Source organism: Protomyctophum parallelum (assembly GCF_964188405.1).
Source record: "Protomyctophum parallelum genome assembly, chromosome: 14".
Classification (NCBI taxonomy): domain Eukaryota; kingdom Metazoa; phylum Chordata; class Actinopteri; order Myctophiformes; family Myctophidae; genus Protomyctophum; species Protomyctophum parallelum.
The window spans coordinates 23,923,000-24,042,618 of NC_139709.1; the positions used below are offsets into that span (position 1 = coordinate 23,923,000).

The 119,619-nt window shown below is 42.0% G+C and overlaps 3 protein-coding genes across 3 annotated transcripts in view; 1 reads left to right on the plus strand and 2 right to left on the minus strand.

Moving 5' to 3' along the window:
• Nucleotides 1-9,431: 9,431 nt before the first annotated feature.
• LOC310871195 (voltage-gated inwardly rectifying potassium channel KCNH6-like) lies at nucleotides 9,432-98,916 on the minus strand (the record flags this gene model as incomplete). Its single annotated transcript, XM_083782684.1, has 22 exons — nucleotides 9,432-9,809; nucleotides 10,136-10,742; nucleotides 11,512-11,809; nucleotides 12,226-12,318; nucleotides 14,798-14,894; nucleotides 15,610-15,681; nucleotides 16,111-16,232; nucleotides 16,667-16,831; nucleotides 17,226-17,313; nucleotides 17,661-17,860; nucleotides 18,124-18,365; nucleotides 20,749-20,903; nucleotides 21,499-21,609; nucleotides 22,010-22,148; nucleotides 22,615-22,787; nucleotides 52,274-52,408; nucleotides 53,258-53,337; nucleotides 53,930-54,087; nucleotides 55,677-56,097; nucleotides 57,661-57,828; nucleotides 84,527-84,757; nucleotides 98,841-98,916. 22 exons carry the CDS (start codon nucleotides 98,914-98,916, stop codon nucleotides 9,432-9,434), a joined length of 4,209 nt encoding a protein of 1,402 aa, XP_083638810.1.
• LOC310870315 (small ribosomal subunit protein eS24-like) lies at nucleotides 43,482-43,911 on the plus strand (the record flags this gene model as incomplete). Its single annotated transcript, XM_083781493.1, has 1 exon — nucleotides 43,482-43,911. The coding sequence occupies one exon, from the start codon at nucleotides 43,482-43,484 to the stop codon at nucleotides 43,878-43,880; it is 399 nt and encodes a 132-aa protein (XP_083637619.1). The 3' UTR covers nucleotides 43,881-43,911.
• Nucleotides 98,917-101,880: 2,964 nt separating the features above from the next.
• LOC310871196 (choline transporter-like protein 5-A) overlaps nucleotides 101,881-119,619 on the minus strand; it is a gene marked incomplete at its 5' end in the record, with an annotated part of 39,922 nt that continues 22,183 nt past the window's right edge. Inside the window, 20 exons of the mRNA XM_083782685.1 lie at nucleotides 101,881-102,092; nucleotides 102,509-103,754; nucleotides 104,670-104,754; nucleotides 104,854-104,942; nucleotides 105,426-105,496; nucleotides 106,673-106,746; nucleotides 107,363-107,466; nucleotides 108,289-108,383; nucleotides 109,713-109,981; nucleotides 110,069-110,156; nucleotides 110,348-110,440; nucleotides 111,100-111,199; nucleotides 111,380-111,511; nucleotides 111,705-111,817; nucleotides 112,892-112,975; nucleotides 113,283-113,406; nucleotides 114,977-115,037; nucleotides 115,806-115,934; nucleotides 116,292-116,376; nucleotides 119,502-119,580. Of these exons, the coding sequence (XP_083638811.1) occupies nucleotides 103,663-103,754; nucleotides 104,670-104,754; nucleotides 104,854-104,942; nucleotides 105,426-105,496; nucleotides 106,673-106,746; nucleotides 107,363-107,466; nucleotides 108,289-108,383; nucleotides 109,713-109,981; nucleotides 110,069-110,156; nucleotides 110,348-110,440; nucleotides 111,100-111,199; nucleotides 111,380-111,511; nucleotides 111,705-111,817; nucleotides 112,892-112,975; nucleotides 113,283-113,406; nucleotides 114,977-115,037; nucleotides 115,806-115,934; nucleotides 116,292-116,376; nucleotides 119,502-119,580 (1,967 nt within the window). The 3' untranslated portion in view covers nucleotides 101,881-102,092; nucleotides 102,509-103,662. The remainder of the gene's footprint in view (nucleotides 102,093-102,508; nucleotides 103,755-104,669; nucleotides 104,755-104,853; nucleotides 104,943-105,425; nucleotides 105,497-106,672; nucleotides 106,747-107,362; nucleotides 107,467-108,288; nucleotides 108,384-109,712; nucleotides 109,982-110,068; nucleotides 110,157-110,347; nucleotides 110,441-111,099; nucleotides 111,200-111,379; nucleotides 111,512-111,704; nucleotides 111,818-112,891; nucleotides 112,976-113,282; nucleotides 113,407-114,976; nucleotides 115,038-115,805; nucleotides 115,935-116,291; nucleotides 116,377-119,501; nucleotides 119,581-119,619) is intronic.

Consider the following 119,619-nt stretch of genomic DNA (forward strand, 5'->3'; position numbering starts at 1 on the left):
TGTGTCCATCCTTGAACGGCCAACAAAATACATCACAAAAAATAACTATAATAGTTCATTTTTTGGAACCATGAACTTTAGTTAAAAAATTTGAATGATGAACTGAGTTCATGAAAAAAAAGAACTTTCCCAACACTGGGAAGGGGGCGTGACAGCTAAAATTAATATCAAAATCAAATACCGAATCAAGCAAGTTAAAAACTATCTTGGTGTTAACAAAACTAGAGTAGATATGGTCAAATTACCCCAAAACTTGATATTGTAGCCCAATAAAAAATAGCAGCCTGTGACCTATATATATTGTACAAATGACATTGTTATTTATATTTGTATTGACACTGAGGTTGCATTGTTTGTAACCCTCTGCAGGGCTGGCACTCCTCTCTAGATTGGAGGGTGCCAAGTACTGTGGAGGAGGAGGGGTGTTTGTTTTATGTTACATTTTCATTGTATTATGTTGTCTTGTCTTGCGCTCTATAAATGAAATGTGTGAAATGTAGTTGAATGTATATTCCTCTAAAAGATAGTAATGTGGAAGACCTTAGATAGCTTCTTCTTTTCAGTCCTTTCGTACTGTAGATAGAAACTATAGCGAAATGATATGGAAACAAAGTGTGAAACAATGACTGAGGCATAGGGCATCTTGCTCAGGGTGGAAGCCAACTAGCCAGTGCATACTGAGACTGCCACGCAGGAATGAATGAATGAGCACCAGGCTTTATAGGGGAGGGGTTACTCCGTGACTACTTACACCTGAGTAATTGGGGCGTGGGCACTGCAGATTGGTGCAGAACTGTGTATGGAGACAGGTCTCCCTGTTAACATGCTTCCATAGGCAGACAATTTAGCCAATTGAATGGCTCATGCTGCCTATGTGGGTCTGCCCTGATACAATTTCACTCTAAACCTTTTTCTGAGCAATTTTAGCTTACCTTCTAGATGATAAGAATAAGATTTCGATAATCAAATCACAGGACAAAACCTATAAAAGGGAAATACTGCAGCCTCTGTCACAATTTCACCATAAGTCACCTTCAGAATATCCCAGCAAGCACGGTCAGGACCTGGACGAATTAGTGACGTCTCTATTGGGGCCAGATCAAGTTAAACCAAGACTAGTCAGATCTGACCCAGAATATCACCTGTTTTCAACCAACATCTATTCTGCCCACTAAGACGGACGTCCCTGGATGAATCAGAGAGTGTCCGATCGAGGCCAGATCAACTTAAGTCATATCACTAGTCAGATCTGGTGCAGAATAAGCTATATTATTTCAACTGGTGAAGACGTCCTGGAAATCCCCATATGGGCTGGGATCTGGCCTAGTCCTGAACATCACCGGAGTCACCGGCGGACGTCATCATAACGTCATCATGACGTCATTTGGCTTGCTGGAATATGTATGAGTCTGAGCCTAATAATAATAACCTTTATTGTCCCGAAGGATATTCATAACACACATAACACATAAAAACATATGCCCCGTATACATAACCATATCGGTTATATAAAATGTATACACCCACAATACAAATCAGTAGAAATCATATATAGAGACATTTATTTAAAAGTGTTAAATTAATTCTGTTATTCAGGCGGGGGTGTTTATTAAACCCAAGAAAGTGTGCCATCTGGAGTTGAGATGGGCCTCATTTGGTGAAACATCTGGCACGTGAGGCACACATATTACATAAAAATATTATGTGTTAGTAAATGTGAAAAGGATATACATTGAATTGTACTTTTCTTTTTTCTTTTTTTTCTCCATGCAGTTTGGGTCTTCCTCCAGTCTTCATTAGTCCTGACTGACACTGTGGTGATGCATGTGCCAGGTGGTCTGTTTTATAGGCTCAGCTGGTAACAAGTAACATCGTTAGATTAATTACAACAGAATAGTTGAGTGAGCACAGATGCACCCTGCAGCCACACACTAACAAATGAGTGCCTTGCTCAAAGGATATGGTAACTCTTGATTAGCCTAGCATTTCATATTCACTCACACCTGGTCTTACCTTATATTACTTACTTTTATATTTACTTGTTTATTTATTTTGTATAGCTACTGTACTCTTGTTGTATACTTTGTATACTCAGAGACAATGATGTATTGACGTAGAAAACAACAAACCACAATGCTGATCAATAGAACCGAACCACTTTATTTATCATTCGCTACAAGTCATTGTGAATGAAGTTACTAATTAGTTCTCTCCTCTAAAACGTACACATTCTCACTCTCTATAGTGACGAGTTGGGGCAACATCTGTTATCCATCTGACCATTTTACAATGCTCCTGGTAGTCCCATCCGTGTCATTAATTATCTTACTTCAATAACCACGTCCCCCAAGACCTCCCAGGCGATGGGAAGCGACCGAGGAACATCTCCCAGGCATTTGGGAGGCGATTTTCATTGGATAGAGGTTCAAATTATATTATTTATTATCTATACAATGCGAAAGTGTGTCATCTTGCACTGTGATTGGCTGAGCTTTGCATAACGTTTGTGCTACATATGAACGGTTGAACCTATATTTGGAACGTATGGATGGATGGAAGAGCACAGTGTGTCATTCTGTACTGTGATTGGCTTAAAAGTGTGTCATTCATCAAATCGAATAACACCCTCATCACTGACAAGCTTGATGTAGCCAACCACTTGAACATCTTCTTTACAAACATTGCAACAATGCTGGTTAACAAACTGCCCTCCCACTCTGGGCGTTTTGGTGTAGAGCACATCAAAGCCTTCTACAAAAACCTAGGTGTTTGTAAAAATGATTTTAAAATGGAAATGGTAACAACTGAGGAGGTACTTAAAAAACGGAGTGCCCTCCAACCCCACAAGGCCACTGGCCATGACAATATACCCTCCAAATTTCTCAGAGACTCAGCCATTTCCATAGCTCCAGTCATCACCCACATAGTAAACCTCTCCATCAAACAGGGACAGGTCCCCCAAGATTTTAAACTGGCCAAAGTAACCCCCCTGTACAAAAAAGGGAGTAAATTAGAACCCGGCAACTACCGCCCTATTTCTATTCTAAGCTCCATCTCGAAAGTGATGGAAATAATAGTCTATGAACAGGTTGAAAAGTATCTTGCCACTAATAAATTGCTGTACGAGTTCCAATCTGGTTTCAGAACATCCCACTCCACTGATACATGCCTCCTCTATTTGAGCGAACACATCAAACACGAGGTGGATGCTGGAAAATACTGCGGCATGGTCATGCTGGACCTCCAAAAGGCTTTTGACACCGTGAACCACTCCATACTGGTTAACAAGATTAAAGCTATTGGTTTTGATAGCACATCAGTGAGCTGGATGCAATCCTACCTGGAGGGGAGAGAACAGATGGTGGGGGTGAACGGAACACTGTCCCCCCCCCCCTCCCAGTGAGCTGTGGCGTCCCACAAGGAAGCATACTAGGGCCTTTACTGTTCCTAATATATGTTAACGACATGACATCAGCTTGTGACTGCAACTTGTTCCTGTTCGCAGACGACTCAGCACTGCTGGTCTCGGACAGGAACAAACTGCAGGTTGAAAAGACCCTCAGCTCTGAACTCTGTAGAATCTGCACCTGGCTCGCTGATAACAAACTATCCTTACACCTGGTAAAAACTGAATCCATTCTCTTCGGATCAAATAGTAATCTCAGCAAGGCAGATGGCTTCTTGGTTAGAGTGGGTGACAACATTATCACACGGAAAGATGAAATTACCTATACCTAGGTTCCATCCTGGAGGCCAATCTTTCCGGTGATAAAATGGCCACCAACGTAATCAAAAAAGTCAATCAAAGAACAAGATTCCTTTACAGGATCTCCTCACTGGTCAACAAAAACACCTTGAAGACCTTAACAGGAGCCCTCGTACAAGGTTTCTTTGACTATGCATCCACCTCTTGGTACCACAGCACCTCAAAGGCCCTTAAAACAAGGCTCCAGAACTCCCCACTTTGACAGGCTGGGATGGCTTAGGGTCGACGACAGAGTACAGCATCTTGCAATGGGTCTGGTCCACAAGATTCGATACACCACTAAGATACCCATGTACCTGTCTAAATACTTCCTTAATGTAAACGAAGTCCACACCCACAACACCAGAGGGAGTGCAACAAACCATGTACAACCCAGATTCGGCACAAACAAGGGACTAAATTATTTTCACTCCTATGCCACCAAAATGTGGAATGCCCTACCAACAGTCATTAAGACATGTGAATCCCTTGACTCCTTCAAAACCGCTCTCAAAGGGCACCTACGGATGGCTGCAATTCGAAACTGGCCTCTGTAAAATCTGAATCCCCCCTTTCCCCTCACTGTATATGTATCTTTTCCCTTTTTGCTTCCTATATGATGAATTCCTGTTCTGTTCTTTAACTACATAGAAGTGTCTATTTGTATGTCTCTAAATGTTTTGATGAATTGAACAATGTGGACCCTGTTGTAAACAAGTGTAATGCTTAATTGGGTCGTCCACTCACAGTTAACAGTCTTTGTATTGAGTTTGTGCTTGAAATGTACTGTAATTCTACAAACTGTCTATTTCAATCAATCAATCAATTCTGCACTGTGACTGGCTGAGCTTTGAATAACATTTATGCCAATATAAGTGGCGGCGGGAGGAGAGGAGAGGGGAGGGGAGGAGGAGAGATCAGAGGAGGGAGGAGAGGAGATGTGAGGGCCGCGTAGTGGCACAAACCTCTATTAACTTACAATTCCAAAACCATGTCCAACTCGTAATTAATAGGTTGATGAGTCCACTACATATATGTAAAACAAGGCAGGCGGGCCGAGCGGTCTGAAGGTTTCTTCATCATCACATAGTATGTCAACATGATATGCGATGGGGAACAAACGCTTGACGCATGACATGGTCAAATCCATACCAACTCGTCACAAGTTTGACGCAACAGGTGTGAGACTTGCATTATGTTATAACATGGCAAAGCCATTGATATAGGCTACATATCATACACAAATGACCAATCATGACAATCATGAGAAATTAAATTATAATTCAATTTAATTACAATTTATAGCCTACAAAACAAGAAGGGCAAAATGTTTCAAAATTGCTTTACTTATTACTGTCTGTTTGTAGTGTTGGTATTGGTAATAGCCAAGATTTTTCAGTTATTCTACATTTGAGTCACAAAAAAGTGTTTAATATTGTCACATCAAATATCCACAAAAGGCTAACAAAAAACAAACAAATAAATAATATAGTAAACAATTTTGGGAAACACCCAAAAACACAGATGTACCAAAAAATACCTGTCACACTGATGCACTCCAGAGTTATACAGGAAACAGGATTACATATTCTAAAAACAAAATGAGGCTATCATGCATTGCATAATGTAAACTTGCAAAAATAAATTATAGAGATTAGATATATAATACCAATCTGTGTTATGTTTTAATAAATATTAATTGATTGTAAATAAAGGTTATCTGGCTAAATGTAAACCCATTTTTGCTCAACAGAACTTTAAAGGGTGTGAGAATCTGCCATCTAGTGAATGATTTGTGTCATTACAGTGATACAATGTTAAATTAATTCTATCATTCTCTTAGGGAATGCCCTTCATGTCTTTATACTTGCTCATTTTTTTTGATCAACATCAACAGATGCCTGAAGAAGGTCTTTGACCGAAACATTGCCTAAATAAAGTTTGCATTGCAAGTGCAGACGGTGTGCAGGTCTTTTTTCTGAGATAAACATTGTAAAATGCAAAACAAAAGCTAAGAAACTGATATAGCTCTCTATGGCATATTCATCAACATGCCTTGTAATATTAGTTGACATGTATTGTTGTTTTTTGTTGTGATACTAAAACAGAAGCTCTACTGTTATAGTGCTACAGCTCACTTCTTCAAGTAACAATCCTGTGGGAAACCAATGCATTCGGCTATGGAACACAGTAACTGGTTTGAATCCATATTAAACTCCTTTAATTTGTGCCCATCATTTCTTCTTCTAGCTTCAGTATTTTGATTTTGGTCATTTTGAGGTTTATTTTTGGCTAAAACTCACCTAATATTGTTTGTTGTTTTGATTTTTTTTTAAGTGTAACTTATTTGTCTTGTTATTCTTCAAGGAGTTCATGTTAAATGGTCCAGTTTGACACCAGTTAAAAGACAATAATAAAAACATAAGACAAGAGAAAATCGCAGTGCAACAAAAATCTGCCCACATATGCTACATTCCATTCCATTGAATCAATCAAACAATAAACAATACCCGTCATAAAACCTCTGGCATAGAATCATAAGCATATAGGTGTAATTGTATTAACGTAAAGTATTGCCAGGCTAAGGAATTAGCATGGCTGCCACTATAGTACAAGTTATTAAGGAATATCCTACAATACAAGGAAGCACAGTTCAGTAAACTGACATACTGTAAGAGGTCATGAATCAAAACATATTGATAAGAGAGACCATAGAGTTAGACCATACATATTAGGCCATGACGTATAGCTAAAAGTGAGTTGACTCTGCAAAATAAAACAAGAACATACTGAATCATGATGTTATTCCAGGTGAATAAGTGTGAATGCTCAAAATCCATTATTGATCTTTATTTTATATTATCAATTAGCAATTGAAGGCATTCTTATATACTCCATTACAATCTGGATGTGGCTTTATGACTGTCGACTGCCCTCCATCAAGGAACTGCCTGATCCTCCACTGATAGACGACTCATGAAGATCAACCACTTAACTCTGTGCAAGATCATGCACAAGTTGTGTAGAATTACTTAATATCACTTTTTAGCCTCAGGAATGTAGGTACTACAATGATTACAATTTATTCAATCCAATTAGGTATATAACTCTTACTGGATCAATCACTTACTACTAGGGATGCACCGAAAGGGAAATTCTTGGCCGAAACCGAATATAGGAAACAGTTGGCCGAAAACAGAATATGATTCATATTATATATCTTTTTTCCTACCATTGCCGTCATGGCCGTACCTTAAAGCTACCTGATTTATGGCAAAATAAATGGTTATGGCAAAACTTCACTTAAATAATAATCACTATTATGGGTCCATAAAAAAATTAAGCTCTTTTGAATGCATTAATTGCATACACTATTCGGTGATATATTTTCTGCCTATTCTGGCCGAAACGTCGGACTAGCGTCTGCTCCCGTGCTTGCGGTTATGGTTAGTTTAGGAGATAAGGTGGGTTGTCATTTGTCGGACCAATGACTAGTCTGAACAACGTACTGCACCCGAATAAGCCCGAAATGCATTTTTACCCATTACTAATATTTTCTGTGGCAGAATATTCGGTGCATCACTACTTACTACACAGTCATACTATAGCTGTTAGCTTTGGCTCTACATACCTATGCTAATTTCTTGCACAATCCCATTGCACTTTAGTTGTACCATGTGTATCAGACCTATATAGCTATATGCCCTAAAATTATATATACACAAACATTATAGAAATGCGTCCATTTGCTAATGCTGTTATGTGTACTGTGCTGCATATAATCATGGTTCCACAAGGGAAGAAAATGAAGAGTGTGTAATATACCTTAAATATGGATGTGGTTTCATGGTCGCAACTTCCCCACTGTACTGAAGTCCTTACAATCCCATCTGCAGAGCCAAGACGTAGATCTATCATCTATGTCAGAGGTTGTCAAACATTTTTATACCACAACCCTATATTATGAGGGAAATGTTTACTTTATTTATAGTGCAATTTCAAAGTGGAAATAAAGAATATCCTAAAATAAAAGCATACATTGCTGGCCTTATATATGATTATTAAATAGGAATTGAAGTGAAAGCAGTAATTCCTGCTCACGTGTAAGGCTGTGTAGACCTATCTTATCAATTAAATGAATCAATAATATTGTAGCGCCAATATGGTCATGCCCTTGCCATCTAAGGTATATTTATCACTATCTACAACTGTATAGACGACATGACTGTTTGTGTTATGGTAACTTCACTCAATTGCCACCCTTGCAAAAAATGTCTAGCATGTACACACTTGTGGCAGCTTTCTCCCCACACTATAGAGGAGTCAAAATCCCCTTCCTGGATGAGGCACTGTGCAAATATCTGCTACTCTGTGTTGAAGCGGACGTAATTTGTATACATACATTTGTATGTTATTAAATGTTCAGATAAATTGATTATGAAGGACCTCAATGGAAACAAGACACAGTGCTTTCTTGGGTTATACATTATCTTAGCAGACCTTGTTAATAAAGTAATCAATCAATCAATCAATCAATCAAGGGAACAAGCCTATGCATGTTAGGCTGCTGTCTGCAGGACAGGACTGATCCAGTGGTTATGACTTGTGACTGTAAAGACTTCAGGACTTCAAGTGTGCATTAACACTTTACGGTAAGGAATCAGGATATTAAGTAATTAATGCATGGAAATACATACATACAATAATCAGGAACTGACATGAGTTCACAGTGCGCCATTCATGTCCTCACACATGAACAACACATTGATCATAGTATCAGGCTTTAGCTAAGGTAAGTACATAATCTGGAATGATTTATTAACCACTTTGACCCTGGCATACCAATTTTTGGCACTGCATTATAGGCAATATAAGAATAACATATTTAAACAATTTCATCAATTGTTCAAAAATGGCAGATCTACAAGCTCCTAGCACGTTGATCATGATCAACCCATGATCATGGTTAATAAGTCGTCATTCCTGATTATGTACTTACTTACTTAAATGTGTTCTTCCTGCATGAGGACACACATACATTAAACATACTAACGGTGTCTGAGGTCAGTGTATCTTATTGCTCAAGTTACAGTAGGCATACTGTATATTTATATTTAATGGTCAACCAGTGCTTGGCCAGTCGAGTACTAGTTTATAGAGGTCAGTGTTTTCAAACTGGCAGACGACAAGCCAACTGTAAAAAGTGATAGTGTTCAAGGTATCTTGAGAGTTCTAGAGATGTTTTTACAAAGCCTTTGATATCGACAATTTGGCCACGTTGTCCAGTAGACATACTGTACATGCTGCTGAAATAACACCCGTTGGCTGCGAATGTTTAACACCATCCATAATGTCACCAAGGCCAAAAGACAAACTCAATCCCCACTTGAGACACGTTGTGAACAGACAGCCTTACCTACCTCAGTTCATTACATGAGAGAAGGAAACGAGATTCCCATATAAGCTGTCAGACAATAACTGTGTGCAAGTGTTCTCAAGGTGTCGTCCACGACCTTGCAATGTATCTTTTTTCTTTTTTTAAATTCCAGCTTTAAATGTCAGTAGGTTCGCACACATGGCAGAAGAATCCAGCTTAAATCCTTTTTTATACATTGAACAAATTCACTGTTGACTTCTCGCACACAACGGTACTGTACAGCATGCACCACCTCCAGTCCCGCTATTCCTAACTCGCTGGGTCTGAACTGTGGCGCTGAGTCATCCAACTGTTGTCCAATGACGATGCGGGTTCCCCTGGCAACGAGAGGCGCCGCTGGCCCTCTGATGGCTCCGGTCGAGCCATCGCTGTGATTGACCCCGAGCGCGCACCCGACCTGGAGGAACTGTTGTTGTTATAGGCCAAGTTGAACAGACCATCTTCTTCCGGTTCGTTGGTTCTGGCCAGGAAGTGATGCTCCGTTGGGCTGATTGTGTCGGAGGGACGGGGCTGTGAGGAAATGTTCTGCGCAGGAAGTGGCTGAAGGAGGCGCAGCTCTATTCCAGGGATGTGGAGCGGTCGCCTGGGTTTTATAGGTGTGTCCTCAAAGTCTGGGCTGAACAGAAGCTACAAAACAAGGACAATGACAATAAGAAATGTTGTCCAAAGTGAAAATAAAGTGAGAAAAGATGAGATAAAAGGGTAATAAATTAAATATTAATTTTCTAATAAAACAACTTAATTATGTACACACATCTGGCAAAATCTGGCTTCTCATGCCACCACCCAATGTAGACCAAGCTACATCTGATCATATTTGATTTGTAAAATATGTTCTTCCATCAATTGTGTTCTGCAAAATGCAAAGAAGCCTTCATTTCCCAACATTTCTTCCCGCATGAATGAATCCAGTATCTTTATAAAAAGCAGTACAACACCTGTGAGAGAGATGCCTGACTCGACGTCTCGAGTGGAGAAACAGGTTGGAGCCGCTTCTCTGAACTCAGGGAGGTGAGAGGAGGGAAGAAGGAGACAGAGGTAGACAGGCATGCTTCAGTCTGGGCTGGGATGGGAGAAGACAGCTGGGCAGAGGACGGACACTGGGTGGCATGGGGGGAGGTATTCTGGCTGACAGCTGGGGTGGCCAGAGAAACAGTTTGGCCAGAGAGAGTTTGAGCGACTTGGGCCAGTGTTTGGATGGATGGGAGGGGCTGGGGTAAATCTTCACTGGACAGAGGACCCTGAAATAAGGACGGTAGAGGGGGTGAGGTAGACATGAAGGAGGATCGCCGGTTGAACGAGGCAGTAGGAGAGGCGAGGACAGGAGGAATGTTTAGGATGACACCGGGATGTTCAGTGGGGGACTGGGTATGGGGGTGAGAGGAGGGGGAGGTTGGGGTGGGGGTATATGATGGAGAGGTGGCAGTGGGGGACTGGACCGGGGAGGAGGGCACGAGAGGCGTTGACCCCAGGGTGCTGTAAGACGGCGGGATCATGGACATTTGCCTCTGCAGCAGCTGCAGGACTGACCCGATGTCTGCTGCCATGCGCGTTTCCAACCTGGGGAAATAATGGACATAATATGAAGCCTGGGGAAGTGACAGAATAAAAGCCATTTTGGGAGAGAACTGTTCCTTTAAGGCCCCTCCCTTTACTTATAGAAAAAATACATCCTTTTAAAATTATGTAACCTTTACTGCTCAGTGCTCACATACTTCCATATGTCCTTTGTGTTGGCATGAGTTCAGAATCAAAGGATTTCTGACAACAAACAACTGTGGAGGCATAATAATGTACCTGATAAGACAGAGCTTGTTCTGTAATAGTCAATGACATCACTCGCTTATCCCCTGGGTTGAGGAAGTAATTTCTCTATCGAGAATAACATTGGGTTATCTTAGAATCGTTTCATACAAGAATTCAGTTCCAAAAATAAACAAACTCTCTCTGTGATATTGTCAGGGAGGTGGCTCTGTATCGTTTACGACATTCTGTCACTCATAGTTGACACAGTCTGTTTCTGGTAAAAAACAAAACAAATTCAGGGGCAATAACATTGGCGTGTTTTCGCCGTCAGTTGATTATTCATATCCATATGAGTGAATCGGGATCATTCGTAATTTTTTGTCCCTATGTTACTCTAAACATAGGGACAGGCAGACAGGTACATTGACATAGGGACATTGCTGTTCCATGGAGTGGTTTCACCACTCAAAAAAACGCGACCGAGGTAGGATGTGTGAATGATGGCAGACTTTGGTGCTCTATGTGAGTGTGATGTACAGTAAGAATAAAATGTCCACTGTGTGAATTTGGACATCAGACCCACCTGTGGAGCTGTCTCTGTAACAGATCAAGTCGGTTCTCTATCTCCCCCTTCTGTTTGCGAGAAATGGCAGCAGTGGGAGGAGGAAGAGGAGGAGGAGTAGGGGTAGGGGAGATGGAGGAAGTCGTGCAGAGGGGTCGTTGCTGAGAGGGGTGTAATAAGGAGAGAGGGGAAGGAGGGAGTGGGATGTGGGGAGGAGGTGAAGGCAGGCTGTGGTGGCAGGGCACCTCCTGGTACTGCTGCTCCTCGCGACTCTCAGTACTCCAGAAGCTGAAGATGTTGGTGACGCCAGACAGAGCATCTGTGGAGGGAGGGAGACAGACAGACAGACAGACAGACAGAGAGACAGACAGAGGGAGATAATTACTTAAGTAATGCATATAGCGTACAAGTAAACACCTGAGTAACAAAATGTTAATTTATCCCAATTTCCTTCAAAAACACAGTCATGTTAACTCCTTCAGTGCCACCTGGTGGTCACCAATTCTCTCCCATTATAAAAAAAGAGAGGGCGTTTAAAAAAAAAGTGTTTTCTTTTTTTTAATTACGTCTTGTTGGCCTTGGCACCCATTGCAAATACGTCTAGAAGACGGGATTACGGTTTTGGCACTTAAACAGTTCCAATGTACAGACAACAGAAAGGTGAATAATATGGGAAACCTAACAGAAAATAATCAAACAGATAGGATGACAATGGAAAATGACATTTGGTTGTACCTGTCAGAGAGTTGAGTGTCTTCTCTTTGCTGTCTATCTCCACGCAGCTAGTAGCAGTGTTGTTGTTGGCGTGGCTGACGTGAACGTGACCAGCTAATGAGGATGTCTGAACATCCTCATTGGCTGTCAGCTCTGACCCCTCCCCTTCCCCATCATCTCTGCTGAAGAAAGAAAAAGTCTGAAAGTTATCATGTTTGTACTTCTTTTGCGTGTCAAACTGGACCCTATTGATTTTAATCATTCCGAAGCACCTACTGTCCTACAACCTCATACGTCTTTTTCATTCATAACTACAACTTTTTGTTTTGTATTTTGTGGCCACAAGACACATTTATCTGACTATTTTGTTTGAGGGAGGAACCAATTCACTTCCTCCCTTACAAACATCCTGTGTTTAATGTATTGTTGTTGTATGCAATGTTTTGAGTATTTTCTTAATGCAAATAATTAAATTAAATTAAATTAAATCAAATATATACAAGGGACTAGTAACTAGTAACATTAGAAAAAAAGTTACCAGAACAAGCAGCTTTATATAACTTCTTTATAACTTTACAGGACCACTTCACCACTTTTCAACTTCTCTTCATATAATTGGACCACAATATTTTTCTACTCAGTCTGTGTCTCATAGGAGGGCTGTGTACAGTTCAGAAACCCGTCCAGCAGTGACATCATCATTAGGCAGGTTTTCCTTTTTTTAGGCAGATTTGTATTTTAAATATATATTTAGATTTTTATTATCGTGAGAACAATGGCTTCTATGTTGAGAATTGCAACTTTACAGGGATATAAAGCCTGCAGTTTCTATTAGTTTGGATTCCCATCGATGATGTCACTGGTGGACGGGTTTCTGAACTGTACACAGCCCTCCTATGAGAAACAGACAGAATTGTGGCATTTTATCATGAACATTAGTGAGGGTGGTGAAGTGGTCCTTTAATGATTCAATGAATCAAAATGTATCCAAGTCTATGTAAAAAGGCATAGGTATAGTACCGTTTATTTTCTAAAATAATGGAAACAAAGTGTGGACTTAACCTGGCTTCAAGGCTACTCTAAAGAATATCAATTAAATAAAACGTATTTTCAGACTCACGATTTATGTTTGCAATCGTCTGAATTCTGCCCACCACACACGTCACAATGACTCTGCCCACTTCTGTAACGAGATCTCTGAGATCGACTGCTCTCCTCTGGTGTCACTTGGGAGTCACCTGGGAAGAGAACACATACTGTACATCACATACTGTACATCATACCAAGGCATATTATTCAATTACTGTACTAGTCACAGTTTAGTAAATATGATATTGTGCTAATTCTGGACAGAAGCTGAAGATGTTTGTCAAAATGGCAGAGATCAGGTTCTATGGAATTAACAAACCATGGCTCCTAGTCACCTGGTTCACACTGGATGCTATGCGGGCAATATGCAATGCATGGCACAACAATCTATTAATGTCGGTGCTGAAATCCTCGTCCACTGTGAACCTAGAAACACTTTGTAAAATTGGTCCACTTTATGAGTGTGGCAGTCTGGTAAGATATCCCAACGGAACCTAGTCAAATAACTTAAACAGCATTCAAAGGCCAGGGCTTTTTCAGTAATCCACTGGGTCAACAATAATGATAATGGGTGGGTGGGTGGGGAGGACTGGGAAGGGAGTTGTGGGAGAAAATGTAAAAACTGCACATGATCTAACTCTTTGAATAAAATGTACTTAAAAAAAAACAAAAAACAATATGAGAATGTATGGAGATGATTACACTGGAGATGATTACACATATAACGGAAGATCTAAATGTAAAGAAAGACAGGATACATGTCCAATGGGACTTCATGCATCTTCTCTCCACCTCCTGAACAATCCTGACCCTCTACCTCTGAAATGAACCACATTTTATGACCGTCATATTGCTTGCTGTGTTTTCAGATGGGGTTGTCCATGTTGCCCTTTGTTTTTGTTTTTTTGTAAGATATTTTGGGGGCTTTTTGCCTTTTATTGATAGATTAACAGTAGTTTGACAGGAAAGGGGGAGAGAGATGGGGGAGGGAAGACACGCAGCAAAGGTCGTCGGGATCGGGACACTATTACCAGCCTATAGGTGCCTGGACCGCTCGGCCGGCCCAGGCCATGTTGCCCTTTGTTGTGTGTGTATACTGTGCTGAGCATGCATATCAAACACTCAAACACAGCAAAGTGAGCTGTTGTCACCTGCAATTAATGAGGCGTAACAGTTGCCCAGGTGATTTAGGGCAGATGATCAGGTGTGCTTTGTCCTTGTTATTACAGGGCGAGACTGGATGCAAAGTGACAGATGAGTCACAATGCTCACCATTGGAAAGCACTATTCATGAAAATAATTCTAAAATACTTAAAATCGGACAATCACATCTACCATAAACTAGAGGATTTTGAAAGGACTGTGAACAGTGGGGCTGGTATGCTACGCTAAACATACATGTAGAGGATAAACGCACGACTGCAAATGCACAGTAGACACATGTACAGTATGTAGAGCTAGTGTATACATGCACAGTAGCTCTACACATGCACAGTATTTCTACCTCCGTTGGTTCTGTGTCTGTGTTTTTGGTGTCTTCTGCTGAAGACTGAGCCGTGGTCCGAGTCCTCACTGCTCACTGAACCAATGATATTAGCGGTCTACACAGAGAGAGAGAGAGAGGGGGAGAGATAGAGAGAGAGACAGGTCATGGAGGGAAAGCAAAGGAAAAATCCGACTTGTGTGAAGTGCGGGGCGCAAGATGTATTTATATTGGCCATATGACGTCTTAACGTCGTCATTTCCTGCCTTAAAAAAACATTAAACTCCAAAGACTTGTCTGGCAAACAATTTACGTCACAAGGGCCCTAAACAAACATTAAAGTCCATAGACTTGGCTGGCAAACGATTTATATCATAAGGGCCCTAAACAAACACTAAAAATCACACCCGTGTGAAATGAGGGGCACTCTAATCAATTATTGACCTTATACCAACCTTGAAACAAATCTTAGTTACATCACCAAGAATGGTGGTCCCTTATTGGCCAAGGGTTTCCACTGACATACCGACAGACATACCAATAGCCGATTTGCTCAGACACATATGGCGTAGCCGTAAATTCTCCATTCCTTATCAATGGCATTTAATGTTTGTGTTAAGACAGAATCTACACTATAGCTGTTTATAGGAAGGGCTAGCGCCCCATAAAAATCAAATAGACTTGACTGCCATATGACGTAATCTTCAAAATCCATGTAATGGAGGGGCTTGCGCCCCTCAAAAAAGAGGAGTGACAGGTCAAGATGCAAAATAGCCTAAAAACTGAATTAGGATTGAGAGCTTCCATCTGTATTGGTGTGAGGTCCTACATACATCTCTGAGGTTAAAGGTGATCTCCAGATTGTTCCAGAAGTCATCGTAGAACTCTGGGTACATTTGCAGCACCTGGAAACATCAAACAACAGCTCAAGGAGTTTTCCAATCCAAACACACAAGACAGAAATGTAGTAAGGCCTTCCAAGGACTTGGAATGAGGCAGACAGTAACGCTTTTGAGTGCAATGCTGGCAAATATGTGTGAAAGTTTAGGAAAAACTCTCTTTGGCTCATTTAAGCCACAAATCCAACATTACGGTCATGTCATAATAGGCAAAAATCCCGCATTCGGCATACTGTAACATTCGGCATACTGTAACATTCGGCATTCGGGAAAGAAATGGCAAAAATAAGCAAACACTCAGTGAAAATAGCAGATCTAGAAGTTCACAACACATTGTGTGCAACGTGTTGAAAGCTTGTAGATCTGATATTTTCGGCATAGGGATTCGGTTCAGCCTCAGGGGGAAAAGGAGCAACAGTTTGTCTGTTACAGTACCTCCAGCATGTCTTCTCTCTGTATCTTATGAAGGTCACAATAGGTCAGAGCTCTGACATCAGCACTAGACTTCCCTGGCCGATCATACAGGTTAATGGGCTCACCGAAGATATCATTCTTCCCTGGAAAGGAGATTTATAACAAATAAATATCTCTACTTAACTTTATACCTGCAGTTCATTGTGGTAAATTGGCACATTAAAATGTTTTTTTTACCACACTTTCTCTGTCAGTAATAGTAATGCTCTTACTATTATATTATATATAGTAGTAGTCAACCACAGCTGAATGAATATAACCAAAACACTGTTTGTTGTAGCTATCAATTCAATTCAATTCAATGGGCTTTATTGGCAAGAGAAAACATATGTTTACATTGCCAAAGCTATCAATACCGAGACAGGCCACTAGATGGAGGTATTTGCTTTACTCCTCTCCTTATGCAGAAAGGAAAATTAACACAAAACAGCTTAGCTAATGCCAGAAGATCAGTGAATCAATCAACATGCTCTTTCTTCATTTTCGGTTAGTTTTTTCATACGTTCCTACTTCCTACCCAGTATGGCCACCACCACGTCTCCTTTGAGGACCTCTATTGATCCTCTGGATATGAAGTAAAGGGCCTGGATCAGGTCTCCAGCATGGACCAGAGTGTCTCCGGGAGGAGCATGGGTTGTCTTAAACCTCATAGCCAGGGCCCTCAAACAGCCCTTAGTCGAACCTGGAGCAATAAAACATCAGTCAATTAAAAAATAAATAGAAAGAAAAAAAACTAAAGAAAACAAACAAAATTTAATTTAATTTTGATCAAAGCAAATCTCCAAGAATGGTTATGTTGGAGGGAATATCACACCGCATTGCCTTATCACTGTATGCCCAAATCCAGTTCATAACCATCTACCTTCCTCAGCACCCCACAAGCTCATTTGTTCCACCACCCCTTCCTTCTCCCAAGACCTAGAGAGTGATCTCCTCCCCTCTAGTCCAAAAACACAACTCCTACTGGCACAATCTCGGTCTACATCCGTCAGACGATTTTCCCATCCCAAGCAATTATGTAAAGCAGCTCAGTAAAGGGATTCAATGATGCTGAAAGCAACAGGAGGTTACTGTACCTTTGAAGGCCTTACAGTTCTGCAACAGTGTGCGGTTAAGATGCAGACAGATGTCTGCCTGAAGACATTCTGGAAAACCTTTTAATACCTTCAGAGAGAGATAGAGAGAGAGAGAGAGAGAGAGAGAGAGATAATCAGGATCATATGTAGTGTCACTTCACAGGTTTACAGGCGTAAAACAGTGGGTGAAATGAGTTTTCGTTCCATAGTTTTTGCTATTTCCATAAAGGTGAACAGCAACAAGGATAAAGGGAAGGGATACATGAGACAGTGAAAAAGATTGAGTCACTAATATTTCCCTCTTCTCATCAAGACTCACGCGTGCGTGCGTGAGCGTCTGTGTGAGTGTGAGTTTGTGTGTGTGTGTGTGTGTGTGTGTGTGTGTGCGTGCGTGCGAGCGTGTGTGTGAGAGAGAGAGCACATTTCTTCACTCACAGCGTTCATATCGATCCCGTTGGTGTAGGACCAAGCGTGCTGGAAGTACTCCTCCAGCCTCTGTCTCAGTGGGTTGGGAATCTGATGGAAGCGAATGAACTCTCTCACCCTCAGCATCTGGGTGTGGTAGCGGGCCGTGCCCGAGTACAGACGCTGGATAATGGCCGACACGTTACCAAAGATACTGGCATACATCAGAGCTGGTAGGTGGGGGGGAAGGAGACCATGTTATACATTAAAATACACTACTGTTTCCCAAACTTTTATGGGTCCCTTTATTTTCTGTTTCCCACATATTGTTTTTAAATTATTAATTCAAAACATTTAAAAAAAACATTCTCCCCAAAAAAGCAAAGGTTTTCATGAATTGTGTGTGTGTGTGTGTGTGTGTGCGTGTGTGTGTGTGTGTGTGTGTGCGTGTGTGTGTGTGTGCGTGCGTGAGAGTGTTTTTCTCAGAACTCACATCCGATGAGCATGACACAGATGGAGAATATTTTCTCAGAGTTGGTGTTCGGGGAGACGTTACCAAACCCCACGCTGGTCAGGCTGCTGAACGTGAAGTAGAGCGCTGTGACATATTTATCCCTTATGGACGGACCCGACCCCTCCACGGTGTCATTGTATGGCTTCCCCAGGTCGTTCCCCAAGGCGTCCAGCCAGCCATTCCGTGTTGAGCTTGCCCGCTCCACGTTACCTATAGCATACCTGAAAGTGGTCGTTGTTGGGGAAAGAAGACATTCTTATTGGATGTGCATCAGTGTAGTTTATATGTAGATTATATCAATTTTGTTGAGAGACGAGATATAGTGTTGCTGCTTTGACTTCTTTATGAAGCTGCCACTTTACAAAAAACAGCAATTTGTTGCAAGGAAAAAAAAGCAATTTCTTGTGTCAGGAACAAATATCGAAATGATTCCTGATGATATGTCGTGCCGATAGCAATGAAAATTCAGACTGAGTGTCAAACTACCGATAGCCTATATGTGTTGGTGGAATAGCATGTGTTAACCTAGTCTGCAGTGACGAATTACCTGATGGTGACAAACAAAGATTTCCATTTAATAACTGTTAATAACTTCAGTCATGGGAGGAGAGAGCAAATCTAAACTTCCATCAATTAATACTAAACTTAATAATCCACCTAAAAATCTGACATCCTGAAACATAGCCCTCCTCTGAATATCTATAGAGCAGAGTTGCGGAGATGAGGAGCAGGTCTATATTTTATAGAAATGTATTGACTATATCATAACTCGGGTCGGGACCCATTTGTAGATCGCAGACACATTTTCATGGGTCCCTTTATTTTTTGTCCCTTTATTTCACGAATTGTAGTATGAGCTTGTAGTTGGGACCCGGGCAAACAACTCATTTCTGTTTTCGGTCTTGAGCTAAAAAGTTTGGCGAACAACTAGTTTACTTTAACAAAATAAACTTGACCTTGACTTAACACTCCTGCTGCTAGACTATTCTGCTTGGCTGTCTTGGGCTATGCTAAGGGTACAACATTGGACGAAGGAACTGTTTCGGGGCCCACAGCAAACTGTTCTCTTATAGCGAGAATCACACCGCATACATCAAAAGAAAGCCCAACTTGTCCACTTCAAATAAAAATTAAATCATGATTTTACCATCTTCCATTCTGGAGACATTGACCTTTTTCTAACACCTGCTTTTGCCTGCACTCTGCTCGCTTGAAAAAACAGCAGAGATATGGAAGGTTGAAGTTGACAGACATTTCAGTTCAGTTTTTTTATATTATAAATAAATATCACACCCCTGTGAAGTGAGCAGTGCAACAGTTGCACTGCTCACTTCACAGGGGTGTGATTTTTATTATTATTACAGTATTAGTTTTTTTCTTATGAAAGCAGAGAGTCTTCTGTTTCATACGGTATATAGTATGTACATGTCGCTATAGGCCTTATTTTGTGAATAATAGTTGTTCAGGTCCATGCTTTCTCTAAAGTTCTCTCTGGTGGCCGCAAGCTGCATTCAATAAACAATTACTGACAAACTGTACATGGGATGAATGTGTATATTGTTTTCCTCCTAAAAGTAGACATTGAGGGCTTTCATTCGGTGTATGGTATGTATAGGATATTATTTGTGTTCATTTGTATATATGCCTGTCAATGTCTGTGACTAAATGGCTTTTGTATGAGCTAAAGAATGAGCATATATGGGACTGATGGAACATATTGGGGCTACGTTACTAGGCTACTGTTTTGTTTATTTTTTATGGCGGGCAGATGGAACGATGCGAAGACGCATTGTCATTATTTATCCATCCATTATTTATCCATTGTCATTATTTATCCATCTGTCGCTGTGTTATCGTTCCAACTTGGCTCGCCGAGGTTGTTGTTGCTGACTTGTAAAGTCAGAACAGCGGCGCGTGCGTCTTGTAAAGACATCATCATAACAAAATAACCGTTTCGTCCTACTCTGCGATGACGAAGGAAGGGAGACCAGACTTTAGATCCGTGCGGTGTCCATTATGGGAACAAGTCCGAGCATGTTCCGTCAGAAACAGAGTCTATACAAAGACGCCTCCTCGCGAGCAAACAGGGGCCCTCCCTCCCTCCCCTGAGACATGCAGGGGGGGAGTGAGAAACAGCTCTGCCTAGCTAGATACGATCGGATGTCATGAAATGTGATCTGGCTAAGGGCTAGCTAGTAGCTACGCTCGCAATGGGAGCCGCCATTGTGTGATAGTGAGCATTTGACCCCTCCCGTCCTGAGTTTTCAGGAAGGGAGGGGGAAGAGGCATCTTTTTCCTTTTTTTTGTGATCACGTGATCGGAGTGTTGCGCTACCATCCAATGCTAGTAGGTAAAGTGCTCGGGTGTGTAGAAAGGCGATTGAAAGTTATCAATAAAAACATACAGTAAACGTAAATCTCCCTTTCCCGCATCGGAGCACTGGGAATCGAACCACGTGAATGTCCCGTTCCCGCAGAGAAACAGTTAAGTTATCATGATGGTGTTCACCAAAACAAGGTTGATATAGTATGAATGAGGTTTACCAGATGCAGGCCAACCAGTGGGTGATGAGGGCAAAGGTGATATAGTATGAATGAGGTTTACCAGATGCAGGCCAACCAGTGGGCGATGAGGGCAAAGGTACACATGAGCAGGAAGAGTACAGCGGCTCCGTACTCCGAATAGCGGTCCAACTTCCTGGCCACGCGGACCAATCGCAACAGCCGAGCAGTCTTCAATAAGCCAATCAGCGTAGTGGTCTGGAAGGAAGAGAAGGATGAGTCACTTATACTGGATGAAATGGCTGATGGTTGGACTTTTTTCTATTTACTGAAAATAATTTGAGTATGTTTACATAATTATGTGCACCAACCACTATCCCTGCAATACTCAGAATAATAAGGATACAGTTTAGTTTAGTAACTGGTTCATGTGATTGTCATATTTAATAAGCTCTTATCCCAGCGCGCGCACACACACACACACACACACACACACACAGTCACACACACACACACACACACACACCTCTTTCTTCCTCCCATCCTCCCCGCGATTATTGTTTTCGTATGAGACGCGGCATGTGATTGGCTGAAACGGGGGTAGGGAGCGCTCGCCTGTGTTCACTTGGACCACGCGCGAGGCGGTGTACCGAAACTATGGGGGGGTGATACGCCGAATCAGCTGAAGCGGACTTGCCTAAACTCCGCCGGAAATACGTCTCGCCTCCTACAAAAACAATAATAGCGTCCTCCCCAGTGACCTCACCGTCTCCTCTCTTCCTCTCTACTCTGGTCTTCTCCCCCTCCCCTCCCCTCCCCTCCCTACCTCTCCCTCCCCAGATCCCCTGGCCACCTCCTCTCCGGTGCGGTAGATGAGGAGGTCGAAGGGAATGGCGGCCACCATGTCGATGAGGAACCAGCCTTTGAAGTAGTGCACCGCAATGCGAAGGGACTGGCTCACCACCTGAGGAAACGCACACACACAAGCACACACACACACACACACACACACACACACACACACACACACAAACACACACACACACACACACACACACACACACACAGTTAGCAGAGACAATACGAATCTCATCAGTCATGCAGGGTAATTCAGACAGCTGTGATGTTACTCCACAAAATTCCAATGCTTGAATGATCCACATTATACGTAAATCGAGTTTTATATATTTGGTTTGAACTAGGATGAAACTTCACTCAGTTGCCAGAAGGCTATATAGTCCCGTGTCCACTCCCACTTGTCTGTGTAATGATTTGGTGAAAAGAGAAAAATCATCATTGTACGTCCTTCCGTCCGTCGGTCAATAAGTCAATAAGTCATAGCACAGAGACAGTGAGTGGGTTACCTCGTCGTTGGTGTTAACGTAGGTGGTTCTGAAGTTGATGGCGATGTCCACGATGAACATGATGTCCACTATGAGGTCCACTACGTTCAGTGGGGAGCAGGAGTAACCACACGACTGCATGGCTGCCTCCTCCTGGTCACTGAGGGAACAACACCTCATCGTTATTATCAGTAGTAGAGATAATAATAGCTATAGCTGTGGCTAAAATAGTAGAAGTGATCGCATATTAACGAATGGCAGTACAATCGGTCATCATAATGGTCATTGTGTGTGTGTGTGTGTGTGTGTGTGTGAGTGTGCATGCGCACAGTATATATGTGTGTGCATGCGTGTGTGCGTGCATGTCCATGCGTGTGCATGTGTGTGTGTGCGCGACTGCGCGTGCATGGGTGCATGTGTGTGAAAGGTGCGTTTGTGTGTGAGCCCATTTCACTGGTGCTCACCACAAAGGCCCATTCTAGAGTCATATTAAGGCTATAAGAATGATTGTAGTACAGTAAGTTGAAACTAATATCAATGTGTGTGACTGCACGTATACAGTATATGCTGCATTCCTGCATGCATAATATACGCGTAGCGCCATAGCCTACATGTGTACTACCAACCTTAGCAGAAACGTAGCAGAGTAAGGAGTGAATATAGCAGTGTAGATGACCAGCAGCAGAATGACCCAGTCCCACACAGCTTTAAATGGACTGTAGTGAAGAATGGTCCATTTGTTGATCCTGGGAGACTGCAGCTTATACTCTGGTAGCACGTCTGCACCCAGAGACAGCACCTGGTAGGAGGGAGAGGAGACAGACAGTTAAGGCCTATTCATAGTCTGGATTTTCGGTGGTAAGGTGACCACCGCTCCGGTGGTGAGCTGACCACCGGAGCTGAAATAACATTGAGCGGTGGTGAGTAAAAACAGAGAGAAGGGCTGGAGCGGTGGCGGTGGTTTGCTCTTCACCGCGGCTCGTGACGTCATGTTGTAGTTCGGTGGTCACCCCACCACCGTAAAACCAGACTATGTATGAGCCTTTAGTCAGAGACAGCACCTGGTAGGAGGGAGAGGAGACGCGAGTGACTAATTCCCGTACCAGTTGCCAGTTGAGGCGGGTGGGCACAGGGGCTGGGGGAAGCGCACGGCAACTGGTACGAGAATTAGTCACTCCAGAGGCGACAGACAGTTAGTTTTCTGGCATTGCAGCGGGCCTTCCTATACGCTTTAAATTAACGTACAGTACTTGCCAGATTATGAGATGAGATTCTTCCTGTTTGGCAAAACAGGCAACATCTTCAGACTTGGCAGTTATACCATGAAACTAGCACGCATGCACGCACGCAGGGCAGATGCTGAAGAGTGGTCATTAAATTTGGACTGACTCTGAATCCATTCTCATTTTCCACTCAGTGACTCTGTTAATTAAGACAATGACAGTAGATTGTATACCATAGGCCTCTCATGGCCCTTGATATACAATACAGTAAGCTAAGTTACACACAGCCCTTCTATACAAGTGGTGCTGGACTGGTAATGCAGGTGTTGGACAGTATTGCTAAATAAAGGTAACATGGTGATCGTTTTGGCTTTTGACAACATACTGGATACCATGACTAAGCACACAGACACAGATGGGTGAACCCCAACTAAAGCCCGTTCCGATATACAAGAATTGCATGTTCTTGTCTGTATGTGTGCGTTGCACAGGTGAGACTGGCAAGCTGATGGCTACGGGCTGAATCCACAGACATTTAAAGAATAAGTGGGTGTGGCTCTGGGGCCATCTGTCAGTCTGAATAACAACAACAAATTACAGTTAGCAGCTGCAATCAAGCAAACATTTTACATCTATATAAACAAAGTGCATCATCTGTGAACAAGTAAACAAGGTACATACAGTAGGAACATTACTAACATCTATCAAATTACCGGCAACAATTACAGATGCAGGGAAATAAGGAATGCTAGTGGCTGAGGTAGAGCCTGAGTTTACAGGTGTTGGAAAATGAGGAATGAGAAGAGTCTCACTTGGCCTGGGTATTGATATGAGTGGAGTATTGGCCTGGGTGTTGTATTGATATGAGTGGAGCATTGGCCTGGGTGTTGTATTGATATGAGTGGAGCATTGGCCTGGGTGTTGTATTGATATGAGTGGAGCATTGGCCTGGGTGTTGTATTGATATGAGTGGAGCATTGGCCTGGGTGTTGTATTGATATGAGTGGAGCATTGGCCTGGGTGTTGTATTGATATGAGTGGAGCATTGGCCTGGGTGTTGTATTGATATGAGTGGAGCATTGGCCTGGGTGTTGTATTGATATGAGTGGAGCATTGGCCTGGGTGTTGTATTGGATATGAGTGGAGCATTGGCCTGGGTGTTGTATTGATATGAGTGGAGCATTGGCCTGGGTGTTGTATTGATATGAGTGGAGCATTAATTGGCCTGGGTGTTGTATTGATATGAGTGGAGCATTGGCCTGGGTGTTGTATTGATATGAGTGGAGCATTGGCCTGGGTGTTGTATTGATATGAGTGGAGCATTAATTGGCCTGGGTGTTGTATTGATATGAGTGGAGTGTTGGCCTGGGTGTTGTATTGGACATGAGGGGCAGATGTCTTGTGCTTGTTGATCAAAGTGTGAGGTAAGCGCCTAACACTGTGCGCCTAACACCATGCCTGCCTTTAGCCACAGGTGATAACATGTTACACAGGTTATCAGCAGTGTTCTTAATGGCTGACATGAGTCAGTGGAGTGAGAGTGAGATGTGAATGTTTTGGGAGGCAGTAGAGGTTTAATAGAGCATGTGATGTCTGACCCAAGTGATTGATAAGGAACAACAACTTTGCCCATCTCTCCATCCCGGACCATGAGGGGTAATTCACCGTTGTCTGAACAGCTCCAGAGACAGATCAAGGTTCAGCCAAGTGGCCAGTTGGTTGCAGGGGTTGATGTGACAGTGTAATCTATGTTGCTTCGTGTTTTGTTAATTGAATGAGAGGAGAGCGGAAGAAACATACAGTACATGAGGCTGATGAGTTCTAACCATATTATTGCTACTGATTACTAAACTCACTGCCCACTCACACATGCATGCTCACATGGAGTCGTATGTGTGCGCATGCATCGCACATACACACGCGCATGCACACGCACACAGTCAATGTTCAATAATAAGTGGATACAGCAATTAAGTCAGTATAATAATTCCTAAATGCCAGTTTAATGTGTTTTCTCTGTCTCCCTCCCTCTGTCTCTCATGGTATTGCAGTTAAAGGTAGAAAAGCCCTCCCAGGCCTCCCTCCAAAAAAAAGAGAGAAAGAGACAGACAGATACATTCTAGCATTCAAAACCAGCTATATTTGCACTACTGTGGAAGCCTTTCTACGGTTGATTATAAAATTAAATGTATATTATATATGAGCAGTTGAGACGAAGAACCATCTAAGTCCATCATTTATTCTGATCCCTCCCCGAAAAGTCTTATCTGTCCTGACCCCTCATCCATAATTTATGCATGCGTTGTGAGCTTGGCTCAGGGGTGAACTTGGCTCAGGTGTGAACTTGGCTCAGTGGTGCCCTGGGCCAAACATTTTGAGAACCACTGCCTTATTGGCAGTATAAATGTAGTCTCTCATGAGTCGTACAGGTTTTCCAATCTGGGCATAACTTCAAAGTTATTGATTGCAGCTTAAATTATCATGAAAATGTCCTATAGACTCATTCATGACAAACAATTACAATTAAAAAAAATCAATTTCCTTTCCAAATTCACTACCGTTTCTCTATTTCTCTGTCTCTCCACTTTGTCATTATGTCGTTCTGCAGGCTCAGCGGAACAACCTGCCACCCCACCACCACAAGACATGACTAATCACTCTCTGCAGACCAAGTGAAGAAGATCAATGGATCATTACTGCAAGCTTTGTGAATGAAGGCGAGAACAACTCTAGTCAAACTCGGTGTCCTATGAGCTGGACAACCTCAAGAAAATGGCTTATATAAATCAAAAACAGATTTAACTAGAAAAAGTGCCCTTCCGGGCACAGGTCTCCACCAGGTTATCCACAGATCCGTGCAGTTAGAGGTAAAAACACTTTTCGGCCAGTTATAGCGCCACCTTGAGGCTGAGTTGAAATTGTTCATGTGGCATTTCGTCCTCGGCCTAGTGGGAATGTGGGTGCACAATTTCACGGAAATCACGCGATGTGTTCATGATTTGCAGCATTTTGTTTGAAACTGAGCACTCCTGTGAACTTTGGAAGCCAATCTTAACCAATCAGGATGGAGTCTGATAAATCTGAAAGACCCGTTTCGTTGAATGGCTCTAGAGAGACTGTGTACCAATTCGCGTGATGTTTGGACAAAATCTGTAGGTGTACTGTGCAAAAACTTGTTTTGCACAAAGCGGCCTCCTGGTGGTGCTATAACAGGCCGTTCTGGAAAGTTTGGGGCAGAGGTTCATCGTTGGCATCCAGGGAGTGTGTGTGCAAAATATGGCATCGACCGGGTTAACGGTGGCCGAGATTAGCTGTTCACGGACACACGGACGGACGGACGGACGGACACACACACGGACGGACGGACGGACGGACACGCGGACGGACGGAGTGCAAAACATACTCTCCCCACATGCCTTCGGCCTGGTGGAGACAACAACAAAAAGGCCGGTCATTAAAAAGAGCCTTGGCTGAGAAAGGACATGTTTAATCAAACAAACATTTATCATGCAGGACTCAGGAGGACCTTGAGACCCATGGTCAAGACCAGATCAATCAAACTCCAAATGGTCTCTTAATGACCTTGGAGTGGATAGCCAGGTAACCAAGACCAAATAAATCAAACACAACTTGGTCCTGACAGCTTGAGAACCTACAGTAGGGAGAGTGGGACACCCTCTGGTATCTGAGCCCACTTACACGCTCTTATCTATCTATTTCGTAAAGACCTTTCTTGTAGATCCATTCCTTATTACCAAAACCTTGCTTTTGTCTTTTTAGCCACAGTGGCCCACAACTGTAGTAACTGTATAGACGAATCCAGGAGCGGGTCTCATGGTCGCAGCCTACGTATTTCCTGTAGGCGGACTCGATGTAGCTGCAGGGTTTAAACCCTCACCAGGCGCACGTCTTCCACTACAGTGAACGGCAGAGTGACTGATCTTAGTCTGCCTCAAACGTTACTCTTTTACCTGCTTTTTACTAAACACTAACATTACAAAGATGCCCAGAACATCGGGATGATCCTGTGTAGTTTATGGCTGCTCCAACAGTAGTGGCAACATTAAAAAAAATAAAAACGGAATGTCAAAATATCCTCCGCGGTGGCTGAGACCAGAGCCATTGAGTAATGGTTGAGACAAAGCAGTGAAAGATACATAACGTCAGTATTAACCAATACCTTAATCTTTCTGTTTTATGAACACAAGGCTGCTGTACTTTATACCTCATACTTTAAATGCTTAGTATGAGGTATAAAATACATTCAGTAATACTGACGTTATGTATCTTTCACTGCTTTGTCTCAACCATTACTCAATGGCTCTGGTCTCAGCCACCGCTGTGGATATTTTGACATTCCGTTTTATTTATTTTTAATGTTGCCACTACTGTTGGAGCAGCCATAAACTACACAGGTTCATCCCGATGTTCTGGGCATCTTTGTAATGTTAGTGTTTAGTAAAAAGCAGGTAAAAGAGTAACGTTTGAGGCAGACTAACATCAGTTACTCTGCCATTCACTGTAGTAGAAGACGTGCGCCTGGTGAGGGTTTAAACCCCGCAGCTACGTCGAGTCCGCCTACAGGAAATACGTAGGCTGCGACCATGAAACTGCTCCTGGATTCGTCTATAGCTGCCTTCTCCACATTTTCAACAATAAGCAGTAGAGAAGGCAAATAATAAATGGTAATAAATGTGGGAAATTATATCTGCATGCTTCTCATACCAGGTCATACACTTGTGTACACAGGATATGTGCACATTAGGGTCCTGTGCTGGCGAATACATTAATGCACACTTTGCAGTGATTCTTTTTAAAGCTGGCACATTATAGTCGCACATTGCATTTCCCTGCCGATAATTCCCCTATGGATTTCCCTAGTGATAAAGGGCTGTGCCCTTCAAGTTTTTTTGCTTGTGAAAATGCCCAAGGGCCCCCAAGGGGCCGCGCCTCAGGTTCACAATCTGACCTGAAGCAGCAAAGGCCTATTTTTTAATTATTCATTCATTTTTTGGGTATAGCTACCTAGAGAATAGGGACACAGAAAAACCAAGCAACCACAAAAGCAAAGAGAGAAAGAAGAGACACCCGGGACAAGACAGGGGTCAGGTTCGAACTTCGAACCCGGGTCCATGCACTACTCCCTAGGAGCAGATGGTCTGTGAAATAATTGGCTGAGCCACAGGCACCCCAGCAAACTGACCTACTTTTCCACGTTTCTGTTACAGCTATTATGATGGTACTGTAAACTGCAGGTGAGGCCCACTACTACCAGTAGTGGGCTTTTTTTCCTTCCTTCTAGACTTTTATACAATGTAGCAGTAAAAGCAATACAATTTATAAATTATTATTATTATTATAATTCAGTCCTCCTGACACACAGGAGTTCAGGTCAAGGGCAGTCAAAGCCCTGACTGAGATACTGTGTAGATGAATGGAGGGGAGGATGAAAGATGAAAGAATGGAGGTGGGATTCCATGTTCTTTATTTAGCATGTATTTTGTTCATCTTTTAAGTCAGAGTGCAGGAAATCTGAGAGGAGAGGCAGATGAGAGTAGGGTTTGGTGGGATTTCAAAAGTAATCTAATCAGATCCGGCCATCACTCAAAAATACCAAATTCTCATTCTGATTTGTGAGCACCCGAGTTCCAATCAGCCTTCCATCATTTATCTATTATTAAGTCTTCCCTCTCCGCCCTCAGTTTCCTGATAGGATAGTGAGAGATAGGGTAGATAGGAGATTGTAGAGAGCTACACTAAATCCAAATAAGCAAAACTGCCCTTTGAAAAAAGGTAAACGTGTTCCTCCCAATTTCGATGTTAGGCCAATTAACAATCCCTCTTTGTATTGTTAGTCCCATGTCAATGACCCCCATTGGTTGGTCGTTAGGGAGGGTGTCAAGTACAAGATGCTGAGTAAACATTAACTCTAGACAACAAACGACAAGGTAAATAGTCCAATGAGTGACGTGACCCCTGAGAGAAATGTGCTATAGAGTTTAGACAGCTGATTCTCAGACTGACCCCCCTGCTGTGTTCTGGTCGTAAAAGGACAGCTGTCCAGTTCTTGGGCTATTCTCAGCTTGACCCCTGCTGCTCTATAGAGGGTATGCGTGTGACATCATCATCATACCTGGACGTTATGTGGGAACTTCTACTGAGTGGCAAAAAACATGCTTTCTTTCTTGACAGCCCATACATCCAAACAGAAAGGTCACATCTGATTGCATTAAAAAAACGTTAAACAAAGTTGAACTCACTTTGCCACTCACTTCATGCATACCCTATACATGCGCATACCCTGCATATGAAGGCAAGGCAAGTTTATTTGTATAGCACATTTCAAAAGCAAGGCCATTTACATAAAGACACATTTGAAGCACATAAAAATAGGACATTTGATTACAATTTAAATGATATATGAAAGGGTTCAGAACAGCAACTAAGATAATATAAGTGCAATGTTTGACCATAGGAGGGCCAGGATAGCTACCATTTTGAAGCTCTCTCTCCTTTCATGCTCCTTTTCAATTTCAGGATGTATAAATCAGGGCTGGGCATCTTTGACAATGGAGGAGGCCACTATATGTCCACACTCCCTCCAGAGGGCCACTATATGTCCACACTCCCTCCAGAGGGCCACTATATGTCCACACTCCCTCCAGAGGGCCACTATATGTCCACACTCCCTCCAGAGGGCCACTATATGTCCACACTCCCTCCAGAGGGCCACTATATTTCCACCCTCCCTCCAGAGGGCCACTATATGTCCACACTCCCTCCAGAGGGCCACTATATGTCCACACTCCCTCCAGAGGGCCACTATATGTCCACACTCCCTCCAGAGGGCCACTATATGTCCACACTCCCTCCAGAGGGCCACTATATGTCCACACTCCCTCCAGAGGGCCACTATATGTCCACACTCCCTCCAGAGGGCCACTATATGTCCACACTCCCTCCAGAGGGCCACTATATGTCCACACTCCCTCCAGAGGGCCACTATATGTCCACACTCCCTCCAGAGGGCCACTATATGTCCACACTCACTCCAGAGGGCCACTATATGTCCACACTCCCTCCAGAGGGCCACTATATGTCCACACTCCCTCCAGAGGGCCACTATATGTCCACACTCCCTCCAGAGGGCCACTATATGTCCACCCTCCCTCCAGAGGGCCACTATATGTCCACACTCCCTCCAGAGGGCCACTATATGTCCACACTCCCTCCAGAGGGCCACATTGCATATTACTGTCATAGCAAAAATAGCAGATCTACAAGCTCAAAACGCATCGCAGTGCGACGCGTTTTGAGCTTATAGATCAGCAATTTTTGCTATATCTGAATTGAAATCCTGAATATTTTTTTGATATTTTTTAACTGGAATCCTAAAAAGTCACATTTTAATTTAATTTCAAATGCATTTAGTTATAGTTACCGGTATGTTAACTTTAAATACAAATATTGGACATAAGAAAAGACAATTACATTTGCATACTAGTAATTAGCTGAAATCAATAATTTATCAATGTTCGGATATTATCCTGCGGGCCGCATTCAGTGATGTGGCCCCCGGGCCACCAGCTGCCGACGCGGGGAGGAATATTGAGCATGAGCCTCGATTATGCTGTAACAGTGTGTTTTAACAGTGGGCGAGCATCGGCCGACACATCGCCTAATCGCCCAGTATCGCCTGAAAAGATTAATTATTTTTATCTTTTCGGCCGTTCGCCTGCTATCACCGGTAGTCGTCTGGCTGTTGCCCGCTGTTAAAACGTATACCGTTAGTACAGTATAAAGCACTGGTCATGATTTCATTCATTTTTTATGGGTCACGACTCGAGTAAAAATCCCATTTTCTTTTCCTATATTGAAAAAAAAAGAAGAAATAAATAAATAAAAATAATATGTTTTTTAATAAAAGAAAATCAATAATTGAATACATTTTAAAACAAAGAAACAAATCGGACCAGGAAGAGGTGAGCAGGTCCAACAAACCTTAAAATCATGACTTGTATACTATGGCAAACAAAATATATCTGCATATATACACATAGCATATCCAGCTGGTACAGTATGTACATACATGAGGTTAGACAATAGACATAAGTTGATGATGCCTACATGATACATGATATTGGACATTAAATTCCATAATCTACAAGCTCGCAACATAGCATGAAGTGACGTGTTGTGGGCTTGTAAATCTGCTACTTTCACTAGTTTGGGTCCCGGGCAAACATCTAATCTCTCTTGGTTTGGGAACCACTGCTCTATACAGAGTACCAAAGTCCTGATGTCACTACCTGTAGCCCTGAGTCACAGACAGCATCATCGCTGGAATCCCCATAGGCACATTTTAGACCACGTCATATAAGAACTATGCTCCAAAAATAAACAAACTGCCCAGCGATTTTGTCAGGTATGTGAATCTGGGTTATTTATGACATTGAGTTAGATTTGATAACGTCTGTGTTTGGAGAAGGAAAAATAAAGTCTTACTCTTTGTCTTTGGATAAATTAGTACTTTTACACCATCAGTTGATGCTTCATATCCATATTATCCATTGAGTTTGTTTATTTCTGGAACACAGTTATTATATGACGGGATCTAAGATTTGCCTGTGGGGATTCCAATACACACACTACCTGTGTGAAGTGAGGAACGCTCTTATGTTCATATATCATCCATTCAATGTCAATGGGAATTTAATTAACTTTGTTAATTGTTTAACTTTTTGTAGGACAAAACAGCCAATTTGCCCGACTACAAATGACGTAAATTCTTCATTCATTAACTGTCAATGGCATTTAATGCACATAATAGCCTTATCTTTCAGGCTGAGTTATCTACATAATATATGACAGAAATTCTCCATTCATTGTCAATGGCATTTCATGTTTGTGTTAGGACAAAAATCTGTGACCCAGGGGGATAGTGACCTCTAGAGGCAGTGATGTCAGACTTTGGGGGGACTGGATCAAACATACACATCAAAATGTTGGCGAGCCAGCAAAAGAGCTAAGGCTGAAAACAAAAGTAACCAATCGGATGGTCCACTCCATCCAGGATCTCCTGCAGCAATGCTGCACTGGCACATACACCACTAGCATCCACCTTCAGCTTTACAGGAACGCACTAGCATCCACCTTCAGCTTTACAGGAACGCACTAGCATCCACCTTCAGCTTTTCAGAGACGCACTAGCATCCACCTTCAGCTTTACAGGAACGCACTAGCATCCACCTTCAGCTTTACAGGAACGCACTAGCATCCACCTTCAGCTTTTCAGAGATGCACTAGCATCCACCTTCAGCTTTACAGAGACGCACTAGCATCCACCTTTAGCTTTACAGGGACGCACTAGCATCCACCTTCAGCTTTACAGGGAAGCACGGAATCAGGAGCAGAGAGCACAGGAGCATTACAGAGCCAACTCTTGATACTCTCAAAGGCATATGGTGGCAACGTCCATTGAAACGTCCATGTTTTTCTGAGATGGGTTGGGGGTTACACGCATATCCCATACAGGTCAGACAGATGGGCCCCCCCATTGTTTTCTTACCAAAAGGCCCCCCAAACACAACATAAACACTCATATGCAAACGGGAATCCTGGGCAGCACCAGTTTGTGCTGTGTTTAGACCCTTATGTAAACAAGTCTTGTGCTTTTCATGGTTTCGTCCTCAAAGTAGCAGCTTTTATATTCACTTCGTTTTAAATGTACCCATTCTGCATAATGTGAAATAAAAAATTCATTCAATCAATCAATCAAACCAACAAAGAAAATGCACCAACAGTCCCTGCTGCCCACACTGTCATCAGCCTGATGACAGATCAGTGTCAGTGGTTTGTAATAAAGCGCGCGCGCGCACACACACACACACACACACACACACACACACACACACACACACACACACACACACACACACACACACACACACCACACACACACACACACACACACACACACAACTCACCTCATGTGCTACCACAGAGGAGATGCGGACAGCTCTCTTGACACGGGTGTTCCTGCGCTCGTTGTTCATGCCAGACATCCCGTCCTGGGACACGATGCTGTCCCTAATACTCATGGAAGACATTATCCCAACGTAGGTAACGTTCTTCTGCTCCCACGCCCTTTCTTTCGCCTCTTATTCTCTTTCTTGGAGTAAAAGTTCCCCTCACTTTTTCCTGCTTCCGTTTGGAATTTTTTGTTTCATTTGATTATTATTTCTCTTATTTCTCCCGCCACCTGTTGTCTTGGTTTGGCCCTCCTTGTCCTTCCTGCCAGTCAAACTGCTTTCTGTTTGAGCTATTTGATCAGGCCAGTCAGCTCTTCTGTTCATCCTCCCTATCATTAGAAACAGACATTTCGATTCTGTTTACAAACTGAAAATTCATTCCTCTGTTATGTTATACTACATTAGATAACAAAACCATAATTTGTTGAAAATCTTTTGTCAGATCTGAGTTTAGAGGAAATTACACTTCCTCCCTGGACTGAACTGGAAGTGATCTATCACCAGACCTGTTAGAGGGTCTGTACAATCTCTTCTGCAGGAACAGATAGCCCACAGTAAATAACAGTTGTTGACGCGTCCTTGAATAAAACACTTGGCTGGCCAAGTATTGATCCAGGTCCTACTTTGGATGTTTACTTTGCAAGGCTCATAGTTTAGTTGGATGAGGTCCCTGCATGCTGTCCTGTTGCCATTATCATCAAGCTCTCATAGGCTCTTTGTGCCCAAAGTCCAAACCTTCCTGGTGAATACACAGCTGCTGGACCAGTATCACTACTGCATCACTTCACCAAATGCATGTAGGTCCTCAGTGGGAGATATAATGAGTCCTGAGGCAGAACACCTTGTAGAGGCAGATGACGTAGATCCAAAAGTGAAAAAAGTCCAAGTTGGGTTTCAATATCCACTCAGGTCCATGTTACACTCATGCAGCCACAAACTGAGCAGCTGCTGCCGGTTACGCTGGTTCAACCATAAACACAGCTGCTGCTGCTGCTGCTGCTGCTACTAATGCTTGTACTACAATTGTTTTTTTTGTTGGAGTACAAGTGCTTTTGAGTGCCCTCTCTCTAGCTCTCTCTCTCTCTGGGTTCAGTATGTCAGTTATGCAATCTGCTGCCTTTCTCTCTAACTGTTGTCTCTGGGCTACACTTTTAGTAGTGTTGCCATCCCATACATACAGTACTCCCTCACTCTCTCTCTTCCCACTTTTTCTCACCTCTCCCTGTATCCCCCTCCCTCCCATTATCCCTCCTCTTTTCTTCACCACTCTCCTTTATCCCAAGGTCCCTCCTCTCCTCTCCTCTCCTCCCACCAGTTAGCCCCTCCCTCCCTCCATCTCTCTCTCTCTCTCTCTCTCCCCTCACCAATCCTCCACCAGTCATGATGGGCTGTGATAGCGACCTCCACCTCTTCCTCCCTCCTCTCTATCATATCCTCTCCACCTCTCATCCCTCGTTCTCTTGTTGTCCCTGGGGCCACAGCTGAAGCGTTTGATTGATTTCAGACAGACCAATGTAATGCATTCCTCATCTCCCTACCTCCTTTTGCATCTGTCTCACATGCACACACACATGCGCACACGCACGTACCTGTATGTACGCAAGCACACACAGGGCTGTGCACAGACGTTTTTGGGAAGGCCCTGATGTACCCCCGCAGACATACTGTGTATATGCATATATCCACATACAAATTGAATGAAAATGGACAGCCTACACTACAGTATTAATTGCCGAAGGACAGTAGCACTTTGATATACCGTAAAATCATGTTTGTTGAGATATTTCTATGATCACAGATTGGATATCAACTCAAATAGGGATCAAAGGTTTTGGACTCTTGGGCCCAGTGCATTTTACAGTGTACTACTAGAAGCTTCTACCCTGGCAACCTCCAGCAGCTGTGCTGATGAGTCAGTGACACTGTGACACAGTACTAAAACTTTTTTTAAATGCACGTGAAGTTGGCAGACGTAGTAGCCAAATCTGTCCTTTCAAAATTATCTTCTGAGCTATAACACAACGGACCTAACAGTGATTATTATTTTTTAAACCAACTCAGTGGCCATGTGGTCAGAGCGTAAATCAAGGACACCTCGACGCCAACTCTGGGGGAGCCCAGGATGGAACTGGGAACGTGGCGGTTCCCATCCGGCCGCTCTACCCCCATGTGCCTGAGGTACTGCCGCGTTCACCCTTAGACTGGGAGGTCAGGGTTCAATACATAGGCTGAGTCATACCAAATACTATTAAAATTGTACATTGCCTCCCTGCTTGAGGGGGAGGCATAACGGCTTGGATTGAGGTCAAGTCCCTGTGACATACAGTGATACAATACCATCATGTCCAGGGGGTGTACTTGTACTGTACATCCAGCTGGCTCACGCTAAGGAAAAGAGGCCCATAGGCTACTACTACTGACCTATGGGCCACATGACTCAAGGCTCTTACTTGCTGTGTGGTTCAGTTTGTGAAATCACAATCTCTATGTCTTGTTAGCTCAAGTTGGCTGGCTCAGAGCCATTGGCAGAGTCAACAGGGACTAGTTCATGTCAATTAGACCTGATGTATTTCTAGGGAAACTGAGATAATACTTGCAAAAGGTTTTTGAGCGAATTGCAACACAATATGAAAACATTTTGATTATGTTTCATTTGGTTGGTAACTGTTGAATAATAGCAACATAACAACAACTATATCACTATTCATTTATTCAGCTTCGGCTTCAGCCTGTTCCTTTTCGTTGCCACTATGTTAGTGGACCTACGTGAGTATACATGTATTTTTGTATGTATATGCTTTCTTTTTAATGGACGGAAATAAAGTGTTTAAAAAAATCTTTCCAAAAATCTTGTAGTGTGTGGGAGGCATAAATAGCACTTCAGGTCAGTGATGCCTACGGAACTCAGCACAGGTTCCTCACCACATGTCGTAACAACAACGGACACCCTCTCATGTAAGTACGTTGGGAGTGGCTTTTGTCAGTATCAGCCGGTAACATGCCTGTCCATGTTACAATGCAATAGACCCCTGGGACGCTGAGGTGGAGCATCACACCTACCAACAGCTCCCAGAACTTACCGCACGACTTGCTGCACCCAAGCCATGCTATACTCATACGCTGAGTGTCAGCGCCCGGGATCAAACGGTTCAAACCCATGCCGTTGTGGTCCAAACCGAACACAAATTGTAATATTGATTAATTCCTTCATGACCTCAGTATGGCCATGGCACCTCAGAATAGAGTGCAGTGAACTAATATCTGTGTATTCTTGAGGTGTTTATTGGCGTATTGTATGGATGGATCCCATTAGCTGTTGCAAAAGGAGCAGGTATTCGTCCTGGGGTTTAATATTGATTGGCTGAATAAAGACTGGTTAGTTTTCTATCACAATGTGAAAAATGTGATGTTTAATGCGTGATTGTGTGTGTATGTGTGTGTGTGTGTGTGTGTGTGTATGTGGCCATGCGCACTTGCGTGCATCATGCATGTAACAAGATACGAACAAACAGAGAGAGAGAGAGAGAGAGAGAGAGAGAGAGAGAGAGAGAGAGAGAGAGATACAGATAGAGTGGGGTAGTAGCAAACACAGACATCAGAATTGTTCTTGTTCTAATTAAACTTGTCCTCAAAGTCATCTTTTTTTAGAGATCAAATAACACTCTTCACTCTCCAGATGTGACGTGGGTGAGACTGACCTTTGCTAGAAGCACTGACAACTGCCGGTAGTGTGAGAATAGAAAGAGGTACTTACACACATCCACAAGCCTGTCCACTAAAACACATGAAAATACCAGTCACTAATGAGAATAAAGCTTTTGTCAAAAAGAAAATACTTTGTTCTAATCTAAGACAATGTACTCTCACTAGAGAGAGAGACTGTGTGTGTGTCACTAGGGTTTTTTAACTTGTCAGTTTTTCCACATGTCAGTGGTTACAGTATGTGACAGCTCACACACACACACACACACACACACACACACACACACACACACACACACACACACAGACACACACACACACACACACACACACACACACACACACACACACACACACACACACACACACACACACACACACACACACACACACACACACACACACACACACACACACGATTGACATGTCTGCTGGTGCTGGGTCAGTATTGTTCTGTACGTGTAGGACTGTAGGATGTGCCATGCTGAGAAAAAGTGAAAACAGAATAAAGTGATAACGTTCACAGGAACGTTGACACATCCCATGGTGTTGATAATAGGAGAGGGACATTCATGTTAAGCCACTATCACTAGGAGCTTATCCAAGTTTTTATTGGAAGATCGGATAGAATTGCGTGATGGTAATGAAATGTAAATTGACACAGGGATAACATACAGCATATACTGTACCCCAGTGGTTCCCAAAGTGGGGTCCGGGGACCCCCAGGGGTCCTTGAGGGAGTTCCAGCTAAATTATAGTTTGTAACCAAATGGACTCTCATGGTGTACACTCAGAGTGTACAAAGGGAACGAAACCGACCCCAACGGGTCCATTTGGTTCCATTTGTACACTCTCAGAGTTAAATTAACATTGATTTTACAATATAAATTGAGGGTCCCAGAGATAGAAATGCCATTAAATGGGGGTCCGTAGACTAATGCATATCAAACTGGGGGTCCTAGAAATTAAACGGGTTGAGAATGAGAATCACTGCTAGAGCGCCGTAAAAATTCTCTTATGGGGGTCCCACTCCCTGGCATACCTTTTCAAGTGGGGGCCTAATTAGTGTCAATTTGGGGGTACTTGACATGAAAAAGTTTGGGAACCACTGCTGTACCCGATATGGAGGCACTGACTGCTTGTTCATTTTATGACATTTGTCAGTGACACAGGACGGTTTGTAGCCTGTCGACAGTAGCAAACAAGACGTGTGCATTGTTATTGTTTTGGCCGATGATGACAGAGAAGGAGTGCCTTGCATTTCTCTGTTCTAAATTACAAGTGACGCTCTTTATAGATGTCATAATGAACACAATTGTTTTTTCCCCACCTGCGTTCAGCTTTTTGACACAGCTTTTAATTCTTACAAGAGACATCCTTCAACTTAGTGGTGGGTGCAATGATTTAATGTGATAAAAAAAGGAATATAATGGATGCTAAATTTGATACATTTGCACAATCGGTCGAGTGCTTCCTGTTTCTTAAAAGATTCACCATTCCTTTTTGAACTACCATCCAGACAGGAATTGAGGAATCTGACAGGATACAGGACCCTAGCTTGTCCTGGGAAGAGTCAGGAGATATCAGTTGGAGTTTGCTGTATTACAAATAACTGGCTATATCAGGCTTGGGAGACAGAGGATGATCGTCGTGGAGGGAGGGGTGGTGGCGGCTGTCGTAACTGTCACAGTGACGAGTCTGACGACACCCACCATTTAGCATTGTGTCAAAAAGACAATGGTGGAGGTGGAGAGGGAGGGGTGTAAGTTTGTTCATCTGTTCAGTGAACTCCAACCGGGGGAGGAAAGAAGGTCGGACCTCCTCACAAGGAGGAGCTTTATTGGCATGAGAAAACATACATTTACATTGCCAAAGCAATTGTCAAAATATAATAAAACTGTTGAAAACGGGGAAAGAATAATGGCTACAGTTGGAGGGGGTACAGCATTGGGTAAACAGAGCTATGTCACATGCATCGTCATGTTATATACAGTATACAGGGTATAAAACTTTTTGAAACGAATAGCACCATCATCATTCTGTCATCGTCATTTTGGGACAAATAGCAGCATTTCTCCTCAAAACTATTTAAATAGTATACAAAAAAAAGCCTCAAATTTAAAATGTGTGTAAAAGTAGCAGCTCTGTTTACATACAGTAGGTCTAGAGGTCTGACGAAGGCTGAATGCCGAAACGCGTTGGTCTTTTTTTGCAATGTTCTTTGCCATGCCTTGGCATGTAAAAAAGGCTTTTTTTCACCTCACTGGAACAGAGTGCCTTGGATCCTCTTCTTTAAGGTCTAGAGGTCTACTGGATACTGGCTAACCTTATTTTATCACAGCAGTTCACAAATCTCGCTGCTGTGTTCGCACATTATTGTATTTCTCCCAATTATTTTCTCCACAAGCAGTTGTTGGTGAGTGGGGTGGAGACTCCTTTTAATCTTGGCACTGATGACTCATGTTTATAAAGCTCTCTTCAGGCAGGGGATGATCATCTTTTTTGCTCTCTTTCAAGTCTCCTGCTTTGTTGTCCTATATTCTGCTTGTGTTGATTCCTGCTGTCCTCGGCAGAAGTCACAGATGGGTGCCGCAGGAAGTAGAATAGGTTGGAGATGCAACATGCTACTCCTGACTCAGACTGCAAAGTCCATCTGCCTCGAAAAGAGGTGTGCGATCACAGGAAAAGTTGAAATTGTCAATGAAGTGCACTGTATGGACGTTGGTGTTGAGTTATAATCTGCTGAATCTCTTCTGGCCGGAAGAGTGCCACTGACCTACTGTACTGTGTTCAACAGATCTGTAAAACCTTCAGTATAGTATGTTCGTCCATTCTGTATTAAACACACACACACACACATACAGTACAAGAATGTGCGCACGCACATTGCACGCACAATATAGGCATCTTAATCCAGAGCGACGCGCGCATGCACACACACCCACACACACACACCCACACACACACACACACACACACACACACGTATGTCTGTATTGCATTTGTAAGTGCATTCTGTCTGCCGTCTGGCTGGGAGGGTTTGAAAATAACACCAACACAATGTAAGGTCATCATCAACGATGTGAAGTAACTGTCCTACATTTTAGGGGAAAAAAGCCAATTTAATATTATGGTGCCCATAATGTTTACTGTAGATGGCCACTTTCTCCGGTAAGCAGTAACCAACCAAATGGACCCTTGCAGATCTGTAACTGAGGCCTCTTTTAGACGGCGACCATCTCCATATAACACGTCAAAGTCCCGTTGCGTTCTCATTTTTTCTTACCCTTTACACGAGAACGCACACGTTATGATATGATGTGCTATTATGCTATACTGTCGCTAGGTGGCGATAACGGGCTGCCAAATAGACAGGTCCCCCACGTACAAGAATAAGAAACCTTCACGCAAGCCTGCGCAACACGGCTCTGGGCGCGCCACGGGATGGTATATATTTTATAATACATTAGGCTACATAAACGCTGCTGCCGCGGCTGCCGTCTATCACAAGGCTTTTTATTTACATCATGGTTTTACATTCAACATCGCTGATGAGCATCACTTTGTAGGCGAGGAGGGAGGCTTGTTCAGGAACTCCATTATATCATAATGATATGGCTCTGCATCAATGTAATAAACATATGCGCTGTGAGCCAACGTGAGCCATGATGCCATAAGTTTTGTGGATTCACAGTTTTGCCTGTTTATATGGAGACCATAGGAAACGGTGTTCTAAAGATTTCCACTCTGGGAGGCGGTTTCACTTTGTTGCGTTTTCACCTCCTGAGAACACGGTTCTCGTCTAAATGACAGCAGCAAACGATACTTTATTTTGACGTTTTATATGAACACCATCCTCGTGTAAATAGCACCTGAGTGTACAAATCAATTTGAACACTCTCTCTCTTACTAATGAGTTTACAGTGTAGATTGGGATCCCAGAGATAACAAATCGTATAACATGGGGGTCTGGGGCCTAATGCCTATTAAACTGGTCTGGTGGTCCTTGAAATTAAAAATGTTGAGAATCCCTGACGAAGAGCTCTGTTTATGAGCAAACAAGTTCAGTCAAGAAACTATACCTGGCTTAACCCATTTAGACCTGAGACCTGATTCTAAAATAAATTACTTCTAAATCCTAACAGTCAAGTACATACAACTCCAGTTAAATTTCCATCAGGCAGCTTCCATCATGTGTCATCAGTTTTTATGCATTATTCACCCACCTCCTCCCATACGCCACATGCATACAGTCAGTCTGCTTTTATTTACCGGGGGAATATGTTGCTCCTAATCAGATGTATTTCGCCCAAAACAAACCCATTCCAATGCCATAACTGCGAATTGAATGCTGACTGAACTAATGTTACGATTGTGTTACAACCCCAAAAAGTGGTAGCCAACATCCCAGGTATAGTTCTCGTCGATCCGGAGAAGAAATCACACATTTTGAAGGGCTTTCCAACAGCAGCACATTCGGCAGGCTAGCCACTCCAAGCTATGTCTGTAGCCACCGGTCATTGTTATTTTACAATAAGGGCCTCTGACAAGCATTGTTGGCGGTCGGCTATTATTTGCTGAACCTGTATATATTCGGGGGAAGCTAAATGAGCATGGATGTTGCAGGGGTTCCAAGCCCTGCATCACAGACATTATTCACTGCTGGGAGCTCTCCCGTGTATAGCTACAGTCTTCTACTGCTGGCCAGTGCCAAATTCTGCCAATATACAGCTTCAGTGAAGCATTTGGGGGTTAAGTGCTTTGGTCAATGACACGTTGATGGTGGTTATTCATGGGGTGTTTCTCATTTATTTTACCTGGACAGATTTGAGGATTAAACCAGTGACTCTGCACTTTATATGAGCACGCTTCACTAAATATAAATTATATTCACAACCAGGTATAGTGGGTTTGAAAATATGGTTGTGGCCTGGGTCTGTTTTCATTGTTGTACATAATTCTCTCTGCAGTCACACACAGAGGCAGTGAGGTAGAGCGGCCGTCTGGAAACCTTAAGGTTCCCGGTTCGATTCCCCGAATCCTCCTGGCATTGTGTCAAATTGTCCATGAGCAACACACTGAACCCCTAACTGCTCCTAATAAGGTAGGTACATTGCATGGTTTCAATGTTGACGTGTGTGTGTGTGTGTGTGTGTAGTTGTATGTAGCTCAAAAGGTCAACATCCTCTACATCACATATCTTTATTATTAGCTGAGCCACAACTCATATTTATCATTAGTGTCAGCAAAACCCTCTGTGTTCATTTATCCGTTTGTATACTGCATACTGTAGTTACCAAAGTGGAGTTTGTAAGCGAAACTCGGTGTCTTCTACTGACGGTCGGACATGGATCATGTGACGACACCGGTGTAAAAATATCAGGATTTTTTGGTTAGGATCCAGTGAGAAGCCTCGAGCTGTGACATCCTAATTATAGATAACCATTAGCCCAATCAACACTCACCACGCACACGCACACACGCGCACACACACACACACACACACACACACACACACACACACACACACACACACACACACACACACACACACACACACACACACACACACACACACACACACACACACACACACACACACACACACACACACACACACACACACACACACACACACACACACACACACACTTTTGTCAGGGACAGGAGCAGTGTGTGAAACAGTCACCTGCACTGTTTCCACAATAACCTCATTATCTTTGACCTTGTCCCTTCTGCCTCCGAGTGCGAGGACGAGTCACAGACACAGACAGAGAAAGAACAGAGATGATAACAGAGATGACGGATCCAGTAATCAATCAGTAATTAAATTCAGTGCAGTACAACATTAATCCCCTCACTTATTCCTCCATCACCTGATCAAGGAGGAGAAGATGAAGAAGAAAGGCGAAAAGTCTTGGGATATACATAGTCAAAATACGACTAAAACAATCCACTGGGTGGGAAAAACAATTACATATAAAATGCTAAGAGATTCTCTGCTAAATAGATTATACTCAAAAGAGTACATTAATAATAATATACATCACAATATCATTCAGTTTCCACACTGTTGAATTTGGCAGAGCTGACAGAGAAAATCTGTCAGGACAGATGAATAGAGAAGCAGAGAAGTGCAATAAAAAGTACAAGAGTCAATACATCGTGTACATAACATTTGGCAACACATTTAACTCTATTTGTAGTTGCATTGCCACACTTAAATGCCAAAAACCTACAGTAAGAAGACTGGGTCCAAAACTAACGCTAAAGCTTCATATGGATCTGGGACTTGTGGCCAGTCGTATATGACTCCATATTTGGGGAAGGTTTCAGCCGATTCGGCCACCATTAATTTCCTTATATGGCGTGGCTCTGAAAGACTTTAGCCGGTGACGTCATCATAACCAAATTTGGACAATCCATGACAATCCAGGAAAGTATATCTGACAATGTGAACAAGTATTAGCGTATTGTAGAATAAGGAAGTGAGAGTGTGCACGAGACTTTTGCTCTTGCTTTTCTTCACCCCTGAGCATGGCCAACGCAGTGACGGTCAGGACCCGGCGTTTCATGACAAACCGGCTGCTTCAGAGGAAGCAGATGGTCGTCGATGTCCTCCATCCAGGCAAGGCAACAGTCCCCAAGGTTGAGATCCGGGAGAAGCTTGCCAAGGTGTACAAGACGACTCCTGACGTTGTGTTCGTCTTCGGCTTCAGGACCCAATTCGGTGGTGGCAAGACGACAGGCTTCGCCATGGTGTACGACTCCCTAGACTACGCCAAGAAGAACGAGCCCAAACACAGACTAGCCAGTCATGGTCTCTATGAGAAGAAGAAGACCTCCAGGAAACAGCGCAAGGAGCATAAGAACAGAATGAAGAAAGTACGAGGCACCAAGAAGGCCTCTGTCGGCTCTGCTGGCAAAAAAAAATGATGCGTCAGTTTCAGTGAGCCTGGATTCACGGAGCATCTTCTCTTCATGTTCAAGATGTTCTTGTTTAAAAACCCATTCTGGGCGGGAACCCCTTTAGGTGTTCTAACCCTTCTGGACGGGAACATCTCTTGGGGTTCTGTACAGTTTGTACAGTATTCAAATATATAAAAAGGTTATATAAAAAGGTTTAAAAAAAAAAACAGTTTGTGATATCAATGCTATCATAATGGTTTCTTTCCCTGGATATCAACCATACTGTCGTCAAAATTGCTGCTGGATGCAACAGATGAACTACATGGGCACCAAGTTTTGCTCTCATTAATCACATACACCCACCAGGGTACATGCCCTACAGTACAAATAGCCTGCTGAATGTACCCCTCTCTCTGCCCTATAATAAAAATATCCTGCTTCAACTCTACACTGTCCTTCAATGAATATATCTACAGTACACACAGGGGGAAATGGGTGTCCTATAGGCTCATCTGCATTCGTTTCACTCACACCCAGTGATGTGATGCTGATATTTAAATAAAATACTTTATGGTGCTTTATGGTACTTTATGGTGGCTTTAAAAAACTGTCCGTCTGTATGACCCCTGCATGTCTATACTTAAAGTACAGTACTATTTACTGTACAGTAAATATTCTAACCGACCGCCACTATAAGGTACTAGAATTTCCCTAGTTACGTTGCAGCGCAATGGGAAGAAGGAAATTGCGGGATTTCACAGACTCCACTTCATGTTTCAGCTGTGTTTTTAAACCCAGTATTGTGCCCTTCACATGTAGTAACGGATGGGTATTATTATTTGTTGTTTTTTGGGTCAAACCCTTCAATAGCCCTTAAATGCATAGAAAACTGCATTTTGGCATAGTATACCTACAATACAAACAACAGGTCTTACAAATCATTAGTCCAAATGTCTCTTGCAATGTGCAATGTCTTCTTCTGAAGATATCAGATATGATAACTATTTTCACATCAAAGCAAATTTAACTAAATTTAAATAAGCGCACATTAAACAGCTTTGTGCTGTTTTTGTTTACTTACAATAAATTACTGTTTTTGGAAACCAAAAGATGTTGAGAATGGAGCAGAACATACTGTATTATATTTTTTGGGGGACCTCGACTGATTTATAGGAAGGCCTACAATCTTTTGGATTGCAGTGACCCCACATTGTTCTGCGGGAACAATATTTATAGTTACAATGAGGGCTACATGAGCCGAAGGGCTCATGTCCAGTCATGTCATGTCATGTCAGTCATGCCATGTCAGTCATGCCATGTCAGTCATGTCATGTCAGTCATGTCCAGTCCGTGCGTATGGTGCGGTGGTGGCTGAATAACAACGGATCGCATCACTGACTGACATAAACACACCGTTACAATTCAGAGGCACTTCATTAAGAAAACCCAACTAATAACGCTTGTGTGTGTTAATCTGCCCGATGCTGACGTTAGTATATAATGTTTAGATTGTTTTCCTCTTGGACATGCGTTTGTGGGCACAGTGGCAGTAGATTAGCTATTTCCACAACTCTATTTATTTCTGTCTGTCTGAGGTACGTGTGTACGGCTGGAATGCACGTAACTCAAGAACCGTTCGCCCCACCAACTTCAAAAGCCCCCATGGGGAGTGCAGTGACCGGTGTCGAGTCGGTCGGACCCACGGTTGTCCAGAACCGCCACAAAAGGCCTCTGCCCGGGCTCTGTACAGGGCCCCTGCCCATGCTCCATATTTGGGCATGTTGGCCTGTTTTGACATCACAATACTCCATATTTGGGCATGCCTGACACAGAACTTCAAATATAGGAATAAAGGGACACAAAGATACAGATACAGACATCTCCATATATGGGCATAAAAGGGACACTGACAGATGGGTGGAATGGGTACTCTGACACAGGTACAACGGGACAGAGAACTAGGAATAAAGGGACACAGACAGATGGGTGGAATGGGTACTCTGACACAGGTACAACGGGACAGAGAACTAGGAATAAAGGGACACAGACAGATGGGTGGAATGGGTACTCTGACACAGGTACAACGGGACAGAGAACTAGGAATAAAGGGACACAGAGAGACAGATACAGAAATCTCCATATATTGACAACGGGTATTGCATAGGATGGGGGTGGATCTCCCACTTCCATTGTTACAAGAACTCCATATACAGGTATGGGCATAAAAGGGGACAGATACATCTCCATATATGGGCATTAAAGGGACACGGACATAATAACGGGGTGGGGTGTGCAACTTGCATCGTTCCAAGTAGGCCAGTGCCCAACAGCCACCGCTCTAGTAATAATACATCACATCCGTGTGTGAGGGGCGCTCTTACAGTATCATCATACGTCAGCATTCATCACCTCATTCTGGCCAATCGTAATTTGCGTCCTCGCTTTTGTCTTCAATGTTTGTGTTTACACAAACCCTCAAAGCTGGACATACTGTACAGCACTGTAGCACCCCTCAAAAAAGGACGTTTTGGACATAAAAGTAATTTTAGAAGATTGATATTTCACTATTCCCAACACTGGGTCGGGACCCATATGTGGGTCGCGGACACATTCTTATTGGTCCCTTTATTTTTTGTTTCCTACATTTTGTTTGCAATTCTTATCATTTCAAAACTTTTTCAAAAAACATTCCCCAAAAATAATAAAAATCATGATTAAAAACAAATTCATTTTTTCCAGTAATTTCATGAAGAAATAAAATAAAAATCTAAGAAATTCCATAAATTAGAAAACGTTTATGCTTTGTGCCGCCTTGTGAGCTTGTAGATCAGGTTAAAAAGCTTGGGAACCACTGGACTATAATTGAATCCTCCCTAAATGTTGTCAGTAGGAGCCAGTTGAATCCTCCCTAAATGTTCTTAGTAGGAGCCAGTTGAATCCTCCCTAAATGGTCTCAGTAGAAGAGGGGGAGCCAGTTGAATCCTCCCTAAATGTTCTCAGTAGAAGAGGGGGAGCCAGGTGCCTGAACTGCAATTGCAGAAAGAAATATAGTATGAAACGCTCCACCTCTCTAAAGTATCTATCTATCAACGGAGTCATCACCCTTCTGGCTAGCTAAGAGTAAAGAGCAACACACTGCTCATAAATTTACAGGCACACTGTGTAGTGTGTGTGCATGTGTGCGCGCGCGCGTGCGTGCGTGCGTGCGTGTGTGTGTGTGTGTGTGTGTGTGTGTGTGATTTATCAGTCCGATGTAATTAAGGTTGACTGTGCCTAAAGATGGATGTTACCGGAGAGAGACACACACACACACACACACACACACACACACACACACACACACACACACACACACACACACTGTCCCTACTAATAATGACATCAATAGGGTAATAAAGGATGCAAAGCAGAGAGGAGTGGAAAGAAGAGAGGAAGGAGGCGGAAAGGAGCAGATAAGTAATGTGTGTCGTGCTGTCCGCATAGTGTGTGTTGATGGAATGGGAGCAGCACTCTAGTAAATGGTACCCCAGGGGCCTGCAGGGAATCCCTGACCCCCCCCCCCCCCCCCCCCACCCCTGAATACACACACACACACACACACACACACACACACACACACACATCATCATTACCCAAGCCACGGGAGGAGAACACGCTTACTTGTATTGATTGATTGATTGATCATTTTTATTTCACAGTATGCAGAATGGGTACATTTCAAACAAAAGCACTTCAGTCATTGAACATAGAATGAGCAATACATTTATTATGGTTTGGCGATGAATTGGATCTGCTTTTTAGGTACTATGATCAAACGCATCAGTCCCAACCATATAGTACTCCGAATCCCCCGTACCTAAACAGCAGATCCAAAACGACAGGTGGTAGCTGGGGTGGAGGAGGGTGGTAGCTGGGGCGCAGCAGAATCAGTGTGTGCAGCAGCAAGCAAGCGGGAAGAGCAATGCAAACTTCCAGTTTAAATAGCCGGTATGAAGATGAATGAGTGTGTGATTGGATGAGTGAATCATGTGAATGAGAATGTGGATTTAATAATAATAATAATAAAAGTACAGCTGCAAACTATGGAGTATTGATTTTTCAATTATTCTATCGATTACTTTTTCGAGTAATCAAATAATTGAAAATAGCAGATCTACAAGCTCACAATGTGGTGCATCGCCTATTTTCTGTATTAAGTATTTGTAATTGTCTCCACCAGGCCAGGAAGGCATGGCCGAGACTATGTTTTGTCTGTCTGCCAGTCTGTCTGTCCGTCTGTATGCTTGATATAGCGCCACCAGAAGGCCGATCTTTGCTCAATTCTGATTGGCTAGGATTGGCTTTCAAAGTGCTCCGTTATGAACAAAATGCCTCTCAAATCATGAACACAGCGTCACAGCGTGCAATTTCCCAGAAATTTTTTAGGCCGAGAATTTTTTTAGGCCGAGAAAGAAATGCCACTTGAACATTTTCAAATCAATAACAGTCACCGATCTGATCAAGAAAACACCTTTTCCACATCTGCCTTTAGCGTCACCAGGATAATATGTAAAACCTTTTTTTAAATTACTCTATAATAGTAGTCAAGTGATCAAGACCGATCTGTCGGGCTTTTCATATTCCATCCAGATTGGCGAATTCCGAACATTGCAGGTCAACCAACCTGACCTGGCCTAACCCTAATTTTAAACATCCCGTGGTGATGTGATACAGTTGCAGTCGGCACAGTATTTGTGGCTACAGTACAAACACCCTAGCCTCTGTTATCATCCCTGTCCAACAGCGCTGACAGATTATGTCATCAGCACAGTAACCAACGCTCATCCATCACAGCGGCCCACCTTGCTTTGTGGCAGTGGTGGGAAATGTTTACTTAAGTAAAAGTATCAATGCTGGATTATAGAAATATAATAGTAAAAGTCTGGAATTCAAAATGTACTTGAGTAAAAGTACAACATTGTTGACTTCAAAACTTACTTAAAGTACAAAAAGTTAAAGTAGGATGTCCCATTTCAAGTTTTCAAATGTATCAAAATTATTTTGAAAATAGCAGAACAGGCTCACAATGTGTCACGTCATGACACATTGTGAGCTTGTAGATTGTCTATTAATCAAATAGCCAAAATGGTAACTAGTAACGAGTAAAAAGTATGATATTTGGATCCGAGATGTAGTAAAAAGTGTTGAATATTGGAAATACTTAAGTAATGTGCAAATACCTCAAAATTGTACTTAAGAACAGTACTTATGGAAATGTACTTGGTTACTTTCCAGCACTGCTTTGTGGTGAGGATTAAATGTTCAGTAAGGTTGTCCTGTACAACAATGGTCCTCAGGCCTCTGACCACACAGTCAGGAACTAATACCATCTTTGACAGTGTATAATTGAAAACATGTTGAAAGTCAGCATCAACCTATTTGGTATACTGCACTTGTTTGTACCAAAATGTATTATAGTTGTTGGCATTTGATTAATTTATATTGTCTTTACTGTATGTCTTTTAGTGTATATTTTTCACTAGGTAGAACCTTGTTTGTCCAAAACCGTTACTTTTCAAATAAAAGGGAAACAGAACCTGTTGAATAGATCAAATGTAGTTGATTATTTAGTGATTAACCCTTGTTAATACGTGTAATTTGTTAAATCCACTGAGACTTTGTCACATAATTCAAAGCATTTTGTTGGACAGCAATGCTATGCTACTTACTGCGCAGTGCACAATATATTGCAGATAGGAAAGTTAGACACAGACTCTTTAGAGAATTATTGGATATGGTCCAAAATAATTGTCTCAGATCTCCATCTCCGGCCCCACACAGAGCCTTAACTGACCTGGGATGAACTTGCACCAGCGCTTCCCTCCTGTTTCACCTCTACAATATGCTCAAGAACGTCTACAGTACAGTGGCAACTCTACAATATGCTCAATAAAGTGTCAGTGTTCATTCACCCTGTAAGTGTAAAATAAAATGGAGGTTTGAATTAAACGGGATGCTTTCCTGCTTAATTGGAAAGCATGTGTCATTTTAGATTGTTTTGAGTTGGTAATTCAAAAATATTAAATATACAGCGCGTCACTTCGTGCCACGCTGCAAGCTTGTACATAATTTCAGTTAGACACCGTTTGCCCCACCGACTTCAAATTTTACACACGCGTTCCACAGCACCACAGGGAGGACAGTGTCGGGTGCCAAGTCCGTTGGATTGCCGGTTGTCTAGAACCAGCACAAAAGCCTCTGTCCGGACTCTGGACAATATTTAGGCCAAATAACTCCATATGGGCATAAAAAGGAGTCAAGGTACACAGACATAATAACTGGGTGGGGCATGCATTTCCAACTAGCATCGTTCCAAGTAGGCCAGCTCTAGTAAATCAAAATACAGATTATCATACATTCCACACAAGTGCACCATTTAGACTGAGGGCATATACTGTATGTAAACTTGTTAGCAAATGGAAACGAAGGAGTTGAGTGGGTTGAATGCTGAATGAATGAATGAATGAATGGGGATGGTGGTGGGGGTGCTAGCAATGTAGTGGGTTTTTTTATGGGTCAATACTTCAGATTTGACAGTGTGCTTGCGTTCTCTGCGTGTGTGTACTTCACATGCTTTGCTTCCTGGTTTACACACTGTGTGTGTTCTACTACACGGGCGGCGCACAGGGAACATAACAGAGCATACGGTGACAATGAAAGAGAGGAGACACACTGAAGGTCCAAGGACCGTACACTACTGTGTACACACCCCTGCACTCACAACAAGGACAAACTAACTCACGCAAGCATGAAGGCACATGTAAACACGTGCACAAATACTGTAGAGCACACACACTGTAGAACACACACACACACACACACACACACACACACACACACACACACACACACACACACACACACACACACAGTCTCCTTGAGAGGGTGGCTTTATTTAATTATATCATTAGTCCCAGTAGACAGCAGAAGGGGTAAACCCCACAGCTCATTACTAGGACCACTCTCAAGGACCATGAGACCTTGTACACTAAATAGCTCCCTGTTCGGTTCACCAAATGGGAGATGGGGTTTAAAAATAATCGAGTGAGTTATGCCACAGCCGAAGGGATTTCATCAGATCATGAAACATCATGCACAAATATATCCTTATTCCTTACATTAGCTACGGTAGTCTTGAAGCAAGGATAGGGTATTGACATCATCAGAAACAATCAACAATCTAACCCAAGTGTGTGTAGTGCCAGTGTTTGAGTTTTTCCCTGACGTTAGAGTTAGAGGTAGCTGCATGCTACCAATTTAGGTGATCACCCTTTCACCTTTTAGGTGGAAATGTTTTCACCTAGAAGGTGTTATTTATACTAGCCGCTCATAGCCTGTTTGCTTTCTTCTGCTTTCAGTTCTGTGTCTCCTTTTCAGTTTCGCATAAAAAACTTCAATCAGATATGATTTTACAGGGCCAGCAGCAGACACAGTGATGCCAGTGCCAGAGCCAGACTCAGCCAACAGCGCCCCCACCTTGGGCAGATATATGATGGCAGGTACATCACTCAGGTCGAAATGATGCCACCTGCATGCAGCCAGCCTCACCCAAACGTACCCGCTCTGATTCCCTCAATCAAGTTGTTGGGTCAAGGGAGACAGGGCTCTGTCTGGGCATCACTGTGTAGCTGGCTCTCCACCATAGAGGATCTCTCTCACATCGGGCGGACTCCACTATTTTATTTAATCACTCGTGGCCTCTTCAATTTTCTGTCCTCACATTTTATCCTCAATTCCGTGCTCAGCCGATCAAATCATCGCTATGGGGTACACCCAAACACAAACAAAGCTGGGCATAGGAGGGGTGTGTTCCGTCTATGAGGTTACAGACCTGTGTGACTCTGTCGGTGACATGGTGTGTTCTGTCGATGAGTTAGTTTACAGACCTGTGTGACTCCGTCGGTGACATGGAGTGTTCTGTCGATGAGTTAGTTTACAGACCTGTGTGACTCTGTCGGTGACATGGAGTGTTCTGTCGATGAGTTAGTTTACAGACCTGTGTGACTCCGTCGGTGACATGGAGTGTTCTGTCGATGAGTTAGTTTACAGACCTGTGTGACTCTGTCGGTGACATGGAGTGTTCTGTCGATGAGTTAGTTTACAGACCTGTGTGACTCCGTCGGTGACATGGAGTGTTCTGTCGATGAGTTAGTTTACAGACCTGTGTGACTCTGTCGGTGACATGGTGTGTTCTGTCGATGAGTTAGTTTACAGACCTGTGTGACTCTGTCGGTGACATGGTGTGTTCTGTCGATGAGTTAGTTTACAGACCTGTGTGACTCTGTCGGTGACATGGTGTGTTCTGTCGATGAGTTAGTTTACAGACCTGTGTGACTCTGTCGGTGACATGGTGTGTTCTGTCGATGAGTTAGTTTACAGACCTGTGTGACTCTGTCGGTGACATGGTGTGTTCTGTCGATGAGTTTACAGGGCAGGATGTCTATGTCCCCAGCAGGGGGCAGGGCCACGTAGGATTCTTCTTTCGAGTCCAGCAGGTTCTGCGTTGACTGAAGCACCTACGCATCCAAAGATCTGATATTTAACCATTTAAGCCCTACAGCAGTATATACTTTGGCAGTCAGCAGCACCTGCTGTGTTTTCCCTCACCACACTATTGTGTCCTAGTACCACAGGTCTATTTCCTTCTTGATAAAAATGGGTATTAAGGGCCTTGCAAACGTGAAGCGAGGGACGCAGGCGTTGTTGCCTGGATCAACACAGGTCTCCTCCAGGTCTGTTGAAGAGGGGCGCAACAGTCGCGGGCGTGTGCACATAACAAGCTCAACAAATTCACGGGACCGCGCTCATGTAAATACGCTTGTGCTTGTGATGTTTCCTCATTGAAAATGAACTATAGGCGGGTTTTATCGCTCCCCGTTTGCAAGGCCCTTCATCTCTCTCTACATCATCCAGAACACACACAGCTCATGAACTAATCTACTGCGCTACGCTTCACCGCCATTTATGTCTATAGACGTCAGTTGGTGTTTTCAGTGTAACCCGTGAGTTAATCTACGGCTCCCCCCCCCCAATGAAATAGAGACTCTTCTCTTTTGAGATATGTGATGTTTACAGAGTCACAGAACAAAATATTCTGTGGGTTAAAGATACTGGATTGAAGGAATGGTAACGGTGTCTGACCTCAATATACTTAAGTTGGATGCATTGCCCATCTTTTTGGAAAAGATTGAAGATTAATGCCCAGGTAATAATCAATAATATACAGTATACTGACTGACACACACACACACACACACACACACACACACACACACACACACACACACACACACACACACACACACACACACACACACACAAGAGGTGACTAAGTGAGAATGTATGCATCTGTGCATTGTTATTACCTGGCTAAAGGTTCGACAGCGTAGTAGATCAGTAGTTGACCCTATTGCCAAACTGTTGTGTCTACTGCTTGATAAAACACCTGGAGAACAGAAGAGGAAGTGAATTAGAGGAGAGCAAATAAGAGAGACAAAAAGTGACTTGATTCATTATCTGAATAAATCATTTAGATTTTCTATAACCATGCATGTTTTGCACTTGCCAAATCTTTTACAATTCTCCTATTATTCAAAATTGCTTCACAACAACATTGACTAAGAAATTAGGAAAAAACAAACAGCATGGATTGCATACAATAGCATGTAGATAGATTATGAAGAAGTTCCACATTCTCTTCATTTCAGACATTTCTTAACTGAGGTACGTACATTCATTTGGCATTCAATTGACACAATTATAATTTTAACCTACACACAATATTAAGTAAATGTGATGGGAGGTACATGTCCTCCTGATAGGTCAGAAGTTCAGTCTGTCCTGATTCGCCAGAGATTTTTCCAGAGAAGCTTGACGCTAAAAACGAGAACCCGGAAATACACAGACAAGATATCCTTTCACATTTTAAATCATTGAGTGATAAATGCCAGGAGTAATGTCAACATAGAAAGTACCAAAATCAAGGTGCTGTATCTAGTGGTTAATGTGATTACTATGTTGTCATTCCATCTCCTCACCAGTACAGCTGTGTCTGGTGTGCAGTCTCCTCTCCCTCTTGATGTCATCCACTGAGGAGGCATGTCTTACATCCCCAAAGCTGTCACAGGACCTGTCAGGGGCGGCGCTACCGTGTATTGGACAACCGTGCTCTTCTTCTTCATTCTCTTTAAATTCTCTTCAGTACAGAGGCAGAACAAATATATATATGTAAAAAGAAGTTGAATTCAATCCACTATGGTAAATACATAAATGTGAATTTCAAAGATTATATGAAAACATTACATGTAAACATTTTTTGAGGGCGCTTTGAGGGGAACCGTCTCATTACATACTGTCCACAACAGACATTCCTGTCTCATTAAGTGTCCAATAAAACGCTGAAAACCTCAAAAGAAATGGGTATTCCACTGTCTAGCATAAAGCTAAATTAACTTTAAAGTGTAGCAGCAGAGACATAAGAGAGCAGTTAGTTAGAAACGTAATGGTCAGGTACAACACTTGTGTGTGTCCGACCTGTTCTGCAACCAACCATGTCATTTACTTATTTTTAGGGACGGGAAGTGGTAAATCTATTCAAGGTTGTGCTTTATTGTTACATCTTGATTTTTTATCTTTATTTAGATCGAATATGCTGAGGGAGGCACAGAAGAACAACACAGAGAGAATTTAGCATTCTGTAGGCTTGCTTCGGGTATTAGCTCTAATGCATCTTATTGATCAAACTTAACCAGTCACCATCCACCTAAATGTAATCCCACTTTTAAAAGTGTTTTGGAAAGTGTATATTTAGTAGATTTGTAAGAATACCACTTTTATTTTTATATATATAATGTTTTATATATACAGCATACAGTACGTTGTGCATAAATGAAGTGTCTTCTGTCCCAACATTGGGTCAGCCAAAACAAATATAGACAACATTCAAATCAGCACCAGAAGAATAAATAAAAACATTCAAAATAAAAGTGGAAAGGAAAAAACAAACAGAACAAACAGAATCCATATCATTAAGTATAATATATAGTTGACTAGGATAATAATAAAAATAAAAACAGAGAGAAAGAAAAATAAAGAAGTAAAAAAAGAAAAATAAAGAAAATAAATAGCCACATTTTAACTGAGGGTACTTGGGGGGTGGACCACAATAACAGAATACATTTTTAGCAAGATATGTCAACATATAATAATAACATAATAAACGGGTGGAGTCAGGGTCCAAAGTCAAACTACTGTCATGATGTAATCATGTAAAGTATAGGCTGGGAGTAAAACTAAGAACCTTGCCTAGGACTTTCTGAGTGTGAAAATGGACCTTCTTCCAGTATTGCTGAATCAGATCACACTTCCAGAAGACATGCATAATAGTACCTACTTCCTTATGACACTTGAAGCAAAGTTCTGAGGAGTTGGGAAACATATTATGAAGACGGAGAGGTGTGTAATACGTTCTGTGAGATAATTTGAAATTAAATTCATGGATATTTATAGAAGTACATTTAGGAAATATCTTGTTACAGATGGAGATCCACTCTTCTGGGTCAAATGTCACCCCAATATCCTCCTCCCATACTCGCTTCAGTGAGTCATAGGAGGAGGTACCAATATTAGTCAGTATGAAATATGACCAAACATCGGGGCTAATAAATAGTTTTTCGATTTCTGTCATTTCAAAACGTAGTTTCCCCTCTCTCCTCTGACTTTCTAAATAGAATAATTAAAAACAAGAAAATGCTATGTTCATGTTGTAAGAAGTAAGAACGCTACCTGGGTGAGAAGGACAGGGGGAGGGCGACGGTTGGGGGAGCAGAGGCCGGGGGCGGCGGTAAGTCCCTCCCCAATCCCCTGCACGTTACCACTCTTTCTCCTCTGGTATCCACCACCAGGCCGGTGGTTCCAACAGCATCTCTCCCTCTCTTGGTCACCAGCCCTTCCGTTTCGCTTCCTTCCTCTCCTCCCATCCCTCCTGCCTCCCCGTCCACCTCCTCCTCGTCTTCACCCCACGACAGCAAGCTGGCACCGGCCGCCTCCATACGCTGTTTTTCAGGGAGGGAGAGGAGTTTGTCCAGGGCCACCGACTCGTGTCCCAAGGGTGGCAGGGCGGCATGGGGAGACCCCAGCTCCGAGTCCTCGGCTTCTGCCCCGGAGCTCAGGGAACACAGGAGGAGACGCAGGCGTTTCCGGCGAGCTGCGCGACAGACACACAAAGATTTAGTCTCACTTTGTTTTGTTCAAGAAAAAGTAGAGATAGTCCAGAGTCAATCAGATGTTGAATTACTTCTATTCACTGGACATGACTGTCACACAATTCCCGTGAGCTCTGTGTACTGTTTGGTGGTGGTGGTGGGGGCACATGGTGCATGGTGGGAGGTGGAATATTATTGGCGTTAATTTACATCCCTGCCTCCACCCACATTCACAGCAGGAGAGACGAATGTACTGCAATACTGTAGATACTGTATATCCCATTCAACATACAAGTAAGACGCGCAAACGCGGGAAGCGAACGCAGCTCGTGTGTGTGTGGTTGTGTGTGTGTGTGTGTGTGTGTGTGCTACAGCTGCGCCCTGTGTGTGTGTGTGTGTGTGTGTGTGTGTGTGTGTGTGTGTGTGTGTGCTACAGCTGCGCCCTCTGGTGGCGGGCGGGTGGTGTAACAGCGGGACAGACACACAGACAGACAGACATTCAGCCCTTGCTGTCATAGTAAGTGGCTCACTGCGTTCGCAAACATTCAAAACTCTGGGTGTCAAAATACTTGTTATCGGATAGCACACAAACGCATAAATATCGGTTCATGCACCTGAACACCTGATCACCCATACCACTTCCGAGGGTTATCAGAGAAACACAATGTGTCGGAAAAGTCCATATACAGTATGGGTCTGTGTCCATGACAAAAAGCTATTTTGGCTTTGGATATCATGTCCAGAGTTATTCTTACTAAGCATGGTACGTTTATTTATTAACTTGGGCTCCAGTTCAAATGCTTTCTGTGGGCATGGCCGCTAATAACACCATTTCCTGTGCATTCACCTTTTTTGAGGATATACTGTAAGTTAACATTTGATTTCAATGTGTATACCATGAATGCAATTTAATCCATTATATATGGTAAATGGTGCATTTATATCGGTGGGGTGGCTCAGGGGTAGAGTGGCTGGATGGTAACCGCAAGGTTGCCAGTTCGAACCCGGGCTCACCCAGAGTTAGTGTCGAAGTGTCCTTGAGCAAGACACTGAACCCATAATTGCTCCTGATGTGCTGGTTGGTGCCTTGCATGGTTTCCTCCGCCATCGGCGTATGAATGTGTGTGTGAATGTAATGCACAATCTATGTAAAGCGCCTTGGATAAAAGGCGCTATGTAAATGCACCATTTATATCGTGCATTTATCCAAAGCACTATATATATAGCACATTGGTTCTTAAAACACATTTGGCTATTCAAAAATATACAAGCCCATAGCATGTCACTTTGAGATGCACTATAAACTAAACTTGTAGATTGTATTGGTCCCCCCTGGAACAAAATATTTAGTGATGGAGTTTGGTGGCCAAATGCATATAATTTTGGGGGTACTTGACATGAAAAAGTTGAAGCACCACTGATTATACTAGAAACATTAATAATGTGTTAATGGCAGGTGCTAAATGTAATGTGAATAAAATCTTATTCTGGACACTACATCTGGATATGAAATCCATGTTAATGGTACAGCAGGTGTACAGTAACTGAATGGGGCATAAACCTACCCATGGTTAGGCAGGGGATGCTCAGCATGTGGTTGAGCTCTCTGACTGGAGAGCCAGTGCCGACTGGCCTGGGATCAGAGGGAAGCTCAAAGTTGAGTATGAACATGATGACCGAGCCATCTTCATTCTTCACCGGAACAACATCTATTATACAGTGGAAGCAAACACCTGACAAGAGAGGGAAACAGATAGTGCTGTCAAAAATAAATCGATTCAGCAATGATTCTGCATGATTCGATTCTGCATCGATGCAGCAGCGTGGCAATCGATAATCGAAGCCTAATATAAAATTATAATACTGTATATAATATTATATATATAATATAATTCTATATAAAATATGTTATTCGGTATATCTGACTGCTTGTATTGACTGATGAATCGTAATCGAATTGAAGTGAGGGCAGTGCCAATGCACACCTCTAGAAACAGACAGAGTTATAATTCTTAGGTAAACTTGTCATATCTTGGGGACTCCCTCACATTAACCCATTTTGGGCGGGAACCCCTTTTGGTGTTAGCATTATGTCATGCTTTAGCTATTGAAAAATAGCAGATATACAAGCTCATAGCGCAAACGTAGCTTTTTCAGAAAACTGTCAGGATGTAGAAGACATTTTTAGAATCTGATCTCAGGTCAAAATGGTTTAACCATGCACATTCCAGCAGATCTACAAGCTCACAACATGTAACACTACCACGATCTACACCGTGCATTTGTAGATCTGCTGTTTTTGGACATATTTGTGGTAGCTGTAAAATAAATCAAAAGGAGGGAACCATTCTGCACATTTTCATTTGTCCTCTAGAGGGCAACATTCAACAGTAGATGACAGCTTAGCAGTTCAAGTTGAGAGAGAGAGTGTGTGTGTGTGTGTGTGTGTGTGGGGGGACAGAGGGAGGACGGGTTTAATGATATCACACAGATTACCATATGCTAATACTCTTAATAGTATACTATTTAGAGGTAGGACAAATGCACACAGCACCCAACACACAAATTAGTGCAACTGCTTTTGTATACTATTGTTACTGTTATTCCTATTATTACATTGCGTTCCTCCCCTATTTTCTCACATTGCTGCAATATCTCGGAGTCAAACAAAAACAAATAAATATATTCTCTTTAATACTTCATCTTTAATCAGATGTAACAATAAAGGCCTTGGTTTGAACTGAAATGTTGGACAAATTCAGCATGGAAAGAGAAAGCATCTAGTGATATTCTACCTTTATACTCTTCTTGATGCCATTACAGTACACAACCCAAGCTTTACATTTCACTATTGTATTGTTGGTGTGTCGTGTGTCAGTAGGTTGTGCTAAACCTGGTGGTTATGGATGACAAGCCATATTTAATTTCAGTCTGAACAGAGTGTGGATTATCATCTTAGAAAATCTGTATTTTGTAATAGTGTGTGTGTATGTTTGAGCGTGTACTGTATTTGTGTACTGTATGTGTGTGTGCATGCGTGTGTATGTGGGGCAGTGACCAGGTTCAGGTCACTTTGAAGGGCAGCTTCAGTCTTTAGGGACAGTGACAGAAATAGGATCATGACATTCATTAAACATAAGTACCATATCAACCAGAGGAAATAACGAATGGATTAGAGCACTGAGGGGGGGAAAATAAGTACAAGAACAAAGATTATCCTCTTTAACCTTTGTTTCCCTGTGCCCTCATCATACAAGCGTGTGCACACGCACGCGCACACACACACACACACACACACACACACACACACACACACACACACACACACACACACACACACACACACACACACACACACACACACACACACACACACACACACACACACACACACACACACACACACACACACACACACACACACACACACACACACACACACACACACACACACACACACACACACACACACACCCCTATCTGTCCCTTTGTACATCTTTATCTTTTCACCTCCCCAGTATTGGAAAGGTTGTGTTGTGTTAATAACTTTGTTTGTTTACACTACAGGTTTGTCTCAGAGACACGACTGATGCGTTGTCAACCACTTCTGGTTCTGGTGCATTGAGCACATGCTTTTTAGAGTACTTTCTCATTCCCAGTCTATTCTCTCTCTCTGTCTCTCTCTGTCTCTCTCTCTCTCTCTCTCTGCGTGATTGCCTGCGTGATTGCCCTAATCCCCCTTGCTCTGCCCTTCTATTTCTCTTTCAGCCTCTCGTCTTACTTCTCTGCTTTCCTGTCATTCCTCACCGCATCCTTTTTAGAACCTGTATCAGGTTGCATCTGAAGAGTCGCATTCCCATACTAAACCAGTTTTGAGAAGTGAATGGTAAGATAGGGACCGATGGGGTCAAGTCACGGCAAGTTTATTCGTATAGCCTTTCATCTGTGCTGCAATCTCTAAAGGCTTACAGGCCCACAAGATGCAACAATACTGATTTTTCAATTCCGATCCGATCCGATATATTAATTTTGAAATTTCCCGATATCCGATATTTGCAGATCCGATATTTGCTGTAGGCTACATAGCAAAACTAATAAATACAAAAAAATGCATTAACTTTCAATAAGCCATTTATTAATTGTACAAATGCCTTACATTTAAATTCAAAGGGGATGTTTATGGTTAAGTGTTTAACCTGTAAAAATAAGAATAAGAAGTGTTTAACCTGTAAACCTTAAGGAAATGGCAACCTGTTAATTAATACTATGGTTTATTATTATTATTATTATGTGCAAAGGTACATTTTTACCCCTAAAGTGATGCCTGCATGTAACCTGTTAATTAATACTATGGTTAATAATAATAATAATACTAATAATAATAGTAATTATTATTATTGCTATATACACGTGGTACCTTTTTACCCCTAATGTTATGGCTGGAATCAGCTGCGCTATTATGTGACAAAAGCCTTGAGCCTTACCGACAGAACTCGGGGAGAGTTGTGTTGCTACTATAGTTAGCAAATTCTGTCTTTGTCTTAAGAATTGCACTAAACTTACAATCTGAATCAATATTTGAGCTTCTGACAACAATGTCATGGTTTGATAACTGAGCCAATTATATAAAGACGGATTTAACCGCGACGACGACGCGCGCTTATTCTTCATCATCATCATCGTCACAACAGCATTTTTTTTCAATGGCAATAATAAAGTTACAAATATTTAATCACACGCTAAACGGCACGTGTGTGCAGTTATTATATAGCAGAAGAATGGATTACAAGAGCAATCTCATCAATGACATCAGAACGCAGCTATATGATAGGCTCCACCACACTTGACTGATCCGTGCGACGACGGGTAAACTTTATTCTTTTAATACTGTTAAGTCTGTAAGTGATTCTACCTGCGCCCTGGACCCCCTCCCCACCAACTTAGTCAAAACTAACATCTGTGCAATAAGTCCTCTAATCACCAACATCATTAACCTCTCCCTCCAAACTGGCCACATTCCATCAGCCCTAAAGACCGCCATTCTCACCCCTCTCCTTAAAAAACCCTCCCTCGACCCAGACAACCTGTCCAACTACAGGCCCATCTCAAACCTCCCATTCCTATCCAAGATTCTAGAGAAGATTGTGTCCACCCAACTCCAAACCCACCTTAACCACAATAACCTCAGCGAAAAATTCCAATCAGGCTTCCGTTCTGCCCACAGCACGGAAACCGCACTAGTGAGGGTCACAAATGACCTCCTGATGGCGGCAGACGCAGGCTCCCCCTCTCTGCTGATCCTCCTGGACCTCACGGCTGCGTTCGACACCATTGACCATCAAATACTTCTCACCCGCCTCCACTCCATCGGTATCAATAACACTGCTCTCAAATGGTTCACTTCATACATCTCTGACCGGTCAGAATATGTCTCCCTGGGAGGCTGTAAATCACAAACCCAACCCGTCACCTCTGGTGTGCCCCAGGGATCCGTCCTTGGCCCCCTCCTGTTCACTCTCTACCTGTTACCCCTCGGCCGTGTCATCAGCAGGCATGGAATTAACTTCCATTGCTATGCTGATGACACGCAGCTCTACATCAAGACCAGCCCCTCCGCAGCATCTCCAACTCCCCTGTCCAACCTCACAACCTGCCTGGAGGAGACCAATGCATGGATGAGAACCAACTTCCTGCAGCTCAACAGCAACAAAACGGACATCATCCAAATCGGCACCCCCCACCAGCTACACACATCTCCCATAACCAGCATCAGCTTCTCTGGACAGGACATCCCACTCTCACAAACTGTCACAAACCTCGGAGTAAAAATGGACCCTCAGTTGAACTTTGAATCCCACATCAACTACATATACAAAACCTCCTTCTACCACCTCAGAAACATCTCCAAACTCCGCCCCTCACTCACCATTGCCGACTCCGAAAAACTCGTCCATGCCTTTGTCTCCTCCAGGCTGGACTATTGCAACGCACTCCTCATCAGGATCCCTGGCAAGAGCCTCAGAAAGCTCCAATACATACAAAACAGCGCTGCCAGGATCCTGATGAGGGTGCGTAAGAGAGAGCACATCACACCCATCCTCAAATCACTTCACTGGCTCCCCATCGCATCCCGGACCGAGTACAAGATTTCCCTGCTGACACATCAGTGCATCCATGGTACCGCCCCCCCCTACCTCAAAGAACTCATATCCCTTCAGTCATCATCACGCAACCTCCGCTCTTCGAACACCAACCTCCTCAAACCCGTCATGACCAAGTTGCGAACCATGGGCGACCGGGCCTTTTGTTCGGTGGCCCCTGACCTGTGGAATGCTCTTCCGGAACAACTCAGAGCACCACAGTCTACGGACACTTTTAAGAGAGGACTTAAAACTCACCTTTTTAGTAAAGCTTTTTCATAAATTTGTTTTTAACTGCCCTCTGCCTTAGCCTATATGTTATGTTTTTCTTTTATTGATTTTTGTTTTGTTTTCATTTCATTGTAGCACTTTGAGGTTCAATAGAATGTAAAGTGCATTATAAATAAAATCCATTATTATTATTATTATTATTGATTCCATTCTCTTGCATATTGCACCTTAGTGGGGCTTTTTTTTATAAACTGTTTGCAGTCTGTACATACTTGAGGTTGGATTCACTCACTGCACTGTCTGTGCAGGACGGACTGTAGTAAACATTAAACACGTGTCCCCCTCCTGTATCGGAGCGTGTATCGGTGGTGTCAAATCCGATCTCCGATACATTAATTAAGCTGGATCGGAGGCCGATCCCGATATAATATCGGATCGGTTGCATCTCTACAACCACTTAAGCCCTAAATAATTATAATAAGTTATAATATGATGATTAGCAACAATAGCTGATCTACAAGCTTGTACACTTGTAGATCTTTTATTTTTGTACATTTCGAATAGGTTGGCGACAGGGAAACCCTCCTTTATAGAAATAAATCACACCAGTGTGAAGTGAGGGGTGCTATATATACACATATCTTATGACGTAATTATCAGACAAAACAAATATGGACAAAACAAACTTTTTAATGTTTGTTTAAGGAACAACAAACCTGTATATAGGAGGGGCTAGCACCCCCAAAATAGAAGAAACCTCATTGAGGGAGTGCAGTGCCCCCCCCCCCCCCCCCATCACCCTCCCTCAGTGTCAGCGGATCTATAACAATGTCTCTAAATCCACAAATGCCCATATATGGATCCCTGATCCTGATGTCATAGTACTGACTAGAGTTGGGATCCTTTAGGATTTTAACGATTCCGGTTCTTCAATGGTTTCCTTTAACGATTCCTACAGGACTGTAACTCTGAGAGACTACAAATGGCACCAAATGGATTGACCCATACAGACCCCCTTTCCACCGGTTGGTTTGGTTCTTAGTCCATGAGCCAGAGCTACAAAATTGGTGGGAAAAACTAGACCTATATTAAATTGTTTATAGGATCAATACAAGTAAATTATTACATGATAACCCTTCCACAGTAGTAGCTTTTTCATATTTCGATTGTTTTGCATATTTTCCTACATTTGAAAAAAATTGTAAAATTTGTAATACAATAAATCATTGTCTTCGTGTAAGTACTCAATTGGGGAAGTTTCGTGGTCATAACAATCTAATATAGGTATGGTTTTGCCCACTCAATTCATAATTAACGTTCCAATTTTAGGAGCTCTGGCTCATGGACTAAGAACCAAAAAGAACAGAACCGGTTCCCATTGGGAACCAACCGGTGGAAAAGGGGCCACAGTGTTGCATTGGTGAATCCATCTCTGGTCAGTCGTGGGACGCCATCTTGAAGACGTCACACGCATGCCACTTAACGCCTGCAGTATACTACAGGTCACATACAGGTCACACAATGGACAATTGATATGCATCTCTAAAGCCTTTGTAAACACTGTTGAGGTGTGAACTTAAGTGTTGTTTTTAATCGATGCATGTGCGTGCGCTCCTGAAAAATACTACTGTAATCAAGTAAAAATTTGAGGTATTTGTACTTTACTTGAGTATTTCCAATACTTTTACTTCTACTCCACTACATCTCGGATTAAAATATCATAGGCTACTTGTACTCACAAAAATTTGAAAACCTTTTTACCTAGTAACCTAGTTACTTTGTAGATTTACTACCTTATCCTGAGTTTTGGGTGAATAAATCCCTCTGCATTTGACCTCCTCCTGCCTTTGACCAGTCTGTTCTGCATTTTGGGTCCTACTTCTGAGTCACATCGTGACAGTATACTCAAGCCAAAAAATGGACCCAGCAGAACAGAGACTTTCAGAGAAAGGTGGATGAATTTGACACTGCTGTGACGTCCCTCATCACCTCACTCCCGATCAGTGTGCTGAATTTGAAAAAAGGATTTCGACCCAGCAGCAATGGTTCCAGGAGCGGCCATGGGTGAGCCACTTTGTACCTCACATTAACATCGTCCGTGAGAGGCTAAAGGACTTTCGTCACTCCACCTCAGTTACCCCTGCTCCCCAGCCTGCTCCTCACTCTGTCAGGCTTGGTATCATGAGCTTGCAACCAGCATGCTCCCATCCTGCTCCTGAGAAGATCCAGCCCATGATGGACCTGCTCAGCTATTTCCAGAGCAGGGTCAAGATCCCCGTCTATTCCACCCAGCGACACTGAGACGTGGACACCGCTGGCGCACAGCGCCGCCCAGATACTGCCACCGCCGCCCAGCGCTGCAGACTTACACTGCGACGCCAAAGTGCCCCTGGCACACGATGCCCTGATGCCGTTGCCGCAGCTCCGTGCCGCAGAGCCTCCGCCGCCGCAGCTCAGCACTACTGAGGCTGTGCTGCTGTCTAGTGCTACAGATGCGCCTCTGCTGCCACTTGCGCTCTCGTCAGCAGACAGCCTGCCTGAGGCCCGGTCAGCCTTCTTTGCCGACACCCTTCCAGAACATTCTGAATTGCCACCTATCACACGCCAGATGTCTGTCTCCGTCCCTGACCATCAGTCTGAACCTAGCTCCCCCCCCCCCCCCCTCCAGTTTCCAGTCTGCCAGACCTTTTGTTCCCCGGGTCTCTGACCCTCGGCTTCCACAGACTGTTGCCTCTCCACAGCCCCCTCTGTTTGGCTCTGGAGTTCCATGCCCATGATTGATCCACCAGCCAGCCTATTGACTATTCTCCCAGTTTGTCTGTCCACCTGTCTCCCGGTTTGTATGTCTGCGTGTCTGTATGCCAGTATGCGTGTGCATTTGTCTGCTCCTCAGTCCTTTAGTCCAGGAGTTTTCAACCGGTGGTCCGCGGAGGTACTGCTGGTGGTCCGCAGCCAGGCATTCAGAAAAGTTATATTTTTGCCTTTTTTTTCTTTACTTTTTTTTAACCTTTCTAATATATAATATAAAACGTATTTGCACTCTTTTTACTTGTTTGTAAATAATAATAACTTAAGTCGAATCTAACATTTCAAAAAGTCAAGTGCTCAAGGTGTCAAATAAAAAATAAAAAAAAGCTGACGGAGTCATCAGCTGCCAGCGGAACAACCATCCTGCTCTTCCACCCAACGCATGCATGCTTACCGTGCTTGCTGCCCAAGGCAAGCACGGTAAGACGTTGCCATAAATTATTCATTCAATTCATAATAATACGTTTGGGAAAGTCAAATCTCCCGGGCCCGTCAGCGTCGCGTCTCCGTCAGGGAATGTTCCCGTTTTAATCAATGAAGGGTGGCTCCACTGCCCACGGCCCCACGTTGTGTTGCGTTGCGTGCGTGACTGCATTAAAATTGCCCCGGTTGGCCGGTTCGTTTTTTGACGCACACGACGGAGGCGCAACGCGCCCGGTGGAGCCCCGGTGTGAGCTTGTAGATTGGCTATTTTTGGTGCGTGACACCATCGTACGATGATGTATACATTACGCTTTTAAAGTGACGGTACACAATGAACAGTTCCCTCTGTATGTTAGAAAGGTACTGTATAAGGCCCTAGTAAAATGTAGTGCAGGTTGTAGGTTGGTTAAAATAAAGAGAAGATTATTAAAATAGAATAAGATAAAAATATATATTCTGTTTCTGTGTGTGTGTGTGTGTGTGTGTGTGTGTGTGTGTGTGTGCGTGGGGGGGGGTTGTCAGAAACAAACCTACTGTGACTGTCAAATGCACCAAGTGTCAAATGTGTCTTCAGTGTTTGGGTGATTAACTGAAATGGATTATTATTTTGAGACTTATTTTGAGTCCTGCTTAGTACAAGTAAAAAACACTTTAGTAAGACTTTTGATAATAAAATACTTTGAAACATATATTTTTTTGTCCAGCTCATGAATGTAGCCTGTGATAGTGTGATTAGTGAGTAACAAGTAAAAAGAAAACAAAAACAATCTTAACCCATGGTGCATAAATGCCCCACCACTATTGTGTCGGGTGGGTCCATCGTAGATCGATGAACCCACCCGACACAACAGTGGTGGTCCCCAGGCTGCTGCTAGTCAGAATGGTGGTCCCTGGATCAAAACCAGTTGAAAACCCCTGCTTTAGTCCCCCGAATCCGTTTACCCACCTGTTGTGTCAGACTGCATGTTTGTCTGCCTGTTTTACTGTCTGTCTGTCTGTCAGTTAGTTTGTTTGTCTCTTGGTTTGTCTCAGTTTGTGCCTGTCTGTCTGTGTGCTTGTCTGCGTGTCTTCCCACCTGCCTTTCTGTGTAACTTTTTGTTGTACCCTGCCAAAGTCTATACAGTGTTTTTGCCTAACTCGTTTTGAGCTTGTAGATCTGGTACTTTTTCTGTTTTTGTCCAGCCAGTCCTATGTTAGTTTTGTGCCCCTGTTTCCCAACGAATAAATGGGTGAATAAATCCCTCTGCATTTGACCTCCTGCCTTTGACCAGTCTGTTCTGCATTTTGGGTCCTACTTCTGAGTCGCATCTGATGCGTTATTACAGTGAGGGGGTTATCTGATAGTACAATAAACAGGCTGTACACTTACTGTAAATCATGGAATCACAAGATCTGGCATTTTAATGATTGCCCGGGATACTTATCCCAAATTGAATGGTCATGTGATATGCATATGAACAGCAAAGAAATATATGAAAGCACATACGACCTGTTACATCACGAATCAGATTCAGTCCGTTGATCGGGGTGCCCCTTGAAGCGCAGGCCAGAGAGGTTGTCTGTCCTGGAGAATTCTGACGTGTCTCTCCTTTTTCAGACACTATATAGGAATCTTTCTGTCACTCTGTGACCTTGCTTGAGCACAGCTAGGGGGCACACTTTTATGAGTAACTGCTTAAAAGGTCTACTTTACCCCATCACATCGTAACACAGTAGAGCCTATACTGGCTCCATTGCATGGTCTTGATGAGTAACCTATTGGTGATTATGGGTCGACAGCATTCAAAGCGGGTGGCCTGACACAAATATATTTGATTCATTTCTGATTATCATACTATAATTAACCGAATGTCTGAATGAATGAATGAATGTCAGAAACAACGCCGTATCTCCTCACTGCCAGCACCAATCGCTCCCACTTTTCACACGGGTATGGACCATAATTATATGGAGGTCTTAACGGAGCCATTTTTTCAATAACATTAATAATGAATTCATTAGTGAATAAAAACCCGTTTATTTGTCCGTGGTCTATCGCCGACCGAGCCACACTATTAGCACACATCTCTCCATGCCAAAATAAATCTGCACGCTCCCACAATCCGGCTAGGCTACATTTTACCGACGCAACTGTCATATTTACTGTACAGATACAGTTTTTACATCACCCATTTATATGAAATAATAATCCAACCGCACCCAGGGCGCAGTACCCCCCACGGCCACAAGGGGGGGTACTGAACAACTCATCTCCCCATAAATGCAATTACTACACTACTAACATGACAATGACTGTTTGAGACTTTCAGTTCTATGTATGACTATGATGTACTGTTTTTCCATTTCCAGTGAACAAGTCTATATTAAAGCAATTCTTCCTCAAAATACATATATCAATAATATGATCTATTACATCTCATTACCCACACTGTACATTTGGGAATACCTGTGCGACAGCCCATACTTTCTGTGCTGCATGTCAAACTGGGGTCTTTCATACTTTTCAAATGGGGGTCTGTGGGGTAATAAGTGTACATTTTACAGTCCTTGCCATGAAAACATTTCCCTACCATGCATTTATTTTATACAAATATTTTCATGTTATAGTGCTGTTTTTATTCACACAAAAAGACACAAATATATTATACAAGTTAAAATGAAGAGCAATTAAATATATTTATGGGGGGCAATAGTCCATACAACGGGTAAGGACTATGTACAGTATATTAATACAATAAACAAGCAAAAGGGCATTGCCTGACCATGGATCACACCAAAGGACCCGCAACATGACTGAGGAACACGTTCCACTTCAAATCATATTTATCCAACTGATTATTCATCTTAAAGGATAACCTCTCCAAAGCAGCCACAATACCAAGCTATCAATGGTATACTTATGATTGTACTGCAGCATTTTCTTGCAGAAGAAACTACAGTAGCCTACTAATTAGCCTACTTTTGTGCCCAACCTAACTTCCCAAGACCATCTGTAAACAATTCCCCGTTCCCCCCTATCAGTAATGTGATCTATTACAACACATTACCCACACTGAACATCATTTGCTGTTCATATATTCAGAACGGGTAAGGACTAGTTATTATAATACAGTAAATACTTGTCTGTAAATACCCCACTGTCTTTACTAGCAGAGTTAAACACACAACCGGCTGATCAATAAACACAGGTCTATCAATCATACAAAACGTAGAATCTCCTAGCTAGCCACACACACCCACACCCACACCCACACCCACACCCACACACACACACACACACACACACACACACACACACACACACACACACACACGTTGAGCTGAAAGATCAGATACCTCATAACAAACCTTCTGTAAGTCAACACACGCACGCACAGTCGCGCACACACACGCAAACCCACCCAAAGGACAGCTATGGTTTGACCCACAGGACACCCTGGCCATTAAAATCAGTGATTGTTTCCCTGTGAAACAGCAGTATTGATTAACCAAACCTCAGTGGAAACAGTAAACCAAAGTAGTGCTGAGCTGTGTGATACAACCCTGCTCAGCTCTCAACACTTCACTGAAATTGATTAAGTCAGCATGAAATATGAAGACTTTCTGATGACAGGACACATTTAAACTACAGCGATAACCATTGATTCTTGTAATATTCAGGATTATGTTTTGTTCATTCATGACATGGTGCAAAGTTTGCAAACATGGATTAACTGCATTAATCAACGTATTACTCAACACCGTCACCTCCCTCCATAAACACCTGGAGTGGCGGGTGGAATTTATATAATTTATAACTAGTATATCTACTTCCTTTTTACAACTTGAATTCCTGTAGTGTGAAAGTAAAAGTGATGGAATGTTGATCAGAAACCCTGATATAGCTGACCAGGATGAGCATTCATTAAAAGGATCCCTGGCTAATAAGACAAATATGCCTTAATACATTATAATTGCCCTCTATAACTGAAATAAAAAAATAAAAACACCTTAAAATTTGTATTTATTTTATAAATAGATAATCTTTCACTCCATAGGGACTGCTTCAGTCACAGATTGATGATGTCATATGCCCATGTGTGGTCTAGCCCTATGGAATGTATGGAATGTATATGCTAATAAAAGAAAAAACAGCTTAATACTTCCTAAGGATAATATGAGCATCAAAGGAATATTTTTAAATACTTTTTATTAGTATGTGCATTCGATATATTCCATTAGCCTGGGCACCATTTCATTTCGGTATATGATCCGGGCTGGAGCCGGATGATATGCTTACGTCATGTTGTAGGCAATGGTTTGCCTACAACAAACATGAAGTTGTTTGTTGCTTCCTGTTTGAATAAAAGCAATAAAAGCTCTCGTAAGCGAGAGCTTTTATTGAGAGGGAAAAGGAAGTTGTCGTTTCATGTTTATTGTATATAATTTCGAAAATAAATAAGATATTTATTTTATATAATATATATGTGAAAACGTGTGCAGACATTCTTAACTCATATCTTTGCTTCTGGGGGGTCTCTGGTACAAAACATTTTCAGATGGGGGTCGGCGGCCGAACATAGAAATTTGGGGGTCCGTGACATGAAATAGTTTGAGAACCACGGATATAGAAACATAGGTTTTTCAGAAAACTGAATGTGGTCTCAGGTCTTAAACATCTCAACTGAAATCAGTTGAGATGGCAAGATGACGGAGCATTCCATGACTCATTTTTGAGATATCTTACTTTGTGCCCAAGCTCTTGGACAGATCGTCTGACACAGCTGTAGCCATCCTTAGAACAATCAATACAAATCAATCAAGTTCTTTTGGAATGCAAGAAGAGGCCCCAAACTCACGGTGGTTTACTTGACCAGTGACACTCCCACTTGTCAAAGACAAAGAGGTAGAATAAAGTTGGGCAGATCAATACCATAACCAATCAATAAATAACACTGTCAATTCTCTATCGTATCTATTTTTTTTTATTGTTTTGTTCTGTCCATCACCGAGTCCTTTTCTTCCCTATAGCCACAGTGGCAGGTGGATTCCAAAAATCGTTAGATTATATTTCTTTATCATGGAACACATCTGTGTGTGTGTGTCTGCAGACCACATATGTTACTGTGACCTGACAATTTAACCGACCAGAGCCAGAGCTGGCAAACATTCAGAGGTACATTAAAATCAGCAGACAAAGCCAAAGACAACAGGGACAGGGGAGCGCAATGGGAGAGATAAATCAATAAGGCAAAGCCTCAGGCTAATTAAGGCAGTGTGAGGTCACAGAAAAACTCCCCTTTAACCTCAGCGCAATCTATGAGATCTACCTTGCTGATTTGTGTGTCTGAATGTTTGTAATAGTGCTTTGTGTAGTGTGTGTGTGTGTGTGTGTGTGTGTGTGTGTGTGTGTGTGTGTGTGAGAGAGAGTAAAACATTTGTCTTGAGAGAAACAAAGAGAGAGAGAAAGAGAAAGAGATAGAGAGAGAGAGAGAGAGAGAGAGAGAGATGGTGTGTATACTGTATGTGTCACGAATCACGATCTAGAAGGGCAGTACTGTAACTGAAGCCTTTTCACTCAGTTGACCTGTCTGATACAGAGATTCACTAGATTAATTACAACACACTCAATAGTTCCGAACACCCTATGTGTGTGTTTTGTGTGTGTGCGTGTTTATGTGTGTGCGCATATTAATGAGGGAGCTGAAAGTCATAATGGTCAAGTAAATCAAGGAGACATATTTCTGAGCTATACTAATAAAGACCCTTGGGTATTTGACTTTAGTGTGTGTGTGTGTGTGTGTGTGTGTGTGTGTGTGTGTGTGTGTGTGTGTGTGTGTGTGTGTGTGTGTGTGTGTGTGAAAACCGTTGGGTCGTAGGGAGAGACCGAGAGAGTGTAATTGCTGTGCGACCCAAGGGAGCAGGCCCCATCAAAGTAGTTTTTACTTTTTATATACACACACACAGGCTCCAAAATCAAGATGTTTTTCCATCCAACTGATTTCAGTTGAGCAGGTCATGCGTGGGGCTGCTACAGTAGGTGTCACTGGAGACTGGGGAGTTCATTGTAGATGATCCCACTTCAGACATTGGTTATGTAGTGGGGATAATGGAGTAGCAGTTCCTCTAACATACATTAGGGACTTTAAGCAACGACGGCTACGGCATTCCGCTCCAGCAACCGGAAATGGATCAGTGCTCGATACATAAACATGCTTGCCGTCACAGCCCTTTCTACTATGGCAGAACCTACACTTCCACGTAGTGTCTACAATGCCATGTCATAACCATGTTTATTGAAATTAGCTGTCATACATTTACACCAATTGCTTCATCACCTCTCTTATGCCGTGTAATGTGTTGGCATGCTCTGAATGAAGAAATAACACTAATACCATAATGTCATATTAACCATGTTTATTAAAACTGTTTTAGAATAACACAGATTGCTCCAGCACCTTCCTCTTTCCACTGCTGATCATGTCCAGCGCATGTAAGAATTAAGCAATACCTGAAAACAGTCGTTGCCCATATTATGTGACCTAATACTTTCTGATACGTAGTGTGACTTTGGACTCTTCCTTCCTGATGCCTTCGATTCTAATTAAACTACTTCGATTCTAAATAAAAGACAGCTAGATGAGCTTCCTCTGTTTGCCAAAGACATGGCCTCAATTTAAAACATTTAGCTATTGCATTTTACATAATATTATTATTCCTGTTACCTTTGATTATAATTGAGACAAGTCTGCTTGCTCCGTTTTCCAAAAGCTTGGATGTTCTGCTTTAGTCAAAGACAGCACTCCAAGAACATGAATTATGAAAATATTAAAAATACCTTACCACTACTTTGGATCATCAGGCTTTATGAATTTCAGAAAACACTTTCATTAGAGCACATTTTGCCTAACTTAGCTTAATTGTTTAGAATGCATTCAATTTGAATTTGAACAAAATGGCAGGGAATATCTTTCACTAGCCTTCATTAGCTTGTAACGGAAATTCCAAATTTAACATATTGACTTTTTAATAGATTCCAAAATTGACAGAAACCACATTTCATTGAACTAAAGCTACACACTGCAAAACACCATTGTGAGCAATCCAGAATATTCAACCATTAATGATTTGAAACCAAAACCAAAAATGTGTTTACGGTATGGATAAGGTATCATGTGTCAGTACTCTGTAGTGTATGCTGTAGTGGCCACTGATCAGCTCATTCAAAAGTGGAAAAAACTGCAAATTGCAATGTGGGGTGTCCAGTGGCAGCTCAGTATTTACTGTACAGTACAGTTGGCCAGAAAGATACCCATTAGTGGACCATGGATAATTATTACAGTTTACATTATAACATAAGTTATAGTGGAACTACTACACCAGAATGTTATGTTACATAACATTTGGTCTAGTAGTTCCACAGTGGAGGGCACGTTGCAAGTTCATGTTGTGAGCTTATAGATCAGCCATTACGCTATCAAGACCCGACAAGATACATACTTTATTTTTTGTTTTATTTTGTATAGTTCTGTTTGAGGGCCATTATTTAGTGTTGATGCTTTTTTTTTAAACGATGTTTCCTTTAAAACACTAAATTGTGTGAAATTGTGTCAGTACTCAATTCAGGAGATCATTATAACCATCTGTTAAGCCTGTTATATGTTAATGCAGTACCATTTGAGGGTTTCTAGTATTGAGTATTTGTCATGATTTGGGTTAGTGCTGCACACAATAACTAAAAAACATCGCATGGATGCACCTGGGACGTATCCTCAGTGATGTTATATCACACGGTCATCTGGGTTTCGGGTCTGGCAACATCATACCCCTCACTCAGGTGACCCAGCCGGGGTGATCAAGTCCCGACTTATGTCCCAGTAGCAACCCTCGATCAGTCCCACTAGGGAAAGACCAAGGCCACACAATCCATTGCTCCGGAACTACTCTGCCAGGACTGGGAGAACCAGATTCTGGCACGTGGAAGGACTAGGCTCTGTGGGTTGCACCAGACTCCCAGCACCACACATAATGGCCCTCCTAAAGGCCTCACCGAGGGTTTGTTGGGCTTCCTTCTCGCGGAGGACACAGGCTGGGGCGCTAACCCATACTGCTCACCTGGGTGCTGTCTACATTCCGGCTGTCACCAGTCTCTCCGGTGGTCACCAGACTATACCTGGTTGTCACATAGTCTATTCCTATGAGTCACTATAAGTGATAACTATTTTGTTTGTAAATACATCAAAGATGCGAATATAATCCATTTCTAATGGATGTCTTGGCCTGGAAGAGAGGTCATCAGGTGGTCAACCCTCAACCACTACACTCTCCAGTTGGCGGGTCAGCAGTGATTGGCCAAGTCACTGCTCCTCTCCTCCAGGCTTCCAGCTATAGACAAGTCCACGGAGGGGCGCCCCGCGCGCAGCCATCACCGAGGTGCAACCAGCACCGGGAGGGAAGGCCACACCCGGCCAACAGGCTGCGGTTCGAAACCTACCGGCCAGGTGCAGCAAACCAGCGCTGGCCACACCCCAGCGGCCGCCGCGCCCAGGGCACCCCCCCAGCGGACCCGCCCACTGTCCTTTCTCTCCTGCCAGAACTAACAGGAAGCTCTCTCTGCCTTGTGTGTTCTTGGGGGATAGCAGGCACTGAGGTCTCTAGGACTATGGTTTGCCTCCTTCCTAGTGTCCTCCTACGTCTCACCAGACTGTTTGTCTGTGCGGTGTGCATGTGTCCGTCCTTGTCCACACTTGGCCTTACTCTGGTGTATTTTAATAAATAAATAGAATAACTATAACTAAAAAACATTGCATGGATGCACCTGGGACGTATCCTCAGTGATGTATCCCAAAGTCATCGGGGTTTCAGGTCTGGCAACATCATACCCCTCACTCAGGTGACCCAGCCGGGGTGATCAAGTCCCGACTTACGTCACAGTACTAGCAACCCTCGATCACTCGCACTAGGGAAGTCACACAATGTATTCATACTCCAAAGTCACACAATGTATTCATACTCAGAAAGTATTAGGTCACATAATGTATTTTGGAACTGCTACTCCATTATCCACAATACATATCCAATGTCTGAAGTGGGATCATCTACAATGAACTCTGTGTCATTTTAGATTTGAGCTATATACGTATAATACAGCAACATACTATTTCAGAAAACTATTAGAACAGTGGTTCTAGAACAGTGTTTCTCAAAAATAGCAGATATACAAGCTCACAGCGCATCACGTTGTGCTGCGCTAAGAGCTTGTACATCTTCTATTTTCGAACATTAGAAAGATCTTGTGTTCTAGAATGTTCTATTCTGGGGGGTCCCTGGCACAAAACATTTTCCGATGGGGGTCCATGGCCACATATCAATTTGAGGTTCCTTGACACGCCCACTATACAGATTTAGAAGGCATTTGTAGAATCGGCCTCAGGACTTATTAATGGGTGAAACACATTGGAGCCACTGCTGATATCACTCTACTGGTACACCATTTGCTGTGGACTGGACGGTTGGATGGTCACAGTCAACACAACTCAACTCACTCAAATCAAACGTCCGTGGGTTCACTGCCGTGTCCTGCTTAGAAAAGCAGTGTTCCGTCTCCCGATTCCCATGTATCTATTTCTGTACCCTGGGATTCATGGACACCCATGGATCATCTATGAATGGTCAGTAAAATCATCACTATATCCATACCTTTATAAGCACTATTTCACCTAATAATCTCATTCCAAGCCTTATGAAAAAATGTAATGAAAAACAGAAGCAAGCTTGAGGCGCTAGGCTGGAGGTGCTAAAGTCAGCAAAAATCCAGTCACTCCCAACATAGAAGCAGCTCTCTCTCTCTGATGGGTTCACCTTCCGTTTCTCTTGCTATACTGCATCAGTAATCGCTTTGCCCCGGAGAGCCAGGATACCGTATCTTTAATCTGTGGATGTTGTATACCCCTGACCCTTTGACCCGCGTCCGACTCTGTGGCTAAAGCAATAAATGCAGGAGAAGAACACACGCATGCACGCATGCATGCACACACACACACACACACACACACACACACACGCACACACAATAATGACAGACGTGAGTGACAGAGAAATGACAGAGGTGAGTGACAGGACCCGGGATGGACTGAAGTGTCACAATGCGGTCCATGTTAAAATGGACACTTTAATATCCTACTGTATATGAGAAGAGCTGATAGATGGACCGTTACATAAACAGGATTAAGTGGGTAGAAATAGGTAGATAAACTAATATTATTTTCTGCCATTGTCCCAGTGTATAGAAGCTGATTTATGAGGACCAATTCAACCCATAGGATATGCATTGCAAACATGCAATGATGCCAATAGGGTTCATAAGTTTAACTGACTAAAAAGCAGTTCAGTCAGACAACTCAAGGAGGATGTAATATATATATTTATTGAATATAAGATAATCAATGCAATATATTTATTATGGTTTGGCGATGTATTGGATCTGCTTTTTAGGTACTCCGGTCAAGCGCATCAGTCCCGACCATAGGGACTCTGAATCCCCCGTACCTAAACAGTAGATCCAAAACGACAGGTGGTAGCTGGGTGAGCACTTTGTATACAGCAGCGCACAGTAAAGCAGCAGCAAGCAAGCAAGCAGGAGGAGGAATGCAAAACCTTCAGTTAAAGTAGCCGGTATGAGAAGGGGTGAGCGTGTGATTGAGTGAGTGAATAATGTGGATGAGAGCCTGATGCTGCGGTGGCCCAATTAACGGCCGGCGCGCTGACTGAGGTTCCCTGACTGAACTTGCTCTGCGCATGTCTACGACAGGCGCAAATGGTCATTAAGCCGCCCTGATGGCGAGAAGCGTGCACACATCCGCATGGTTGACGGCAGACTGCTGGGCAGACTGCATATATGGAGGCGTGACGTGTCACGAGGCGTGATGGACTGATGGCCATATATGGTGGCGTGACGTGTCACAAGGCGTGATGGACTGATGGCCATATATGGTGGCGTGACGTGTCACAAGGCGTGATGGACTGATGGCCATATATGGTGGCGTGACGTGTCACGAGGCGTGATGGACTGACAGGTTTTGCACGTTTTCAGAGTAATCTGTGATCTACGGGTACAATGAAATCTATCAATCTAACCACTTTTAAAGACGCACTCCACCCAAAATCACGTTTATTTTTTGTTGTTAATGATGTTTTGAAGCATATGAGAATCCTGTTGGCACTCTGCTTTTCTCTAAAGCATTAAAATGAATATGGAAAACTGGCCTTAAGATTGCCTCTCTGTGAAAGCAGGTGTGGCATGTGACGAAATTCAGTTACTAAAATCATCTGTGACAAGCCAATCTTCAAAGGCATACATACACATACAGTGGAGTGCCTGCCGTTCCTTGCATAATTCATGGCAACAGACCCACAGAACAGCAAGAGTAGGAAAGCAGACTCAGAGTTGGTACTAGAAGAAGGGGGGAAGTCCCGCCTCGTTGTCTGGACCAGCCAATGGCCAGCTGGGCCAAAACGGAGCCAGCCAATGGCCAGCTGGGCCAAAACGGATCTAGAAATATGGCGATTTACATCAGGAATTACCATAGAATTACAGGCTTCATTTTACGTCCATGTTAGACCCAGGGAACGCTTTGTCCATATTTTTTACAGTCTATGGTCTCAACCCAATATGGGAGGGTTGAGACAGAGAAAAGCAACGTTTCTGCAAGAGACAGGGGAAAACTAACTTCTTGATAGTGATATTCCAGAAAGTCTTTCCTGATGGCGGCAGAAACCATGCAAGAACCAACCAGCACATCAGGAGCAATTAGGGTTCAGTGTCATGCTCAAGGACACTTCGACACCAACTCTGGGGGAGCCCGGGTTTGAACTGGCAACCTTGCGGTTAGCCATCCAGCCACTCTACCCCTGAGCCACCGCCAATGTTACACTTGTTAAAGTCACCAGTACATTCAATATGTTGTACAGGGACATGGCCTGTACTCTGGGGGGAAAGTCAACAACTTTAGCTCAGAGAAGAATTCATTCAGTCTTGGAACCAGACCGAATAAGACTGAAACTAAATGTATACCTTTAGTTACCCACAAATACATAAACACCAGTTCACTGCATTACTGTAGCACTAGCACCTCAATTTGACTTATTATTATTACTTATTATTTATAAGTCACCATCCAGTACATTAACCTATGCAATACTCCTCTATGATTTTCCTCTGCAGCTCCCCCACCCCGTCTCATCCCACTGCTTCATACATTATTTAAATGTACTCCAATACATTGGAATACTCCTTTATAATAAACATTCAGAGGGACACACCAGAAATGTGCAGCGTGACCCATATTCAAGGACCAATATGGGAGGGCAATCCCTCTTTAAGTGCGCATTAAGAGCACCATGAAAGTGCCACTGCAAAATAGTTTCAGTAGCTAATTAAGTATCAAAGCCTTGGCATTAGCCAGCCCCCCATACCCTCACCCCATGATACGGTTTAACAGGATTTAGTCCTGACTCCTGAGCAGTTCCCCCTGAAACTGATTATTGGCTCCTTTCAATTCTAGCCAAATATAGACCCATGGCTGGCCTTCACTCAAACAGGACAAGGTCCCAAAATATCTGCAGCAGTGCAGTTACTTATTCTTTTCAGATCTGAGCTCCAAAGTTTGTCCATGGCACACATACAAGCGTTTGAGGTGTCTTCCCTGCAGCTCTTTGTGAGCAGCAACTTCTTCCCTGTAACTCTAGACAGAAGGGTAGAGAGTGAGACAGGACTCTAGACAGAAGGGTAGAGAGTGAGACAGAAGGTTAGAGAGTGAGACAGGAGGGTAGAGAGTGAGACAGGACTCTAGACAGAAGGGTAGAGTGAGACAGAAGGTTAGCGAGTGAGACAGGAGGGTAGAGAGTGAGACAGGACTCTAGACAGAAGGGTAGAGAGTGAGACAGAAGGGTAGAGAGTGAGACAGGACTCTAGGCAGGAGGGTAGAGTGAGACAGGAGGGTAGAGAGTGAGACAGGACTCTAGACAGAAGGGTAGAGAGTGAGACAGAAGGGTAGAGAGTGAGACAGGACTCTAGACAGGAGGGTAGAGAGTGAGACAGGAGGGTAGAGAGTTAGGGCCGATTCATACTCCTATTTTACCGCTGTTTCGGCGCTGTAGTGCCGAAATGATTTTGGCTCGTCACAAATTTTCAGTAGCACCGAAGAGCCGACTTTAGGACGGTACCTGCCCCCCCCCCCCCCCCCGAACCTCAAATGACGTCACATTGTAGGCTCTACAGCGCCGAACCGACTTTTATTCGGCTGTAAAACAGGAGTATGAATCGGCCATTAGACAGGAGGGTAGAGAGTGAGACAGTGACTGTGAAAAAGGAGAATAGAGAGAATGGAGGAATAACAGGTTGTAGAAAAATGTAATGTGGAAGCAGAAGAATGAAATGTAAAAAGCATCCTTTGCGTCCAGTCATGCATGTCTCTCCCCTCTCCATTTCTCCTCTGCCATGACTAATTCTGCTGTACTTTCTGCTGAAGAGGCACACGCACACATTATATTCATTCATCTCTCATCTCATATTTCAGTGAAGATTAACTCAGCTTTATGTACATTACCTCTCTGCCCAGATTTACTACCGTGACCGTGTGACAGTGTGCGCACATGTGAGTGTGCGTGAGTCAATACCATCAGGCTAAGTTGTGTATCTGCTCACTGTTTCATCCTATGTTTGTGTGGTTGTGTATGTGTCTGCAGACTGTGCACTGTATCCATTTGTGGTTAAGTGTGTGTGTGTGTGTGTGTGTGTGTGTGTGTGTGTGTGTGTGTGTGTGTGTGTGTGTGTGTGTGCGCGCGTGTGCGTGCGTGCCTGTATTTCTGTGTGACATGCTAGTAGCTCAGAGACCAAAATAAAGATCAGGAAATGCGGTATTGAGATGTGGATATATGCAGTATCCCATTCCCTGTAAGCCGATGCCTGGATTTACCTTCAGTGACATTCACGTCTCTCCTTTATGCTTATGCTCTCATCTTGGTTAGCTTCAATACTTCATGATCTCACAGTATCATATAGTATGGGATATCAGGGCACTTCTTAATCCTTAACTGTCGAGTGATATTGTGAGGCAAAGACAATTGGCATTTTCATAATCATGTCATCGGGGCAGCCCACTGGTCATCAGAGTTGGGTGTAACGAGTAACGGAATATTTCGTTACTGTAACGACACTACTTTGGTCGGTAACGAGTAATATAACGACACTACTCCTCCAAAATTGATAATCACAGCTACAGTTACTGGTCGCTGCAGCGCTGCAGTTACTCGTTACTTAATCGCGTCATGTGGCTGCTTTCAGCAGTGTTGCTTTGGACTTGGAGAATAATGCACACAACGGAGATGAGTTGAACATGAACAGTAATGGTGCGCTGGAGTCGCGGACTAGAACATGTCAAACCGGTGTCAGATCAGCAGCAGCACAGCACTTTTCGTTACTGTCGTGGACTCGTAGGGTGGCCAGACGTCCGGTTTTAGACCCACCTGTCCTCCTCCCACCTCAACCTCTGGCCGGACACATCATTGTCCGTTTTCTTTGTGATATAGCCTACAGTGCTTTTGTCATAACTGTCATTTACGTCGTCTCGGTATTAAAATCTCTGCAGCAGCACTGCTCTGCTCCACACAGCGAGCCAGTCTCCCACTGTCACAGAGACGGAGCAGACGTTGGGGTGTTGCCATGTCCGCTTATTATAAGCGACTTTGGGCTTGTTTTATAATAGCCTAGTCAGGCTTCTTTTGGGCTTGTTTTCATAGACATGGCTGCTTGTTTCTCTTCCAAAACCTGGCAACACTGCCAGCTGGGAGGGTCGTTTTGTTTGTTGTAGAATGTGTGCTCTCAGAGTCACAATCACTAGTTAGTTAATGCAGAGATGAATAAACCAAATATGCCGACATGAAAAACTACATTTAATGAGCATGGAGCAGGGAACTCCACATCATAAAGAAAGGGATCCTAAAGCACTGTGAACATATAGGCTACTGATTCCTCTCAGTCTCATTATTTTTATTTGAATATATTTGATTTGATTGATTGAAGAATTGATTAGAAGTTTGCATAGAAAAAGTTTTACAAGGTCAAGATAACCACTGCACTAGACCGTTTTGGAAAGGCCCATTTTGTTTTATTCCTCCACAACCTGGTAAAGAGCATAAAAAAATATCTTGTTTATGTCCTCCTTATTAGGATTATAAAGATTTGTTAAGTGGTAAATTATGTGACAATGCGACAGGCGATGTTATGGAGTAACGCAAAAGTAATGTAACGAGTAATGTAACTAGTTACTTTCTCCAGGGAGTAATAAAGTAATGTGTATTACTTTTATGAGTAACGGACCCCAACTCTGCTGGTCATTACCACCAAGTGTTGTGAAAGTGCACCCATCTCTTCTAATAGATAATACTAGATATATATGCGCATACATCAATACATCAATTCTATCATCCATGAGTGGATATACAATATGGATACATTTGTACAGTCTGAGAAGCACAATTTTCTAGTTTCATTTTTACTCATTCTTAGAGTACCATTTTCCCATTTTTCGAGGATCTCTATGCTTGACCATTCACACCACATCTTCACTGCTCAGAGACTCTCTGATAGATGAATTTTTATTTCGTCCTCCCTGTATAGACCACATCAATTCATATTTTTTGAAGAAAGACACTTTGACTACTTTTCGGATGGTTATTCTACACAATAAAAGGATGGTAAAAAAGTAAAAAAGTACAAAATTATGATAAATGCTCATCACAAGTCTGAACAGACAACTTGAAACTGGAATTTATATGTTGTTTGTTATGCATATCTTCAACAGTATTTTGGAATACGTTGAGATAAGGATAGGCACTAATAAGCTTTAAGCTTCTGCCTATGCCTTTTCGATCACAAAAGAAAAAGTAAACTGTTTGTGCAATGTCTCCCTCTCTGAAAGATCGAAATAAACTATTCATTCATTAATTCATTCAAAGAATATGTGTTTATCCGTCAGTCAAAAACAGTAATTTGCCCTCATATGCCCCGATTCGCATGCTCCTTAAAAATAAAGGAATCGCCTTCCACCACCCCCCCCCCCCCCGCCCTTGACAAAACTACGTGTGTTCTACGATGGGGCTGGTCGCCCCGTGGGAACCAGCACCACTTACAACAGCATGGAGGAAGCAAGAGAGGATTTGAAGAAGAGGGGGATCATGAGCACTGAGGAAGAGGAAAACCTTTGACCCACTACTACCTCCACCCCTACAACTACCACCGTAGATAACCTGGCGAAGCTGAGGGAATCATCCTGGGTGGAGGCGGGGAAGAGGACACCACTTGACCGAGATGCACTACGAAGGGCAACACGGAGGCTCCAGGAATTCCGCCGCACCGCATCTCCCCCACCACCAAACCCTCCACCGCCACCAGATGACATCACCGTAACTCATAAAGCTGATTAATTACGATGGCGAAGTATTGGGAGGTATCTTTGATCTCAGAATAGGACATAAGACCTGAAAAACGTTCACCTTTGTTTTTTGTATTTTATTTTCCCCTTTCTATAGTACTACCTTTGTTTGGACATGTACTGGACTGAATACTAAATACGTGTCTGATAGGTTGTTTTATACTCAGATATTCAATGTTAATACAGACCTGCTGTCTGGGAGACCAGGCTGGGGCTCGACAGTCATATCACTGTACACTAGTTTCTGCTTTTTTTAGCAGATAGTTAGTGTTGGAAGGGCCTCCTGGGACCCAGGGGATTACTCATGAGGTATTGCTTTATGAAAGAAACCTCGAGCTGGAAGTCCTGTCTTCGTTTATATGTTTTTTGTGTCTGACTACGTGTGAGAAAGGAAATTATGTGAGACTAAAGGTCATTACACACTGGCGAATTAGCGACGCGATGCGAATAAGCGATCTGAAAATGCGAAATATTGCATGTTGCAGTTCGCCTGCGAATCTCTGCTAAATACGACACCAGAGCGAACAAATAAAAGCGAAAACGGTCGCATTTTCGCACATTCGCACATTCGCCACTGATGTGGAAGCTTGCATGGACTTCAATAGTTTATTTTTAAATGCGAATTATTCGCACGAATATATCGCGTCGCTAATTCGCCAGTGTGTAATGACCTTCAACCTGTGTGAAGACATACTAATAATGGCATACTACGTAGGTGTTTTATTTATTTTATGTATGTATGTATGTGTATATATATGTATATATATTATTTATTTATTTTATCCCTTGATTTTCTTTTGTGTTGCTATGTCGTTGTTGCTGTAATGTTAGTTAATGCTATTGTTGGTACTATTTTCTTGCACATATGAAGGTCTGATTATATTCATGAAAATATTAATGGTAATGAATCAACAGAATATCAATGAGCGAAAAACAGACTGCCAAAGTGAATGATCGTTTTGAGAGCCATCTCATAGGACATCAATCTATTTGGACTGGATGACTCGTTGCATTCTGAATGTTAACAATTGAAATGTAACAATTATATTGTACTGTGGTGCCCGAGAGAACCTGCTTACTCTCAAAAAAGAAAATAATAAAAATAAATGTTTAAAAAAAAAAGTAATTTGCATTTTATAATATGGAACAAAGACAAGGATCCAAAAGTTGTATTTTCTTTTGCAATTTTTACATGATCCATTTGTTAAACCATTAATTTAGCTACCAAAATGTAACTCAGGTGATACTCCTACTGTACTGTGTATGCTATATGGCAGCAAATACCTTGAAACTAACTCTGCTGCAGTCTGAAGTCTGAAGGACACTGCCAAAGACATCAAGAACTGCCAGCCAGCAAGTCTGTGCTGTGGGAACCGACACGCAGGCACCAGTCACGAGGACGTCCCACATTAACTTACGTGGACATACTTAAGAAATATGCAGGAGCGCAAAGTACCAAAGAGCTGGCAATATGTATGGAGAACCGGGATGACTGGAGGTTCCGATGGAGGGCTCGTCTGAAGAGATGTTCTGTTGATCGACTGATCAATTATTCAATTCATCATTACAGTCATAACTAAAAGTTTGAGTGGTTAGGGGATTGCTATTTGTCCAGTGGACTACTGTCTGTGTCATCAAGCATTCAGCATATCAATATGGCTTTATTTCTGTTTAAAGCCAGTTTGCAGCCATCAACAACCCTTCATCCTGTTAATCTCAATCTTAACTGGCATAGAAATAAAAATGCCCTTATAATAATCTGAATTAAATCATTCAATACATTCTGCTTAATAAGTAAACAAGTCTTCCAGATGCATCTTGGGTGTTGGCCTGGTCTAGGTGAGTCTCGATGGGGGTATGGCAGGGTGGGGGTTAGGTGGGTGACCCAGTGCAGCAATAATTGGAACAAATTACATGTCAGAATTACAAGTAGAACAAATTAGACATCTCTGTCAGTTTGCCTTGCAATCCTCAGGGACCCGATTATGGTACAAAACATGTGAAGAGTCTAATCTTCTGAAAAGTCCAATCTAATGAGAGAAGCAAAACAAATTCCACCCTCACAAACCTAATGGTCATCATAGATCCAACTCCACTCACCACCAACACCAGCTCAATTAGATGGAGATGGGGAATCACTGGAGACTTCACCAGTTATTGTATTGACCCTGTTATAGCAGGGGGCAGTAGGATAGCAGCAGATTGTATTCCTAGCTCAGGACCTGGGTTGCATGTGGTCAACTATACTTTCCCTGCACTTCCTGTCTCATTCCACAATCGTACAAAAACAAAAAAATCTAACATGGATCATTGGAATCATTCTTGACACGCACAGAAAGCAGTCAAACAGGCCATACCGTCTTTGGTGTACAGGGATATCTCCACCCTCCTCTCCTCAGAACCCAGCAGGGCCTTGGCCATCTGGGCCACGGCCGGCCGTCGAGTGTGGGGGCCGTACAGGAAGCTGCAGGTGCACGACTTCTGCACCACCTCAGCACGCGTGTAGCCGCACATCCCGCAGAAGGCGTCGTTACAGAATATGATGGCGCAGTTCTCCACGCGCGCGTTGGCGATGATGAACTTCCGGTCTGCCGTGGGTAGGAGAGAAGGAACAAGGGAAATGAGGGGAGAGGAGCGGTGGGAGAGAGGAAGAAGAAAAAGGTTGAATTTGTTTGAAAAGGACCACACAGGTGTCAATATACTGTACTGTACTGTATGTCAGTCAATTCACAGCTTCAGCCATATCATACATTTTCCAATGAATTGATTTATTTTGTTCAATTTGACATTTGTTTACATTTTATCCTCTCCTCGGTCATAAAAGGTTTGACGTTTATAATATGAATAATATCTCGATAATGATATAAAATCTGGATTCACAGTTGTTATCTGATATTTTAAGTCAATGTTGCTCTGATTTCAAATTCTTAAACGGAATCAAATGCTTTCCTATGACTTATCAAACATGATAAGTTGTGTAAAGGTCATGGAAAATCACTGTTTGTTCTATAAACACTATACGGTTTGGCAGAAATGGACTTGATTGCCATCTTCATTGACAAAATGCATATGCATAAACATGCATTCATCCATCTTTGTCCACTTCTCCAGTGTGGACATCCCCCATCTGGTCCTTGGTCTCCCCCGAGGCCTCCTCCCTAGGGAGACGCCCAGGAGGCATCCAAACTAAATGCCCAAATTGTCTCCTTGTCACGTAAACGAGCAGCAGCTCTACTCCCACTCTCTCCCGGATGACTAAGCTTTTCTTTCCTTCAGGACTAACACTGCATGACAATAGGTGAGAGTAGGTGTGACGACTAACTAGTAGTTTGAGAACTTTGTCTTCTGGCTCAGCTCTGATCTTTTCATCACAAAATGTGGCATAGCGAACTACGCACCGCTTCTGCTGCTCAGATTCTCCATCTATGCCTGTAGGTAGGTATTTGTATTTTGTACACAATAAAGCCTCAGGGGATTATTGTGGTCCTTTCTTACGGAAGGCTTTGTTAAGCTGCTTGCAACATTAAGTACATTTCAGACAGAACATTAATTTCCAATTAGAGAAATCAAATAAATTTGATTTCTGTTGCTGTCCCTCTGCATACAGTATCTCATTGCAGAGGGACTCATTCTGTCCATTTAATTAAAGAAGAGTCACATCGCATGTGAGTCAGTGGAGAGACAGAAGCGCTGAGAAGCCTATGGATGGACTAATGGGGCAGGCACAATCTCTAGGTTTTTGGATTGATTGAATTCTTTATTAATCAGAAACTACTTGGAACGATGCAAGTTGGAAAAGCATGCCCCACACAGTTATTATGTCTGTGTCCCTTTTATGCCCATATATGGAGTTATTTGTCAGGCATGTCCAAATACGGAGTATATGCAGATGTCAGAACATTATTGTGAGGTCAGAACAGACCAGCTCCATACATGGAGATGTCCAGAACCTCTGCCCTGTCCAGAGCCTGGGCAGAGGCTTTTGTGCTGGTTCTGGACAACGGTATATCCGATCGACCCGACACTGGGCACAGCACTGTGCCCGTGTGGTGTGGTGTTGTGGAACGCGCATGTCGAATTTGAAACCGGTGGGGCTAACGGTTCTTGAGTTACGTGGATTACAGACATAGGCCTACACATGTACGTACACATAGATGTACAGAGACGTGGTGAATTTATAGATAGATGTAAACAGCACCAGGTACAGTCAGACATTAAGGCTAAATTGATATGGTTACCATGTTATACAAACAAGAGGAAAGTGCTTCAACAAATCTGGCAGGTAGCTTAGAGACAGGAGACTGTCATGCACACTACTGACCATAAAGGCTTAGGCTATAGTTAAATGGTAAATGGTGCATTTATGGTGCCTTTATCCAAGGCGCTTTACAGAGATTGTGCATTACATTCACCCATTCACACACACATTCATACACCGATGGCAGCGGAAACCATGCAAGGCACCAACTAGCACATCGGGAGCAATTAGGGGTTCAGTGTCTTGCTCAAGGACACTTCGACAGTAACTCTGGGGGAGCCCGGGTTCGAACTGGCAACCTTACGGTTACCATCCAGGCACTCTACCCCTGAGCCACCACCGCCCCTCGTTACCTGGCAGCTGGCACCACGAAGAGCGTTACATATTCAGTAGCCTAATTTAACCTGCATGAAATGCCATCCCCATCGGCATCATTTTCTGAAATGAATGCCAAAGGTTGAATGAAAAAAATAGAAAATCTACTTAACGAAAGGCTTGGACTAGCTGTGACATACCCAAGAATTACATGCCCATTCACCCACTGATGTTGGTTGACTGCTCTGTTCAAGAATTTGGAAGATTTTAACTAAGTCTCTCAGACTGAGACTGCTATTTCAGTTGTGAGGGGAAGTTAGGGGAGTTACTGTACATTTGTTTACTTTTCCTAAAGAAGAAAGCAACAAATATAATTTCATAGTTTTAGTATTTCATTCAATAGCTATGCCACCGTGTTTGCTCGTTTACACCACTTCACAGAGGATTGGATTTTCGGCTACACGGAGCAGATAGGACGCATAAGCAGAAGCATAAACTGTAAGTAACCAATCATTGAAATGTTTGTCTTGTATTGATAATCGGAAAACAAAAAACTTGTGCACACAGTTCACAGCAGACAATGGGTGTATTTAAAATGAAAAAATAAGAATTTACGGCGCTGTCGCTCAGTGACCAGAAGTTTGTTCGGGATTGTCCCAGTTTTGGGTTTAAAGGCACAGTAACCGATGTGCTGTGCTAAAGTAATTGCCCACATCCTGATGAAAAGACCTACAGTATGGTGCGGTGTGCATGTGCATGAATGTGCAGTTCATTTTAAGGTTCTCATTTTGGAGGGTTGGAAAATATGGTCACCCTAAGCTGGTGATTTGCATAATAATCATTCCATATGCGTTTATTTTCAACCATATCCATTAAAAATCACTGTTATTTTCACAGCCGCTGAGGATAATTGTCACCATCTCCCAAACACATTACCTGATTGCTTACAATTTCAGGCAAAGCTACAGTAATTTGCTAGAAGCAAACAACATCAATACATAAAATAATCACTGTATGGCTTGTCAGCGGCACTTTCTGTGTTATACATTCTGCTGAATGAAGGTGAAGGACATTTATAAATGTAGAAAGTATTTACTTTTTACATTTTAAATGTTTTCTATTTTATTATGAATAAAATGTGCACTTGTAAATAGAACAACATTTTCCGAGTTGAGTGACTTATTGTTTTTAAACAATAAGTCATATATATATGATATATATATATATATATATATTATTATTTTTTATGCGTCACTGATGAGTCTGACTGCTTTATTGTTTTTATTTTTATCTAAATTGTAATTTCTCTCTAGTCTGATGTGAGTTTAAATCTCTTGTGAGTGGCTGTATGTGACTCCCCCTGGGGATATTTAGTTTTTTGTTGAAAATCGAATAAAAGGATTTTGGAAAGAAATCTGTATGTACAGTCCATCAATAAATATAAGTTTAAAAGTATAGTAGGGCCTATATCAACAATGAATAAATCTACCTACAGTGAATATGAATAGATATGCTCATGATCGGCCGATACCGATAGGTCCGATGCCGATACTGATCTTGTGAAATGTTGCAAATTGTTATGTTAGGCCTGTCACAAAAATGCAAAATGATGTTATACTATATATCTGATTGACATTTATACCACTTAAATGGTGTAAAAGACCAGTTAAAGGTAGACCAGGTAAATTGCTGATCACAGATTGTGTAAATGCCGATTACCGATCAGAGTGAATATTGGCCGATATGGCCGATCGCTCGCCGATTATCGGATCATCTCTATCCGGCAGCCTTAAACCGGTCGATGCCAAACTTTGCACACACTCCCTAGATGCCAACGATGAACCTCTGCCCCAAATTTTCCAGAACAGTCTGTTATAGCGCTACCAGGAGGCCGACTTTTGTAGAACATATTTATTTATATTACTCCTCTATAATTTGTCCAAGAATCCTGCAAATCGTTACACAGTATCTCTATAGTCATGTGCTCAAGACAGATCTGTCCGATATTTCATATTCCATCCTGATAGGCTAACATTGGCTTTCAAAGTTTACAGGATTGGCCCGTTTTGAACAAAAAGCCTCAAATCATGAACGCAGCGTGCAATTTACACGAAATCTTTCACAGACGTTCCTACTAGGCTGAGGAATATATCCCACCCTTTTCACATTGGCCTGTTATAGCGCCACCAACAGGTGGATTTTTTAAAAACACATTTTTGGAACAAAATGCCTCAAATCATCCAATTGCCATCCAAGGCATAAGAAGAAATGGCACCCTTTTCACATTGGCTTATTATAGCGCCACCAGGAGGCCACAACTTGACCTGCCCTGGTGACCTGTGCCCAGAGGGGCACTTTTTCTAGTTTCCAACATTCCACTGTGATATATTTTATCCAGGGAGAGTGCATTCTCTCCACCGCATAAAGACTAAATACTTAGGCAAAACGGAGAAGAAGTTCTGAAGCAGCAAAACGGAGAAGAAGTTCTGAAGCAGCAGACAGGCAGAGGCAGATCTTTCAGAGTTCAGAGTTCCAGAGTTCAGCGAGGGAGAGACAGCATCAGCCACCATGGTCCAGCCCCTCGGCTCCCGACCGTACACAAAATGCTGACAGTTTTGACTTCTTATATACTGTAGGCTAACGGCAGACACAACAAAGGGAAGGGCTCAGGTTCTCATTCTCAACCCCCCTAAACCAAGTGGTCACTAAGGAAGCACAGTAGGACATCTGGCCATTTGCTCACTTCCAGCATGCTAGATCAATGAATAGCTCTTTACCATATAGAATGCCAGCTGTGGGGGTGCCTATGTGTCTGTTCGTCGACGTACATGTCCTGTTGGTCAAGCAACTATAGTGTTGTTCTCTCGTTTAGGGGAAACAACAACTGAGTTTAATTTAGACTGTTGGTGTGGTTCATTTATGGAACAAATACACAACACCACCCAACAGGGATGTGAATGATGTACCATTTTGGACGGGAACCCCTTTTGGTGTTAGCATTATGCTATGCTTTAGCTATTGAAAAATAGCAGATCTACAGTACAAGCTCATAGCGCACCACCGAGTGGCGCGCTACGAGCTTGTAGGTCTGCTATTTTTGAAAAATAGAACGACTGACATAGAAACATAGCTTTTTCAGAAAACTCTCAGGATGTAGAAGACATTTTTAGAATATGATCTCAGGTCAAAATGGGTTAAGAACATGTCTCTCGTTATAACATCCAAGTTGTCCATGAGTGTCAATGACACAACACTGGTAACAGGATGACAAACTTCCTCTTCCTCTGTTATAATGAGCAGGTCCATAGTATGCTCTGTAGATATTGACTTTTTTTTTAAGATTTTGGTTTTGGTTTCTAAATCTGGATGATGAGTCATGCATGTCAGTCAAGAGTGTTTGGCACTTCATTCAATCTTCGTTCTTACAACCATTATGTGGGCAATATTATTTTTAATAGCTACTGTCAAGAACTAACACTGGATAAATAATTATACATATCATATTCAAAGATGAAATGCAGAACTTATTTAAATGAATAAAAAAATAAAAATAAAAGTATCTTAATATATTATAGGTAAATAAAATACACCTGTAGTAGTTCATACTTGTTTACTTTTCATGCGGTTAATTTTCCCCATACATTCATTTCATTGGTTCAAAGTATGAATCCAATTTTTTTTATTAGCCAACCAAACAAAGTTATGGGTGAAATGAAAAGAAACAGGAAACAGGTATTCCACCTTCTAGAAACCCAAGACTAGTTATGCACAGATCAGTGCTACTACTACTACTAGACTACAGTTATGCACGGATCCTATACTGTATGAGCCGAAGGCACTACTACTACTACTAGACTACAAAACTATTACTGTAGGGCTTGACTTTACAGCCATAGCAGTGTGTTAAAGTTAAAAACCCCAGAGGAAGACACTTATAGGCATGTAGCCTTCAGTAGTCCATCATGCATCTTGCATAAGGTAGCAAGGGAGAACAAAAGTCAATTACAAGAGAGACAACCTATTGGTTTGGCAACTACAATTGGATAAAGGATAGGTGGGCAGTGGGCACTATAGGACATCTGGGCACCTCAAGGTTTGGCTGTTTTGTCCAAAATGTTTAAAAAATATGTTTTTAAAGGTATTAGGAAATGGAAATGTTGTGAACGTGGTACATCATTACCAGATTTAATTTGATCCTTCAACTTATTGTTTATGCCCCAAATGGATATACAATATAATTATATATATATTAAAAAAAAATATTACTACTGTACAGTAAATTGCCATTGATAAATTGTTCACACTGTCAGCTGTGCGCTGTGGGCTTGTAGGTCAGTTGTGTTCCCTGCTGCGTTGTGAAGCGAGAAACAGCAGCTGCACAAAGAGCACAACGAGACATACAGTACAGTACAGCAGTGTTTTCAAAGCACTACAATGGGTCACAGAGGAGAGCTAACAATACAAAGCATTTAACATTAAAACAACGCCAAATGCAACCTGTGCAAAACATCCAGCCGCGTTCGTTAGTTCAAGACGACAACATATCGTTGTGTTGAAACCCTCACGTGAAACCACAACTCCACAAGTGTTATTGCTAGTACCACTAATCACAAAGACATGTGTAGCTATGCTGCTGCTGTATGGATACACGGCCAGGTCACATCAAACATTACCACTCACTCAACGTAATGCAACGGAGGCTGTACAAAATCTCCACAAGTTTACTCGTTTCCTCCTGCAGATCGGCTACTTTTGCCGTTTGATAACTTTGATTTGTCCTAATGTTGGGTCTTGTCCTAAACAGGGTGCGACCATCGCAAGCTGACTGAGGCAGGGAAGAGGGCTGCATGAGCCCTGAGCCCCGTATATTAATGACATAGTTCAATGTTGAAAATGAGTGGTATTTCCCTTTAAGTAAAAGTATCAATAACGCAATAGAAATAATCCGTTACAAGTAAAAGTCCAGAATTCAAAATGCACTTAAGCAAAAGTACAAAAGTATTGGAATCAAAATGTACTTAAAGTACCCATTTCAAGTTTTCAAATGTATCGCGACACATTGTGACCTTGTAGATCGGCTATTTGCGAAATGTATACAGGGCTGAAGTAGGTAATGTATGTTTTGTAATAATAATACGTATTGTAATAAGTATTGGCAATTGGAAATATTCAAGTAAAGTACAGTACAAATACCTCAAAACTGTACTTGAGTAAATGTACTTAGTTACTTTCCACCACTGGCAAAAACAGCCAGTATAGACGAATTCAGAAACGGGTCTCATGGTCGCAGCTTACGTATTTCCTGTTAGGGATGCCACCGATTAATCGATTTTACCGATTAATCATCAGGGTCTCCGAAATCGATTTTAATATTTCATAATCGAAAATCAGAACACCTGTGTAGTTTATGGCTGCTCCAACAGTAGTGGCATTGTGGCAACATTCCAAAAAATAAATAAACGGAATGTCAAAATATCTACCGTGGTGGCTGAGAGCAGAGCCATTGATAAATGGTTGAGACGAAGCAGTGAAAGGTCCTGAAAGATACATAACGTCAGTCTTACCTAATACCCAATCTTTCTGTTTTATGAACACAAGGCTGCCGTACTTTATACCTCTTAAATGCTTAGTATGAAGTATAAAATATAGCAGCCTTGTGTTCATAAAACAGAAAGATTGGGTATTAGGTAAGACCTTTCACTGCTTCGTCTCATTACTCAAGCCATGTCGAGTCCGCCTACAGGAAATACGTAAGCTGCGACCATGATACCCGTTTCTGAATTAGTCTATAGGCTATAGTATATAATGTATGATGAATAATAATATTTTTTGTGTACAGCAAATCATGCACATCTACTGTACCTAGAGGATGGATTCCCAAAATAAAAACGCAACAGCATAATTAGACCCCCTTTAATGACACAGTGTGAGCTGTTGAAATGTCAGAAGATAAAGAGTGACTCACAGCCTGTCCGATGTTACAACTTACATCAATGAGCCAAAACCTCTGTCTCACAGGATTGACAGAATCAAGGTTTTATTCGCCAAATACTAAATTTGGTGCCTGGCAGGTGCTAATTTTATTCCCTGGTTGACACTCTGCACCTGAATGGAAAATGTCCTTATTTATCTGACACACATAATTATGGTACCAGCCAAGGACACAGGAGCTCACTTATTATTGTTATTATGGACGACCCTAAGGGTGCAACAGTTAGTCAAACTTTGATTTAATCGATTATAATAATCAATTTCGTTAAGGTTATCGATAAAACAAAACAAAACTGCCAATAGCAAATCTACAAGCTCATAAAGCATCATGATGTGATGCATTATGAGCTTGTAGATCAGCTATAACACTGTGGTACAGCAAAGTCTAAAATAGGGCTTAAGTGGATAATCATATAGCGATTATCGATTAAAACTCAATTTGATTATTATTTTTTCGCATTGATTTGATGAGTTTTACTGCCGGGAATGGATTACTCCAGGTTACTGTCGTTGCTATATACGACATACCCGCCTTTTGTTTTATGTGTTTAATCCGCCGTATTGTAATAAATAAAAAGAAACTCCGTCTTCGTCGCGGAGATAGAGACTAGATGCTTTCGTTTTGATGACGAAACCGGAAATCGTCACATGCTGTGGGCTGCTAGGGCTTCTGGGAAATTGAGGCCAATGCAAATGAATGGGGTACAACGCCTCATGGAGACGAGTCTTGTGTGCGTCTTCCGGGTGCACCAAGATGGTGGATGGTACGTTCGGATCACAACAAACCGAGGGACCTTTTTCCGCAGATTAAAAGCCCAAATAATTCAGTGTATGCTCTAAAGGTAATACAACAATCTCGGCAGTGAAGGGGGGTTGATTAAAATGCGGGTTACGCGTGTAAAACAGTCAAACTAAAAAACACATACAGTACTTAAAAATAGCTTATTGATAGAATTAGAATCACTAAGAAAATAATTGATAGTTTCAGTTGTAGACTACACATTGGACTCTGTCCATAACCTGATTCGTCTGTAGGCTTATATTTCCTGTCACATCAGTAACCATCGCAATGGAGCCATTTCCTTTCAGCTTATCATCTCGTCAGATAGAAACCTTGCATGTCTATATTTCAACTTTTCTCATGAATTAATGCCCTACTTGATCAGTGTCTCACAAAAGTAGCGAAAATAGCAGATGTACAAGCTCACAATGAACGTGTCGCAATGCTTGGTATCCAGTTTCCACCCGACCGCAATCACATGCTGTAAAACACACCTTGAAACGGGACAGCGCAACCTTTGGCTGTACTTTTAGTTTTCATCATCTTTCATCAAAAACTTTTACAGCTGAGTAAGCCGATTAGGCTTCAAGACAACTGACATCATTACTAATAATAGGCCTACAGTATGTTGGTATTGTATGTCACAACCTACACAGTATTGTTCACTGAGCAAAACATTTGTCAGTTTGATTAAATTATTAAGTTTAACATGCGTTTGACTTTCATTTATTCCGATTTAGAACCTGTATGATAATCAGGGACAATAATGTATTTAGTAGATGTAAAGGGAAAATATCAGCAACAGTATGTTTTTTCACTTGTTCCCAGATAATACATTTATTGTAGCTATAGCTACAGTACTTTATCAGCCAGATTAGTACGTCTATAAATGTTATGATGAATTGAACACGGTGGACCCTATTGTAAACAAGTGTAATGCTTTATGGTGTCGTCCACAGTTAACAGTTTTGCATTGAGTTGTGCTTGAAATGTACTGTAATTCTACAATCTGTTAAATCTTCCAATCAACATCCTGACCCACACACACACACACACACACACACACACACACACACACACACACACACACACACACCCACCCCTATAGCTCCAAGCATCACCCACATAATAAACCTCTCCATCAAACAGGGACAGGTCCCCCAAGATTTCAAACTAGCCAAAGTAACCACCCTGCACAAGAAAGGGAGCAAATTAGACCCCGGCAACTACCGCCCTATTTCTATTCTTAGCTCCATCTCGAAAGTGATGGAAAAACTTGTCTATGAACAGGATGAAAAGTATAAAAAATGTATGTACAAATTTCAATCCGGCTTCAGAACATCCCACTCCACTGACACATGCCTGCTCTATTTGAGTGACCACATCAAACACAAGGTGGATGCTGGCAAATACTGCGACATGGTCATGCTGGACTTCCAAAAGGCTTTTGACACCGTGAACCACTCCATACTGGTTAACAAGCTAAAAGCAATTGTTTTGATAGCATCAGTGAGCTGGATGCAATCCTACTTGGAGGGGAGAGAATAGATGGTGGAGGTGAACGGAAAACTGCCCCCCCCCCCCAATCCCAGTGAGCTGTGGCGTTCCACAAGGAAGCATAATAGGGCCTTTACTGTTCCTAATATATCTAAACAACATGACATCAGCTTGTGACTGCAACTTGTTCCTGTTTGCAGATGACTCAGCACTGCTGGTCTCGGACAGGAACAAACTGCAGGTTGAAAAGGCCCTCAGCTCTGAATCTGCACCTGGCTTGCTGATAACAAACTATCTTTACACCTGGGAAAGACTGAATCCATTCTTTTTGGATCAAATAGTAATCTCAGCAAGGCAGATGGCTTCTTGGTTAGAGTGGGTGACAATATTATCACACGATAAGATGAAATCACCTACCTAGGTTCCATCCTAGAGGCAATCTTTCCGGTGATAAAATGGCCACCAACGTACCGGTAATCAAAAAAGTCAACCAAAGAACAAGATTCCTATGCAGGATCTCCTCAATGGTCAACAAAAACACCTTGAAGACCCTAACAGGAGCCCTCGTACAAGGTTTCCTCAACTATGCATGCAGCTCTTGGTACCACAGCACCTCAAAGGCCAATACCACTCATTTTCAACATTTTACTGTCATATTATCTGGGAAGTCTGAGGTTAAGACATTCCACAGAAAAGGGAGTTCTCAAGAAGGGTGCAGTCTACCAGCTTACCTGATTGAGTCATCATTATTAGGAAATGTAGGAAATGTGCCCATTTGTCTGCTCTATCAGTACTCTATCAGTTAACCTGAGTTTAATGGGAGGATGGATAAAGTAAGAGAAGTGTAACCGTGGGATAGGAATAGATCAGTGGTTCTCAAAAGATTTATCTTTTGGCTCTGGACCACTCGTATATTTCAGTTAAATAATGCCATGGCTTGATACAATTTGTTGCATGTAGTATCGTGCAATGAATGTAATCAAGCCCTTAACAGTCGACTTACATTAAGCAAGAACAAAAAGGCATGGGAATACATCACATACATAAAATGCAATCATGAAACATGCGTAAGCTAAGAACGTAACTAGAACATAATGACACTATACATATAAACTATACATATACTGTATACTATACTATGCTATACATATGTACTATGAAGTGCTATGACTACATACAATGCAATTATTGTGCTGTCTACATGACATGCTATAAGTCTGTTTCAAATGCTATCTAAGTCTAAAAAGTGCTATCTAAGGGGGTAGGGTAAGTGCTATGGGCCATGATGGAGTCTGAAAAGGTGGGTTTTCAGACTACGGCGGAAGATTGGGAGTGATGCTGCAGTTCTGATTGCAACGGGAAGTCCATTCAAGTTTTGGGGCCAGAAGGGAGAAGAGTTTGGGACGTGTGGAGCGTTGTCCCGGCGTTTTTAGTGAAGGTACTTCCAGCTTCCCTGCGTTGTCTGATTTGAGTGCGCGGGAGGGTTTGTAGGGTTAAATCCTGCTTGTAAGATATGGGGGAGCCATACCTTTGGTTGCTTTGAATGCCAGCATCAGAGTTTTGTATTCTGTGCGGGCAGCAACCGGGAGCCAGTGCAGGGAGCGGAGCAGGGGGGAGACATGGTGAGAATTTTGGCTGTTTTTTTTTAATACTCAAATATTTTCTTACATTTGATGTTTAATTTCAATATTTTTTATTAGCTATCGATTCAAATATTTTCTTACATTTGATGTTTAATTTCAATATGTTTATTAGCTATCGATTCATATATTTTCTTACATTTGATGGACTTTTGAAATACTGTATTATTTAAACATATTTTAATACATCTAACAAAGACATTTTATTTATATTTTAAAACATTTTCCCATGGACCACCTGCAGGCCTATTATGCCATGGACCACTAGTAGTCCGTGGACCATCTGTTAAGAAACAGTGGTATGTATATATATTGCATAGCATTAGCAAGTGTTAGCCAAGCTTAGCCCATATACCCTCCCAACACAACTAAGCTTGATTCTTAGTCAGGGTGGTGGTCCCTGGTTCACAATCAGTTGAAAACCCCTGATCTAGATTAACGTATGAGTAAACTAAGGCACCAGTACTTGTTTCAGATGTTAGGTATATGTATTTATGACATTTGAGAAAGATTTTGTGTTGCCAAAATCAATATAACACATTTTACAAGCAAAAACAGCAGCACAAGATTTTCGTTTTTTGGTTATATACATTTCTGGCTTGTGACAAAATACTGCAGGATATTATGAGTAGAACTTTTAACCCAGAGTCCAGAAGGGTATTATCTATGAAAAAATGCATTGAATGTGTAGTGCTCATGACGTGGGAACTGAACTGAACGAAAAGGGACCTCACAATATGGCCTACGTATATACCTTAGAGCTGTTATAAAATAATAAAAAAGTCCCCCCCATTCTGTGTTGCCTAAAAAAAAATCATTAACTTGGTGAAGTACATCTTGATCACATCATCAACATCATCAACAAACTGGTCAGGCTACTACTGGGTCTCACCTCCCGAACCCACCTCACCCCTGCCCACTTTGACAGGATGGAATGGCTTAGGGTTGACGACAGAGTACAGCATCTTGCAATGGGTCTGGTCTGGTCCACAAGATTCAATACAAGATACCCATGTACCTGTCTAATTACTTTACTTAATTACATTACTTTCTTAATGTCAATTAAGTCCACACCCACAACACCAGAGGGAGTTCAACAAACTATGTGCAACCCAGATTCGGCACAAACAAGGGACTAAATTCATTTCGCTCCTATGCCACAGAAATGTGGAACGACCTACCAACTGTCATTAAGACATGTGAATTCCTTGACTCCTTCAAAACCGCTCTCAAAGGGCACCTATACGGACGGCTGCAATTCCAAACTGGTCCATGTAAAATCTGGACCCCCCCCTCCCAATATTTTTCCCCTCACTTGTATGTTTTCCCCCTTTTTACCTCCTTTATGATGATTTCCTGTATTTGGCTATATAGAAGTGTATATTCGTACATTCATACTGAATCAGAGCCAATTCGTACGTCTCTATGATGAATTGAAAACGGTGGACCCTCTTGTAAACAAGTGTAATGCATTATGGTTTCGTCCATTCACAGTTAACAGTTTTTGTATTGAGTTGTGCTTGAAATGTAGCCTACTGAAATTCTGCAAACTGTTAACTTCAAACTTCAAACACACGTACACACACACACACACACACACACACACCACGAGTCACGACATCCTTCCGCGGTGAATACTGTCAGGTCAGGTGTTGTCACCTTGTCCTTCACTGAGTTAGTTGGCACGGCAGCAGTGATGATGACAGGGGCTCCCTCTGAATAGCCTCAACGATGATGAATTCCTGTTCTGTTCTTTAGCTACATAGAAGTGTCTATTTGTATAGTCTCTAAATGTTTTGATGAATTGAACAATGTGGACCCTGTTGTAAACAAGTGTAATGCTTAATTGGGTCGTCCACTCACAGTTAACAGTCTTTGTATTGAGTTTGTGCTTAAAATGTACTGTAAATTCTACAAACTGTTAATAAATATTTCAATCAATCAATTTCAAAACGAAAGGTTTCTGCAATCTGCATACAGCTAATTTGTGCTTTCCTTACAGCAGTTCAACTTTCGACTCAAGCTAAAAAAGCAGAAGCCCAAACACATTATTTTCGTTGCGGGTTTTAATACCATATTTCATGCATTTGACAACTCGAAGCACCAAATTCACAAATGATAGACCTGGACCAGCAAGTAGCCCTAGAGCCTGTCAAACAAACAAACCAACAAAAAAATCTAAGTCTTACTTTGTCCCTCGAATTTCCGGATGATGGTATCCAGGAAGGTGTTTTGGGGAGCCACGTGTCCCCGTCTCACAGGCATGGTTCTTCAGTTCAGACAGACCCTGCCGGGTTCCGTGAGCCCGTCCTGTTGTGAGTTTGTTTAACCCAATTCTATCTGTCTCTCTAAAAACTTGGACGTAAGACCGGTGTGACCTTTAAAATGGCTGAAAAACCACAGCTGTGTTGTTCGCCAAGGACTATTTAACCTACACACACAAGTCTCTTCTTCTGATAATAATAACAAAAGTTGTGCAGACTTCGTTTCCATCATGTTGTACAGCTGTGTGGGCTCTGTCGCCTCCTCCTCCTTTTCTCATCAGGACAGAAGCATCCATCCATCAGCGAAGCAAAGCCCCCGCCCATATTCAAAATACTCGTCCCTGATTGGTCCATGGCGACATGTAGCCTACCTGCTGTATTTATTAGTATTATTATTTATTTTATTATTGTTGATGAATGCATAAATCAACATATATATGAATCTTATTCATATTGGCAACAAGAAAACAGAACATTTTATTTAATTTTATCAAAAATGTTGGTGCAGGACAGACAGGCTTTCCACAGGCACCTACTAGTTAGCCGCAATTTGCAACTCTAGATTTTTTTACAATGGGTTGAATCCATATGAATCTAGAGTTGCAACAAGCTCCATCCACTTCCTATTCATCATTTTTGGTTTGCGATCTGCTTGTCTTAAACGACGTTAAACTCACCAACATTGCAGCTGTAGTCCAAGCTTGAATTATCCTCTTTCAATCTGCCGAGCTTGTTTTTCATAAAAATCCACCGTAGAGATGTTATGAGCTACTTTCTGTCAAGACATCTTCTGCAAGTGATTATTTTTTATAAGTGCTGGAGTTTGGAAGCACTCGTCGTAAGTCACTGAACGGCCCTGCGTTCAACCTGTTTTGAATTTGCACATAATGCAGGAGGCAGCAGCGCGACCCGTTAATAGAAACGAGTGCTTCCAAACTGCAACACTTAAAAAAATTATCATTTGCAGAGGAGAGGATGTCTTGACAGAAAGTAGCTCATAACATCTCTACGGTGGATTTTTATGAAAAACAAGCTCGGCAGATTGAAAGAGGATAATTCAAGCTTGGACTGCAGCTGCAATGTTGGTGAGTTTAACTGTTAAACTTTAACATCATTTAAGACAAGCAGATCACAAACCAAAAATGATGAATAGGAAGTGGATGGAGCTTGTTGCAACTCTAGATTCAACCCATTGTAAAAAAATCTAGAGTTGCAAATTGCGGCTACCTACTAGTATGTTTACTACCCAAAAGTGCCCAAACTAGATATCTCCCCACAATTTAGACAGACTGCGACACCTGCTGGTGTAATTAGTAATGATAGGAGCGTGTCATGTTGCGTGTGCCTGCGTGAGACTAGAGCGACAGAGAGAAGTATAGAGTAGAGAACAAAGGTATTGCGCTAATGCGTGGCATTGCCACACTGTCTAATAATAATAATTATTAATATTATTATAATACATTTTATTTGCAAAGCACTTTATATTGGAACAAAGTGGGTCTATTATTTCCATCTATATCAGAATCTATTGATTGCAGTGATATTGGAGACTGTATTGGTAAATACTAAATAGGCACTGAGTGGACTATGGCCTTTTTATAAGATATCGATTTTTGTCTTCATATAAAGCTATGTAGAAGTTTGCCTGCTGATACTGTAGATGTTTTGACAAAACACTGATTACACATTATTTGACTGATCGGTTTGAATAACAAATGCCTTTCTTATAGATTTAAAACTCAACACAGAACTACATTTTCATACAATAATTTATTGTAAAATCAACATTTCACTTCAATATTATGTATAAAAGACAAAACATTTTTACAAAAGGACATAACTATATGTATTACCATAAAAAACAGCAATTTCTTGTCAAAATGTATTAAATGCACAAACCCCAAAACTTTGCATTAAATACGTCAACAGAACATAACTTTAACATGATTGACACTAGCCATTTCAATTTAATTTAAATCCAGGAAGACAGAGTATACAAAGACTGTATTAGCTTGTTGGAATCAAATGAATGAATTGAGCAGTGTTACTATTTAGACATAATGGTGAGAAAAATAATGACTCTGTGTATCATTTTCGATAAAGACATACAATGTACAAAGCCCTTATCAGGTGTCACAGTATGTATACAGTGCACTGAGTGCAGTACATATCACATTCATGTAAATAATCTGCGGCAGTGCACATTTTTTCATCCGATTTTGGTTTAGTCTTAGTCTTTTGAATAACACCATTTAGTCTTCTGAAATTGTCTAGTCTTGGTCTAGTCTTAGTCGACTATAAAATCTTAGTTTTTATAGACTTAGTCTTAATGCAATGTTAATTTTGCCAGAAAAGATTTAGTCTTTTGAAATTGAATAGTCTGAGTCTAGTCTTAGACGACGAAATAATCAAAAACCTTAATCTTTTTTTAGTCTTAGTCAACAAAATATTAACACTGCTCTGTGGCGATAATATATTCTGTCACAAACATACATTTTCTTTCTATGCAAATTCAGATGAGGACTTAAAGGACAACAGCAATCATGCAATCATTACTGATGTTCACTATAGCCAATTGAAGCAACCAAATTGAATGCTAATGGCACTAATGGAATCAGTTTTCCCATAATTCTGTGCAGTTCTGGGGGCATGAGGAAAGTTTTTCCTGTGCTACTACCGTACGTGAGAAAATGAAGGTGTGGCCAAAGATGGATGAACAATGCATACTATGTTCATCATATCTTGAGTTCACAGACATGTACATCTGTGTGCGTACTGTATTTATAGTCAAAGGGAGCTCCAGACTGCATGTTGATTGCGGAGGAAGTCGAACGAATGGTCGGCATACAAACATTCCTGAGATGGTCAGGTACCTTAATATATTTCTTTGTGGTATGCACACCACCAAGTACATTTTAAATCTCTGCCTGTAGTTCCTCTGCAGTGATACGTGTTGGCAATTCAGAGTGTTTAATGTAAACATTTTGATTGAATCTTCTTCTTTTATTAATGTGATGTGAGAATACTTCACTAGATGTCAGCAGTGAACCAGGCTGGTAAAGCCTGCTATACAGTGATAGTCTCTAATGATTTCGTCTTGACTTGAATCAATGAAGACAATAGACAAAGTCAGTAGTGAGTTCTGACAAGCAGGAATTCAGGCTTAAACCACATGTGCTGTACTAGAGCTATAATGGCTTAACCTGTCAGTTAAAGGTTTTATGACATTCATTTTCATTTATTTTTATTTTTATTTTTTATTTTAGGTTTTATGACCTCAATTACACCCAAAAAACCTGAACTTTGAACATTCAGTGGATTTTCTGTGGTCTGAAGTTTTCTTTGGGGTTTAGAAGCCTTTTGAGCTACAATGAAAACAGGCAACACAGTGAAAACAGTGACATCTGCTGGCAAATCCCATTGACATATATGGGATTTGCAGGATCTTACATCACAATCTGCCGGCAAATCAGAGCACCTGTTTGAGCCAGAAAACCCCAGATCACAGAAAATCTACTGAATGTTAAAAGTTCATGTTTTTTGGGTGCAATTGAGATTAGAAAACCTAAAAAAAATAAGAACAATTCCAAAACCTTTTTTTTAATGTCACAATCCCTTTAAGGGCATGGCCAAAGCTGTGTCATAATTAGCATATAACCCACATGACTATGATATTGTTTGTAACTAGAAGTTCTTTGCATAACAGTCCAGATGACAATCTGTTAATCTCATAATTTAGTTACGTTAAGTGCACAGATTTAAGACATCTGTATTTTGGGCGGCAACCTTCCCCGTGTTTCTTCACTAGTCCAATCCAGAAGAAAACAGTTTGCCGGCCACTGCTACAGAGCTGACAATGAGGTTATCTTCCCTTCTTCTCTGGAGTCCTGCCTCAAAGCAGACCAGAGGTAGAAAACTGTCGTTCGCTAGGGACACATGCATCAGTAAGCAGGAACTGGGGGTGGCAATGAAGGACCGGGAAGTCTGGCGTGGCATTGTGAAATCCATGATCTCGACCGCGGTCGAAAAATGATGATGATGACATTGGTATGAGCAAGTGTCATCCTGAGTCTCTCTCAGTCAATGAGAAGTAAAGCTTTTACAACTATTCTTTAAGTTGTAAATGATGCAGGAGTAAATTGTTAAAGGACTATGGTGGGATGCTACGTACGTAGTTCAAGTAACGCATCTCACTTGTCTCTTCCAACAACCATTCTTCAGTAATCAGTGCTTGTTCCAATTAAATACAGTTGCACAGTGTCTGGACAACGCAAACACAAGCCCTGTTGTTGCTGCATGGAACATATTGAATGTAAACACTTCCATGTCATGGGGCGGCGGTGGCTCAGGGGTAGAGTGGCCGGGTGGGAAACACAAGGTTCCCAGTTCGATCCCGGGCTCCCCCAGAGTTAGTGTCGAAGTGTCCTTGAGCAAGACACTGAACCCCTAATTGCTCCCGATGTGCAGGTTGGTGCCTTGCATTGTTTCCTCCGGCATCAGTGTATGAATGTGTGTGTGAATGGGTGAATGCAATGCACAACCTAAAGCGCCTTGGATAAAGGCGCTATATAAATACACAATTTACCAAGGGAGGAAAACAGAGTAGTGGACAGGGATATCACAGAATGTGAAGACTAGTGCATACAAATGCATGCAGTGGTCTGCTGGCTTCACCAACTCAGGGAGAATATGACCAACCAGGCCAGGGACTGGTATGGTGATGTGCAGAGGATGAGCACCATCATTGTCAATGGCTAGGTTTTCCCAGAATTCTGCGCAGTTCTGGAGACATTAGGAAAGGCTTTTCTGCGCTACCATCGTTTCTCTCCAAATCTTCACCTGATGTGTTGCAGGAATGGAGGGAGAAAATGAAGGTGTGGACAAAGATGGATTCATGGATAACAGATAGGCAGATTGAGGAAGATCAATGTAAAAATGGGATAATGGAAAGAGAAAAAGATAAATTGATTATGGATTATGCTGTTATATGAATGAACCAAAATGTCATATATGAACCAAGATTCATATTAATGCAAGTTTTAACAGAATATTAGAAATGCCATATGATATATTATAGAACAGATTATGTTCTTATGCAAAGCATTAACACCATTAAGTGCATTAATTAACTCAATTAAAACCACACAATTAATAAATGCATAACTGATGACAACACTAATAAAGTACTAAAGATAATACAATTTGATATTCCGGAACTTAATAGGCCACCATATTTCAGAGGTTGTTTCAGTCTGCGTCTGCACATGTGACCATGTATGCGCGAGTGTGTGTGGTATGCGCCCCCACAGCTAATTAACATCCCCACTACCTACCTACCACAAGTAATCTGTGAAAAGATTTTCTATTCACGTCTCCCTCATTATCTGTGATATTATGATCAAATATCCATATGGATATTGGAAAACAAATTATACATGAAAACAAAAGTTCTATTATGTATTCTTGCGTTTGCAGATGGGTGAAGGTGGTGCTTAATAATATAGATTAAATAAAACTATATTCTGATGAAGGTCAGTAGGTGGAAACATTAGATTCAATAAAATGATTGTCATGACTGAAAGAGCAATGCATAATTAGTTGAATCTTTTAATATATTAAGCTTCTCTCTGATGGTATTGGTATAAAAGAACATAATTTCTCTAATATTGTCTCAATAGAGTCCCACTGTTACTGGTACAATAGGAACTGTTACAGGATGCATTTCTGATGTAGTTACAGTGATACTTTACTTACAGAAGCAGAGAAACAAGGTGTCCACACACATAGTGTATACACTGAAGAAGCCATGGGCAATCAGATAGGAACCTATCACCACCGACTGATGCAAAGAATACAAATACAAGGATTAGAGCTTTTTTACCGTACAGAGCTTTAGTGTATAGTATATTGTATGTGTGTGAGAGAAGGTGTTTCTGACCAGTAGGGGGACCCAGTAATAGTTAAGAGTTGGTACTTCCTCCTGAATGCCAGGAATCTTCTTGGTGAAGAATAGGTATGCCAACACACCTACAGAACACACACATACGTATATGTGAAATCGAGAAACCAATAAAATCGAGAAAAAACGGACGAGGAGCACCCGCTTTGGGGCCCCAGGCTGGGACAGGAGGCCGACAGGCCAAAAGGGCCCACCGACCAGCCGGCGATCTGCATGCCGGGGGCCAAAGGTCATTATCAGCTTCAATTGTATATTGCAATGTTCCAATTACATTTTTCACATTTCTTCCAGTTTACTGCACTGGTTTATCCTGTATCCTGCATGAGTTCACTCTGCTAATTGGATACAATTGATATCCTGACCTAAGAATATATTTTCTGTTCACTAAAGAGCTGAAGAATCCTGGGACTCCTGAACAAACACTGTATAATGATTATATGATTAGTATGGGAATGTAGAGCAATGTAACACTTATTTTAACAAACAAATTATAATAATCACGTACACCCCCTTTAAAGATCAATTCAAATACCACAGGCACAGGGACTTACCGACTCCTCCTGCTATTAGTATTTTACCCAGAAACAGCAAGAAGTCTGTGACTCTGTCCAGAACGGCAACCCTGAGGACAACAGAGAGTGTAGAGTCAGTGATCCTGCAATAATCCCTTTGTACACGCTCCTCACTCCTGCTTGTTGCCCAGGTTCAAGTAGGGACATTGTGAAACACTTCTACAGCATTCAACCAGTGTTTCTGCTTGTTTATTCAGGCAATCCCTTTAGGCCTGATTTCAAACTAGAACATCTATATTTTCCACTTATTTCTATCTAGCTTTTCTATCTAGCTTCCATTTGGTTTCCTGAACATTGTATAGTATTCCCCTAGCAGGTAATCAGATACAACTAAAGTTTGCAAATAATTAGATAGCTCTTTTAACCCATTCTGACCGGGCACCCATTTTGGTGTCGGCATCATGTTATGCTTTAGCTATTGAAAAATAGCAGATCTACAGTACAAGCTCATATCGCGCCACCGAGTGGCGCGATACGAGCTTGTAGGTCTGCTATTTTTGAAAAATCGAAGAGCGACTGAATTTTTTTAGAATCTGATCTCAGGTCAGAATGGGTTCATCAGACCAGTGTGTGTCCGGCGGAAACCTCGTATGAATCTGATCTCAGGTCAGAATGGGTTAAGACTTCCTTACAGGAGACTAGAGTCATGCCTCTACACTCTAACATTCTGTATAGAACATAAACAAAGAATATTAATTCATATTAAGTTACTGTAAAATATCGACTTTTTTCCTTTTTTTACCAGTATCAGTAATGACAAATAAACCTTCTTAATTCTTGTTTAACACTCCTCATACTCTTAAATGAACACGTATTATAGGCTTTATAGCCAATTATTGTCAATGTCCTGAATTGCTGTAGCAGTACAGCTAATTACTGCCACCCAGTGGTGTCAGTATATTGTGACATTCAGTGGTTGAGGACTCCAAAGCAAACCCAAAGTAACCCAAGCAAATCACAAAGCATAATGGTATGTTCTTCCTAACTTCCTTTAAATGCTTTGTGTTTGTTTTGTGTTCGGAAACTCTATCAATGGCTGTAATGCTGTAAATATACAGTATCTGCTGATGAGAACCTTATCTACAATACATTCTGGTACATGTATTCATTAGGACGGTGTAAATGAACAAACAAACATTAATTAATTAATTAAAGCTGTGTATTAGCATTATTTCACCGCAGGCTATGGTATCTATAGTCATATTTTTACACCATAGTAGCCTTACCTGACTACATTTCTCATAAGCAGGAAGAATGCCTCCCTGGCAGATGTACAGAAGTTCTTACCGTAGATGGCTACCTATAGACAGATGAAAAAGGCAATAACAAATCATGGTTCACGGAGGAATTACAGATTCCAAGGCCGTATATAAGGTAAAAGCACTCCGAAAGGGAGACGGCGAGTTGTACAAAAATGTACACTTTCAGCAAAGCAATCCACTCATATCAGGCATGGCTGTCGGCTGAACACAAAGCATATTAAAGAAATTCTACTCCAACAACAACTCATTGTGGACGGAGCTGCAAACTGTAACCAGTGGTGGACTGTAACGAACTGCATTTACTTGAGTACCGTACTAAATCTTTTGAGTTTTTCCCCCCTTTTTCTTAGCACATGACTTTCACTCCGCTCTGTGTCAGTGTGTACAGTATGTGTTTCTGTATTTCACGTAACTCAAGAACCTTCCATCAAAAATAATTCTGTGCGCGTGCCGCCAAAGACCTGAGAGATAGCCATGTCCGGCGCTGAGCCATATATGGAGACATTGTCCATCACCCATTTTATTTTATCTAAAAAACATAGCACTGACACTACTATCACTATTATTATACTACTACACATATACATACATGTAGTACATACTCTATACTGTAAAATTAATGATACTTTGAGAGTAATGCATAGAAAAACGCACCATGATGTAGGCATTTCGGTTCAAATAGCGGATGAATTGTTCCAGACACCAGAAACAGCCCTTCAGACAACACAGTATGAACCTGGCTCCTGCGTTGTCGCATCCTAGACGCACGCACGCACACGCGCACATACACACACACACACACACACACACACACACACACACACACACACACACACACACACACACACACACACACACACACACACACATTTGATTTATTTTATTTGGATCTGCACAAGAGGCGTAATACAATAGACCCAAACCCTGATCAGAATTAGGTTATACATTATATGGTCCAACCAGATATAGCTGCTGCACATGCTGCTTAACACACAGAGGGAAAAGAAGAGAGAAAAAAATATATATAGCACATTGTTGACATACTATTACTTGACACTACTAGACAGGACACACACACACACACACACACACACACACTCACACAATGAGCAAAATAGTGGAAGTGGTTGGATATACTCTAGGACCATAAAACAGCCTTTGATCGTTGCCTGTGTGCCAAACCAGGAGCAGCACCTGCCATGTGCTCAACCAACTCACTTTCCACACGGTTGGGAATCCCAGCAGGATGTCCATTTCATTCACTGAAGAGGTTCCTTGTTAAAGTGTTTATCATATCAAACAGGTTTTGTTACATGAGGCTATGATTATGTGCACAAAGGATCATCTACTAGCATTCGTTGACAGATGACGTCGGGCAACGATGAATGACCACCAGGTAATAATCTCTCTCTCTCAGTATCTCCCACACACACACACACACACACACACACACACACACACACACACACACACACACACACACACACACGGTTTTCTTACACATACCTAGTTGATCTTTGTGTGTGTACGTGCGTGGGTGCATGCATGCGTGTGTGTGCATGTGTGTGTGGATTGCAAACCTCTCAGTTTCTGCTCCAGGTATTCCAGTACTATTCGGACCATTTGGACCAGTGACAAAACCAGCGCTCCGAATGCCAGCGAGCCTGTATGGTACCTGCAGAGACAGACACATCAACAGTTCATATTATATAACATGGACATTAACTCTTTTTTGCCCGCTAGGTGGTAGCATAAGCATAGCTAAGATGTGCCAGCCATAGGCTCCCATAGGCTCATTTCCGGGTTATCAGGGAGGAGGGGGTTGTTGTTGTGAGGATTCATCATTATCATTAGCTCACAACCTTTACCTCTCGCCAGAAACGGTTATATGTCGCGAGCGATGCGAGACAAAGTCACAAATGAAATCCGAACATCGGAAGTGCGACGGCTCACCATGGACAGCACTCGAAGATAGAGGGCTTTGAAAATGCGTATATCTTTTCTACGTCCGAGCATAGACATGGTAACGCCCTGCCTGCCTCTGATTGGCCTACCGACACTGCCCGTCTTGCCTGTCCTCCGAGATGCAAGTGTACTCCGTGGTGGGAAATAATACAATAAGTACAAGAGAATGGCAAAATGCGACAGTAACTTGTAACTTACATTTTTGTAGAAGAGGCAAACTAATATTGTTTGTGCCGTTTGCTTTGATTGAATAATTGATTGAACACGTATGTACTATGATTTGATTTGGCTGTGTTCAAAATTAAAGTGTTAGTGTTGATTATCGTGTATTAATCTAATTATAGTAAACTAATACTGTTATACTAAAAAAGATAAAGATCAAGGGAAAAGAGACCTTTTTACAGTACAATAATGTTTCAAATTTACACATAAACAGGCCAACGGCATAAACAATATTAGTTTGCCTCTTCTACAAAAATAAAAGTTACTGTCGTGCGTACTAAGCTGTCATTCTCTTGTGTATCGTACTTGTATTATTTATTTATTTCCCACCAAGGAGTAACCTCGCGGCAGACTATCCAGCTAACTATCTTCCACCTCAGAGGAAACTCTGGTAAGGCCGGCAGTGTCGGTAGGCCAATCAGAGGCAGGCGGGGCGTTACCATGTCTATGCTCGGACGTAGAAAAGATATACGCTTTGAAAATCCTGCTTATGGAGTCTAAATGGAGCTTGATGTAAAGAACCCATAGCTGGTGGGGACGGAGGCGTTGCATAGCAACCGGATCAACGTTAAAGGGTAAATTGACAGTCCCCACTGTCATATATGGAGTATACGGGGGTACAAACATGTACATAGTTGGCACCTGCCATACCCTAGCGGGGGGTCGAATATATTCGTAGATGGCAGAAAAATAATTAAGTTCTGCAGTGTGAAGGTTGGGGACCACCTGATGACCTCTCTTCCAGGCCAAGGCTTTATCCATTATAGATGGATTATAATCGCATCTTTGATGCATTTACAAACAGAATTGCTGTTACCTTATTGCCCTGCTAAAGGAAGAGAACAGTGGGCATGGCGGGATGTCCTGAGGCTTTCTCCTGGCCCAGTAGTAGCTTGCGAAGGCCCCGGCCAGGGTGCACTGCTCCAGCGCCAGGCTGAAGTTCACCAGCCACAGAAACACCAGTAGGTTGGACAGCTGCAGCACAAACAGGTAGCGATGGTAGGGGGTCTCGCCGCCGTAGAAGGCAAACATGCACTGCGACCCGGAGCACAAGGCTTTGTTTCGTATGCCACTGCTGTTGAAAGTCTGAGAGAGGTTGAGAGGAGTTAATTCACTGACACGGTTCTGAACACTGGGAAAGCACAAGAAAATGTCTGATAGAATGAAAGGTACCTCAGGGTCACACGTTCTGTTGGCATAGGAGCAGTTAGGTTCAGGAGACATCACCTTGTACACAGCCTCTCCCGATGATGCGAGGAAACTGGTTCAATCCTGGTTAAGGTATATACTGTGTATACTATATGGCCATGGACATTTTCTGATTTGCCAGAGCGTGGGCAACATGTTCAGATACAAACATTAACAAACATTAAATACACACAACATAAAAAAAAAACAATCCAATTCCAACACAACTTATGTAGTGTTCCCAGTGCCTGGTGAGGAGGATACACAGCAGTAACTGCCCAGTAGGAGAGACAGACAGCTAGCAAGAAGAAGGTGATCACTGGATAGAACAGGCTAGACATGATGTAGCTAATGGCTCTGTAAAAGACATCAAACAACACAATTAAACAGCTACTCGTGTCTTAAATGTCTCACTTGAATTGGAAGTTGTAATGGTAATTTTTTTAAGCTAGAATAAGACATTATTCCCATTATGAAATGTGACAACCCGCTGAAAGACAAAAGTACAAATGGTATAATTTAAAATAAATGTTCTGTTTTGTTCTGGCTTTTAATAAGGCTACTTCAGTAGGTCAAATATGCAACTATAATGGCCAATGAAAAAATGGCCAAAAATGAATAGTTCAATAGGCATCAATAGACATACAATCATTATAAAACAGGACTGCACAATATTGATGGAAGATTCTATTTTCTTTGAGTATTGCAATAACATCAGTCACTCAAAATCCAACTACAGTAAGCACACAAATACTGAAGGGAAAAGTTGGGCTGGACAATGTTGGATACAATTAATTTACTGTGAATGACATTAGGAGTAGCATTTTACAAATTAATTAGGCCTACTTTAATTAGAATTAAATTAATTAGTTCCATTATTTTTTATGTTCCAGAAGGGTGAAGGTTGTTCTATAACAAAAAAATATGAATATTGCCATATTTGATAAACTATGTGTTGTGCACAGGCGATAGTAACTGGCACATGTAGGATCAAAAGGGTAAGTGATGTTCCATACATGCTAGCCTCCCTGAGCAGGGTGACAGCCACACGAATCCTCGTCCTTAGAAAGAGCAACATCAACACGATGGAAACTTCTGTCACACCTAAAGACACCACTGAGAGAGAGAGGCAAGTTTTAAAAAAAAAACACTGTGCGCATAGCTGCACAATGCGCACACACACACACACACACACACACACACACACACACACACACACACACACACACACACACACACACACACAGAGAGACACAATAGTAAAGAGCAGATTGAGTTAGAAAGTTAAATACTTACAGAAAATAATCCATGTTTGCCTGAGCTGTAGGTAGACTTGTAGGTCAGTCTGCATGCCAACTTCTATGATGGCAACGTCAGAACCTTCTCTCATCCTGAGCTGAGACAACTCCATGGCACAGTACCACATGCCTAGAGAGAAATGGATGCACATTTAGAATGCTACAAATGATGAACTAATAATGACATGGAATAGTGTGTGACAATTAAGTGTTTGCTGAAGACAAATAGCAAACTGAAATTCAAAATGTCAGGGTTTTCTTTCAATCTCAGTTATCTAACACAGTTGATCTAATCACAGTCACATGCGCAAAACAGAGTGTACCGTATGCTAGAAGGAGTACGACGGTGAAGATTGTAATCCATAGCAGCAGGCCAGCTGTGAACCTCAGCAGCAGGATAAAGGCTAGACTGACCACTAAGGCTATCAGCAGACCTCTGGAAGACAAAAACGAACACATGTGCAAATATTAGGCATGTACACTGTGGAAATAAAATCAATTGATCTGCAGTTATGTTCATCGAAAGTACCTAAACCATTAAACGTGCTATTCTTTTAAATAGGATGGCCTCGAAAACGAGATGATGCATCTCACAGGGATTATGTTTCTAATAACTGTGCTAAATAAATACCATCCAAATTAAAATTCAACGACACCTAGTGAAAAATGTTTTCAAAAAGGATGATGCAAACCGTAAATAGTTGAGTACTGTCGGAAATGTTCAGCAATTCCAAGACCATACAAGCCTTTACGATATCATGTCTAGTCAAGTCAATAGTGCTGACCAAAGTGCTGTACAAAATAAAGAAATCACTGGCATTGCCATAAACAATAGGACATACAGCTCAAGGATAAGCAATCAGTAATAATCAGTGTATTGCAACTTCCTATAATATATAATATAATAATATATAATATAATATTATGTCAGCATGGATCAGGCATTGCCTGCAGTTCATCCAGAATGTCACACTGCCAGCCTCCTTACCAGCTCCGGTTCTGGCCTCGCTACATTGTGCGTTTTAGAATACATCCCCCTTCCTTGCAGATCTTTTACAAGACAACACCCCACCCAGAGCTCTAAGGTCAGCCGAACAGTTGCTGCTGGTCATGCCTAAGACTAGGCTAAAAACTATAGAGGTATGGGAGTCAGGGGGACCGGGGTCTACTGTCTACTTTCCAATATAACATGGTGAAATATGTGACTCTACTGGCTCGCAGACTGATACTGTTGAATTGGAAACAAGCACAGGTTCCGACTCACACTGGATTCTTATTTTCTCTGGCCTTTTAGCACAGCTGAGACATGCAAATTGCAAGCACACTTGCTCATTGTTCGTGTTGTGTGCTATGTTTATAAGCAGGCTTCAACCATTTTATTAGTGCAGAATCTGCAGATACAATAATCAGTTCATCAATTGGGATCTTCAATAGGTGCGCGGGCACGTGTGTGTGTGTGTGTGTGTGTGTGTGTGTGTGTGTGTGTGTGCGTGCGTGCGTGTGTGGTTACATAAGTATCCATGTCCAAGAGTTGGCATAATCTTCTACTATCTTCATGCCAAGATCCTTGGTGTCCACTAGCCCTGTTATCCCTCTGCAGAGAGAAGACATTTAAAATGTAATACCGTAGACATAACTATGCTTGACGTGGTAATCATAGAACAATTAACACAATATGTAAAATGATGATGTTCTAGTAAAATTGTTGTCTGAACATATTGCTAGTTTGACAACTACAAATGCTCTAATCTTAAAATAATAACAGATAATTTTGCTGTGCAACATGATTCCATACATGCTGGCTTCTTTGGTTTCCAAATGACTGAAATCAGTTGTGGCGACTGAGAACTTTAATTCATGTAAACAAACCTATACGTAGTTAGAGAGATAGAATGGCTTACTTGGTAGCATCTCTGAGTTCAGTGACACTTCGTGCGGTGTCCAGTGCGTCTTTAAACCTTGTCCTGTTAGCTACTGTCAGTGTCCCATTCAGAGTGATGAAGTCTGGTAGACACCTCTGCAGGACTAAGACACACAGAAGAATGTCTTTCTGTCAGACTGTCACAATCTTTTTTTTTTTATACTGTTTTTATTAGGCATTTTTTGTATGACAACATCAGAATATTATTGACAATGATAGAATGATAGTTCTGTTAAAATAAAATGAAAGAAATAACAGGCAATGTAAATGTTCCACATACAATACATAATAAAAAAGACATATAAATGTGATAAACATGAAAAAACAAAAAACAGTTAGACTGTCACAATCTTAATAGAGACTAGGTAGGACTCCATCTTGCGCCACCCTTATCCCTTATCCCTAGGTTTTTTTTTAAATAGTAAAATATGGCAAATAAGTTTAGGGATAAGGGTTAAGGGGTGGCACAAGATATAGCCCTAAGGCCCTATCTTGCGCGCTGCCTTACCCCTTATCTCTAAACGTACCCATATTTAATATTTTGAAAAACAAAATAGCCGATCTACATCTACACATTGTGAGCTTGTAGATCAGCTATTTGAAATATTTAAAAACGTTTTTAAAAATAGTAAAAAATGGCAAAGAGGTTTAGGGATATGGGGTAGGATAGGGCCTAACTTTCTACAGTATATGCAAGCATGACTAAAGGCCTATTCATAGTCTGGATTTTCGGTGATGAGGTGACCACCGCTGCGGTGGTGAGGTGACCACCGGAGCTGAAATAACGTTGAGCGGTGGTGAGTAAAAACAGAGAGAAGGGCTGGAGCGGTGGCGGTGGTTTGCTCTTCACCGCGGCTCGTGACGTCATGTTGTAGTTCGGTGGTCACCTAACCACCGAAAATCCAGACTATGTATGAGCCTTAACACCACAGTACACAGAATGTTGATAAAGACCAAGCCTTGCAATGACTTCCCTGAGGTGGTGGTGAATATATAACTTAGAATCAATATACGATTATTTAAAACGATTTCCTCGATTACGATTAAAAGATGAATGAAAATAGTATAGCTCTACAGTCTACAAGATTGTATTTTGGCTATTTTAACTTCTTATTATTTTAAGTACACCACCATTGTACAACTAAATATAATACAAGGTTAAGTGGTTAATCAGACTAATCAATTTAGTCGATTATAAAAAGTCTATTCTATTTATTTTTTTCATATCGATTCTTTGATAGATACTGTAGAAACCAAAAACCTTTCTTCTCGACTATAAGTCGGTTATTAGTTGTAAATATTGGTCTCCATAGGTGGTGCACCGTGCTGTGGCATGAAAAGCATACTTACCGTACATGGTTTACTAGGTGAAAAGCATACTTACATGGTTTACTAGGTGAAAAGCATACTTACATGGTTTACTAGGTGAAAAGCATACTTACATGGTTTACTAGGTGAAAAGCATACTTACATGGTTTACTAGGTGAAAAGCATACTTACATGGTTTACTAGGTGAAAAGCATACTTACATGGTTTACTAGGTGAAAAGCATACTTACATGGTTTACTAGGTGAAAAGCATACTTACATGGTTTACTAGGTGAAAAGCATACTTACATGGTTTACTAGGTGAAAAGCATACTTACATGGTTTACTAGGTGAAAAGCATACTTACATGGTTTACTAGGTACAATCATAGAGGGACAGTCCTCATCTCGTAGAACCTGAGATACTGGCTGGAAGAGAGAGATTAGCATAAAAGTGAGAGAGCTTGAAAATACACATCAACCAAATGTATTAGTAGTGTACTGTATATGGCATGTACAATTCTAGATACCGGTAGATGGTAGTATTCTACAGTACTTTGGTAGCTGTGTTAAATCAATCTATTGCATGGTTTACTGTAGGCGATAAATATTATTGTACTACATTACTTGGAAGGTTGATGAATATATTTATGCCCCTGTGTATGTGATGGGAGTAAACCTTTATCAGTATAATCTGGTGAAAGGTAATTTGTCCTCTTGGCAAAATAAATCTTAAATAATCACTATGTCTTTACTTTAGCTCTCTATGCAAAGATTGTGGTAAATTACATTCTGGTTATAATTATAAATGTGATGTCAACACAAACAACTGGTTATATATCCATGTTAACAAACGTGGGATCTGTATCTGGTGAATCTGGCCAGGTAGCTGACTGGCTTTTATATAAATTGTAGTGATGTGGTTGTTAAGAGTTCTCTTCTGTTAGCATTACTATAATTGTTCATCACAACTGTATACTGTTGTATAACAGTAAATGTCCTCAATAATAACATTGCTTAATCATTACCATAAAATTAATTGCATATGGTATTATAAACTTTTGTACACTGTTATAGAGCTTAATGAATCACTATGTATGTGACAACTAACAATAAGTCATTCTATACACATTACAGGTCTTTTACAGATTTTGTAAAATGCTTAATAATTGTGTATTGTAATACATACTATGATACCTTATTGGGGTTATTGAATCCAGGCTTACAGAACTGTTTATAATAGTCCCAGTAACTCCTGCTCAGTTTGTGCTGCAGCTGCATGTCTGAGTAGGTTGAGAATCTGTCTGGGCACTTGGTCACGCACATCTGAAAGAGGAACAGAGAACTGTGGCTCCACTTTTTTATATATAATTGTTTGTACATTTACATTGTTTATTCGTTGTTTTTATTTCTACCATAGTGAAGCCAATGGGAAATTGCCACATAATATCTAAAGAATAAGGTCTCTATTCTATTCAATTCTATTATTCTATTCTATTCACTGTTGTGAACTATTTTGAATTCTGTTGCTAGATGACAGTAATACACAAGAGCACGTCTGCCCTCATTACACATGTGCTTAATTTATCCACAGCCATTGAAAGAAATGTGGAACAGGAGGACAAAAACAGAAAATGCTAAAGTACTCAAAAAGTATTTTTTTTTTATATTTGTATGTTTTACCTGTGTGGTAGGGCACTGGAGGTTGATCAACACAGCTGGGTTGGCACATTTAAGGATGTTGAAATAGAACAGGATTGGCTTTTTCCTGTCAAATCATAAAAACACACGGTTGTGTTAGTGCTATCTATGTCAACCTGATGCTGTAGTGTAGGTATATGCACAATACATCCCAGAGTCGATGTCCAACACTCGGGACTTTGCTGTGTACCACATAAACATGCCAATCTGAATTAAAGTCTGTCTCAGGGCCTGTACGTGTTGAACGCCCTTGTGTCTTTTTCCTGTCTCTCTCCACTATACTATCAAATAAACAGTGTAGTACAGTGTAACCTGTAACCTCATGCCACATGCCAGTCGGTTATTGACAAACGCTGATCTGATGGACTTCACACTTAGCACTCAGCACTACACCCGCCACTGGGAAGTCGTTCAGATGGGCAGTTTGCATGATACTTGGAGCGGGCCAGGCCGGTTCTGGAGAACTGCAAATCCAATGGACTTCACAATTGACACAGCAGAAGTGTGTCAATTGTGAAGTGAATCGGAAGGATGGTTCTCGAGATATGCAAAGGACAACACTAGGGTTGTCCTGATCGGATCGGGAGATCGGAGATCGGAAATCGCCTCCGATCTCATGATTTTCAAAAGATCGGTATCGGGGAGAAAAGATCAGATTTTTAATTGTCTAATGTAAATCTCAAAGAAAGATGTATAAGCAATGAGATTTTGTAAAAAACGGTTGTGTTTATGCTAGTTGTTTTCCTTCTGGTCCCAGTCAGAGATCATCAAACGAAGACCAGAAAAAAAAACCACAATGACAGTCATTCTAATAAAAGTATAGTCACATTTTGCCTTTCAATAATTTAAATTGTAACAGACTACACTAGAGTGACATACATTAGGATATTTGCTATTGTGATATGGCATAAGTGTTATATAAAAATATAAAGATCGGATCGGGAAAGATCCGTATCGGTAAGTACATTATATGACGTAACGTTACAACATTGAGATATGTGCAACAAAACTTTGGTAATTCATCTTTTATTGGAATGACATTTCACTACAGAATCAACTTATTAGACATTGAATCATTAATACGTAGGAGCTATTGGAGCATCAGTGATTTTGATGGCTGAAAGATCTCTCTAGAGAACGATGACTGAACAACAGCAGGACACAAAATTAATATTTTTTGATTTATTTCTGAAAGCACATTAAATTAATCAACAAGTAAGTGATTTCGAAACTGGGTAGGCCACATGATCTTGCTTCAGACAGGGACTTAAAGTCTGATCAAACATGTACCCTCACCTTGTGAGCAAGTCTTATTAACATGCTCTAGTCATTGGGAATCACAAGTGATCCGATGTCACTACATGTACATTAGACAAAACACAAAATCAATACATCATTGAGTTAGCCCGCTGAGAACCTGGGATCATCATGCAACTACAAACCACCAATAGATGTCACTCCAACACAAACATTTATGAGATTGGCTGACCATCTGAGTCTTCACCTCAGTCTGTTTCTCTTTAAAAACCTGTTTACTTTACACACACATGTCACACACACACGCACATACATACACACGTATGTATTGTACACATGCATGCACGCACCAATGCATGCACGCACATACATACGCACACCGATACAGACACACACATAGGCCCGTCTTCATTTTCATGCACTGCCAGTACACTCACAAACATACATCCCTTATCACTGTCCTGCAGCCTGCTGAAGATGATTCCTTTTCATCACCTCCGTGGTAACGGTCTGTCAATCAGCGGTAAACTGAGACCTCGCGTTCAGCTTATTGATGTTCTAAAAATGGTTATGAATATGGCAACAAGGAAATCATAGACACGTCCTAATTACCAGTAAGAAACAACAGAGCTTCTTAACACGGCACAATTGAGAAGCAGGAGTTAAACTATTAACTGGTGTCATTGAGGTCAGATGTATAGTTGCTGGCTGGCTCCATATATGCAGATCTAGTATGTCAAACCATGTATGGCTATCCAGGGTTTAATGAGGTCAGTGTCATGATCTAGTCAGCTCCACATATGGAGATCCATGTGTTGTACCAACTTGGTTCATTTGCAAGTGAGACAACCACAATGTTTATTGCTGTCACAATATGGCCATATAGTGACATTCCCATATATGGGCTTAATATTGATGGAGCGTGTCACGAGGCATGATGTCACGAGGCGTGACTCACGACCTACACACAGACGCGTAACTAGATGCCAGTGGGCCCCGACGCAGGCTGATCAGCGAGTGCCCCCGACGACACGACAGCACCCCCCCTCCCCCCCCCCCCCCCCCCGCGCACGCGCCGGCGAAAATAACTAAAACAGACTGCTTTTGGCTTAGAAACAGCAGCGGCTGAGTGGGGAAATGTACAGCAGCCTGTAAAAACAAATCCAAACTGTGTGTGTGGGTTTATAATCAGCGGGGCACTGTACAGTTGTAGTTGTGATTTGTGCACGTACCTGGCTGTCGGGACTCGAGACTGGGAAAGCCCACTGCATGCACACTCGACACAGACACTTCTGACTTCCTTCACGTTGTTAGCCTACAGCCCTATGCTCTAACAGAGCTGTTGGGGAGGCGGGGCACATCACACGTGTGCCTAATGCATATGGTATGGTGGCTGTGTGTGCTATAGCAGCAGCCATCACCAGGCTCCGCCAAACTTCGTTCAACTCAACTGTCATTGCATCTCTGTATGTGTTTATAATTTTATTTTACAGACGGCACGGGTGAGCGGCCGTGTGCCCCCCTTGCCTCTGGGCCCCCACGCAGTCGCGTTGTTAGTTACGCCGCTGCCTACACATATAAGGGCTTAATAATGATGACATCAGGGATCTCCATATATGGGTATAACAGGGAGGCGTAATGGACTGGCAACCATATATTGAGGCGAGATCGACCGAACGACGGATTTGCAAGTTGAAATAGTAATCGCAAAAACAGTTCTTAAAGGTATAGGGTAAATGATTTTCTTTTGGTTAGAATAAGTGTAAAAAGCTCTATATTGTGATAGTACTCATTTCTAAATGTCTATAGAGTGTTTGTTCAGTAACAGGAGTCTCCAATTCTCCGTCTCAGCATCTTTTTCTGGTCGTGATACCAATTTTATCCAGTCAGGATAGAGAACTCAGTCAGGATAGAGAAGTGGAATTGTGGACTTACGCATTGATTGTCTGACCACAGAACTGTCCATAGCTGTCTGTAGGATGGAGCACCTTCCTGGGGTCACCATGTAACCAGGCTAGAGAGAGAGAGAGAGAGAGAGAGAAACACGCATGCA